Source organism: Littorina saxatilis, linkage group LG16 (assembly GCF_037325665.1).
Source record: "Littorina saxatilis isolate snail1 linkage group LG16, US_GU_Lsax_2.0, whole genome shotgun sequence".
In the NCBI taxonomy this organism is placed as follows: Eukaryota; Metazoa; Mollusca; class Gastropoda; order Littorinimorpha; family Littorinidae; genus Littorina; species Littorina saxatilis.
This window is the reverse complement of record NC_090260.1, coordinates 47327616-47459849: the sequence shown is the minus strand read 5'-3', so window position 1 is coordinate 47459849 and position 132234 is coordinate 47327616. Positions and strand designations below refer to the sequence as shown.

General features: G+C 41.3%; 4 protein-coding genes and 1 long non-coding RNA gene across 7 annotated transcripts; 3 read left to right on the top strand and 2 right to left on the bottom strand.

Annotated features, from left to right (window-relative positions):
* Positions 1–2103: 2103 nt before the first annotated feature.
* On the bottom strand, positions 2104–3603 carry LOC138949759 (uncharacterized). The gene is made up of 4 exons (XR_011450418.1): positions 3500–3603; positions 3234–3368; positions 2778–2934; positions 2104–2229 (listed from the first exon to the last, which is right to left on the bottom strand). It is a non-coding gene; the product is annotated as an uncharacterized lncRNA (long non-coding RNA).
* Positions 3604–3742: 139 nt separating this feature from the next.
* On the top strand, positions 3743–17131 carry LOC138949687 (zinc finger protein 431-like). 2 transcript variants are annotated; one of them, XM_070321465.1, is made up of 5 exons: positions 3762–3841; positions 5108–5296; positions 7364–7480; positions 12497–12583; positions 14278–17131. In XM_070321465.1, the coding sequence occupies exons 2-5, from the start codon at positions 5149–5151 to the stop codon at positions 16410–16412; spliced, it is 2487 nt and encodes an 828-aa protein (XP_070177566.1). In that variant the 5' UTR covers positions 3762–3841; positions 5108–5148; the 3' UTR covers positions 16413–17131. The 2 variants fall into 2 exon arrangements, with proteins under 2 accessions (XP_070177567.1, XP_070177566.1); XM_070321466.1 differs by lacking the exon at positions 14278–17131 and having other exon boundaries at positions 3743–3841; positions 12497–13145.
* Positions 17132–30837: 13706 nt separating this feature from the next.
* LOC138949756 (large ribosomal subunit protein bL9m-like) lies at positions 30838–92842 on the bottom strand. Of its 2 annotated transcripts, none has more exons than XM_070321576.1 (8): positions 92762–92842; positions 92493–92627; positions 92020–92176; positions 91353–91477; positions 89190–89240; positions 77795–77896; positions 33350–33430; positions 30838–31012 (listed from the first exon to the last, which is right to left on the bottom strand). In XM_070321576.1, the coding sequence occupies exons 2-6, from the start codon at positions 92586–92588 to the stop codon at positions 77849–77851; spliced, it is 477 nt and encodes a 158-aa protein (XP_070177677.1). In that variant the 5' UTR covers positions 92589–92627; positions 92762–92842; the 3' UTR covers positions 30838–31012; positions 33350–33430; positions 77795–77848. The 2 variants fall into 2 exon arrangements, with proteins under 2 accessions (XP_070177677.1, XP_070177676.1); XM_070321575.1 differs by lacking the exons at positions 30838–31012; positions 33350–33430 and adding exons at positions 75712–75938; positions 76427–76507.
* LOC138951397 (zinc finger protein 774-like) lies at positions 40074–55300 on the top strand. Its single transcript, XM_070323008.1, has 5 exons — positions 40074–40083; positions 40849–40965; positions 50425–51831; positions 54618–54704; positions 55146–55300. Exons 1-5 carry the CDS (start codon positions 40074–40076, stop codon positions 55298–55300), a joined length of 1776 nt encoding a protein of 591 aa, XP_070179109.1.
* An 893-nt stretch (positions 92843–93735) lies between the features above and the next one.
* LOC138951396 (mucin-22-like) lies at positions 93736–99481 on the top strand. The gene is made up of 4 exons (XM_070323007.1): positions 93736–94095; positions 94886–95002; positions 97068–97631; positions 99330–99481. The coding sequence occupies exons 1-4, from the start codon at positions 93768–93770 to the stop codon at positions 99479–99481; spliced, it is 1161 nt and encodes a 386-aa protein (XP_070179108.1). The 5' UTR covers positions 93736–93767.
* Positions 99482–132234: the final 32753 nt, after the last annotated feature.

Below are 132234 nucleotides of genomic sequence, written 5' to 3'. Positions count from 1 at the left end.
TACCACAGTAACAATTATGACTACAAACTCTTTATCCGAAGAAAAGTGCAACATGAACAAATAATAATAGTTGCTGTTTTCTTGTGAGTTCATTTTTTATTGTTATCCGGTTCGAGTTCCTCTCACCCGCAGTCCCTTGTTCCATTTATTTGTTATCCTACATTCTACACTTGCATGCCTTCTGCTTCAAACTTCAAAAAGTCAAAGTGTGTGCAAATTGAAGACTTTCATTTCTTCCAAGTTGTAAAATCTCTGACGTCAAAAGCTGAAAGATGCCACAACAAGATTAGCATCATGTGTAGGTTCACACAAATTCTTCCAGAGGATTAACAACAAATTCAAAAGTGTTTCAAGAATGAAGTTTGTCTTGGTGACTTTGTCACAATGGGCCGTGACAAAATAGGTCCATGCAAGACTGTAGTTTGACCCGACCTCATTTACATGAAATCTACATGAATGTGTGAAGAGATGGTTAAATTGTTCATTACAATGGGTGGTCTCTCTCACTAATGTAGGATCATCTTTTTGTACAGTTTGTAAATCACTAAATGACACCTGTGTGTGATTAATTCATTAACAAATCCCAATCTACATAGGAAGCAGCTAGGCTGTTGATTCTTAATATGTAGATATCTCACAACAGAAGGATGCTCTAATCACATGCAATAGCCTGTACAGGTCTGTGTTCCTCTACACCATCATTTTACAGGGGAAGGAATTTATTCATAAAAAAAAAAATAAAAACAATGACAATGAATTCAACAACATCAATTACTAATTAACACATATATAGCCCTCATTTTGATTATACTATGCAAGAAATTGATTCAAAATATGCATATGCAATCATCTCGAAAGGGGGTACACAATGCACGCAGCGAACCGTCAACAAAACTAATACTGAGGTGGATGCCGGGGGGTGGATGGGGGGTTTGCAGGACTGAAAAAGTCGCTGAACTTGCTTGCTGGCCGCCGCGCTGCTACTAATGACTTCGGTACTCGCTCTCTCTCGGACTCCCCCTTATCGGTTACCATTGTTTCATTCCAGATGGCTCTCCTTCACTCATCACCTACCCCCTGCCCTCCAACCCTCTTCCATTCCTCGCATTCGTTCCCACGGGACTTGCTATCACTTCCCCCTGCATTACCTCTACACCCCCCCCTCCTTTCCCGCATATCTGTCTCGTTTAAATAGAGTTTATTGTCGCTAACCGCTCCCTCTAAACTCACACTTTGCCTCCCCTATTTATTTTTTCGGCAAACACTTTTGCGTTTTCGGCGGAACAAAAAAAAAATTTGCGGAAATTTGCCTTTTGGCGGACAATTCCCATTCCTGACATCATTCATCCTTCAACATTTATCACTCAAGGAAACCTAGAGTTTGATATACATGTTAGCAGTTCATTGTTACGACACACTTCTGATGTAAATGTCAAGTATACAAGACATTTATTCACAACATTAGGACAAAACAGACAGACATATAACATACCATTCGTCCACAAGTAATAACGGAACATAACATGCAGATTACAATACTGATAAAAAGAAACCTGGCTGGTTTTATTCCACGATAATTCTGGTACAGATCTGTGGCTGCATGTGAACATGCTAGTGTACATACAGGAAGGCTGGTACAGATCTGTGGCTGCATGTGAACATGCTAGTGTACATACAGGAAGGATGCTACAGTGGAACTCCCCCTTTAAGATCACAACCTGATTTCATTCCTCTGCTTTTGGAATTTACAGAGGTTGACGTGAACAGAAAATTTGAAAAATGAAAATTGGAAAAAAAAGGTGAAGTAAACAGTGATGGCGCTAATATTTTTTCAAACCGGTACGCAAACTTTTATGATTAAAAAAAAAGGTAGGCTGGTCATTGGAACTAGTACGAGTCCAACTCAGAGTACTGGTTTTGTTGTTTTACCAGCAAAAAAAAAGGTAGTTCTAAAACTCATCCGGTAGGTTATACCGGCAGCCAATTATTTTCCAGTATTTTCTCATTTTAACCGGCAAAATAACGGTAATTACTGGCTAACGCCAATACTGGTAAAGGGTGCAAAAAACCACATTTGTGTGTGTGGAAGGAGTATATACTGTACCTGCTTTTCCCTGGTGAACTTCTCCACGTTCTCGTCTGTTGCGTACACAGCCTGGCCGGCAGGAAAGAGTTTTCCGCGGAACAGTCGTCTCTTCACCGTCACTGTGTCGCCACGGATACCCACGCCTGCAGTGGGAAAATATGATTAGGCAAAAAAAAAAAAAGAAGTTGTATGTTTCTGGTAACATGGCTACACAAAATAGGGTAGGTAGGGATTTATTTTGTTTTGTTGGTCAGGGTAGAAAATAACTATACAGTGACGCAAAGAGACTGGACTTACTATACAAAGAGAAAGACAACACATTACAAAACAAATGAGACAAAAGGGATGCGGGGTTATCCCCCTTGTGTTGTCTGCCGCCTGTTACTTTTGTTTTGACGCTTTTTTTTCTTTTGTTTTTACAAATGCAATAAAAAAAAAGTCTAGGGTCGGCGGAAAAAAACTAGGTAGGGTCGGGTGACCAGAAACATACAATTTCTTTTTTTTCCTTATGGTTAGTCGTGTGAGACAAACTGACAGCTAAGGACACTGAGGACAACCGTTAACACACTGTGAACGATTTTCCCTCTTCCATTTACCCATAACAAAGACTATGCCCATAGTTGTACCCCATGTATATATTGAGGCTATATTTTGCAAGAGTATTTCAAAGTGTGACCACCAAAGTTCCAACCTTCAACAAAGTCTGTGAGGATGCATGTGATGTCAGGTGTCTTGTGGGCGTGCACCCTGTCCACAAAGTTCAGCATGCGGTTCTTCTGCGTCACCTTGGGCAGCGCGCCTTACCTCGCCAGCTTGGGGGGGAACATCTGCTCCATGATCACTGTCGTCTGCAACACACTTTTTTTTTTTTAAACTGCACATACACCATCGAACACGCATGTTCATGACATGTGCACCTCTTTCCGGCATGTACATGCGCCCTTTTATGTTCACTCTCACACACTTTCAAGGTTACACGTACTCATTCAATCACTTAACTTACATTAAATATGCACAAAACACACACACACACACGCGCACACTCTGACAAAGTTTGTGAAACACACACACACTAACACTGACACACACAAACACTGACACACACACACAAACGCACAGAGGATGATCAACAACGTCTACTACTTACTCGCACATGCTCCAGGTTTAGCAAAGGTGCATCTTTATGTGTTGTCAGCAGTCGTTGACTGCACTGACGGGTCGACTGCAATGCCGTTCGCAACATTGCTGTGCGGCGTGTGCCGACGTGAAGTGCAACTCAAATCTGAAACAAGGTGCAACAACTTATTCCGGAAATCAATCGTGGAAATAATTGATCATGAACGATTTTAACACTTGATTACAGCCACGCAACGAAGTATAGCACGCAAGGCAACGTCACGTTGAAAACCGTACCTTCTCCAGGTCACACGCTGAACAATTGTCTTCTGCCACAGGAAGTTAACTTATTCGCAGACCTCAATAATAGGCCCGCACTCAAGGTCATTGATCAAAATCTTGGACCATACATTTATATATATAATTATATGCATTATTCATATTATTCATGTAACTTGACACTTTTTCAGGATATGTTGTCATATAACAATATGATATTTATATGCTTCTGTCAAATAAAATAAAAGTGGGTGTACATTGAAGCGCGGTACAGCTGTTCGCTATATCCGGTCACAGGCTGCTACTTGTTGAATTATCCGAATCTGTTTCATAGATTGTACCTTCTTTCCCTGAACCATGGTAAGTTTTCAGAAATAGTGTATTATTTGTAACGTTTTAAGAGGATGAGATACTTTCTACTGCCAATGCTATTTGTGGGAATAAGTGAGATAACTTCCTATTTCTCCAACTCAAAGGTTTGTGTTGTCAGATTGGCTTGAAGAGTTCATGCACAGTGCGGAGTCACTGTATTCTATTCTACTGGGATTTTTGTCAGTTCAGCGAGTGTCTGCCAGCAGCAAAGTTTGTAGCTGGCGGGCTAATTATAGTCGAACTCGTGAGGCCGCGAGCCCGCCAGCCGAGCCTACAACACGCGTTTTATCTAGGTCACTCTCTGAAACATGTCTTCTTCTTCTTTCTTTAGACTGCCGCCTTCATCAAGGTGAAGATTCTGCAGACAATTATTAACTGTGCCTAAGCAATTTTGCCAGGAAAGACCCTTTTGTCAATCGTGGGATCTTTAACGTGCACACCCAATGTAGTGTACACGGGCGGAGGGTTCGGACACATGTCGTACAAATGTCGGTCTGTGAAAGATACGTGTTTGTTGATGTGAAAATGGGATCGTTTCCGTGACTTGAATTTTGGATTACCGTCATCTTGTGTATATTGTTACTCTGATATTCAGGCTTTGTGTATGTGCAACCTAGAGGTCCGTGTGTAATTCGGTTTGTTTGATTTTGAAGTAATTCTGCTATCGACTGTACCGGCAGGTCGTTCTTTGTTCCACTTCCAATAAGCAGAACGTGCGCATTGTATACCATTTTGTAACCACGCTCAATGTTTATACCAACTACCTACTGTGATTCTGATGTTGCCGTCAGTAAGTACTTAGTCTAAACTGTGTCATAGAGTGAGAATAAGTGCGTGGGATGTTTTTGTGTTTGACTTTGGAGCAGTTTTGTTTCGTTAATCTATGCGCCTCGATCAGTGCATGCACGGTTTGAAACAGGCATTCGACTCTCGATAGCGCTGCTCGCGCACTCCCACCTGCAGCCTGGCCTTATCAACACAGCCAGAGCAGGCCGCGACCTACTAACTGCTAAGACAAAGAGTGGTTTCGGGCGCCACTGTGGATGGGATGGGTGGGAGGGAAATGGGGGAGGAAAGGGTAAATAGGCGGGAGGGAGTGGACTTGGCCAGTTATTTTTAACTCACGCCAGCAGTGTAGCTGACAGTACCTGTAATGGAATACAGTGGAGTGGGTGACGAATAATTTTCTTCAGAGAGTTCTACAGTTCTTAAAGGTATGTAACTTACAAAAGATTTTTGCATTTTCTGTTACAGCACCAGCAGGTGAAGATTTCAAGACAGACAAAACAGTCAACATGCAGATGGAGCGTTCATCAGAAATACCAACATTGTCCAGTGCTGACAGCAGCGTTGTTTGGCTGAAACTAGAGGCAGCTGAAATACCAACATCGTCCAGTGCTTACAGTGAAGTTGTTAGGCAGAAACAAGGGGCAGCTCCAAGCGGTGAGTGTGTAATGTGATATTCAGTGTGTGTCAAAGATGGAGAGCGGTGAGTGTGTAACGTGATATTGTGTGTGTAAAAGATGGAGCACCGTGTTGTTGAAGAGTCATCAGCCTGTAGTGTGATGGAAGGTTGTGTACGTAAGGGTGAAAACTGATGAAACCCTGCAGTGGTTTTTTTCTGAAAATGCGCTTTAATGGAACGTGTTGTGCAATTATCTAAGCATGTGTATAATTATGTTGTCATAATTCACTTTACCTTTTTTAGCTGTTCAAAAATCTTCAAATACCAAGGCTCGGAAACTAAAATGATACCCAATGGGAAATAATTTCTTGAGAAACCAGTGGTTCCATTTTCAAAATTAATTCATCATCAAATGTCCACTTTGCACAGGGAATACCCAGGCTGTTCATTTCTGGTACAGCAGTCCCTGCAATGTACGGCCCCCGGCGTGAGCGGACACCTGACATGTACGGACACATTTGCTCGGCACGGAGTGTTTTCCTTCTATATTTGCCCCCCCCCTTAAACGGACACCTGCAAAACGTGGACGCGGACACTCATTTTCGGTCCCAACAGCAGGTCATACCTCCAATGTACGGACAGACCATCGTCAGATTTTCACCACAACAAAATCGATAACAGAGCTGAGCAGTCCGGTTCTTGGTACAAAGATCACAGCCGCAATGGCGTGATGACAGTCACTGATAACTTGAGTGCACGTGTACCCATCACTGAGGAGGGGGGGTAGTTTTGGTCAGGAGTGGAGTACATGCGAAGATGCCAACATGAAACTGCACTGAGCTCTTTATTCTTGTCTGTTGGACGTAAACAACAGAAACCACAGTCGATGAAGGTCCTGAGCGAAAGTGAGTGAAAAACCGGCCACAGTTCTCAGCATCGTGTGTCTGTGTGTAGGCCTAACCTCTTTCATTGACAAGATACTCTTGTTTCCCCTCAGCCTTGACCAGTGAGTCGGTTGCCTAATCTATGAACCCTTCAGTTGTCTTGCTTTGTCAAAAGTTACGACACTGTCAACTGGTTTTGCTCTGAGTGAACAGTGCAGCTGGCCTCTCTGGCCACAGCCCCCAACAGTACATGGCTGGAGGGAGGGAGAGAGAGAGGAGGGGGGGGGTGGAGGGTAGCTGGCTAAACTCTGTGGGGTGTCCGGTTTCACTGCATGTCAGCAGGAAGAGCATTGGAGAGAAATAGAGAGGTGTACTCTTCCACACAATTTCCAAGCATCAGTTGTCACGGCTTGGGGTAGGCATTAGTGAGGGAGAATGGGAGCTGTGTTATGTACAGTGTATTTCCGACTGAAGAGTGAAAAGTCACTGCCATGCCACATGATCGGCATGCAGTCAATAAAGCCAGACAAGACAAAAATAAATTACATGATTATGACATGCAGCTCTATCTGCTGCTATTCATTCAAACTGGTTTTCAAGCTTATTCTTGCAAAGCATCTGCACACGCTCCTCTGTGCTGTGTTTGTGTGGCTGCTTTCGTATGTCAGTGCATGGTGAGTGTGTTCACTGCCTTGAGGATTTATTTTATCTCTTCTTTTCAACACTTTTCATACAAATCCTTGTTATTGTTTAGTAGCCACAAGAAGTGATTATCATAGACTCAATCCTGTTGTTTGTGTGTCTCTGTGTGAGTGTATGGGGGAGGGGGTGGTGTGTCACCCCTCCCGTGACCGGACACCTGCAATGTACGGACAGTTTTGCTATGGCCCAAGGGTGTCCCTTCATGAGAGGGACTGCTGTATGTGACCAAGTGGAGAGATTGTCTTATTCCATGCGGAGGCCTGGCCACATCTGAGATTGTGTTCCAAACTGTTTTGAGATATGTTTACACAAGAAGGAATGTGCCTTTAAGTGTCATCTCTTTCTGTCTTTCGTGAACATATCTTCTTCTCTTTCAGGAAGAGAATCATTCTGTCTTTTTAGAGTTAATGATTTTGATCTTTTAGGAATGTTCTCTTTCATACGTTCAGAAAAGGTCTGTAAACATGTTCTCACGATGAAGAGAAGACTTCAAACAGATTTATGAATTTTCTGTTTCAGCACCAGCAGGTGAAGATTTCAAGAGAGAGAAAGTGCTGTGCGTACAGATGGAGCGTCCAACAGAAATACCAACATCGTCCAGTACTTACAGTATGGTGATGGAGACAACTCCAAGCAGTGAGTGTGTAACGTGATGTTGTGTGTGTGAACAGTGATGAGTGATCATGTACATTCAGTTATTGATTACTTGATACAGGTTTTAGATGTAAAAAATATTCGATTTACAGCAGTAAGCTAGGTTTCCAAGAGAACGACTGTTTTATGACTTTTGACACGTAAAATATTTTGGTATGTTAAAAAAGAAGGGCCATAAAGTTTCTTTTCTACCCCTAAACTATGAGTTAAAAGGACAATGTTTCTTTTCTACCCTTAAACTATGAGTTAATAGGACAATGTTTCTTTTCGACCCCTAAACAATGAGTTAAAAGGACAATGCTTCTCGCATATCCTTGCTCAGGTCTCTTTGGGCTTAAAGTCATGTGGAAAATTATCTGGTTTCATTGACTTTTTTTGCACACAGTTGAACACTGCATTTTTTCAACAAATTTTAGTCATGTAAATTGTCCGCCAAAAAGGCAAAAGTGTCCACCACAAAAATAAATAGGGGAGGCAAAAAAACTGATTTTAATGGTAAACTCGGAGCTCAGATGACACCAAATGGTGTTGGGTTCTTTGGAGACCCGGACCCCCCTATTCAAAGCGCCTTTGCTTCGCACCAGTAACTGGATGCAAAGCGTCTTCGATTGCTATTACTTCAAAATGCCTTTTTTACTTTTTTCAATTCCCATGCCTAATATTTAATGTTATCATTGTCCTTGTGGTAGGTTAGCTTAAAAAGTAAGTGAGGCGGACATAGCCAATCACAACTCAGCAAAATGAATCAGCTAAGGTCTTCTTCTTCTTCTGCTTTCGATGATCAGCCAAAGTCAAAAGCTACCTGCCCAGACAGCGACATCAGTTTTGATTTAGCTTTCTTGTATATGTCTCCTGGTCACTTGAAGGCAAAGTGTCTCAACTGCTTTAAATCATGCAAAAATATGAAAGTTGCAAACCATCCAAATATAGGTGTTATATTCACCACAGATTGTCAAAAATCATTTTGTGTTTTGTAATAAAAAGAACAATTACACATGAGAATGCAGAAACTGATGCTGACAAAACCTGCAACTGTTTTGTTGCAATCGGACATTTCCGAACAGTAGACTTCCACTACATGGTTTTTGTGGTCCAAAGAATGAGATAGCGATATACTCATTTCTAGATGTGTGGGGGTAGTGTTGAGGCTGCGGCAACAACAAACAAACATAAAAATTCAAGTTTTGCCCTAAGTCACTTTTAACTCTTACCAGTTCGCTCCCTTGCCCATCGTAAGCAAGCTTACGATGCCCCCCCTGTAGTTTTCCACTGACCAATTATCTAATTATAATTTTTTTTTTTTTTTACATTGGATGGGTCGGACAGTGGATAAACTCATATTTAAGACACACTTTATGACTGAAACAAGCTGGGTTTTTGTTATAAGTTAGTTATAGAAATGCATTATTAGGCACAAAAAAAAAGTCTGTTAACGGTAACATAGCTAGGCCAAACAAATAGGGTCGGTAGGTCGGGACTTTTTTTTTTTTTTTCCCCAAAACATATTTTTAAGTTATTTTGCCAAAAAACAAAGCCCCCCCCCTTTTTTTTTTTTTTCAAATTCTTATTTTTTTTTCAATTTCTTTTTTTTTTTACCAAATGCCAAACAAAAGTCTAGGGTCGCGCGAAAAAATAGGGTCAGTCAGGATACCGTAAACAGAATATTTTTTTGGGGGGGGGCCTTAAGCATGAAACGTACAACTTTGAAATTTGGGTGGGGGTATTCAGGTGACAATAACTTTTTTGTTTATCAGCAAAACTCTATAAAACTTTGCTATGTTATGTAAAATGAATGCCCAAACAGACTAGTTAGCAGCATATCTAAAATAAACTGAACACAAAAAAAATTTCTTCTTTGTGTTTGTCACGTGTTCCAAAAAATGGGCGTACAAATTTCAACAAAAATCATGTTGTCACCCCCATAAAAAAATGTATCTTTAAAGATAGCACAATTCTCTTTGCAAATATGAAAAGCTTATTCATTTTCCTTTCATTTGATATATAACTTTCTATATTTCATTTAGAATATGACCCCAGATAGCCACTCGGCAAGTAGGCACCAACAGCACTGTAAAATAATTATGCCCTAAAACCCCCGAACTGGTAAGAGTTAAGGGAAGCAACTGACTTTTCTTCCTCTTAACTTAGAGATAAAACGTGGTTATTCCCCTTTGCACACGATTCCTTGAACCACTAAGCCTATGTTCCTGTGGTCGCAGGGTGTGTGTATGTAACTTGAGTAAACTCATCTGAAGTTCTTTTGACAAGGCACGTATGCCCACATACAGCATAAAGCCTGGAACTCTGTAAACGCAGGACTCTGAGACGTTCGCAAGAACCCAGTCCTCTACGGAAGAAGAAGATGACTTTAAACTAATTAAAGGCTCACTCCTTCTTGTGAAAATGGTTTGGATCAGCATCTCAGATCAGGTCAGGCTTTACATGGGATAAGACCATCCCTTCACTTGGTAACATACTAACAATTCCTCACTGCCCCTGGTGAGTTGAAATTGCTGTACAGTGGAAACCACCGGCACGGTTGGCCTAGTGGTAAGGCGTCCGCCCCGTGATCGGGAGGTCGTGTGTTCGAACCCCGGCCGGGTCATACGTAAGACTTTAAAATTGGCAATCTAGTGGCTGCTCCGCCTGGCGTCTGGCATTATGGGGTTGGTGCTAGGACTGGTTGGTCCGGTGTCAGAATAATGTGACTGGATGAGACATGAAGCTTGTGCTGCGACTTCTGTCTTGTGTGTGGCGCACGTTAGGTGTCAAAGCAGCACTGCCCTGATATGGCCCTTCGTGGTCGGCTGGGCGTTAAGCAAACAAACAAACAAACGACGTGCTGCAAAGAATGTTTTTAGCGACCTACGGCGAAGGTTAAACCACTAAGCCTATATTCCTGTGGTCGCAGGGTGTGTGTATGTAACTTGAGTAAACTCATCTGAAGTTCTTTTGAGAAGGCACGTATGCCCACATACAGCATAAAGCCTGGGACTCTGTAAACGCAGGACTCTGAGGCGTTCGCAAGAACCCAGTCCTCTACGGAAGAAGAAGAAGAAGACTTTAAAGGCTCACTCCTTCTTGTGAAAATGGTTTGGATCAGCATCTCAGATCAGGTCAGGCTTTACATGGGATAAGACCATCCCTTAACTTGGTAACATACTAACAATTCCTCACTGCCCCTGGTGAGTTGAAATTGCTGTACAGTGGAAACCACCGGCACGGTTGGCCTAGTGGTAAGGCGTCCACCCCGTGATCGGGAGGTCATGGGTTCGAACCTCGGCCGGGTCATACCTAAGACTTTAAAATTGGTAATCTAGTGGCTGCTCCGCCTGGCGTCTGGCATTATGGGGTTAGTGCTAGGACTGGTTCGTCCGGTGTCAGAATAATGTGACTGGGTGAGACATGAAGCAAGCAAACAATCAAACCTGATTTTTGACTCACATGCGTACCAAAAGTGAGTCTATGTACTCACCCGAGTCGTCCGTCCGTCCGTCCGGAAAACTTTAACGTTGGATATTTCTTGGACACTATTCAGTCTATCAGTACCAAATTTGGCAAGATGGTGTATGATGACAAGGCCCCAAAAAAACATACATAGCATCTTGACCTTGCTTCAAGGTCAAGGTCGCAGGGGCCATAAATGTTGCCTAAAAAAACAGCTATTTTTCACATTTTTCCCATTTTCTCTGAAGTTTTTGAGATTGAATACCTCACCTATATATGATATATAGGGCAAAGTAAGCCCCATCTTTTGATACCAGTTTGGTTTACCTTGCTTCAAGGTCAAGGTCACAGGAGCTCTTCAAAGTTGGATTGTATACATATTTTGAAGTGACCTTGACCCTGAACTATGGAAGATAACTGTTTCAAACTTAAAAATTATGTCCAAACTATACGGCAGTCGACAGGAGTTGGAGAAAACGACAACATTTATCACCAGTGCTGGACTGATTGTGTAACCTCTGCGAACGCCAAGAAGAAGAAGAAGAAAAAATTATGTGGGGCACATGTTATGCTTTCATCATGAGACACATTTGGTCACATATGATCAAGGTCAAGGTCACTTTGACCCTTATGAAATGTGACCAAAATAAGGTAGTGAACCACTAAAAGTGACCATATCTCATGGTAGAAAGAGCCAATAAGCACCATTGTACTTCCTATGTCTTGAATTAACACATGGGTGGGAGTTCCTCCGTCTCAGACGGATTTCCGTCTCAGAGAAATTTTGACAATTTTTTTTTTTTTTTTTTTTTTTTTTTTTTTTTTTTTGCGCCCTCATTGATAGTCATCTCATACTGTGTTATGCCAAATGGACTGATAGTGCACTTTTTGTTGTTTCTAATGCTTGCCAGGTCCCTAAAATTTTTAGTTTTTGTTACTTTTTGTATCTCCAACAAGGTTCTTATTTATCAGAATTAAACTCAGGAGAGGCCAGAGAAACCCTTTTAAATTCATAAAATTCGTTTTCGGCCGGGGGCCTTCGCCCCCCTGGACCCCCCACCAGGGCGCTGCCCCTGGACCCCGCCGGGGCCTTGGCGGCCCCTGGACCCCGGCCTTAAAAAAAGTTCAGTCTTGGAACAATTTTGGGCTCCCACCCATGCAATAAGCACCATTGTACTTCCTATGTCTTGAATTAACAGCTGTGTTGCATGACCTTGGATGACCTTGACCTTGGGTCAAGGTCACATGTATTTTGGTAGGAAAAATGTGTAAAGCATGTGAGTCGTATGGGCTTTGCCCTTCTTGTCTTAGATTTTTGAAGGGTCTGAATAAAATGATTTCTTGAGAAGCCAGTGGTTGCATTTACGACATTTAATTTGATTCATCACATTGATTACCCACGCTGGTCATTTCTGGTATGTGACCAAGTGATGGTCGTATTCCATGTAAAGACCGGCAAAATCTGAGATGGTGAGCCGAACTGTTTTTCTGAGGGTATATAAACATTTTCATCACAAAACTTACAAAAGATTTTTGAATTTTCTGTTACAGCACCAGCAGGTGAAGATTTCAAGCCAGACAAAACAGTCAACGTGCAGATGGAGCATACATCAGAAATGCCAACATCGTCCAACAAAAGTTGTTATATGATAAGGCCTCTCGAGCAATGTTTAGCTTGTTAAAGAAGTGTAGAAAATTGTTGTTGTCCATAGATATACAAATTGAATTGTTTGATAGAATAGTTGCACCGATTATGTTATATGGCTGTGAAGTATGGGGACCAAATTCGGTAAATTTAGCAACAAAATTGCAGCTACATTTTTATAAGATTATTTTGAAATTGAGAAAGTCGACCCCAACGTGTATGGTATTAGGCGAATTAGGCAAATTTCCACTAGATGTCCTCGTAAAAAATAGAATATTTAGTTTTTGGTTCAAATTGGTGGATTGTAATAATAGTAATAAGTTTTCAAATGTATTGTACCGTTTTTTTGCATCGCCTCTATGTAAATAACATATATGAAGCACCCTATTTAAAACATGTTGAAACAACTTTAAATGCTCTTGGTCTTAGTGATTTTTGGCATGACCAGTTTAATTTACGATGTTCTAAAAAATGGTTTAAATTGAAAACGTTGCAATGCCTAAAAGATCAATATATACAATCGTGGTTTTCAGAATTAAATGAAAAAGAAACTTGTTTGAATTATAGATTGTTTAAAGATACATTTATATTTGAAAATTATTTGAACATTTTACCCAATAACCTAGCACTCTCTTTTTTACGTTTTAGAACATTAAATCATAAATTACCATTACAGAAAGGCCGAATGTTAAATATACCACATAACAAAAGAATATGTGTTAAATGCCAGTCTGGAGAACTCGGGGATGAATTTCATTATATATTTCAGTGTCATTTTTTTGAAAATGTGAGGAAAAGGTTTTTACCATTGTATTTTCGTAGAAATTCAAATGCAGTCAAATTTAAACATTTATTTGAATTAACAAAGAAACGAAAGTTATTGAATTTAATATATTTTATTAAGAGTATTTTGAAAGAGTTCTGATTATTTGATCACGTGTTGTTTTTTTTTTTATTAAAACAAAAACAAACACAGAAACATATACATTCCTGTAAAAAAAAAGTATGATTACAATTATTTTGTTCCTCGCGCCCCCTAATTGGCATAGAGGCGCGTCCCCCGGGTGGTGGATGGGGGAGCCTTCTCTACTAATTTCTGAGAGAAGGTTGCATCACTCTCGATGCCGTGAACCTAATTAGGATCTTTTTCTTGTTTCTTCTCTATTTCTGCCTCCCCAAAGTCCTTTTACTTTCCTTTTCTCACCCATAAAATTCTTCACTTATTACCCTTGTTAAGTGGTTCTTGTATAGAATATAGTCAATGTTTGTAAAGATTTTAGTCAAGCAGTATGTAAGAAATGTTTAGTCCTTTGTACTGGAAACTTGCATTCTCCCAGTAAGGTCATATATTGTACTACGTTGCAAGCCCCTGGAGCAATTTTTTGACTAGTGCTTTTGTGAACAAGAAACACTTAACAAGTGGCTCTATCCCATCTCCCCCCTTTCCCCTATCCCATCTCCCCCCTTTCCCTCGTCGCGATATAACCTTCGGGGTTGAAAACGACGTTAAACACCAAATAAAGAAAGAATTATTTTGTTATGAATTAAGCTTGATTCATTTTCGGTTAATTAGAAAAGTTGTGTCTCATTAATACATATATCTTTTTTGTCGTGTTTATTGCAATTTTTATTTTATGCATGTAACCCTAGGGGTTTTTGAAATAAATATTGACTTGACTTGTTACAGCACCAGCAGGTGAAAATTTCAAGACAGACAGAACAGTCAACGTGCAGATGGAGCGTACATCAGAAATACCAACATCGTCCAGTGCTGACAGCAACGTTGTTTGGCTGAAACAAGAGGCACCTGAAATACCAACATCATCCAGTGCTGACAGCAACGTTGTTTGGCTGAAACAAGAGGCTCCTGAAATACCAACATCGTTCAGTGCTCACAGCGACGTTGTTTGGCTGAAACAAGAGGCAGCTGAAATACCAACATCATCCAGTGCTTACAGGGACGTTGTTTGGCTGAAACAAGAGGCACCTGAAATACCAACATTGTTCAGTGCTCACAGCGACATTGTTAGACTGAAACAAGAAGCAGCTGAAATGCCAACATCATCCAGTGCTTACAACGACGTTGTTAGACTGAAACAAGAGGGACAGAAACAAGGGGCAGCAGAAATCCCAATTGATTTTGGAACCATTGCAGACACAGCTTCATTTTCAGAACAAAATTGGTGTACATGTTCAAATGATATCAAGCGTGAAAAAGACGGCGTGGGGGAGGGTGGAGACATGTTGACAAGAGGAAGACCACATGCCTGCCTTAAATCTACAACAATATTTGGTCAAAAGGGGGGTGTAAACAAACACATGTTAACACATACAACTGAACAGCCACATGCCTGTCCTCATTGCAAAGTGATATTTGCTCAGAAAGGGCATTTGAAGACCCACATGTTGACACATACAGGAGAAAAGCCACATGCCTGTCCTCATTGTACAGTAAAATTTGCATGCAAAGGGAGTTTGAAGACTCACATGTTGACACATACAGGAGAAAAGCCTCATGGCTGTCCTCATTGTTCAAAGAAATTTGTTCGCAAATGGCATTTAAAGACCCACATATTGACACATACAGGAGAAAAGCCACATGCCTGTCCTCATTGTTCAAAGAAATTTGCTCAGAAAGGGGAGTTGAAGAAACACATGTTGACACATACAGGAGAAAAGCCTCATGCCTGTCCTTGTTGTTCAAAGAAATTTGCTCAGAAAGGGGAGTTGAAGAAACACATGTTGACACATACAGGAGAAAAGCCACACGCCTGTCCTTATTGCAAAGTGAAGTTTGCTCTGAAAAGGCAATTGAAGACCCACATCTTAACACATACAGGAGAAAAGCCACATGCCTGTCCTCATTGTTCAAAGAAATTTGCTCAGAAAGGGCATTTGAAGACCCACATGTTGACACATACAGGAGAAAAGCCACATGCCTGTCCTCATTGTACAGTAAAATTTGCATGCAAAGGGAGTTTGAAGACTCACATGTTGACACATACAGGAGAAAAGCCTCATGGCTGTCCTCATTGTTCAAAGAAATTTGTTCGCAAATGGGATTTAAAGACCCACATATTGACACATACAGGAGAAAAGCCACATGCCTGTCCTCATTGTTCAAAGAAATTTGCTCAGAAAGGGGAGTTGAAGAAACACATGTTGACACATACAGGAGAAAAGCCTCATGCCTGTCCTTGTTGTTCAAAGAAATTTACTCGGAAAGGGTATTTGAAGACCCACATGTTAACACATACAGGAGAAAAGCCACACGCCTGTCCTTATTGCAAAGTGAAGTTTGCTCTGAAAAGGCAATTGAAGACCCACATCTTAACACATACAGGAGAAAAGCCACATGCCTGTCCTCATTGTTCAAAGAAATTTGCTCAGAAAGGGGATTTGAAGAAACACATGTTGACACATACAGGAGAAAAGCCTCATGCCTGTCCTTGTTGTTCAAAGAAATTTGCTCGGAAAGGGTATTTGAAGACCCACATGTTAACACATACAGGAGAAAAGCCACACGCCTGTCCTTATTGCAAAGTGAAGTTTGCTCTGAAAAGGCAATTGAAGACCCACATCTTAACACATACAGGAGAAAAGCCACACGTCTGTCCTTTTTGCAAAGTGAAGTTTGCTCTGAAAAGGCAATGGAAGACCCACATCTTAACACATACAGGAGAAAAGCCACACGTCTGTCCTTTTTGCAAAGTGAAGTTTGCTCTGAAAAGGCAATGGAAGACCCACATCTTAACACATACAGGCTTTTGCCTCATGCCTGTCCTCATTGTTCAAAGAAATTTGCTCACAAATGGCATTTAAAGACCCACATATTGACACATACAGGAGAAAATCCACATGCCTGTCCTCATTGTTCAAAGAAATTTGCTCAGAAAGGGGATTTGAAGCCCCACATGTTGACACATACAGGAGAAAAGCCTCATGCCTGTCCTCATTGTTCAAAAAAATTTGCTCGGAAAGGGGATTTGAAGACCCACATGTTGACACATACAAGCAGGGTTCGTACAGGTCATGGAAAACCTGGAAAGTCATGGAATTTGATTTTTAATTTTCCAGGCCTGGAAAGTCATGGAATTTCAATTCAAGTCATGGAAAGTCATGGAATTTAACAAAAATAAGAAAGAAAAAAAAGTAACCTTTAGCACGCCAGCGGCGATTTTTGTTGCCCAGCCATTCCCCGATTTGCGTCGCCAGCACAAGGCTTGTTCGTATGACCAACTTCTCGTTCGTATTTGCATACGAGAATAACGGTATTTTTAACGGCACTTGAGCCAAAGCGAGGCTCACTTCCTTCCGTTATCTCGTCGTGTCGTCTGCGCTGCATTTGAGTCGGTTTCGTCGAAGTTTTCTGCTTTTGTTTTTGCATCGATAAAGTACTTTAGCGCTTCGACAAGCAAGACGGAGGATGATGAGTTTGAAACTTTCTTTCGAGTTGTTTCTTGACAACAAAAAGTATGCGGAATTGGAACGAATTACAGAGGAAGATCTTCGCAATGAACTGTGTATCGCGGTGAAGAAAATGACAGTTCGTCAAGTCACAGTGACGGTTACGAAACGGAATTTACGAAAGTGCAGATGGATACAAACAGTGGCTGGTCCAGTTTAGTGAAATGACAGGACCAGCAAACATTACCGATAATCTGATTGCGTAGCAAATGCTTGACTTGCTTGTCGAAGAGACACTGCGTAGAAACTGACTCAAATTCAGTGCAAAGCAAGCCAGTGTTAAAACTGGCAGTGACAAGACGTAAAAAGTTTGCGTGTTCGGAAATGGTGGATCTAGTCATGGAAAATGTTATTGAGGATCATGGAAAGTCATGGAAAAGTCATGGAATTTTGTTTCTAAAAACCAGTGGGGACCCTGTACAAGAGAAAAGCCACATGCCAGGAAGCACCGCGAAAGCATTATTTGTCATATTTTATAGATTTACACCATAAATATGTGTCAGTGCAGATTCAGCAGAACAAATGTTAATGTCAAAGTCCAACAAAGTATATATCTAAAATAGGTTCTTCTGTATGGAAGCTGAAGTAGACGATTGCAGTCTTTATGCAATGATTAATGACTCCAAATGAGTTACACATGGCTTGGCTTGCCTCACATTCAAGGATGACAACTCTTCCACAACCTATAACACCCAGACACAGAGTTATCTCCACAATCTGTCCAATTCATAAAGTGTTTTTCTACATGCGTGTTTAGTACTGCTGATACTGCCTTCACAAAGTATGCATCTGACTAAGTGCCAAAAGGTGCGCACGAAAAGCGGACAAAGGGGCTAAAAAATAAAAGTTGACAAACAAGACTGATATTGTGATTTTTGCTAAGACAACAGATGTTGGAACCCAATTATGAAAAGAAAAGACAAATGCACTCAAATTATTTCACAAATAACGGGAATTTCGTTCGTTATATTATTCAACATGGCACTGAGACGTAGCATTCAGGTTATCTCGCACGTTTCTGAAGCTAGGGCTTTGAAACTTGGCACACTACCAAAGTATGGTGACCCCCAGATATGGTACAGATCACATTAGACCACATTGAATTTCAAGGTCACAGCTGGGTTAAATTTTCTTTCCAAACTGGACAATTGTCGTTGTACGTCTTACATGTTTTCAAGCTAGATCAGTTAGACTTTACATACTTTACATACTTTCAGAATTTCAGAACAAAAGTGACCACCTGGTTAATCTTTCTAAAATGTCAAGGTCACAGTGGGGTCACATCTGCTTCAAAATTTGGAATAGTGTCAATTCATTCAGCGCGTTTATAGCACAAACTTTGAAAATACAGACATTTTTAGTGCATGATGACCTCTCTACGCGATTACAGTTTAGGTTGAAAAGGTCAAGGTCACAGCAGGGTTGCGTTGAGGTCAAACATAAAGATTTGTCATTGAGGATTTCTCGCATGTTTTTGAAGCTAGGGCTTTGAAACTTGGCACACTTCCAAGGTTTAATGACCCCCTTGTGTGGCGCAGGTCGCATTAAACCTCATCAAATTCAAAGATCACAGTCAGGTGTAAAGTTGCTTTCCAAATTGGAAAATGTTCGTTGTCTTACATGTTTTAAAGCTAGAAACATTACACTTTAGCCAACTTGACATACTTTTAGAATGTTGATGACATTTAAAAAGAAAGTGACCTGGTTAATCTTTGTCAATTTCAAGGTCATAGCGGGGTCAGGTTTGGTTCAAAATTTTGAATATTTTCATTTCGTCAATGCGTTTATAGCACGAGCTGTGAAAATACACACATTTCTAGAGTATGCTGTCCTTTACACTGTCTAGTCTTTATAAAGTCTTGTTGAAAACGCCAAGCATCAAGGTCACAGCGGGGTCTTGTTGAGGTCAAAAATATAAATGTGTCATTGGGGTTATCTCGCATGTTTTTGAAGCTAGGGTGTTGAAACTTGGCACACTACCAAAGTTTGATGACCCCCAGGTATAATGCAAGTCACATCAAACCTCCTCAAATTTCAAGGCCACAGCAAGATTAAAGTTTCTTTCCAACCTGGACAATTGTCATAGTCTTGCATGTTTTAAAGCTGGATCCATTACATTTTACACACTTTCAGGATTTGATAAAAATCTTTTACAAAAAAGTGACCTCCTGGTTAATGTTTGTCAAATTTCACGGTCACAGCAGTGTCCCATCTGGATCAAAATTAGAAAAATTGTTAAATTCTTCCCACGCGTTTTATAGCGTATGATGTTCTCAACGCATGGTGAAAGTCTGGTTGATAAAGTCAAACGTCAAGGTCACAGCGGGATTGCGTTGAGGTCCATAGATAAATGTGTCATTTTCACTAATGCCTTCTAGTAATACCTCTGAAACGTCAAGGCTTCAAAGGTTTAATGCTGTTAGGTTTATGATAAAAGTGATGCCAATTTTCATGATACGTGAAGCTTTCAGAGGGGTCAATTTGGAGTCACACAAACAGAGAAAATCTGTATGCGACTCACTTTTTGCCACACGGAATATAGATAAGAACCAAATTATCTGTTGTTCTAGCTTACTTGACATTAAAGAAAGTGACGATCTGATCATTGTTGATCCGAACTCAAACCTGTTGTGACCTAGTAATATAACCAGGATCAACCAGACAAGACTTCGATGTCCAGAAGTAGTCAAACCTCAAAACAGTTGGAAGTATCCAAGATGTAAGCACCATACACTTTTCAAACAATATGTTTTGCTTTGTTACAAAATATTGACCACACTGTGACCTTGAAACTTGAAACAGATCAACCAGACTTTGGTTTTGGTATGGACAGAAGTTTAATAAAGTTACATTTTTACATTTTTTACCCAAACCATACCCCTAGGTCGACCAAACTTGGTTCATGTTTGAAGGTCATCGAATCCTATAGAAGCGAATGATATGTCATTGCTCTAGCTTTTAAAATCTTCAAGAAATTAATAATTTTTCCATATTTTGATTCGAACATCACTCCGTTGTGACCTTGACATTTCACAAACGTCAACCAGACTTTGGTCACGTCAGAAGGGGCATCCAACCCTAGAAATGATTAAAGTGTAAACTCTAGTTTTAAAAATGTTCAAAACATTGATCATTTTCCATTTTAAGATCCCAAATTGACCCTGTTGTGACCCTAAAATTTGACTTGGGTCAACCAGACTTGGGTCATGTTTGGAAGAGCTCAAGCTCTAGATCTACAAAGATACACATGTGTTTAAGTTCTAGCCGCAGAAATATAAATACGAGCTAGTGACTATAACGTAGCCACGTTTTGAAGCTTAAAAAGAATCAACTTTCTGGCCTGCACTCGACCCCAATAGCTGTGACTTTGTAATTTGAGTATTATCACCCATACTGTAGTCACGTGTAAAGGTCATCGATGAAGTTTTAAGTTTGATAATTTCATAACTTCGCATTATTTGTGCTTCAACTTGACCCCGCTGTGACCTTGAAATTTGACGAGAAACATTTGAAGAATCATTAAGCAAAGGCGTTGTGCGAAGTGCCAAGGCTATTGCTTTAAAGGCAATGCAGAAAATCATTTGTTATCCTTGTTAAGCCCTACGCGACCAAGTTGTGACCTTGAAATTTGACAAGGGTCAATTATACTTCTACCATGCCTGAAGGCTGGCTTTTTAGCACCCAACTTGTGTGAATTTTCAAAGTTCTAGATGTACAAAATTATTGGTCAATAAATTGATAATTTTCCATTTTGATGATCCCAACTCGACCCTGTTGCGACCTTGAAATATTACAAGACTTTAATTTCCATCTCGGAGAATTATCAAGCAAATGTGTTATACCAAGCTCAATTTCTCCAGCTTCAAAAGCAATGCCACCCATAGACAACCCAGCTGTGATCATGTCTTGAATTGTACAAGGGTCAACCAGACTTCCAACATGTCAGAAGGCTATTTAGCCCCGAATATGCGTGAAGATTCAAAGTTCTAGCTTCACAAGTGTCTGAGAAAAAAAATGCCGTTTTTTACAGGCAGGAGAACCAGTCGTGACCTTGAATTTTGTTGAGGATCGACTTGATCTTCTCCATGTCGAAGGATAATTGATCGATTGCGTTGTATGAAGTTTCAAGGTCCTAACTTTAGAAATAAAGCAGAAATGTTTTTTTAACCCATGAGCTGTGACCTTGAGATTTGACAAGGGTCAACCAGACTTTCACCGTGTCAAAACGTTATCAAGCCCTGAATGTGTGTAAAGTTTCAAGTTTCTAGCTTACCACAAAATTGTGAAAAGGATTATTTGTTTGTTTGTTTTTTACCCGTACGAGACCCTGCTGTGACCTTCACATTTGACAAGGATCTTTCTGAACTTCTTTGTGTCGGAGAATCATTGAGCTACGGCGTTTATGATATTCGAAGGCTCTCCCTTTAAAAACAACGGAAAAAGGTGATAATTAAAAAAATAATATTGGCCCATACGTGACCTTGAGATTAGACAAAGGTCAAACCAGACTTCCACCGTGTATGGAGGCTATTAAGCCCAAAAGTGTGTGAACTTTAGGGTTCTTGCTTTGAATAATTATGAGAAAAAGGTTAATTTCCGTGTGTTTTTTTTCTCACCAACACGAGACCTACGGGGATATAGCTCAGTTGGTAGCGCGCTGGATTTGTATTCGATTGGCCGCTGTCAGCGTGAGTTCGATCCCAGGTTCGGCGGAAATTTATTTCACAGAGCCAGTCAACTTTGTGTGCAGACTCTTTTCGGTGTCCGAACCTCCCCCCGTGTACACTACATTGGGTGTGCACGTTAAAGATCCCACGATTGACAAAAGGGTCTTTCCTGGCAAAATTGCTTAGGCACAGTTAATAATTGTCTACCTATACCCGTGTGACTTGGAATAATAGGCCGTGAACGGTAAATATGCGCCGAAATGGCTGCAATCTACTGGCCGTATAAAATTTCATCTCCCACGGCATCACTGCAGAGCGCCTAGAACTGTACCCACGGAATATGCGCGATATAAGACTCATTGATTGATTGATTGATTGATTGACCTTGCTATGACCTTCAAATTTCTCAAAGATCAACCTGAAAGTTTCCTTGTCGAATGATGATTAAGCAAAAGCGTTGTTTGAAGTTTCAAGGTTCTAGCTTCAAAAATCTCTGAACAAATATTTTTCTTCCGTTTTTTTATCTCCATTTGACCCAGCCGTGACCTTGAAATTTGACAAGGGTCAACAAGACTTTTACCATGTGTCGTGTTCCGAGCGTACATAAACAACACTCACATCAGGTACGTTCATCTGGTTTACTTGTCTAGCAAACTGCTACAGATGACAACAATACAAGGTCGATGCGGTAAGCCATGCCTAATCAGTGTCCCGCGTGCATGCCAGAGAGCGAAGCGAGTAGTGGGCGGAAAGGCACCGTTGCACATGCGCGCCCCATCACATGACCGACCGAGTTCGACCGACACGACCCGAGAGGTACCGAATACCGTCACATCTCCCCCCTTCAAATAAAAAGATATAATGATCTTGATGAAACGAAACGTTATCGTTATCATTTAAAATTAAAGTTCAATAGGGGTTTCAGTAACGAATCTTTCGACCGGAACCGAAACAGTCATTGTTTATTTGCTGTTGATCTGCGGAGTCGATGGTTCACTCTTCGAAGCGGGACGGTGGTCTCACAGTTCGTCCGCTGCGGGTTTTGATGACCGGAGTCGACGGTTGCTGCCCTGGGTTAGGCGCCGCTGGAGGACGTCGCGGGGACCCAGGCGTCGGTGGAGGTTCCGGAGAACGAAGACCTGGCTGGTCTGCATTGCGCTGGCTTGGCGTTTCAGGAACAGGACTCTGTTGGGTTGGGACAGGGTAAAGGACAGGGATGTTGGTCATGGTAGGCCTGTCTAACACTTGTCGGGAAGACAATCTGAGGTGTCGTCTGTTCCGACGATACTGTCCCCTTTCTGACCGTATCTCGTAGGACCGTGGTGCACATTGACGCAGGACTGTTGCTGGTTTTCCCCAGGACTTTTCGTGGTCTAGTTTCTGGAGAACAGTGTCACCTGGTATTAGTGGCGGCAGGGTCTCTGTCCCATGACGTCTGTCGTGGTCACTCTTGTTTCTGAGCTTTGCTTGCTCGTCCCGCGCCTTGATCGCATCCCTTCTGACCGTCTTTGGGATGAGATTGCTTGCGAGAGTAGGGAGCGTCGTTCGCATCTTTCTTCCGAGTGCTAGCTCCGCTGGACTCGTTCCTGTTGGCGTCGTAGGTGTAGCCCGGTGACTGAGTAGGGCTAAGAACGGGTCTTCTTGAGCGAGAATCTTCTTGGCCTCTTGTACTGCTCGCTCGGCTTCTCCATTCGACTGAGGAAAGTATGGACTGCTAGTCGAGTGAGTAAACTTCCATGCTGCTGCGAAGCTCTGGAACTCTGTTGACGTGAACTGAGAACCGTTGTCCGTGACGACGACGTCTGGTATTCCGTGGTGTGCGAAGATGTTCTTCATCCGTCCAATGACGACTTCAGATGTCTCTCTCGGAAGATGAGCGATTTCAAGATATCTTGAATAATAGTCAATCAGAACAAGATAACTCTGTCCCTTGAAGTCACACAAGTCTGCAGCAACCATCTGGAATGGTCTGTCTGGGAGTTCTGTTGTCATAAGTGGCTCACTTCTTTGGGATGGCTGCTTCTCTTCGCAGTGTTGACATGCTGACACTCTTTGCTTGATGTTTTCGTTGATGCCTGGCCACCAAACTGTCGACTTTGCTCTTTCTCGACATTTGGTTATCCCGAGATGGCCTTCGTGAATCCGGTTCAGCATTTCTTCTCTCAAGACCTGCGGAATGACGATCCGGACGCCTCTGACGAGAAGACCTCGATGTGTGCTGAACTCCCCTCTGAATGCGTAGTAGTCTTTCAGAGCTGGCTCTACGTCAGTGACGTACCTGGGCCAACCGTTGGCCGTGTAGTGTAGAGCTGCTTTGATGACAGGATCTTGCTGACTCAATGCTGCTATCTCGTCGAGTCTTTTGTCTGAAACCGGCCATGAAGATTGGACAGCGTCGACGTGAGCTTCCACATCTTCCGCCAGTAGTGTGGCAACATCGGCTCTGTCTTCCGATGTCTCTTCTCTCCCCTCTTGGACAGGCGACTGAGGACTTCTCGACAAGGCGTCAGCCACCACAAGCGTCTTGCCTGGTGAATAACTTGCTGTCAAGCTGAATCGCATCAGTCTCATCAGCATCCGCTGACATCTGATGGGCGTTTCGTCCAAATCTTTGGTGTTGATGAGAGGAATGAGCGGCTTGTGGTCGGTTTCGAGCGTAAATTTCTCCAGACCGATCAGATAACGTTCGAACTTTTCGCACGCCCACACAGCAGCTAGACACTCCTTCTCAATCTGGGCATACCCTTGTTCCGTTGATGTCAGAGTTCTTGAGCAGAAAGCGACTGGCTTCATCTTCTCCCCGTGCTGCTGCAGGAGTACGCCGCCAATACCGTAGCTGCTCGCGTCGGCACTGACCGTTGTCGGCTTAGTCAAGTCGAAGTAAGCGAGAGTAGGAGCTGCTGTCAGGAGCTCTTTCGCTTTTGAAAACGCGAGTGTCTGTGGCTGTCCCCAGTTCCACGCCTTGTCTTTCTCCAGCAACTCGGTGACAGGCTTCAAGACTGACGACAAGTTTGGCAGAAATCGTCCCAGAAAGTTCATCATGCCCAGAATTCTTCTCAGTTCTGTGACGTTGGTCGGGTCAGGCATGTTGATGATGGCATCAATCTTCTTCTTGTCTGGTCTGATTCCGTCGGCGTTGATCACGTGACCAAGGAACTCGATCTCTGACTGCTTGAAGCTGCATTTTTCCTTGTTGAGCTTGAGCCCGGCCTCGACAATCTTCTTCATGGAGCTCTCAAGATGCTGCTCGTGTTCTTCATCTGAGTTGCTGTAGATGAGAACGTCGTCGAAGAAACAGATCGTGTTTTCTTCTCCCTTCAGGATCATCTCCATCGTACGTTGGAAAATCTCGGGAGCGGAGGATATTCCGAACGGAAGTCTTTTGTAGTAGTACCTTCCGAATGGCGTGATGAAGGTTGTGTACTTGGCAGTTTCTGGGTCGAGAGGAATTTGATAAAACCCCGACGTTGCGTCCAGCTTGCTGAAAATCTTCGCTCCTTTGAGTCGATGCAAAATGTCGTCGAGAGTCGGAATCGGGTACCTCTCCCTCTTGACTGACAGGTTCAGCTTTTTCAAGTCCGTGCAGATCCGGACCGCTCCAGATTTCTTCAAAACTGGCACCATCGGAGAACACCAATCTGTTGGCTCGGTTATTTCCTCAATAATTCCGGCCTTCTTCATCCTTTCCAGTTCTTCTTCTACCTTCTTCATCAAAGGTATGGGTACTCTCCGAGCTGTGTGCAGACTGTAGGGCTGGCTGTTCTCTTTCAAGACGATCTTTGCCGGTGGGCAATTGACTGGTTGCTGGTCCAACTCACCGAACGCTGGCTGTATGCTGTCGAGACGTTGGACAAGTCCCATGCATTTACAGGCTTCTCTGCTTAATAAGCTCTCTGTCTTGCTGTCGACGACATAGATATCCAGGTGAAACTCTTGACCGTTGATGTAGGTAGTGTCCCTAAAGAATCCTATGCAGGATATCTGTCCGCCTGCGCCGTGCATGACTGCACAGGTGGGGATAAGTTTGGGACACGGGACAAGGGTCAGGTAGAGGGATTTGGAAATGATGGTCACATCTGCACCTGTGTCGATCTTGAACTTGATCTTGCGACGTCCAAATGATAGGTCAGTGTACCATGCTGGTTCAGCTCCCTGCTTGTGTACGACACCCATGTAGTACACTTCTTCTGCGTCGACAGCGTTGACTTGCTTGGAACGGCAACAAGAAAAGTAATGTCCGTACCTGCCACAGCCGTGACACTGCTTCCCTTTTGCTGGACAGTCACTGTCTTTCTTGTGTTGTCCACGTCCGCAGCGTGAACATGATGTGTCACTTCTCCCCTCCTGAGGAAAGCGACGACCGCCACCACGCGGATGACGAAATCCACCCCTGGAACCGGCGAGCTTGGTTGCTGGACCGCTGCTGCCACTGTCACAGCTGGTACCTGCTGCACCTGCACCGCCGCGAGGGCGTCTGTTGAATCGCTGCGTACCGGTGTGTACAGCGTCAACACTGGAACGTTGCTCAGACAGCTGTCTCTTGACTTGCTCGTACTGCCTGGCTTGCTTAATGGCGTCTTGCAAATTCAGGTCTGCTTGCATTTGTAACTTTTCTGAGAGTTCTCGGTCGTTCACACCAAGGACGAACCTGTCGCGAATGGCTTCGTCGCGGTTATGAAAATCTGCGTGCTCAGAAAGTTCGTACAGGGCTCTGACGTAAGGTTCGATTTGCTCGCCGCTGTGTTGGCTTCTGGTGTTGAAGACAGCTCGAACGTGTATGACGTTCTTTTGTGGAACGAAGTGCGTGTCAAATAACTTCAGTACGTCCTCCAGTTTTGCTTCGTCATTGTCCTCGTCATATTCGAACTGTTCGTAGATCTGTTCGGCTTGTATGCCCATAGCATAGATTAAGGAACTGACCTGGACTGAAAATTGTTCTTTGTCTAGTTTAGAAGCAACCCTGTAGCGTTCGAAACGCTTACGCCACGTGAGCCACTGGTCGGGCCTCCCAAAGTCGAGTGGTTCAGGCGGTTTGAATGGCATGCTCTTCTTCTTCCGTACGACTATGCTCGACTATTTCAAAACTCACGGTTGGGTAAAGAATCCCACCGCTGCCACCATGTCGTGTTCCGAGCGTACATAAACAACACTCACATCAGGTACGTTCATCTGGTTTACTTGTCTAGCAAACTGCTACAGATGACAACAATACAAGGTCGATGCGGTAAGCCATGCCTAATCAGTGTCCCGCGTGCATGCCAGAGAGCGAAGCGAGTAGTGGGCGGAAAGGCACCGTTGCACATGCGCGCCCCATCACATGACCGACCGAGTTCGACCGACACGACCCGAGAGGTACCGAATACCGTCACACCATGCATGGGGGCGATTTAGCCCCAAATGTATGTGAAGTTTCAAGGTTTTAACTTAAAAAAGTCTCAGAAAATAATATATTTTCTTTTTTGAGAATGTGTTGCACGCAAGACATCACGACAAACGCTCGTGTTTTTATTTTGTTGCTTTAAGGTCGACTTGCGTACCCGCTCTTTCGCTAATCTCAATTAAAATTCATCTTGGAAGTTCGGTTTTATTACGCTTATAATTAAGAAGATTAAACTAAGACAACAAATAGTTAGTGTTCCCATTAAACTCGATAAGGTAGTGACATTTTATGTTGAACGCAAGATGGTGTCGCACGCAAGATCTCAAAAGATGTTGACGACATAATTTCAACACTTGGTAGCGCATTCGTGGTTCGTGATTTCTTCACAAATTTTGAACACAGAATGTGTCACATGGTTCCCTAGATGAAGTAGATCCTTGTACATGTAAGTTTTGTTTTTAAAAGAAAATAACCGTTAATTACCGAACATTATGACGACATTTTCAGGTCGTTTTCAAAAATGCTGTTCAAAAGTTCTGCAGTCTTTGCTGGATTACTTGAAAGACAGCAGTTTGATACACCGTTATCGCTTGACGTGTCGACATCAATTCCAGAGTTTTTGAAAAAGAAATTTAGTAAATATCTGCGATTGAAAAATGTATGCCGTGATGACGACACATCTTGCGTGCAACACCTTAAAATTCGGTTATCGAAAAAAAAAATTTCTCTCGAGATTTAGATTGGACGTTTGGTCTCGTCTGTTAAGCGATGTTTCAGGCATTCAATCAAACTAAATGCAATGCATTTGTGCTTCTTGTTATTTTTCTGTGGCATATTCAAAACACGAGGTATCACGATGTCCGCTTTCAGATGGCCGGTTTTGGCGTTATTTTTGACTTTAAACAAGTCAGACACACGAACTTATGTCCACTATATCTTCGCACATTCATCCACACCCACACCAATTTTCAGCGGACACACGTTTTTAGAAACATTTTTATTTTAAAACAAAAGCCGTCTTCTGTTCTGTGAGCACCTTTTGGCACTTAGTCATCTCCATTTTTAATTTTTATTTTTAATCTACACACCATTTTGCAACATTGTATGCATCCCGGCAATTTTGATGTACGCTGATAATTACACATTAACATACTTCCATTTGAAACTTCGAGGTCTTCATCGGGGATTGACGCCCGACAAAAGCTAATTGAAGCCCGACGGAGGAAGCGACGGAGGGCTTCAGTTAGACTTTGGGAGGGCGTCAATCCCCAATGAAGACCGAGAAGTTTCAAATGGAAGCATGTTAATGTTATTGTAATTCAATCTGACGACGATCTCTTTCCTGCTTTCATGCGGTTGTAAACAGACAGAATTGGTTCTGTTCTGTTCACACACTACTTTCAGTCCACCTACCTGCAAGGGTCAAGTCCCAAGAAATATGTCTCTGTATTCCTATTGTATCACTCTGCTCCTGTTTTGTTTACTTTCACACACATTTTCCCTTCTTTCTTGACGGGTTTCTGGACAGCAAACTCTAAAACAAATTCTTTTCATCACAAAAGCGATCTTTGGAATTGACTGATGTATTCCGGAAGAATTCATGCATCAACTTACGTCACGTATTCGACGTCATCACTTCGCATACCTTATGGTCTCGGTATTTCGTTGGCCTTCATATTTCCTACTTGCAAAATGACCCTCAAAGCTAACCGAGACTAGTTGAGGCTGTATCAATTCGCCTCGCCAGCAGGTTGTTAAATGGATTTTTTAGCGAGTGGTTATCGACAATTAATGACCGGTAATTTTTGATGAGTTTGGGCATTCTGACCAATCACAGGATCTGTTTCATTAAAACGCAAACTTGATTGAATTACAAGTATATTTTACGCTGCCTTGTGTTCATTTGTACTTGTAAAAAATATTTCTGATTTATTTCTGATTTTACTGCTTGCAAATGCTATTCGGTTTCAATTCACTTTTTGTCCTGCCTTTCTATGAAATTCTTGTGGTCCGAACGAAAACGGGTGGTGGTTTTTTTTGTTGGGGGGGGGGGGGGGTGGGTAAAAACAGGTGACTGGTTTGTGTCGTGTGTGGTATGTAGACCAGGTCAGGGGTCAAGGTTAGGTCATATCGCGTGAAGGATTGTGGTATAGATACAGTTATCACCGAGCTGCAGTTCGCCGATTCGGAGAAGACGATTTCACATTGTTCGGTTTCGTAGCTCCAGAAAAATAGATAAAGAAGATACCAAAGGAGATTTCCTACAGGTTAATCTGCACAGCGTGTTTCCAGTGTCTGCGCGAGGAAGCGCTGTCGAAAGCGCAGTGTTGATCTGGCCATCTGGCAGTCGTGTCCCCGTAAGTAGGCTACAGACAGACAGATCTAGATCTAGTGTCTCGCACTCTTGCACCGTGTCACATATGCTTACTGTGTGTGTGTACGTGTGACAGAGTGTTTGTGTTACTGTTTGTCGATTTCTCACGTGAGTCTTGAAGGCTTCGCCTCTTGTTAAGACCTTGTTTTCTCAGATGTTCTGTTCATAACCTCTGTAAATGTACCAATTTAAGACTCGCCCCTTTTTAAGACCTGATTTTCTCAGATTTTTTGAGGTCTTAAAAGGGGGGTTCCACTGTAGATTTCCTCTTGTCATTTCTCTGAAGAAAGAAAAAATTGCAATAAAAAGATTTAAAAAAAAAGGTTTTGTATACTTGGAGGAGACTAATATTCAATTATTTTTTCCCTGAATGACGTTTTCAGTCTGCTGTTTTGGGAGGGCCGTGAATTCTGATTGTCTCACAGTTTTGCCTTCTAGTCTTTTGAAATAATTTTGTTTTAATAAATCAGTAATTTTACACAATATAAGTTTATGTTTGGATAATATACATTTTCCTCATGACTTCTACTATTGGTGATCAGTTTCTTTGTGAGGCAGTATCATTCTTTTCTGCACAGGTGGGCAGGAAAAGTGAATTTTGTTCTGCTTTTTGGTATTATGCACATGTCCTTTCACTAATAGCTGACCTTTTTTTGTGATGCCTTGTTTTTTTTTAACTGTCCATGCTGCCTGGCAACCCTGAATGTTTGACTTGTTTGTAAAACCTAGTAATTTTTTTAATGAACTCGGATGCATACTGATGTCGTGCTTGAAATAAAAATGCTAGAACATAAAACATTTTTGTCTGCAACATTTATTGTGTGTGTGTGTGTGTGTGTGTGTGTGTGTGTGTGTGTGTGTGTGTGTGTGTGTGTGTGTGTGTGTGTGTGTGTGTGTGAAAGAAATAGAGTGAGCGAGAGAAAGAAAGAGAGAAGAGGAGTGTGTGTGTGACTGACAGAGAAAGACAGAGATAGACATGCAGAAGACAGAGAGAGACAGAGAGAGAGAGATGGAGCTTGACATGAGGACGGAGAAAAGCAGACAGAGCGAGACGGACAGAGGAAGGCAGAGAGAGGTTCCAGGAGCCAGAGAGAATGAGAGTGACCCTGACCAAAGAGAAAGCGATCATGACGTCAGTGAAGAGTGACCTCCCTTGAGCACACTTTCAAAAGAAGAGGGCGTCATACCCATCAGACAAGAGTTAAAAACCAGTGCTTAAGTATTCACTGCAATGTCTTGATTGCTTTCCTCAACTGCCCAGCCGTGTGCTTGCAAGGGGCTCAACTCTGCCACAACAAAAAAGCAAGTTATTTTGCAACATTGTATTTTCAATTGCACCACAAAGAAACACACAAAAAACACGTCTTTTAACTTTCTTTCAAGAATCTCCCAGACTCTCAGCCGACTGTTTTGTCTTCTTGATTTTTGTGGTCGGCAACCAGGTGGGGGGTAACTCTATCCGCTCGTCTTTGGACGGATCGTTGTGTCGTAGGACTACTCTCCCTTTCACCATCACCGACTTGACCCCGTTGACCTGGAAGCAGAAAATATTCTTTTGAAATTAAAAAGATATATAAGATCGTGAAAGAAAGTCGTGTTTAATGAAAATTTTCTCATGCACAAAAATATCCAGGCGAAAATGGATGTGAAAATTATTCATTCTTATTCAATATTTTCTGCAAATACAGTCATCAAGCTGATAACTAAAATGCACAAATAGACATTTAAAGGCACAGTAAGCCTCCCGTAAACCATCACAGAGCTCCCCGAGCGTCTAAATACAGTACAAGCATACTTCCATTTGAACGCTCACCGAGCGGGAACATCCTGGCTGCTTTCTGTCGAGCGTGAGACATTTTCAAAGAATTTATTTTCGTAGACTTGTTCCGTTAACAACAACGGCGCCTCGTTTTTGCGCTAGACCTAACTTTTAAAATCTAAATAATAAATTGACAGCTTGTTACACAAACATTCTTTAATCATAAAAGAATTCGTTTTTCATCAAGACAAGATCAGAACAATTCGAAGTTGTAAAAGTTTAAAAAAAGAAAAGCCCGGAAGCAGGGTCACGCAAGGGTCGTAGCAGACGACGGCCGGTTTATCAGTGCAAATCGCCGTTCCTCTCAACAGTCAAAAGCCATCGCTAGAGTTCTTGTGAACCACAGCCGTTGTTTCGTGCATAAAAAAAACGTGCTATTGTAGATAAGCTCACGTCGAGTCGCATTCAAATGACTAACTATGACGACTGCATTGTGAAAAGGGAAAACTGGATCACACGGGTTCACGATGGCTCGGGGGTAAGATAAACCACGCAAAAATAAATTCTTTGAAAATTGTTCGCTCTTTACGGAGGGCACCTAGGATGTTCTCAATTGGTGAGTGTTTAAATGAAATGGTGTTTGTACTGTGTGTAAAAGCCTGACCGTATCTGTGATGGTTTACGGGAGGCTTACTCTGCCTTTAAAATAAAAATTGAAAAAACTCTATTGGGGGAGAGACTAACTATTGAACTTCAGAGAACAATAATACACAGACAACAAGACAGCTAGCCAGCCAACAAGACAGCTAGCCAGACAACAAGACAGCTAGCCAGCCAACAAGAAAGCTAGCCAGCCAACAAGACAGCTAGCCAGACAACAAGACAGCTAGCCAGCCAACAAGACAGCTAGCCAGACAACAAGACAGCTAGCCAGACAACCAGGCAGCTAGCCAGCCAACAAGACAGCTAGCCAGCCAACAAGACAGCTAGCCAGACAACAAGACAGCTAGCCAGCCAACAAGACAGCTAGCCAGACAACAAGACAGCTAGCCAGACAACAAGACAGCTAGCCAGCCAACAAGACAGCTAGCCAGACAACAAGACAGCTAGCCAGACAACAAGACAGCTAGCCAGCCAACAAGACAGCTAGCCAGCCAACAAGACAGCTAGCCAGACAACAAGACAGCCAACAAGACAGCTAGCCAGACAACAAGACAGCTAGCCAGACAACAAGACAGCTAGCCAGACAACAAGACAGCTAGCCAGACAACAAGACAGCTAGCCAGCCAACAAGACAGCTAGCCAGTCAACAAGACAGCTAGCCAGCCAACAAGACAGCTAGCCAGACAACAAGACAGCTAGCCAGCCAACAAGACAGCTAGCCAGCCAACAAGACAGCTAACCAGCCAACAAGACAGCTAGCCAGCCAACAAGACAGCTAGCCAGCCAACAAGACAGCTAGCCAGCCAACAAGACAGCTAACCAGCCAACAAGACAGCTAGCCAGACAACAAGACAGCTAGCCAGACAACAAGACAGCTAGCAAGACAACAAGACAGCTAGCCAGCCAACAAGACAGCTAGCCAGACAACAAGACAGCTAGCCAGCCAACAAGACAGCTAGCCTAGCAGCCAACAAGACAGCTAGCCAGACAACAAGACAGCTAGCCAGACAACAAGACAGCTAGCCAGACAACAAGACAGCTAGCCAGACAACAAGACAGCTAGCCAGCCAACAAGAAACAATGACACAAACACACACACGCATACAAATTCACACCCACACACGCATGTACACCCACACAAATTCACACCCACACACGCATGTACACCCACACAAACTCACACCCACACACGCATGTACACCCACACAAACTCACACCCACACACGCATACATGTACACCCACACAAACTCACACCCACACACGCATGTACACCCACACAAACTCACACCCACACATGCATGTACACCCACACAAACACATGCATGCACACACACACACACACACACACACACACTCACCCCCCCCCCCCCCCACACACACACACAAACTCACCCCCCACACACACACACACAGACACACACATCAAAATTATCATTGTGTGCACTTACAGTAATTCTGAAGTTGAACTCTTCGGGCCCTGTGATGGTTTCTTGGGGCAGTGTGATGCAGCTTTCTTTTACTTCCACACCCTGAAAACACACCAACAAAATCATTCTTCTTATTCTGCTGGGCTCATGGGCTGAAACTCCCACATTCACTTGTGGTTTTTTTTCTTTGCAGCTTTCTTTTACTTCCACACCCTGAAAACACACCAACAAAATCATTCTTCTTCTTCTGCGCTCATGGGCTGAAACTGAAACGTTCACTTGTGTGTTGTTTTTTCTTTGCAGGAGTGGGTTTTTACATGTATGACTGTATTACCCTGCCATTTAGGCAGCCAAACGCCAATTTTGGAGGATGCTTGCTTGATATTTTCATGTTTCCATAACCCACCGAAATGTGACATGGATTACATGATCTTTCCGTGCGTTTATGCACTTGGTCTTGTGCTTGCATGTATACACAAAACAGAATAAGGCACTAGCAGGTCGGCACATAAGTTGACCTGGGAGATCGGAAAAATCAACACCCTTACCCACCAGGGGCAGCCAGGATTTAAACAGTCAATCTTAATAATACTTTCACATTTCCGATGTTCAGCGATAAACTTGTTTTCTTCGAGAGTTCGATCTTCGTGCGATTCTGGCACGTTGTCACCAAGAACGTTAAAAAACAGGATATCATCATGATGCCTCTCTACAAAAACCAGGCAGTCTAGGAACTCTGCGTCTAAAGTCAGTCAGTATTAACCTCCTCAACACAATCCTCATCTTGTCCCATAGTGATTTCTGCCGTCAAAGAACATGTAGTTCTCAACTCACAAGACCGATTTGTTGTCTTCCATTGTGAAATTCAGATCCACCCCAACTACGTGCATTGTTCTGAGCTTCTTCTTCTTCTTCTTAGTGATAGGTAGCCAACATCAGCATGGTGATGAATCTGCTACGCTTACGGTGATGGTGGTTCCGGTCTATTGCTTGGTCAGGGGTGAAGTTCAGGGGGGGGGGGGGGAGGTTGAGGGTAGGGGGGGGGGATGATGGGTCAGTGGAGAGTTGCCAGCCTGGCCTGAAAGGATGCCAGGGATGGCGCTGTGGCAGTTTCTACAGGCAGGCGGTTCCACTCTGGAATGGTGCGCGGGAAGAATGTTTTCTGCCTGTAGGCTGTCCTGGAGTGGGGGATTTCGTAGGACAGAGCGTGGGTCTGCCTGGTCGTGCACTTGGGTGGGCTTGGCTTTGGTGCGTGGTTGCTCTTCACTGCGACAAGGTCGTGGTGGACTTTGTAGAAGGTTGTTAGTCTCGCTCGCCTCCGTCTGCTCTCAAGCGTAGGCCACTCAAGGTCTTCGAGCATGTTGTTGACGCTGGAGGTCTGGCGGAAGCGATGCGACACCCATCTGGCTGCTCTTCTTTGGACCTTTTGTAGCAATAAAATGCAGATGCGATAATCTGCAAACATCTCTTCAACACAATCTGCATCTTGTCCCATCGTGATTTCTGTCGGCAAAGAACATGTGGTTCTCAACTCACAAGACCGATTTGTCATCTTCCAGTATGAAATTCAGATCTGCCCCAAGTACGTGCAATATAAATGTAGAACTAGAAGCGATAATCTGAGAAAAAAATGTTTCTCATGAACGCTGCCACGTTGTCATCAGTTCGATGTCTTTTATCCAGAGCAGGGATGAACACACTTTTTCATCAGCAGTTTGTTATGTTTATCCGCAGACTGCTTTCCATTACTTGTCTGTTTTAGCTTGACTCGTAGGGTTCTTCAGCCAGGCAAGAAGTGCTTGTTTACTGACACGTTCTCACGCACGACATGTCGTAAATCAGTGCAAGTTCTAACGATTGTTTTGTATTGCACTGATAGAGAATGTCGATATTTGTAAACTTCTGCCATTTCCTAATGTTTATTTCATTATTTTGCATACGGATATGGCTAATAAGTGAATAATCTGTTACAACACGAAACGCGTTCTAAATCCGGAAAGGGAGGCTACTCCAGCGTACTTTCAGAAGTATCCTACAGCCTTAAATTTAAAGTTTAGCCAGGACTGAATTTATTTTGAAGCGTGCAGGCTCATACAGGTGTTAAAATGGTGTTCAAGTACATAGTATAATATGCGCATGATAAATATTCCAATCACATGTCAAACTGAGTCTCGGGGCTTGAAAAACATATACTGCATGCAATATATCCAAAATTACTTTAAAAAGAATAATGATTAAAGTGAATTCCTGTAATACTCAAACGAACAACAACATACAAACCCACACTGCCACTTTGAAATACATAAAAATTAATCAATAATTGAAAAATGTACATACTAATAATGAACATTTCTCCAGCGGCTTTAGTCATCTTAGTCGACCTGATCAGCAGAGAGCAACATGGTTTCGTCAAAGGAAGATCTTGTGTCACTCACCTCTTGGAAGTACTGGACGACTGGACCTCAGCTATGGAGGATGGGTCTTGCATTGACGCCATTTATATGGATTTCAAAAAAGCATTTGACACGGTTCCTCACGGGCGTTTACTATCCAAGCTCAAAGCAATTGGACTACAGGGGAAACTCCTGAACTGGATCCAAGCCTTCCTAAGCAATAGGCACCAGCAAGTTGTTGTTAACGGCTCTCACTCAGCACCAGCACCAGTTACTAGTGGTATCCCACAAGGCAGCGTACTGGGCCCAGTTTTGTTTGTCATGTACATCAATGACCTGCCACGAGTGGTGAACAACAGTGTGAAGCTTTTCGCTGATGACACCAAGCTCGACGCAAGAAGTGACTCAACCGAACTCACAAACTCAATCCAAGATGACTTGGACAGACTCCAGGAATGGTCAGAGACATGGCTCTTGTCCTTCCACCCCCAGAAATGTCACACCATGAAAATAGGTCCAAAGAAATCGGACGCAAAATACCACATGACAAACTCAGCAGATGGAGTACAGCATGACCTATCTGAAACGACGCTAGAGAAAGATCTAGGTGTGCACATTGACGACAAACTGTCTTTCAAGGAACACATTACAACATCAGTATCAAAGGCAAACAGAGTACTTGGAGTAATTAGAAGAACCTTTCAGAACTTGGACAAGGAAACCTTCGTACAGCTGTACAAAAGCTTGGTCAGGCCCATTCTAGAATATGGTCACTCAGTCTGGAATCCACAGGCTAAAGGGCTCTGCAAAGACCTAGAGAATGTCCAGAGAAGGGCAACAAGGATGATTGGAAGTCTGAAGGAACTGTCATACTCAGAAAGGCTTAGGATCCTGGGAATTCCTTGTCTCCAGCATCGTCGGCGCAGGGGTGATATGATTGACACTTTTAAATACCTCAAAGGTATATACATTACCCAGAAACCCAATCTACACAAACCCCCACCCACTGAAAGGGACATGAGAGGAAACAGTCTTAAACTGTTTAAAAACTTTGCCAAGTCAAAAGTAAGGAGTGCCTTCTTCGCAGACAGAGTTGTCTTAGACTGGAACACCCTGCCCGAAAACGTTGTGACAGCTGATAGCGTTAACTGCTTTAAAGTACGACTGGACAGCCACTGGAAAGACACATCAAGTGTCTACACACCAAGCTGCTACTAGCCCCCCCGCGTATGCAGCTTACCTTTGTGGATCGGCGTACAGGTTTTTAACCTAAATCGTCGTACAAGTACAAGTACAAGTACAAGTAGTAAGTATTTCTGTACAACCCCATTTTCTGGTAAAAAGGAGTGTAGCTGCCTTCAGATTAATAGCTATATTTTGTAAGTATCCATGCAAACAGCAGGACATTTACCGACGTTTCCACTTATTCCTCCTGTCTGATTTGACCGTTCAGGTTTATAATTGTTTGAATTTGGTTAAAAAGACATCTGAGGAGGGGAAGTCACTACCGCGTTGTTTCCGGTGTAGCGAATCGACGCATCTTTTGTGTACACGACAGTAACGTTATAAAACGACAGTCATTGAATCTTTGAGTGATCACACACACTTGTGTGAAGCAACATCATGTAAGGTAAACGACACGGGGTGTGTGACGCCTAAAACAAGGTATCTATCCGTGAAAAGCCGCCTGGTGGAAGTGGAACGCCGCTTGGTGAGTCCCGCACCGAGCAACTTGAATTCTCACTTCGGGTAGTCTTGCTCGAGTTCAAATTCAAGTTACTCCAGCAATAGTGTCGGGCGCTGCATGGTTGGACAATCTACGAGTAGTTTATGGAGCCCCCCAGGCTGTACAACCGGTGTAACCATCTTATTTTTCGGCTGAGCGCATCTTTCGTCTTCGAATAGCGAATTATATCTTCATTTTGAATGTCAGTGAGGTGAGATGAAGCTTATGGAGGCTGAACTGTTGATGCTAAGATGTGCACTTTCGTCCATGTTAATCTCGTATGAACACTCCACAAGGAATATCCACCCTCATTTCCAAAGTTCTGATGATCAACCTTAGGTACTGTACACTATTGTGGGGTCAAATTTGTTCAAAAATATGTTTTACCTACAGTGGAACCCCCCTTTTAAGACCTCCAACAATTTGAGAAAATCTGGTCAAAAAAGGAGGGAGTCTTAACGTTAGAGTAAATTTACAGAGGTTATGAACAACATGCATGCAAATAGACTGAGAAAACAGGGTCTTTATTTTATAAGAGAGGAAGTCTTAAATTGGGGTGGGGGGGGGGGGGGCATAACAGGGGGGATCCACTTTAACACATTTGCCTTATTGCTTCCATCGTCATTCAAGGGACGTAACCACTCTGTCAAAATGTTAGGACCCATGTCGTCATCGGCACTGTATGGGAAATTATGAAAGGGGGGGGGGGCATGTTTCTTTATCTAAATCCATTCAGATTCTCCGCCTTTCTCGCCGAAGCATGTTTGCTTGGCTGAATGCCACACATGAATTCAGGATTTCCAAAAGATTCTCCTGTCGAACTACCATTTTGGAAGGGGAAGTAAAGCTAGGGTTATTCAAATCGGGTAAAGGCAGTCACTAGGTTGGCGCGAGATTGAGTGGTATCGTACTTTCCTTCTGGAAATCCACCCAGGTGTATTCCTTATATATATATATATACAGGGAAAATGCTGACAGGGAATGCACCCACATTTGGTCGACATAGACACCTTCAGCGTTACTTTGGCAAGGAAGCATCAGTTCAGTCTGTGGTATATTCAAATGCGAAAGCTGGGCCCAGGAAAAGGAATGAAATCGTTAATTTGTGTAACGATATCAGGTTTACCTAAAATCAGCTTTGGCATTCGATAGATCTCTCTGAGACGGAAACGTTGTTCTCTGGTCAAATGAAAGAGATAAAAAAATCATCGCTATGTTCTAGTGAAACAAAAATGAGGCTCCTGTGCGCATCAAAGCTGTTTAATTTACTTTAAATGGTGTAAAGAAATCTAACGCTCATAATTTGTTGTGTGGTATACACCCAGCCAGCACCCCGATATCGGACCGATATCGGATATCTTGGTCCGAGATATCCGTCAAATCCGATGTAGGACCCATATCGACCCGATATTGTGTGCTGACTGGGCATGTACCGGGCCTGTCAAACTTTGTACAGGCTTGTTACTTTCTTGAAGTTACTCGGCTGGTTGGCGCGCGATGATTTTGCCATCCCTGGACATGCAAAATGCGGTTTAACAGGAGGACTTTCTCATTACTTTGACTTTGAAAACTAAAGAAAAAGATAGAAAGATATCATATTTTACCAATAGGGCTATTCTTCTTCTTCTCCTTCATTTTCTTGAGGAAATCCCTGTACAGGACAACTATCCTCATTTGGTTGGTGCTCCTAATTTCCCTGAGTGAAAGATAAAGTGGATAGTGTTCCTGTGCCTGTGGGAAATAATAACATGGGTGGGTTGGTAGCCAAGCTTGCTTTATTCCCCTCTCTGCTTCTTTCTCTCTGTAAACTTGTAGGGCTAGTTATTTTTCGGTAACTTATATTACCCAGCAACCAAAATCACGTACAGAACAACAGGCCTGAACCTTTGATAGCACACAGGTTTAAGAGCTAGACTTTTTGGATCTACTTTTGCGATTGAAAAGTTCCGAACGCTCTAATGTACGAAATATACATTTCTGGAGCAAACAATACAAACATACCGCATTTAATTTAACTACTACAGGCTTGAACACATGGATCTCCGTTCTGCTTAAGCTCGCATTTTTCATGATCCGCTAACTTCCACTATTATTTTTAATAATCACTGAGACTCAGCATTTGTTGCCCTACATGTCATGCCTGGCGTCCAATTTCAGTCCTTGTGCTGAGAGGCTGGCCTACCACACAGTGCTACCTAGCGCAGCAACCGGGCCCGACGAAAACAATACAAACAGGACGAAGGATACAGAGCAAGAGCGATAGAATCTATCTATATCACTGCTGAAGGATAGAGGGGGGGGGGGGGGGGGGGGTCTATTACAGAGCTATGCCTCACATGACTAAGTTCAGTAAAATTGGCGATAATCAATGCAAACATAATTATATGTGCCTTGAATAAATACTGAGATATGTTGTATGTCCACCAGGTGAAGCCACCTAACATCAGGATGAAGAGGAAGCAGCCGTGGACTGTGGTAGTGAAGATGGAGCACCATGCTGTTGAAGAATCATCACCAGCCTGTAGTGTGATGGAGACAACTCCAAGCGGTGAGTGTGTAATGTGATATTGTGTGTGTGAAAGATGGAGAGCAGTGAGTGTGTAACGTGATATTGTGTGTGTGAAAGATGGAGAGCGGTGAGTGTGTAACATGATATTGTGTGTGTGAAAGATGGAGAACCATGTTGTCGAAGAGTCATAAGCCTGTAGTGTGATGGAGACAACTCCAAGCGGTGAGTGTGTAACTTGATATTGTGTGTGTGTGAAAGATGGAGCACCGTGTTGTTGAAGAGTCATCAGCCTGTTGTGTGATGGAAGGTTGTGTACGTAAGGGTGAAAACTGATGAAACCCTGCAGTGTTTTTTTCTGAAAATGCGCTTTAACGGAACGTGTTGTGTAATTATCTAAGCATGTGTATAATTATGTTGTCATAATTCACTTTACCTTTTTTAGCTGTTCAAAAATCTTCAAATACCAAGGCTCGGAAACTAAAATGATACCCCATGGGAAATAATTTCTTGAGAAGCCAGTGGTTCCATTTTCAAAATTAATTCATCATCAAATGTCCACTTTGCACAGGGAATACCCAGGCTGTTCATTTCTGGTATGTGACCAAGTGGAGAGATTGTCTTATTCCATGCAGAGGCCTGGCCACATCTGAGATTGTGTTCCAAACTGTTTTGAGATATGTTTACACAAGAAGGAATGTGCCGCTAAGTGTCATCTCTTTCTGTCTTTCGTGAACATATCTTCTTCTCTTTCAGGAAGAGAATCATTCTGTCTTTTTAGAGTTAATAATTTTGATCTTTTTATGTTCTCTTTCATACGTTCAGAAAAAGTCTGTAAACATGTTCTCACGATGAAGGGAAGACTTCAAACAGATTTATGAATTTTCTGTTTCAGCACCAGCAGGTGAAGATTTCAAGACAGAGAAAGCAGTGTGCGTACAGATGGAGCGTCCAACAGAAATACCAACATCGTCCAGTACTTACAGTATGGTGATGGAGACAACTCCAAGCAGTGAGTGTGTAACGTGATGTTGTGTGTGTGAACAGTGATGAGTGATCATGTACATTCAGTTATTGATTACTTGATACAGGTTTTAGATGTAAAAAATATTCGATTTACAGCAGTAAGCTAGGTTTCCAAGAGAACGACTGTTTTATGACTTTTGACACGTAAAATATTTTGGTATGTTAAAAAAGAAGGGCCATAAAGTTTCTTTTCTACCCCTAAACTATGAGTTAAAAGGACAATGTTTCTTTTCTACCCCTAAACTATGAGTTAAAAGGACAATGTTTCTTTTCTACCCCTAAACTATGAGTTAAAAGGACAATGTTTCTTTTCTACCCTTAAACTATGAGTTAATAGGAAAATGTTTCTTTTCGACCCCTAAACAATGAGTTAAAAGGACAATGCTTCTCGCATATCCTTGCTCAGGTCTCTTTGGGCTTAAAGTCATGTAGAAAATTATCTGGTTTCATTGACTTTTTTTGCACAGAGTTGAACACTGCATTTTTTCAACAAATTTCAGTCATGTAAATTGTCCGCCCAAAAGGCAAAAGTGTCCACCACAAAAATAAATGGGGGAGGCAAAAAAACTGATTTTAATGGTAAACTCGGAGCTCAGATGACACCAAATGGTGTTGGGTTCTTTGGAGACCCGGACCCCCCTATTCAAAGCGCCTTTGCTTCGCACCAGTAACTGGATGCAAAGCGTCTTCGATTGCTATTACTTCAAAATGCCTTTTTTACTTTTTACATTTTGTCAAGTTTTGACTAAATGTTTTAACGTAGAGGGGGGAATCGAGACGAGGGTCGTGGTGTATGTGCGTGCGTGCGTGCGTGCGTGTGTGTGTGTGTGTGTGTCTGTGTGTGTGTGTAGAGCGATTCAGACTAAACTACTGGACCGATCTTTATGAAATTTGACATGAGAGTTCCTGGGTATGAAATCCCCGAACGTTTTTTTCATTTTTTTTGATAAATGTCTTTGATGACGTCATATCCGGCTTTTCGTGAAAGTTGAGGCGGCACTGTCACGCCCTCATTTTTCAACCAAATTGGTTGAAATTTTGGTCAAGTAATCTTCGACGAAGCCCGGACTTCGGTATTGCATTTCAGCTTGGTGGCTTAAAAATTAATTAATGACTTTAGTCATTAAAAATCAGAAAATTGTAAAAAAAAATAAAAATTTATAAAACGATCCAAATTTACGTTTATCTTATTCTCCATCATTTTCTGATTCCAAAAACATATAAATATGTTATATTTGGATTAAAAACAAGCTCTGGAAATTAAATATTTAAAAATTATTATCAAAATTAAATTGTCGAAATCAATTTAAAAATACTTTCATCTTATTCCTTGTCGGTTCCTGATTCCAAAAACATATAGATATGATATGTTTGGATTAAAAACACGCTCAGAAAGTTAAAATAAAGAGAGGTACAGAAAAGCGTGCTATCCTTCTTAGCGCAACTACTACCCCGCTCTTCTTGTCAATTTCACTGCCTTTGCCATGAGCGGTGGACTGACGATGCTTCGAGTATACGGTCTTGCTGAAAAATGGCATTGCATTCAGTTTCATTCTGTGACTTTGACAGCTACTTGACTAAATGTTGTATTTTCGCCTTACGCGACTTGTTTCAATTCCCATGCCTAATATTTAAGAATAAGAATAATAAGAATAAGAATACTTTATTATCTCATAGAGAAATTCAGGCGTGGTACATAACAATAGTACAAACAAGACATTGATTTTACATAAAACATATAGCACTATATAACAGGGCAGGTTATAGAAACACCTTCCACATACCTCTCTGGACATTCCTTGCATTGTTCTTACGCATTCAGACATGAACACATCCATGTCTCATTTACACATCGCACACATGGACATTCTTATACGCTCAACTTACCCATTCACACATGGACATTCCACCACGCTCCACTTACACATTCTTATACGCTCCACTTACACATTCACACATGGGCATTCTTATATGCTCCACTCCCACATGGACATTCGACTACGCCCACTTACACGTTCACACATGGACATCTTTAAAGCACTGCGCTTACATTCTCGCACACCTGCGCGTATAACGAACTATGGCTAAACATCATTGCAAAATATCATAGCATACAATATATTTAATGTTATCATTGTCCTTGTGGTAGGTTAGCTTAAAAAGTAAGTGAGGCGGTCATAGCCAATCACAACTCAGCAAAATGAATCAGCTAAGGTCTTCTTCTTCTGCTTTCGGTGATCAGCCAAGGTCAAAAGCTACCTGCCCAGACAGCAACATCAGTTTTGATTTAGCTTTCTTGTATATGTCTCCTGGTCTTAATTTCACTTGAAGGCAAAGTGTCTCAACTGCTTTAAATCATGCAAAAATATGAAAGTTGCAAACCATCCAAATATAGGTGTTATATTCACCACAGATTGTCAAAAATCATTTTGTGTTTTGTAATAAAAAGAACAATTACACATGAGAATGCAGAAACTGATGCTGACAAAACCTGCAACTGTTTTGTTATGTTGCAATCGGACATTTCCGAACAGTAGACTTCCACTACATGGTTTTTGTGGTCCAAAGAATGAGATAGCGATATACGCATTTCTAGATGTGTGGGGGTAGTGTTGAGGCTGCGGCAACAACAAACAAACATAAAAATTCAAGTTTTGCCCAAAGTCACTTTTAAAGGGAAGCAACTGACTTTTCTTCCTCTTGACTTAGAGATAAAACGTGGTTATTCCCCTTTGCACACGATTCCTTGAACCACTAAGCCTATGTTCCTGTGGTCGCAGGGTGTGTGTATGTTCTTTTTTTTTGTTTTTTTGTTGTTGTTGTGGACAACGCCTTTATTTTCAAATTTTGCAATTATGAAAAAAGTGCATAGTGTAAAGGGTATTATGAAACACGAAGTTTCATTTCATTTTCAAACATGAATGTTAAATTTACGGGAGTACCATATCTAAATTTGCTAATGCACATTTTAGCAATAAGAACTAAATGGTTAATGATATCTAGACACACGTTGCCTGCATTTTCAACACAAACAACCCCAAGTAGTACAGATTTTGCGTTAAGTTTAACACGTACACCAGTTTTATCTAGTATAGTGTTTTCGACGTGTTTCCATAAAGGCTTAACTTTACTACAATCATAGAAAAAATGTTCGATGTAGTCTCTTTCGTGTGTGCAGTATGGACAATATTCACTGTCGGACAGTCCCATTTTTTGTAGAAGAATGTTTGTGGGATAGATGTTGTGAACAATTTTCCAGTGCAATTCTCGTAGTCTTGATTCTTTTGTTGCGTTTTTTGCTATAGACCAGCATGTTTCATTGACGTCAAAATTAAATGTATTTTTCCAAAATAAAACAGAACAGGGAGTGGAATACTTCGTCTTTACAATAAATTGCCTAATCAGGTTTGCAATCGTATGGTTCGTACCGTTAAAGGCTAAATAGTGTTGTTCGTTAATATCAGATGTAACAAACTCTGGGTTGTTTCTCAAGTATTTGGAGACAGCGGCTCTAACGACCAGGTATTCCAGATAGAGATTTGGCGAGGGCCCTAAAATTTCATTTACCATTTCAAATGGCATAATAGTATTGTTGTGCAACACATCATTCACATATGTAAACCCTTTCTGAGCCCATTTCTGATAATAAATAACCTGATTCTGGTAGACTATACCACTATTATTCCAAAGACACGTCATTTTTAACGATCCATGCCATGGAGTTTTACTATAATCTAGCCATGTCGAGGCAACACGTTACCAAAAAACAGACTTAATCTGATGAAAGCCTTTGAATTTTTTGTTCCTATAGTAGTACTAAAACAAGCTAAGTTCCTTCCAAAAGATTGAAATGTTCCTCTTGGTATCCATGTCCTCGTGCCATTCACATCCTTACTCGACAGTTTAATAAACCATTGACACAGGAATGAGTCTTGCATCACCTTGATATCTATCATATTTACCCCGCCCTGGTCTGTGTTACTGTTGACTACTACCCTTTTCACCTTTTCAAATGCTTTCTTATTACAGTCCCGTTTCCTCCACAAAAACCTATACAGTAGAGTGTTGATTTCTTTCAGCACCTTATCTGGCAAGCAGATGGACTGTAACACATACACAAACTGTGATAACAAAAAACTCTTAATTACGCATATTTTTCCGAGAATACCCAGATTTCGTTTTTCCCAGTTTAGAATTATTCTTTTAACTTTAGCGATTTTTTCTTGCCAGTTCATCTCAATTTCGGATGCGCTTTTAGCGTTTGAGAAGTAAACTCCTAAGATTTTTATCTGGTTTACGCGTTTAAAGCCAAAATCATCCATGTTTTCATTTCTTTTGGAACCAATCAACATCATTTCGAACTTGTGCATGTTTAACTTAAGACATGATATTAAAGTAAATTGCTCCAGTATTTCTAAAACACAGTTAATGTCTTCTTCGTCTCTTAGAAACATGGTGATGTCATCAGCATATAACAATACTTTTGATATGTTGTCTGCTACGTTTAGCCCTTTTAGCTCTACACTCTGTCTAAAACGAATCGCTAGGAGTTCTACACCGATCACGAAGGCCAGAGGTGAGAAAGGACACCCCTGACGAATCCCGGAATTCACTTCAAAGTCTTCGGAAAGCCACCCGTTATAGCCAATACAACTTCTTGTATTAGCAAAAAGAACTTGGACCCACTGAACAAAGTCTAGACCGAAGCCTAGCCTTCTAAAGGCACTAAGCATGTATTTTTTGGAAATAGAGTCAAAAGCAGCCTGAAAATCGAGTGCTAATAGTACACCAGGTTTTTCTTTAAGTCTGAAATATTCAATTACATCATCAATTGTTCTTAAATGAGTACTAACGTTCCGACCTTTTATATAACCCAACTGGTCCTCGTGTACAACGCTATCTATAACAGTACATAGTCGATTCGCTAAACATTTTGCTAACACTTTGTAATCTGCATTTGTCAGTGAAATTGGCCTCCAGTTAGAGAGTTTGTCTTTCGGGAGGTTTTTCCCTTTATGAATAAGGGTTAACCATACCTGTCAAGTCCTACGCATTCTGCGTAATTCTTACGGTTTTTCAGTGTTTTTTGGGTCCTACGTCGTATACCTCAAACCATACGTATTTTCAGCATTCTGGCATGGACTGCCGTTCATTCATTTCTGAGGAGGAGCTTGCACCAGCCACACAACAGAAGTTCTGGCATGATGTGCGCCAGTTCTATGTGGCCTGTGTGAGGAAAATGTTGAATAAATTTCCATTTGGCAGTGAAACCCTGCAACAGCTTCAAGTGCTGGATCACAGTCTGGGAGCTGACACACTGACTGCCTTCTTGCAGGTCAAAATTAACTCTGAGGCATGCTGCCATGATTTTAAGGTGACTGGCAGCATGATTGACAAAGCAAAGATTTGCACAGATGAATACAACAAAGAACACAAGTGACAAATGACAAGTGAGAAAAAAATGAACGAACAAGAGTGCAGTGTAAATGTATTACATGTAGTGGTAAATAAAGAGCAGTTTGTGTAGAAAGGAATTTATCATATGTGTTTTACTTTTAGTTTGCGAAAAACAATCTGATTGGTTTAGTGTGTATGCGTGAGAAGTTGAATTTGTGCGTTTAACCACATCCTGATCCACGCATTAACTATGGTTTTTGATCCCCAACTATGGTTTCTTAATTATGCCATTTACTATGGTCAGAGGCCAAAAGTACTTGACAGGTACTGTATGGTTAACACAGCCGCCGTTTGTGAGTGCGACAAGTGACCGTTTTGAAACGACGCATTATAGGAGTGAACAACAAGGCCCTTTAACTTGACCCAGAAAAATTTCAGAAATTCAGTTGTAAGACCGTCAGTGCCAGGAGATGAGCCGTTATTTAACTTACTTAGCGCCCTAGAGGCCTCTTCAACACTTATTTCACCTTCACAAACTTTCTTCTCCTCCTCTGTCAGACGAGGGGTTTCACAATTTTGCAAAAAAGAATCTGTATCGTTATCAATGTTGATGCTATTGTCACTGTACGCATATTTGTTTTCAAAGTAGTGTTTTTGAGCCTGCAGTATGTCAAACTGATCGACTAATACATCGCCATTATCAAGCTTGATGCTGGGAAACAATTTTGCACTGGCTCGAGATTTTTCAAGGTTTAAAAAGTACTTTGTATTTTTTTCCCCTTCATCAATCCATTTCATTCTAGATCGTGTTTGGGCACTTTTTAAGCGTTCATGCTCAAAGACTTCTAGTTGAAACTTCAGTGCCTCGCGATTACGAAGCAGATTTTCATCAAGCGGTTGTTTGGCAAGTGATGATTCACACTGTGCCAGTTTATCTTGTAAGTGCAAATACTTGTTTTTCTTTAAAACTGCCAGGTTTTTGCTGTACTGAATAGTTTCGTCCCTTATCTCTAACTTAAGTAATTCCCACCGGTTCTCAGCACTCTCTGGTGTGTCTGTGCGAAGGGAAGAGTCAATAAGGTTATTCATTCTTTCTACGAACACACTGTCCTTTAACAAGGCGTTGTTGAACTTCCAGAAGCCGGGACCTCTGGTCACTTCGGAACATTTTAAAGACACAAGCACCCCCCTGTGATCAGAGGAGGGAACAGAGTAAATCTCCGTTTCCAACACACTGTCCATTGCAGCATAGTTCAAAAACACGTAGTCAAGTCTTCTTGCAGTTAATTTGCCGTTGCTGATTCTTGACCAGGAGAATTCCTTGCATAGAGGGTTTAGCACCCGCCACGCGTCACATAGTTCGCACTCAGTAACAAAGTCGTTGAAAAGTTTAACGAGTGCTGGCGAGTGATTTTCGCCTGCGATGATGTCTAATTTATTGTCCATCACTGCGTTAAAGTCACCGAAGACTACTTTAAGATCACAATCACAATCACTAATTGTATCTGAAAGAGAAGTCAGAAAATGTTTAGTGTCAGCTAAGTTACACGGGGCGTACACATTGAAGATAGCCATTTCTTTAGTGCCAATGTTAACTTTTACCATCAGAATTCTATCAGAAATTATTTCTGTGGACCATGCATGGGGAAAGTGTTTTCTCACCAGTATTACCTGGCCTCTACTATGACGAGTACCAGCACAGTACACAACCTCACCACCCCATTCTTTCTTCCACTGCTCTGCATCTTCGGGCATTATGTACGACTCTTGCACACATACAATGTCATATTTCTTTTCCTTTAACATTCTAAATATCTTTTTGCGTTTTGATGTATTCCGGAGTCCTCTAACATTTAAGGAGAACGCTTTGACACCATCTGCCATCGCTGGAGTGAGATAGTGTAAATACTAAAAAAAACAACTGGTGAAATCGCAGAGCCATAGTACGTAAGTCCGTAAGCCAAAGCCGGGCCGTCGTCGTTGGGTCAGTCGGTCAGTTAGTCGGTCGGTCGGTCAGCCTTTCTCCTGGCCTTCTTCATCGTGAGAGGCCATCTTCGCCATCTTCGTCGGTGTTCCTAGCGGGCTACCAGAACGGTCCCGCTTGGGAGTGTAGGAGCGACTTCTGCTCTGGGTGCCAGCGCGGTTTCCAAGACGCCCGCGGTCAGTTGTGTGAGACATTGAGTTTCTGCTTTGTTCGCTGTTGTTACCCGCAGCCGCGGACAGCTGTTCTGGCTTCTGCTGGTCTCCTGAAGCGGAGCCAGAGTTGACGTCAAGATCACAACATGGGTCGCCACTCTTGTGGCCCGGTTTTTTGCATGATCTACATACCACGTCCCCCTGACACGTGGAGACATGGTGACCCGTCTCTAGACACTTTGAACAGATCACGGTCTTTTTCTGGTTTTGTTCGCGGTGATACACTTTGGCAGTGAAGAAACTGACTTTGAGTGTTTTCTCTAGTGGGGTGTTTGGTGTGGAAATGAATACAAATCTTCTCCCCGTGAGAAACCGGGTTAGTTTTCCATCAGCGTCTCTGGCCCTTTCTTGTTTGATGGCTGATCGGAGTTCTACTCCAACCCTGATAAGGGCAGTTTTGATTCCAGAATCGGCCACAGATATAGGAATGTCGTCCACCCAGACTTTCGTCGAAGGTTTCTCTTCTCCAGTTTCGTTGCGCAAGATGAAGGGGTTAGTGCCTGCGACTTGCAGAGAGACCCCTCTGAGGGAAAGTCCCTTGACCAAAAGAGTGTTACGAGCCTCAGTGGAGGCAGGGTAGATTCTCCATAGACCTTTGATGTTTTGAGCACCGAGAACCGTCTCGCGCCCAGAGACCCTTTCTGCCGCGACACAAATATCGATGCATTTAGGTCGATCACTGTCACCATTTGGAATAGCACTGTTTTTTTTATAAAAACTGGCAGTACTTGCGATGCCATGGTTGCACCACACAGGTGTCCACAATCAAAGAAAGAACACGAAAATCCTGTCCAGAAAATCTGCTATGGTGGGCCAAAGGCCAAAGCCCTTGTCAAAATTCAAACACCTACGACGAGGCCTATAACACAGGTAAGGCTTAGCCACAAAACACAGCAGTCATTGAACACAGCTCACGGCAAATCAGAGCATCGAGACTTGCGACCGTCTCCGCCGAGAGTTCAGCTGCGAATCTCATCTGAAGTTCTTTTGACAAGGCACGTATGCCCACATACAGCATAAAGCCTGGAACTCTGTAAACGCAGGACTCCGAGACGTTCGCAAGAACCCAGACCTCTACGGAAGAAGATGACTTTAAAGGCTCACTCCTTCTTGTGAAAATGGTTTGGATCAGCATCTCAGATCAGGTCAGGCTTTACATGGGATAAGACCATCCCTTCACTTGGTTACATACTAACAATTCCTCACTGCCCCTGGTGAGTTGCTATTGCTGTACAGTGGAAACCACCGGCACGGTTGGCCTGGTGGTAAGGCGTCCACCCCATGATCGGGAGGTCGTGGGTTCGAACCCCGGCCGGGTCATACCTAAGACTTTAAAATTGGCAATCTAGTGGCTGCTCCGCCTGGCGTCTGGCATTATGGGGTTAGTGCTAGGACTGGTTGGTCCGGTGTCAGAATAATGTGACTGGGTGAGACATGAAGCAAGCAAACAAACAAACCTGATTTTCTTAGATTTTTGAAGGGTCTGAATAAAATGATTTCTTGAGAAGCCAGTGGTTGCATTTACGACATTTAATTTGATTCATCACATTGATTACCCACGTTGGTCATTTCTGGTATGTGACCAAGTGGACAGATGGTCGTATTCCATGCAAAGACCTGCAAAATCTGAGATGGTGAGCCGAACTGTTTTCCTGAGAAGTTGTGTGCCTTTAAGTGACATCTTTTTCTGTCTTTCGTTAATGTGTCTTCTTTTCTTTCAGGAAGAGAATCTTTCTGTCTTTGGGAGTTGTGAATTTCTATCTTTCTGGAATGCTGTCTTACATACCTTCAGAAAAGGTATGTAAACATTTTCATCACAAGACTTACAAAATTTTTGAATTTTCTGTTACAGCACCAGCAGGTGAAAATTTCAAGACAGACAAAACAGTCAACGTGCAGATGGAGCGTACATCAGAAATACCAACATCGTCCAGTGCTGACAGCAACGTTGTTTGGCTGAAACAAGAGGCACCTGAAATACCAACATCGTTCAGTGCTCACAGCGACGTTGTTTGGCTGAAACAAGAGGCAGCTGAAATACCAACATCATCCAGTGCTGACAGCAACGTTGTTTGGCTGAAACAAGAGGCACCTGAAATACCAACATCGTTCAGTGCTCACAGCGACGTTGTTTGGCTGAAACAAGAGGCAGCTGAAATACCAACATCATCCAGTGCTTACAGGGACGTTGTTAGACTGAAACAAGAAGCAGCTGAAATACCAACATCATCCAGTGCTCAAAGCGACGTTGTTAGACTGAAACAAAAGGCAGCTGAAATACCAACATCATCCAGTGCTTTCAACGACGTTGTTAGACTGAAACAAGAGGGGCAGAAACAAGGGGCAGCAGAAATCCCAATTGATTTTGGAACCATTGCAGACACAGCTTCATTTTCAGAACAAGATGGGTGTACATGTTCTAATGATATCAAGCGTGAAAAAGACGGTGTGGGGGAGGGTGGAGACATGTTGACAAGAGGAAGACCACATGCCTGCCTTAAATCTACAACAACATTTGGTCAAAAGGGGGGTGTAAACAAACACATGTTAACACATACAACTGAACAGCCACATGCCTGTCCTCATTGCAAAGTGATATTTGCTCAGAAAGGGCATTTGAAGACCCACATGTCGACACATACAGGAGAAAAGCCACATGCCTGTCCTCATTGTACAGTAAAATTTGCATGCAAAGGGAATTTGAAGAACCACATGTTGACACATACAGGAGAAAAGCCACATGCCTGTCCTAGTTGTTCAAAGAAATTTGCTCTCAAATTTCATTTAAAGACCCACATAATGACACATACAGGAAAAAAGCCACAAGCCTGTCCTCATTGTTCAAAGAAATTTGTTCAGAAAGGGGATTTAAAGAAACACATGTTGACACATACAGGAGAAAAGCCTCATGCCTGTCCTTGTTGTTCAAGGACATTTGCTCGGAAAGGGGATTTGAAGACCCACATGTTGACACATACAGGAGAAAAGCCACATGCCTGTCCGCGTTGTACGGTGAAATTTGCTCTCAAAGGAAATTTGAAGACTCACATGTTGACACATACAGGAGAAAAGCCACACGCCTGTCCTGATTGCAAAGCGAAGTTTGCTCTGAAAGGGACTTTGAAGACCCACATGTTAACACATACAGGAGAAAAGCCACACGCCTGTCCTTATTGCAAAGTGAAGTTTGCTCTGAAAAGGCAATTGAAGACCCACATCTTAACACATACAAGAGAAAAGCCACATGCCTGTCCTCATTGTTCAAAAAAATTTGTTTTCAAATGGCATTTAAAGACCCACATATTGACACATACAGGAGAAAAGCCACATGCCTGTCCTCATTGTTCAAAGAAATTTGCTCAGAAAGGGGATTTGAAGCCCCACATGTTGACACATACAGGAGAAAAGCCTCATGCCTGTCCTCATTGTTCAAAGAAATTTGGTCGGAAAGGGGATTTGAAGCCCCACATGTTGACACATACAGGAGAAAAGCCTCATGCCTGTCCTCATTGTTCAAAGAAATTTGGTCGGAAAGGGGATTTGAAGACCCACATGTTGACACATACAGGAGAAAAGCCTCATGCCTGTCCTCATTGTTCAAAGAAATTTAGTCGGAAAGGGGATTTGAAGCCTCACATGTTGACACATACAGGAGAAAAGCCTCATGCCTGTCCTCATTGTTCAAGCAGGGTTTGTACAGGTCATGGATAACCTGGAAAGTCATGGAATTTGATTTTTAATTTTCCAGGCCTGGAAAGTCATGGAATTTTAATTCAAGTCATGGAAAGTCATGGAATTTAATAAAAATAAGAAAGAAAAAAAATTAACCTTTAGCACGCCAGCGGCGATTTTCGTTGCCCAGCCATTCTCCGATTTGCGTCGCCAGCACAAGGCTTGTTCGTATGACCAACTTCTCGTTCGTATTTGCATACAAGAATAACGGTATTGTTAACGGCACTTGAGTCAAAGCGAGGCTCACTTCCTTCCATTATCTCGTCGTGTCGTCTGCGCTGCATTTGAGTCGGTTTCGTCGAAGTTTTCTGCTTTTGTTTTTGCATCGATAAAGTACTTTAGCGCTTCGACAAGCAAGATGGAGGATGATGAGTTTGAAACTTTCTTTCCAGTTGTTTCTTGACAACAAAAAGTATGCGGAATTGGAACGAATTACCGAGGAAGATCTTCGCAATGAACTGTGTACAGTAGTACCTGCCATATCCGGTCACCCATTAGTCATTGCAAAGGTGACCGCAAATATCAGGTGGCCGTTCATTACAGGCCCCCTCCTCCTCAAAAAAAAACCCAAAAAACACGATCAAGTTTTCATGAAGAAAAGAAAGCGATCATCCATGAGCCGCCGATTCATTGTCTCTGTTAGTTTTGCTTTCGTTTATAAATACATCTTAATTATTTGCGTGTTTAACTCTATCGTCCTGGCTAAGCTATTGTTTCGTATGTTTCTATGTGTGTTGTTTGGATTATTATATATGTATTTGAGTGTCAGATAAACAAGTGTTTCAAACTCACATCAGCTGTGATCGATCCGGAAGTGACTGCCGTAAATGTACATGTATGCGCATGTCTGTATTTACAGTTTGCGCATGCGTAAGTATTCATGTCGTCTGCTCGTGCTGTGCCGTCTGTGCACACAACACACACACACACACACACACACACACACACACACACAAGTGGCCGTTAAGTGGCCGCTCCTGTCGAGTAAGAGGGGCACCTTAGGTCAAAAATCAGTGACCGTTGACCGCGTCAGACAGGTTAACGGCCATTAAGAGTCAATTATAGAAGGAAAATTCATTAGTCATGGGAAAGCTGGCCGCTCCAGGCAGGTTCACACCCACGAAAGGGCCGGAAATGGAAGGGACTACTGTATCGCGGTGAAAAAAATGACAGTTCGTCAAGTCACAGTGACGGTTACGAAACGGAATTTACGAAAATGCAGATGGATACAAACAGTGGCTGGTCCAGTTTAGTGAAATGACAGGACCAGCAAACATTACCGATAATCTGATTGCGTAGCAAATGCTTGACTTGCTTGTCGAAGAGACACTGCGTAGAAACTGAATCAAATTCAGTGCAAAGCAAGCCAGTGTTAAAACTGGCAGTGACAAGACGTAAAAAGTTTGCGTGTTCGGAAATGGTGGATCTAGTCATGGAAAATGTTATTGAGGATCATGGAAAGTCATGGAAAAGTCATGGAATTTTGTTTCTAAAAACCAGTGGGGACCCTGTACAAGAGAAAAGCCACATGCCAGGAAGCACCGCGAAAGCATTATTTGTCATATTTACACCATAAATATGTGTCAGTGCAGATTCAGCAGAACAAATGTTAATGTCAAAGTCCAACACAGTATATATCTAATATAGGTTCTTGTACATTCTGTATGGAAACTGAAGTAGACGATTGCAGTCTCTATGCAATGATTAATGACTCCAAATGAGTTACACATGGCTTGGCTTGCCTCACATTCAAGGATGACAACTCTTCCACAACCTAAAACACCCAGACACAAGAGTTATCTCCACAATCTGTCCAATTCATAAAGTGTTTTTCTACATGCGTGTTTAGTACTGCTGATACTGCCTTCACAAAGTATGCATCTCCATTTTTAATTTTTCTTTTTAATCTACACACCATTTTGTAACATTGTATGCATCCTGGCAATGATGATAATGTTTTTGATGTACGCTGATAATTATATTTTACGCTGCCTTGTGTTCATTCGTACTTGTAAAAAATATTTCTGATTTATTTCTGATTTTACTGCTTGCAAATGCTATTGTTTCAATTCACTCTTTGTTCTGCCTTTTCCCGTCTTTGTTTGTTTGTTTGCTTAACGCCCAGCCGACCACGAAGGGCCAATTTCAACCATAGTGCTTCCTTTTTTTGTGCAGGGATTTGTGAAACTTTTAAGCATTTTTCCTGTTGATCTAGCTGTATATTCAAACCTGACTTTCGTCCACATAAATTTGTGATTAATCTACAGTTGTATGATCACACATTTTCACTTGTCATTATGTTTGTCTATTTAGACACTACCTACGATGGTGAGGTCATCCTCAAAGAACGAAGGAAGAGGAGGCGCCACTGGGACCGGGTGGAGAGGTGGTGGTATCATGGTATGTAGTAAATAGCGTTGTTTGGGTTAACGTTGAGTTAAATGGTGTATCAGTTTGTTTGGTTTTTTTTGTGTTTTTTTTTTCCTTTTTGTAGAGCTACTAATGACAAAGATTTTGCCTTTGGACCAAAGGGCACAATTTTTGTACACACAGTGTCACATTTCAAACAGAAGTGAAGGGTAAAAAATTGTGCAGTTTTAGCCAGAGACAAAAAAGTTGACAAACTGTTATGTTATTTTGACAATTTTAATACTGAAATCTTAGGACGGTTTACGAAAAACGTTTTCCTAACGCCAGTTACCCAAGCTAACCCTAACCCTGGAAAGGTAATTTGGGTTAGACTTGTAAACCATGCTTGCATGAGATATCGCGCGTTTGAAATGTCATATTCATATTCATTCATAGCCTTATTCTTCTTACATAATACATTTGCATTTTCAGCCGGTGACGATGACAGTGACACTGACCAGTCCTCGAGTGATGAACCACCATCACCACCGGCTGCAGCACCACCAACACCACCGACAGCAGCACCACCGGCAGCAGCACCACCGACAGCAGCACCACCGGCACCCAAAGGAGAGAGTAAAAAGTAAGTATTCACAAATAAGACAGTGATTAACTTCTTTGCGATTAGCTGGGCGTTAAGCAAATGTCAAACAAATAAATAAGATTATGTGCTTTCCGGGTCCAACAGACTTTATTGACCACATTGAGGATAGAGCCACAAGTTATTTATCAAGGTAAATAGTACCGAATTAAACGCAAACAAGGACCACACAGTTAATGTCTGGGAAGCAGAGAGTGAACACCTGAAAGAACATCTGTAAACACGTATGATATTCCTATTTCCATCTTTTTTTCTCAGATCACGGAAGCCCGTGTGCCCAGAGTGTGGAGTGGTGAGACATAAGATGAAGATCCATCTGATGACCAAACACGCCTACCAAGAGCACAAAGCGAAGCGGTGGTGGGTTGAAAAACCCTGTGCAGACCCTGAGGTGAGAAAAGTGTGGGTGTGTGTCCGTGTCTGTGTGTTGTAAACATATGAACTTCATTCGAAAAATTAACAATGTAGTTTTGATATTTCTAACCAACAGTTTCTAATCTTGTGTGTACAGAACAGGAGAAGGCCGTGCCCCATTTGCCATCAGACCCTCCACCTCCCTTCCCACCTTCGGAAGTTCCACAAACTTCATCCTCAGAGTGATGCATACCAACAAGCGCTGGGGCTCAAAAAGAATGAGGTGACCAGCAAGCAAGGTCCAGTGGCGTGTCCTCTCCTTGAGGCTTACCACACCTTCAAGTGTGGAACCTCAAGGAAGGAGGCGACACTGCACCAGTACCGGACCTATGCCGGTACCCTCATTGCTAAGCTGGCTCCAAATGGAACAGAAGCCATGCTGACGGTAAGTACCTAACCCTAACCCCCTTTTTTTTTCCTTTTTTAAAAGGCAGAGTGATCAAGTGGATGATTGTGGCCACTCAAGCAGATAGTGTTGATGATGCCTATTGACTTAAGTGCAGTGTTCCACATGTATAGAGGGTTTGCGCTTGTTTCATTATGAACTTACAAAGTATACCATTCTGAAATGTACATTATATTTTGTGTTACTGTGTAGGTCACTGAACAAAACCCCAGCCCGGCGTTGAAGGTCATTCATGACCTTCGGGCCTTCTTCGCCGCCAACACGTTGACCGCCAGCACAAAGTGCAACTACGTCAGAGCTCTTGTGGTACGGGATTGTCCTTTTTTGTTTATTTTTGGTGTGGTGAGTGAGAGAGAGAGAGAGAGAGAGAGAGAGAGAGAGAGAGAGAGAGAGAGAGAGAGAGAGAGAGAGAGAGAGAGAGAGATTGTGCATGCATGTGATAGCCTCAGTTGGCAATCATTAGGGTTTCTTAATCTTCACTTTTTGCAATGCTTTATTTCGAGTGTCTTTGGAGTCACTTTTTGTTGTTTTTGACATGACAAGTAACTGTGTGCATGTGATTGTGTAGGACTTCTTCAAGTTCACACAGGCAAATCCGCCGCACCACTGGGCACCAGCTAGGGAACAGGCGCTGCGGTCGGTTTTGTTCAATCTGAAGCAAGAGAAGTAAGTAATGATTGTGCTGTCTCTTGATGACACTTAATGTTCAGCTCCATCAGTACAGTGAAATTGTCACAACACCTTGAAACAAGTCAGCGATGTAACGAGATTAACAATCCAAGTTTGACTGCAAAGTACAGCAAGGAAAGTGTAAAATACATACATTTTAATACATGGATTGGCCAATTTCATGTTCATATTCTGCCTTACACTGACCATGCACCATTACATATGCCAAAATTTGCACTTGCTTTTGGTTTACAGTATTTGTCAGTTATTTATCTTTATTGCATGTCTTTGTGCAGAGACGGTTTCGAAAAAGAAAAAAAGAGAGCCGCGAGGAAAGCCAAGGCCGCGAGGAAAGCCAAGGCCACCCTCCGCCTTCGCCTGCCCACCCAAAAAATAAACACCAACAAATTCAGGGCTGAGTTGGACAGCATCCTGGGCAAGCCCCCCTCTCAATTCGAGAGGGGGAAAGACGGCGTGAGGGCGAGAAACCTCTGCATTGGCCTCCTCGCGGCCTCCAACATGAGCAGGGGGATGGAGCTGCGGAGCCTCACCATGGTGGACCTACGCTCCGCGCTCACCATGCCGGATTACCCGGACATCATTCAATTTTTCGTAAGTTTATAATTGGGTAAAAATTAAATCACACGATATGTTTGACACAGTATTATACATTACTTATAAGCACAGTACATGACACTAATAACACACTCCAAATATTATATGAATGAATCTGAAAACTAACAAAGCAATGAATTGATTAATTAAAATGCCATGCTATTCAACAGCTTCTTTTCTCAGGACATTCATAGATGGTGAAAATGATAACCCTAACCCTTTTTGTTATGATTTACCTAAGATCTGAAATGTGTGTTGCTTCAGACTGACCACCATAAGAATGAGGACTTGGGGCCCAAAGAGATGTTCCTGCCCAAGAAGGACTTCGAAAGGATTAGAAAGTAAGCAGAATATCAATTCTCAATAATATACTTATCTCTAGATTTCTCAGTTCATTTCCTTGTTTGTATGTACAAAGGCAGGCTGGTGTTAAAAAAATGATAAAGTTTGCTCTCTTAACGTTTGTAACCCTGGCCTGTGGGGGTCACATTATGCTCTCCAGGAAAAAAAATATTAATGTAACTTTATGAAAATAAATGACATCAAAAAACGAACTCTACCAAGACACTTATTCAGTTTTGTTGTTGTTGTTACAGGTTCACCATCTTGATTCGTCCTATCATGCTCAAGGACCCCCTGCAAGACAAGGACTCTCTTGTGTTTGTCTCAGAAAATGGAAGCGCCATCCGCTCCAAACTGATGTCCACCATCATCAAGGACACGTTTGGAGGGGTCAACGCGACCATGTTCCGAAAACTTGTTACATCAGAAGTAAGTAAACTTGTGTATTGGATTGTATTGCATTGACAAATTAATGTTGACATTCTGTGCAATGTATTTTTCTTTGACATGATTTATCAATTACTGACTTACAAAACGCTCCTTCTGTCTGCATTGCTGTGTCATTGTAGCATGGTTAACTGGTCGTAACAACTTACGGTTAGGTTATGAGTAATCTCCCCGTGACCCTAGTCAAGTAACTTTAGCCTAGACCATAAACCATGCTTCATTGAACAGGATTAGAAAGTTCAGCCTGTACATGTTTGTGATTATGCTGTGCAGTTTGCCGATGCATCTCAAGCCTCCCGCCACAACCTGGCTGAGCTTGCAAGTCACACAACGGCAACACAAGACTCGTACTATACGCCTGGCAGGACGTCCAACCAGCGATGCCAGGCCATGCTTGAGGTGGCCGACAAGGTGACGGGCGGCCAAGAAGAGGTTTGTTTGGCTGCTCAAGCTATTATGTTTTTATTGCACAAGTTGGTTCATAGTTATGTACAGAATATGAAAAAAAGCTAATGTTATGACCATTTTTTGCTTCATAAAAATCATTGTTGACATGTTTTGTTTTGTTTGCTTGTTGTTTGTTGCTTGGTTACTTGGATGGTTGGTTGCTTGGTTGGTTGGTTGATTTGTTTTGATATTGCCAATATGGGAGAAGGAATTTTTGTTACATTCCATAACGTTTAATGATATGCCTTTTCAAAGGAAGTGTGTTGCTTGACCGTATGAGTTTCTAAACCGCCAGAAATTGTTGATGTGTTTCAGCCAAGACCTACCACACGCCGGCGGCCGACAGCCACCATTACAAGACCTCCCACATCGGGACCGGCCTCACCAGCATCTCCACCATCTCCCGCCTCAACACCATCTTCGCCACCTTGCACCCTACCATCTCCACCATCTCCCTCAACAACATCTTCGCCACCTTCCACCCTACCATCTCCGCCACCTGCATCACCTGCTGAGTCTCAACCTGACATGGATATCCCACTGTGTGCCACCGTTCCCCTCTCTGCTGCTGATGTGGCAACTTTTGGGGCCTCTTGGTATCAACACAATACCAAGAGGTTACCCGAAAGTGACCTTCCAAAGGACACACAGCATCGGAGAGGGCTGCGGTGGTCGCCCAAAGACCACGAAGTACTTTTTAAGTACTTCGGGTGCTGGAGGGGCAAAGAGAATGTGCTGGGCTTAACCTGCCGTCAAATTGGCCAGGTTATCACCCACTTCGGAGTGAAGTTCTCCCAAACGTTCTCCCTGCAGCAGATCCGGGAAAAATTAAAAGGGTGGAACCCGAAGAAGCTGTAGTGGGAAGGGTTGGGAGAATTACACTCTGAAGTCTCTAACCCTAACCCTTTCTTTCTTTCTTCGTTCATGGGCTTAGACTCCCACGTTCACTCATGTTTTTAGCACGAGTGGATTTTTACGTGTATGACCGTTTTTACCCCGCCATTTAGGCAGCAGCATACGCCGATTTCGGGGGACTCTAACTAAATGATTTAGGCTTAATTTCTGCCTCCCAAACCTACAGAATGTCGGAGAGTTTTCTTGTTTTTGAGAGTGCTCCTTGTTTTCTTTTTTTTCTCATTTTTTTTTCAATTCTTTATTTACGAAGATGGTGAATTAAGCATATGAACCCTTTTTTTCAGTTCAGTCTTCCTTGTGTGTATGTATGTGTGAAGAATAAGAATAAGAATATAGTTTATTGTCATGAAACCATTTAGGTTTATAAGACACATACATGTACATAAACAACAACATAAATCATTATGGTTTTTTTAAGAAAACAATTGTATACGAACTTCCCCAACATGAATTGTAGATTGTCTTCCAACAACAGTTGACTGGGCATAGTATAAACAGGTATACTTTTATTGACCTGTTTCATTAATTGTTCTCTAAAATGTTTATACATATTCAATACAGTCATGTATCTAGCATATGTAATTCATTTTCTATTACTCCACAACGCTCAAGGGGTGGGCCCAATTGGGGTTTGGTTTTCGTTGTTTTTATGCTTTCTCCACAAAAGAGAAAGTTGAAATAGTGCACATGAAAAGAAAATGTTCAAGAGAAAAACCTGCACAAAAGAGAAAGTTGCAATGGTGCAAAAAAAACTAACTTGCACAAAAGAGAAAGGTGCAATGGTGCCAAAAAAAAAATTGCACAAAAGAGAAAGTTGCAATGGTGCACAAAAAAAAAATTGCACAAAAGAGAAAGTTGCAATGGTGCAAAAAAAAAAAAAATGGCACAAAAAAGAAAGTTGCAACAGTGCAAAAAATAAAAAAAGAAAAAGACAGGTTGAAAACAAATGCACAAAAGAAAGAAATTGCAACAGTGAAAAAAAAATGCACATAAAAAGAAATTTTGCAAATGTGCACAAAAAAAAAGTCCTTGTGGTGTAGTGGCTCAGCACGGTACCTCCCCCTTGGCGGGGGGGGGGGGTTACAGACGCAGGTTCGAATCCTGTCAAGGACCAAATTTGTGTGTTTTGTGAGGTAATTCTTATGTGCATTATCATTTTTAGAGTGTTTTTTTGTTATAAGTCATAACGTTTTAGATTAAAAAAAATGTTGACTCAGGGTCTTCAAAATCAGATTCTACACATCGGAAATAGGTTTGTCCTTGATTGTGCACGGAAGCAACTCTTCCTAAAGGCATTTGAATTGTCTTAGGGGTTAACCCTAACCCTAAGACTTGATTGGGTTGTATGGTGTAGGGTGGGACTTGGTTGGGGTTGTATGGTGTAGGGTGGGACTTGGTTGGGGTTGTAGGGTGGGACTTGGTTGGGGTTGTATGGTGTAGGGTGGGACTTGGTTGGGGTTGTATGGTGTAGGCTGGGACTTGGTTGGGGTTGTATGGTGTAGGGTGGGACTTGGTTGGGGTTGTATGGTGTAGGGTGGGCTTGGTTGGGGTTGTATGGTGTAGGGTGGGACTTGGTTGGGGTTGTATGGTGTAGGGTGGGACTTGGTTGGGGTTGTATGGTGTAGGGTGGGACTTGGTTGGGGTTGTATGGTGTAGGGTGGGACTTGGTTGGGGTTGTATGGTGTAGGGTGGGACTTGGTTGGGGTTGTATGGTGTAGGGTGGGACTTGGTTGGGGTTGTATGGTGTAGGGTGGGACTTGGTTGGGGTTGTATGGTGTAGGGTGGGCTTGGTTGGGGTTGTATGGTGTAGGGTGGGACTTGGTTGGGGTTGTATGGTGTAGGGTGGGCTTGGTTGGGGTTGTATGGTGTAGGGTGGGACTTGGTTGGGGTTGTATGGTGTAGGGTGGGACTTGGTTGGGGTTGTATGGTGTAGGGTGGGACTTGGTTGGGGTTGTATGGTGTAGGGTGGGACTTGGTTGGGGTTGTATGGTGTAGGGTGGGACTTGGTTGGGGTTGTATGGTGTAGGGTGGGACTTGGTTGGGGTTGTATGGTGTAGGGTGGGAAACAGCCACACACGCAATCCTCCACCCCTTAGGGTGACCTGAGAGTGTTGAGCTCAGGAACGCAACAACAACAACAACAACAACAACAACAACCTCTCTGTCAGATAGCAAAACATGGCGAACAAGTGATAGCTTCAACACTTATCTTGATAATCTTTAATTATATTTTATACAAATAGGGTAAAGAGAGAGAGAGAGAGAGAGGGTTAGGGTTAGAGAGAGAGAGAGAGGGAGAGGGAGAGGGAGAGAGGGAGAGGGAGAGGGAGAGAGAGAGAGGGAGGGAGAGAATCTGAATGTGTATTGATTATAAGTTCAAGAACGTGTCCATAAGCAATCTGCTTGTTAACGTTCTCAATGTTGTTATTGTTTGAAACGTGTGTATGAGAATTTGAATAAACACGCTTAAACCAACCTCTCTGTCTATTATGCCGGTGTGCATATGAGATTCTGTGCTGGTAAGTATGCGTGTGCTTGTATGTGTGTGGGCATACATAAGCCTGCACACATGTGCTTGTATAATAATAATAATAATAATAATAATAATAATAATAATAATAATAATAATAATAATAATACAGATGTTTTATATAGCGAGATAACTCCAGCAAAACGTCAGAAAACATCCCGCTTCACAAAAGCAGATAACAACAACAACAACAACAACTACAGCAGTCTTTAAAATACTAGAAATGCGCACTCCGTAATCAACATAACATATAAAACAAGATAAAAAAATAATCACGAAATGTACATTATTCCAAAATGTAATGAACACACACTTACGCACATAACACACATACACACACACAAACCTTCGAAATTGCACCATATTGTGCCTTCCAATGTGTTCTACATGTGGTGTAAGTTTCATCCTCCTCAAATTCACACCTTTTTTTTTTCTCGAATTTTTGAAAATCCTAACCCTAGGGTTGTGTGTAAAATAATAACATAACATAACGAAGAATTGGTGAAAATGAAAGAAGTCATCAAGTGGTCCATGATGAATTGTGAGGTGTATTTTTGTTTGTTTCTTTATGACATATAACTGTGTGTAAGAAATTGTGCAGTTTTAGCCAGAGACAAAAAAGTTAAACTGTTATGTTATTGTGACAATTTTAATACAGAAATCTTAAGACGGTTTACGAAAAACGTGTTCCTAACGCCTGTTACCTCAGGCTAACCCTAACCCTGGAAAGGTAATTTGGGTTAGACTAGTAAACCATCCTTCACTGACTATCAGAAAATTTTAATCACTCATAGCAATGTGGATATACATGTGATTTTCTCCAAACTTGTAAAAAAGGAAGCGCAATGGTCGAAATGAGTTTTTTCTTGTGCAAGGGTTACAGAGAAAATGCCTATTCGATGAGTTTTCACGTTTTGAAAATGGACGAATTTATCACGTGGTCCAATGAAGGATGGTTGACGGTGCGTAACCTAGTTTACCTGTCTAGGGTTAGGATTTTGAAAAATTCGAGAAAAAAAAGTTTAGATTTGAGGAGGATGAAACTTACACCACATGTAGAACACATTGGAAGGCACAATATGGTGCAATTTGGAAGGAATCGATCAATAAAAAAAGGAGTTATGATTGTTTTTCGTTCAAAAATGTTTTCTGAAATTTGAAGTGTGTTTTGGTAGATAGTAGCTTGCACTTTTGAGTGATGATAGAACTTATGGATAAGTATGACATGTGTGGATTCCAAAAGGCTAAGTTTGTAAACGAAAAAGATATGAGTTTTCCCACCTTTTTTTTTGATTGACAATCCTGAGCAAAGTTATGAAGGGATTACTTGCATATTTGGCACAAAGGTAGAAAACAAGCATATGTATGCAATACGGAAATATAAAAATACCTGATTGAAAAAAAAAAAAGTTATGACGTTTTGTAAATTAATGCAAAAATTTTCTTGCAGAAAATGAAAGCTGACATGATAACTAAGGTTTTGGTGCAAGAAAATCCCAAAAAAGTTAATCAACAAAAAAGATACAAGCAAAACAAATGTTGTCAGATTGGTCATAACAATAAACCTTAAGACGGTTTACGTTTTTCTAGCCTTCGTTACCTTGCCCAGGGTTAGAAAATAAGCATAGATCTTCTGACGGTTTACGACCATAGCGCTGTTTACCTTCCTAGGGTTAGGATTTGAAAAAATGTCTGTAACACATTTGTTTCTTTATCAATTGATCTCAAATTTTAGGACCAGTTGTTAGACTTCATTGTCCATCTTTTTGTCTCTAAATGTTATGGCAAATTGTTAATACGTAGCATTTGGTGTTCATATTCTGCCAACAAGGTCCTCTGCTTTTTCAAAGAGCGTTACCTGAAATGAAAATGCAGGATCTTATAGGGTGAACTTCGGTTCCATTTAAAGTAGAGGTATGAAATTTGGCATGCCTTATCTTTGAGGTATACTCTATATACATGCAAAATTTCAAAGTGATATCTTTATAAATGACAGAGATATTAGGATGTTTTGGATGGTAATTGGAAACAGAAATGGCGGGAATGGCATAACATCGTTGTTTTAGGACCAATATCTTTCTGCTTTTGCACAAAGGTGTATAATTAAAAGGTGTTGAATCATGTAAAGTGTCATTATTGTATGTTTATAAACAAGTGATTTATGATCATTATTTTAGTGACCAAGGTTCCTGAAAATGAAGAAAAAAATTGATAGAAAATCAGGATATGCTTTGATGTTATCGAAACTTTGCCATATGGTTTGTTCTCCCCATCCGTACACAACCTGATAAGTGCATGTTGGTAGCTTCATAAAGTCACAAATGGGAAAGGAAAAGCAAAGTGTAAAATTTCAACAATAAAAAAACAATATGAAAGCTTGACGCAGAGGATGACAACCCTGCATGCTAGTTTTAATTATGATAACGTACTACCATGCAAAAATTCAGTGAATTTGGATAGTAAATAAAGAAAATGACCATGTCATTTTTAGAAAATTTTGGCTAAGTCCAATGTAGTAGAAGAACTTAAGACGGTTAACGGTGTAGCCCGAGTTACCTGACCAGGGTTAGGTTCCTGAAAATGAAGAAAAAATTGATAGAAAAAAAACCATTGACCCTATTCCTTAGAAAATAAGACACATGATATTAGACAATAAGTAGTACACCTCTGCATGATTGAAATTCAAAAAAACACATTTCTTCATTTTTTTTTCGATTAAAAGCAAATGATGACACTGTACGTCTACACCAATAGAACATCACAGGGCCCCAAAAAGCACAGGTCTGACCCTGACCCTGGCCATTGCTTTTAGGGGCCCTGTGATGTTCTATTGGTGTAATCCAATGTCTGACAATTTCTACTTACAATTGTGTTAAAACTTACAGGCAAATATCAACGTAAATCAAACCACAGCTGTGTTGTTTTATACACTACACACTGGTATGATGAAAAAGCTTGTGAATTAAAAACTTTTGGGGTTATTACTTGGGGAAAAAAATTTTTGAAAAAAATCATAAAAAAAAAACCATTGACCGTATTCCTTAGAAAATAAGACACATGATATTAGACAATAAGTAGTACACCTCTGCATGATTGAAATTCAAAAAAACACATTTCTTCATTTTTTTTTCGATTAAAAGCAAATGATGACACTGTACGTCTACACCAATAGAACATCACAGGGCCCCAAAAAGCACAGGTCTGACCCTGACCCTGGCCATTGCTTTTAGGGGCCCTGTGATGTTCTATTGGTGTAATCCAATGTCTGACAATTTCTACTTACAATTGTGTTAAAACTTACAGGCAAATATCAACGTAAATCAAACCACAGCTGTGTTGTTTTATACACTACACACTGGTATGATGAAAAAGCTTGTGAATTAAAAACTTTTGGGGTTATTACTTGGGGAAAAAAAAATTTGAAAAAAATCATAAAAAAAAACCATTGACCGTATTCCTTAGAAAATAAGACACATGATATTAGACAATAAGTAGTACACCTCTGCATGATTGAAATTCAAAAAAACACATTTCTTCATTTTTTTTTCGATTAAAAGCAAATGATGACACTGTACGTCTACACCAATAGAACATCACAGGGCCCCAAAAAGCACAGGTCTGACCCTGACCCTGGCCATTGCTTTTAGGGGCCCTGTGATGTTCTATTGGTGTAATCCTATGTCTGACAATTTCTACTTACAATTGTGTTAAAACTTACAGGCCAATATCAACGTAAATCAAACCACAGCTGTGTTGTTTTATACACTACACACTGGTATGATGAAAAAGCTTGTGAATTAAAAACTTTTGGGGTTATTACTTGGGAAAAAAAAATTTGAAAAAAATCATATAAAAAAAACAATTGACTCTATTCCTTAGAAAATAAGACACATGATATTAGACAATAAGTAGTACACCTCTGCATGATTGAAATTCAAAAAAACACATTTCTTCATTTTTTTTTCGATTAAAAGCAAATGATGACACTGTACGTCTACACCAATAGAACATCACAGGGCCCCAAAAAGCACAGGTCTGACCCTGACCCTGGCCATTGCTTTTAGGGGCCCTGTGATGTTCTATTGGTGTAATCCTATGTCTGACAATTTCTACTTACAATTGTGTTAAAACTTACAGGCCAATACCAACGTAAATCAAACCACAGCTGTGTTGTTTTATACACTACACACTGGTATGATGAAAAAGCTTGTGAATTGAAATCTTTTGGGGTTATTACTTGGGAAAAAAAAAAAATTTGGAAAAAAATCCTAAAAAAAAAACCATTGACCCTATTCCTTAGAAAATAAGACACATGATATTAGACAATAAGTAGTGCAGAGGTGTACTACTTATTGTCTAATATTATGTTTTTTATTTAGGATTTTTTTCCCATGTTTTTTTTGTGCAAGTAATAACCCCAAAAGATTTCAATTCACAAGCTTTTTCATCATACCAGTGTGTAGTGTAGGGTTAGGTCTGTGCTTTTTGGTGCCCTGTGATGTTCTATACTCTAACCCTAACCCTAAACCTAATTAACATTTTCTTATAGTGCTCATTGAAGCAAGGTTTACTTGTCGTAACGCCAGTTACCTCAGGCTAACCCTAGCCCTGGAAAGGTAATGTGGGTTAGACTCTGTAAACCATCCTTCACTGACTATCAGAAAATTTTAATCACTCATAGCAATGTGGATATACATGTGATTTTCTCCAAACTTGTAAAAAAGGAAGCGCAATGGTCGAAAAGAGTTTTTTCTTGTGCAAGGGTTACAGAGAAAATGCCTATTCGATGAGTTTTCACGTTTTGAAAATGGACGAATTTATCACGTGGTCCAATGAAGGATGGTTGACGGTGCGTAACCTAGTTTACCTGTCTAGGGTTAGGATTTTGAAAAATTCGAGAAAAAAAAAGTTAAGATTTGAGGAGGATGAAACTTACACCACATGTAGAACACATTGGAAGGCACAATATGGTGCAATTTGGAAGGAATCGATCAATTAAAAAAGGAGTTATGATTGTTTTTCGTTCAAAAAAATGTTCTGAAATACAGGGTGACACAAAAAAAACAGATCCCACCTAAATGTGACAAACTCCAAAAGTATTAATTCTATTTACACATAATTTCTACCACTAAAGGTCAAGATATTGTTCATTGCATCCTCAAAGTTTTAAGTGCTTAGCTTGAGAACTCTGGTTTTCACATGCAATCACAAAACGTGCTCCAAATGAGAGCCCTGGCGCTGCAGGCAGACTTGTATGCGGCGGGCGAAGTTTTCGATCACCCTTCTGCATTCCTCCCTGGGGATCGCTCTTACAGCTGCTGTTAGGGTTTTTACTATTGAGGTTATTGACAGTCCCATGGTCTCTGAACTTATCCCTCCATCCATAGATAACTGATTTAACAGGAAAGTCTCTACGTCCAAACTGTCTTTTGAATTCCAGTTGAGCAGCGTGGATAGAATTCGACCGAAAATAGGCCTCGACTATAAATGTCTTATGCTCCGTTGTCCATGACATCTTGAAGCTCAAACTTGGTGGGCTGTTAGAACATCATTTCAGCTTGGCTCACCTGAAAAAATAAAAGAATCGGCTGATTATTTCAGAAAATATTAAACTTTTGGTGGGATCTGTTTTTTTCGTGTCACCCTGTATGAAGTGTGTTTTGGTAGATAGTAGCTTGCACTTTTGAGTGATGATAGAACTTATGGATAAGTATGACATGTGTGGATTCCAAAAGGCTAAGTTTGTAAACGAAAAAGATATGAGGTTTCCCACATTTTTTTTTGATTGACAATCCTGAGCAAAGTTATGAAGGGATTACTTGCATATTTGGCACAAAGGTAGAAAACAAGCATATGTATGCAATACGGAAATATAAAAATACCTGATTGACAAAAAAAAAAGTTATGACGTTTTGAAATTTATCGCAAAAATTGTATTGCAGAAAATGAAAGCTGACATGATAACTAAGGTTTTGGTGCAAGAAACTCCCAAAAAAGTTAATCAACAAAAAAGATACAAGCAAAACGAATGTTGTCAGTTGGTCATAACAATAAACCTTAAGACGGTTAACGTTTGTGTAGCCTTCGTTACCTTGCCCAGGGTTAGAAAATAAGCATAGATCTTCTGACGGTTTACGACCGTAGCGCTGTTTACCTTCATAGGGTTAGGATTTGAAAAAAGTCTGTAACACATTTATTTCTTTATCAATTGATCTCAAATTTTAGGACCAGTTGTTCGACTTCATTGTCCATCTTTTTGTCTCTAAATGTTATGGCAAATTGTTAATACGTAGCATTGGTGTTCATATTCTGCCAACAAGGTCCTCTGCCTTTTCAAAGAGCGTTACCTGAAATGAAAATGCAGGATCTTATAGGGTTAAGTTCGGTTCCATTTAAAGTAGAGGTATGAAATTTGGCATGCCTTTTCTTTGAGGTATACTCTATATACATGCAAAATTTTAAAGTGATATCTTTTCAAATGACAGAGATATTAGGATTGTTTGGATGGTAATTGTAAACAGAAATGGCGGGAATGGCATAAAATCGTTGTTTTGGGACCAATCTCTTTCTGCTTTTGCACAATTGTGTATAATTAAAAGGTGTTGAATCATGTAAAGTGTCATTATTGTATGTTTATAAACAAGTGATTTATGATCATTATTTTAGTGACCAAGGTTCCTGAAAATGAAGAAAAAAATTGATAGAAAATCAGGATATGCTTTGATGTTATCGAAACTTTGCCATATGGTTTGTTCTCCCCATCCGTACACAACCTGATAAGTGCATGTTGGTAGCTTCATAAAGTCACAAATGGGAAAGGAAAAGCAAAGTGTAAAATTTCAACAATAAAAAAACAATATGAAAGCTTGACGCAGAGGATGACAACCCTGCATGCTAGTTTTAATTATGATAACGTACTACCATGCAAAAATTCAGTGAATTTGGATAGTAAATAAAGAAAATGACCATGTCATTTTTAGAAAATTTTGGCTAAGTCCAATGTAGTAGAAGAACTTAAGACGGTTAACGGTGTAGCCCGAGTTACCTGACCAGGGTTAGGTTCCTGAAAATGAAGAAAAAATTGATAGAAAATCAGGATATGCTTTGATGTTCTCTAAACTTTGTCATATGGTTTGTTCTCCCCATCCGTACAAAATCTGATAAGTGCATGTTGGTAGCTTCATCAAGTAAGAAATTGGATAGGAAAAGCAAAGTGTAAAATTTCAACAATAAAAAAACAATATGAAAGCTTGACGCAGAGGATGACAACCCTGCACGCTAGTTTTAATTATGATAACGTACTACCATGCAAAAATTCAGTGAACTTTGGATAGTAAATAAAGAAAATGACCATGTCATTTTTAAATTTTTTTGGCTAAGTCCAATGTAGTAGAAGAACTTAAGACGGTTAACGGTGTAGCCCGAGTTACCTCACCAGGGTTAGGTTCCTGAAAATGAGGAAAAAAATGATAGAAAATCAGGATATGCTTTGATGTTCTCTAAACTTTGCCATATGGTTTGTTCTCCCCATCCGTACAAAACCTGATAAGTGCATGATGGTAGCTTCATAAAGTCAGAAATTGGAAAGGAAAAGCAAAGTGTAAAATTTCAAAAATTGCGTAAATTGTCCAATTTGGGTGAAACCTTTTCGAATGGGTAGAGGATATCAGTTTTGATTGTTTTCTCTGTTCCTGTTGATGCAAAGTGTTGTATTAAAGTAGATGCAGTCTTACGTAATGTTGGTTGACTACTTTTCATCGCTTGTGATCGCTTGTGGCTTGAATAATCACTTGTGAGGTGTATTTTTGTTTGTTTCTTTATGAAATATAACTGTGTGTAAAAAATTGTGCAGTTTTAGCCAGAGACAAAAAAGTTGACAAACTGTTATGTTATTTTGACAATTTTAATACTGAAATCTTAGGACGGTTTACGAAAAACGTTTTCCTAACGCCAGTTACTCAGTCTAACCCTAGCCCTGGAAAGGTAATTTGGGTTAGACTGTAAACCATGCTTAACTGAGCACCATCAGAAAATTTTAATCACTCATAGCAATGTGGATATACATGTGATTTTCTCCAAACTTGTAAAAAAGGAAGCGCAATGGTCGAAATGAGTTTTTTCTTGTGCAAGGGTTACAGAGAAAATGCCTATTCGATGAGTTTTCACGTTTTGAAAATGGACGAATTCATCACGTGGGTCCAATGAAGGATGGTTGACCCGGCTAACCCTAATTACTTGGTCTAGGGTTAGGGTTTTGTTAATTGGATTAAAAAAAAAGTTACAATTTAAGGGTGATGAAACTGCGGTCATTAGTAGAACCCATGAAAAGGGAGATTAGGATTCAATTTGGAAGGAATTGATCAATAAAGAAAGGAGTTATGATTGTTTTTCGTTCAAAAAAAATGTTCTGAAATTTGAAGTGTGTTTTGGTAGATAGTAGCTTGCACTTTTGAGTGATGATAGAACTTATGGATAAGTATGACATGTGTGGATTCCAAAAGGCTAAGTTTGTAAACGAAAAAGATATGAGGTGCCAAACATTTTTTTTTGATTGACAATCCTGAGCAAAGTTATGAAGGGATTACTTGCATATTTGGCACAAAGGTAGAAAACAAGCATATGTATGCAATACGGAAATATAAAAATACCTGATTGAAAAAAAAAAAAGTTATGACGTTTTGTAAATTAATGCAAAAATTTTCTTGCAGAAAATGAAAGCTGACATGATAACTAAGGTTTTGGTGCAAGAAAATCCAAAATGTGACCATGAACAAAAAAGTTATGAGAGAAATAGTCGTTTTTGCCACTGAAAATAGTCATAATCTTAACACGGTTTACGACTTGGTTACCTTGCCAGGGTTAGGTTTGAAAAATTGATAACAAATCAGTAAATTGTCCAATTTGGGTGAAACCTTTTGTAATAAGTAGAGGATAACAGTTTGCATTGTTTTCTTTGTTCATGGTCATGCAAAGTCTTCACTTAAAGTAGATGCAGTCAGACGTAATGTTGGTTGACTACTTTTCATCGCTTGTGATCGCTCGTGGCTTGAATAATCACTTGTGAGGTGTTTCTTTCTTCATTTCTTTTTGAAATCTCACTGTGTGCAAAAAATTGTGCACTTTGACCCAGAGACAAAAAAGTTGGAAAAACTTAGTTTTTTTATATGAAATTAATACTAAAATCTTAAGACGGTTTACAAAAACGTGTTTTCTGGGGGAATGACTTTTGTAGCCCTGAGAATGAGAATGTATTTACCCTAGAGCCTTGTAACATTGTGCAATTGATAAGCACTACCAGCCCTACTACTGACAATATCTTGGATACTGTACTGCGAAAGGAAGGTTGATTTTGAAAGGTTTGAAATTTCTGTTTTGTTCGTAAACCGAAAAACGTCTAACTTTGGAATTACCTCCCGACGGTTAGACTGAAGTATGTGCTTTGGAGAATTTGTAAGTAAGCGTGCGTTATGATGCAAGGTAGACGTGTGTCCTTGGCGAAATTTAGCTAAAAAGGGCAAGAAATAAAAAAGTTATGCTTAATCATAAGGGCTAGTTACCGTAAACCGTGCGTTTCGTTGAGCTGACCCTGATGTAATTTTACCTTGCTGACCTTGACATTTCTAAGAAAGCGATTTCAATAATTTTTGGATATGTAATAGAGTTGATGAAACCCTGTTGAATGGGACAAGTTTCATTTCGATCCGACCAGAAATGAGCAAAATAATGTTTTTTTCTCCAATTTGGATTTTGAAACGCAAGTGCGCCCTAAAATGCTGTTAAGTTGGGGTAGATCGAAAAATCATAGGGTTAGGTACCTTTTTGGAGAATTTTCAAACACTGAACCTGGCCCCAACTATTTTATAAGTACTGGGGGCCCCCCTGAGCCACATTTTAATCAAAAAATGGCTCCTCTAGCTTTATTTGGGGCTGAGATAGAGGCAAAAACGTCCGGCTCACGGTAACTCGAACTTTAAAAAAAATTAAAAAAAAAAACTAAATAAGGTATTTAGATGAAAGTAAATGCAAACGGGGCTAGCGCCCTTTGGCTAACCCTGAGCCACATTTAAAGTAGCTATGTGCAGGAGTTATTTAGTTATGATTTTTTTAAGCGTTTTTTGTGTGAGCCAGCTGCCCGACGAAACTAACCCCATAATGCCAGACGCCAGGCGGAGGAGCCACTAGATTGCCAATTTTAAAGTCTTAGGTATGACCCGGCCGGGGTTCGAACCCGCGACCTCCCGATCACGGGGCGGACTCCTTACCACTAGGCCAACCGTGCCGGTCCTTTTCCCGTCGCGATATAACCTTCGTGGTTGAAAACGGCGTTAAACACGAAAGAAAGATGTTCTGCCTTTTTATGAAATTCTTGTGGCCGAACACCCCGAAAAATTCTTACGTGTGCCTAGGTTACAACTCAATTGAATTTCTTGTACCACTGACATTGATACAATATTCACCGATTGCTTTCAACATGTCGGGGTGTGCCTAAATTGTCTCACCTGTGATTTGTGGCCTGAGGGATTCCATTTACAAATCACAGGTGAGACAATTTAGGCACACGTACCCCGACATGTTGAAAGCAGCAGGTCGATATTGTAATTCACGGTAAATCTATCCATTCAAAGGATCTTTCTTTTTGGATGTGAAGTGGCACCTCAATTCATCAATTTTATTCATGACTTGTCACGTACTTATCATCGCCTTCGGTGAAAGTATAGTCCCAAGGAATTACGATGTGCTTAGCACGACATTATAATTCGCTTGAGGTTATTATGTGCTTTTCTATATTTTACAGACTGACTTTTCCATGGCTTGTTCCTTTTGAGAAGACTGCAAAGGCCTAATAATTTTCAGTAACTTTTTGACCAAGTGTGTATTACATTCCTCTTTGTTTGTAGGCTCAATACCCATTGTATTGGTGGGTTTTTTAAAAGTCTGTAGTCATTTTTTCCTCAACCTTTTCGTTCATTCATAGACCATTTATCCTGGACCGCCAACTAGCTCTCTCTCCGCTCTTTCTCTCTATTACGAGGTAGCGGCCTCGCGCATTTAGGAACCTACGCTTACATGGCCTTTCAGAAATCGGGGGGATGTCATATCCGGTGTCGATTGTAGACATGGACGAAGTTGCCGAGGTAAGTTCTGAAAATGCTAAAATAAACTCAGCTAAAGTGCACATGGAACATGTTTTTCAATGAGTTTTCTTAAGTTTAGTTTGGAGTTTTGGATAATCCAGTTCATTGTCACCTCCCATTGTCACAAATAACTGGAGCGTGCTTTCTTTTCACTGTCTTCGAATCGCTGGCCTTTCAAACCGGACGCTAAGCGCCCCTGAAAGTTGAGCGTCGTAACCTCGAAGGGTCACGTGATGAGTTGGCGGTCCAGGCTATTTGGTCTATGGTTCATTGTACTGCACCCACCCCCACCCACCCCTTATCCCACCTCACCCCGGTTAGACTGGTTATATTTCAAAGCCAAACAGACTACTTTTTGATTCCAGTCTGCCAGTTGATTTTGTCCCACTACAGGATTGCACTTCAATATGTGACCCACCACCACGGAATGAGTCGCATGTCACCTTTGCGTGGTTTTCATATTTGAACATTTTCCTAACGAGTTTTTTATGCTCTATCCAGTGGTGAAAACCGTTTAAGAAAAGAGCGAAAACTGTTTGAGTTATAAGCCTGTGACTAAGGTGACCCTCACACTGTTACCAGACACTCCCCGGACTTATATTAAGCCTAGCGCAGAACCGTGCAAGGTGATATGCGACTCATTTCGTGGTGGAGGGTCACATGTTTCAACAGAAATGCAAAGACGCAAATGCTTTGCATTATTTCTCAAATACAGTGGAACCCCCCAATTTAAGACTCCCCCTTTTTAAGACCTTGTTTTCTCAGATTTTCTGTTCATAACCTCTGTAAATGTACCTCCATTTTAAGACTCCCTCCTTTTTAAGACCTTGTTTTCTTGGCTTTTTTTGAGGTCTTAAAAGGGGGTTCCACTGTAGATTTCCTCTTGTCATTTCTCTGAAGAAAGAAAAAATTGCAATAAAAAGATTTTAAAAAAAAGGTTTTGTATACTTGGAGGAGACTAATATTCAATTATTTTTTCCCTGAATGATGTTTTCAGTCTACTGTTTTGGGAGGGCCGTGAATTCTGATTGTCTCAGTTTTGCCTTCTAGTCTTTTGAAATAATTTTGTTTTAATAAATCAGTAATTTTGCACAATATAAGTTTAGATTTGGATAATATACATTTTCCTCATGACTTCTACTATTCAGTGGTGATCAGTTTCTTTGTGAGGCCGTATCATTCTTTTCTGCACAGGTGGGCAGGAAAAGTGAATTTCTTTTTGCTTTTTGGAGTTATGCACATGCATATGTCCTTTCACCAACAGTTGACCTTTTGTGTGATGCCTTGTATTTTTTTTAACTGTCCATGCTACCTGGCAGCCCTGAATGTTTGACTTGTTGACAAGTAAAACCTAGTGTTTTTGAGTCACTTGAGAAAATGTGACTCTATGTAATCGGTCAGTGTTAGTCTGTCCGGCCGGCCGGCCGTCCGTAGACACCACCTTAACGTTGGACTTTTCTCGGAAACTATCAAAGCGATCGGGCTCATATTTTGTTTAGTCGTGACCTCCAATGACCTCTACACTTTAACGATGGTTTCGTTGACCTTTGACCTTTTTCAAGGTCACAGGTCAGCGTCAAAGGAAAAATTAGACATTTTATATCTTTGACAAAGTTCATCGGATGTGATTGAAACTTTGTAGGATTATTCTTTACATCAAAGTATTTACATCTGTAGCCTTTTACGAACGTTATCAGAAAAACAAGGGAGATAACTAGCCTTTTCTGTTCGGCAACACACAACTTAACGTTGGGCTTTTCTCGGAAACTATAAAAGTGACCGGGCTCAAATTTTATGTGAACGTGACTCATTGTGTTGTGAATAGCAATTTCTTCCTGTCCATCTGATGCCTCATATAATATTCAGAACTGCGAAAGTGACTCGATCGAGCGTTTGCTCTTCTTGTTTTTTAAATGAACTCGAATGCATACTGATGTCGTGCTTGAAATAAAAATGCTAGAACATAAAACATGTTTTTCTGCAACATTTATCGTGTGTGTGTGTGTGTGTGTGTGTGTGTGTGTATGTGTGTGTTTGTGTGAAAGAAATAGAGCGAGCGAGAAGAGGAGTGTGTGTGTGACTGACAGAGAAAGACACTGACAGAGATAGACATGCAGAAGACAGAGATAAAGAGAGAGAGATAGCTTGACATGAGGACGGAGAAAAGCAGACAGAGCGAGACGGACAGAGGAGGCAGACAGAGCGAGACGGACAGAGGAAGGCAGAGAGAGGTTCCAGGAGACAGGGAGAATGAGAGTGACCCCGACCAAAGAGAGAAAGCGATCATGACGTCAGTGAAAAGTGACCTCCCATGAGCACACTTTCAAAAGAAAAGGGCGTCGTACCCAGCAGACAAGAGTTACAAATCAGTGCTCAAGTATTCACTGCAATGTCATGATTACTTTCCTGAACTGCCCAGCCGTGTGCTTGCCTCACTGTTTGCAAGGGGCGCAACTCTGCCACAACCAGAAAGCAAGTTATTTTGCAACATTGTATTTTCACATGCACCACAAACAAACACACAAAAAACACGTCTTTTAACTTTCTTTCAAGAATCTCCCAGACTCTCAGCCGACTGTTTTGTCTTCTTGATTTTTGTGGTCGGCAACCAGGTGGGGGGTAACTCTATCCGCTCGTCTTTGGACGGATCGTTGTGTCGTAGGACTACTCTCCCTTTCACCATCACCGACTTGACCCCGTTGACCTTGAAGCAGAAAATATTCTTTTGAAATTAAAAAGATATATAAGTTCGTGAAAGAAAGTCGTGTTTAATGAAAATGTTATCATGCACAAAAATATCCAGGCACAAATGGATGTGAAAATTATTCATTCTTATTCAATATTTTCTGCAAATACAGTCATCAAGCTGATAACTAAATGTACAAATAGACATTCACAATTAAAATTGAAAAAAAACTCTGTTGAGGGAGAGACCAAATAGTCAAATTCAGAAAACAATAATTACACAGACAGCAAGACAGAAAAAACGACACACACACACACGCATACAAATTCACGCCCACACACACACAAACTCACATGCATGCACACACACATGCATGCACACACACACACACACACACAAACTCATCCCCCCCCCCCCACATGCACACACACAAACTGACACACACAAATTTGCACCCACACACACACAGACACACGCACATCAAAATTATCATTGTGTGCACTTACAGTAATTCTGAAGTTGAACTCTTCGGGCCCTGTGATGGCTTCTTGGGGCAGTGTGATGCAGCTTTCTTTTACTTCCACACCCTGAAAACACACCAACAAAATCATTCTTCTTCTTCTGCTGGGCTCATGGGCTGAAACTCCCACATTCACTTGTGTGTTGTTTTTTGTTTGCAAAATTGGGTTTTTACATGTATGACCGTTTTACCCTGCCATTTAGGCAGCCATATGCCAATTTTGGAGGATGCATGTTTGGTATATTCATGTTTTTATTAATCTATAACCTAGCATTCTCGGAGGACAAGGATTACAGGATCTTTTCCGTGCGTACTTGGTCTTGTGCTTGCAAGTACACACAAAAGGGGATAAGGCCACATGTAAGTTGACCTGGGAGATCCGGAAAATCTCCACCCTTAACCCAACCTCCGCGGCCTGAATTAAAACACAACCTTCCGCATAGGAGACCATTGTCTTATTCACTTGGCCGTTGCACCCTATCATTCAAAGCACTTTGCTCTTTCAATTTTCACCGGATCAAATTGTGGGTGACACAGGCCAGATAATGTGGACCATGTACGACCCAAACTTTGTACAGAGAGATTCAAAGTCAAAAGTACAGCTTGTAAACGACCCTGGACTTCCAAATTAAACAAATGTTGCTGCCCTTTTGCAGAATATGGGATGTATTAGTGGAGGGGGGAAGACGGGGGCTGTGGCGGGGTGGTAAGACGTCGGCCTCTTAATCGGAAGGTCGAGGGTTCGAATCCCGGCCGCGGTCGCCTGGTGGGTTAAGTGTGGAGATTTTTCCGATCTCACAGGTCAACTTATGTGCAGACCTGCTAGTGGCTTATCCCCCTTCGTGTGTACACACAAGCACAAGACCAAGTGCGCACGAAAAAGATCCTGTAATCCATGTCAGAGTTTGGTGGGTTATAGAAACACGATAATACCCAGCATGCTTCCTCCGAAAGCGGCGTATGGCTGCCTTAATGGCAGGGTAAAAACGGTCATACACGTAAAGTTCCACTCGTGCAAAATCACAAGTGTACATGGGAGTTTCAGCCCACGAACGCAGAAGAAGAAGAAGAAGTGGAGGGGGGGGGGGGGGGGGGGGGTGGGTGACAGCTTCAGTTCAAAACGAAATAATTGCGACAACGTGAGTCAGCTACACAGTGGAAAGAAGTCATGTGACTTTGCTGTGCACAGCGGAACTCCCCTTAATAAGACCTCCATAAATCCAGAAAAAAATCAGGTTTTAAAAAGGAGGGAATCTTGAATCAGGGGGTCTTAAAAGGTGTGTGGGGGGGGGGGGGGAGGGGGGTGGGGGTGGGCTGTATCCTCTTTTCAGGACAGTCCCATCCAGGTACTCACAGCCTTTCTGAGAGCGACTCGGACGTTCTTGGGGGTGAGCACCCAGCTGTTGTCTCATGACATGGGCACCTTCAGGTACATCCCCGCCAGCTGCTTCACCGTCTGTAATCATGATAACGATCAAAACAAGGTATCGCATGTTTACAAAATTCCACATAAGAGAATCACCTGCAAATGGATATTAAAACCTCATCTACAAAAAGCCAACTGAAAGAACTTCAATCGATGCTAATTGTTTAATGTTACTTGATCATGACAGATGCCTTGGACTTTCTTTCTTTATTTGGTGTTTAACGTCGTTTTCAACCACGAAGGTTATATCGCGACGGGGAAAGGGGGGAGATGGGATAGAGCCACTTGTCAATTGTTTCTTGTTCACAAAAGCACTAATCAAAAATTTGCTCCAGGGGCTTGCAACGTAGTACAATATATTACCTCACTGGGAGAATGCAAGTTTCCAGTACAAAGGACTTAACATTTCTTACATACTGCTTGACTAAAATCTTTACAAAAATTGACTATATTCTATACAAGAAACACTTAACAAGGGTAAAAGGCGAAACAGAATCCGGTAGTCGCCTCTTACGACATGCTGGGGAGCATCAGGTAAATTCTTCCCCCTAACCCGCGGGGGGTGATGCCTTGGACTAATGCTAATGTTACAACACAGCTTTTCTTTTTTCCAATTTCTTTCTTTATTTGGTGTTTAACGTCGTTTTCAACCACGAAGGTTATATCGCAACGGGGAAAGGGGGGGGGAGGTGGGATAGAGCCACTTGTTAATTGTTTCTTGTTCACAAAAGTGTGGCAGATTTGATTAAAACCGGGGGCTGCCAGGGGATTGTGCAGGATGTTTCTTATTTACTCGTGATGTTGTTTGACCTCGCGTTGTGTTTTGTTTTGAGTGTAAGAATATTTCCCATTTCCCTCTCTTATCCCCGATGCAGTAGACTCTAGTTTTCAGCTATCATACGGCCAACGGCCTCTCTCTTGCAACGAATGTAGCCCACACCGTGGTTGTACAGTTTAAAACATCATTTTTATTCTACAAGTGCCTGAAATCAAAACATCGTCACTTTCACGCAGACTCGTTTCCTTTCTTCCTTCGTCACTTCATAACTATCTCTGTCGTGTCTCAGTACTGTCGCTGACTGTCGTTTAAACAAGGGGGGTGATTATCAGGTTCCCGATTGACAAGGAACTTATTCAGACTTAAAGTCTTTATAACAGAACTCCCGATTGACAAGGAGCTATTTAGTGCATGAGATACTATCACTATCAGATTCCCGATTGGCAAGGAATTTATACAAACGTTATAACAAAACTCCCGATTGACAAGGAGCCATTTAGTGCATGAGATACTATCAGATTCCCGATTGGCAAGGAATTTATACAAACGTTATAACAGAACTCCCGATTGACAAGGAGCCACTTAGTGTATACTGCAAGGTTCCTAGTTCACAAAGAATGATTAACAACAGATCTAAGCAATAAATCCTTACGGTTAGAAATGAAGGCCGGCTTCCGATTAACGAAGAAGTCGGCTAAGGTTTACTTTTCCCGGTTAACAAGGAATTTAGTTAAAGTTAAATGACTCCCGATTAACAAAGAGTGCCGCACCCGCGAAATCCAAAACATTATATAGACCTCAAATCTTTGGACTATTTCGCATAATCATGCGCTACAGTGAACTCTGACCCTGAATCACTTACTTCCGGCAAATAATCCGGTTCTTCCTCAATTTATACTACTCTATTTTCCGCTAACCGTCGTTAAACAACCATGTCCGTAAGCGACTATTATCCTAAAGAAACTTATCATTTTATCAAACAACTCCCGCACATCGATACTAACAGATTAGCAGCTGGTCGTCTGCTACAAAGTCACGTCTGCTTGAAGCGTCAGTGCTAAGCTGTTCTAAAAGCTAGCATCGTGCGTCGTAAATTACGTCACATAAAAGATGGCGTCAAGTGCATGCGTACCAATGAAGTCACTCAAACACGCGCACGCACACTGAATATTATTACGTGGGCTGCAAGGCTATTCCCTCACAATCCCCACCACTCAAATTCAATGTCATTTTGTTAACAACAATTACTTGAATAAAATTGCAAGAGATCATCTCGAACACATTCTAAATATTTCTTACTATTGCCCTCGAAATGTCCTCGGGCAAACTTATCATTATCCTTGCGATAATTATTGTCTCTTTGGTTGAACTGACTTCAACCACAAGCTATCTAACCTAGCCAGCGCTAAAGCTAAATGCATTATTGTCCGTGCTGGCCGGTTAAGAGTATCGAAACTCGTAAATGTTATAACTTCTCAGTTCGCCGAATGCATGGCGAAGTCGACGACCCACAGAAGGTTAGAGGTGTGTGATGACGGCGGCATTGATGACCCACAGAAGGTTAGAGGTGAGTGATGAAGGCAGCATTGATGACCCACAGAAGGTTAGAGGTGAGTGATGATGGCGTCGTTGCTGACCCACAGAAGGTTAGAGGTGAGTGATGATGGCGGCATTGCTGACCCACAGAAGGTTAGAGGTGAGTGATGATGGCTGCATTGCTGACCCACAGAAGGTTAGAGGTGAGTGATGATGGCTGCATTGCTGACCCACAGAAGGTTAGAGGTGAGTGATGATGGCGGCATTGCTGACCCACAGAAGGTTACGGACTTGCTGTGACACCGGTTTTGCAGGGGAGGGTGTCGCATTACCCATCCACCGGGAGCCAATGACGTTATGCGACTAATGTTCTTTGTAGTTAGACAGCGGGGTGGTTAGCAGGCATCTTCTTCTTCTTTCAACCAGTTGGCGGGTTAGCAGGTTAGCAGGTTATCATGAAATCCACCCCCTTACCCCTTTCTGGACTGAAAACCCCGACATGAAATGTCTAGTTGAGGAGGAACTTCCTGCTTGCTTTAAGAGCCTCCATCGTCTGTCCCACCCGCTGGCCCATGCCAACCAGCCGAGTTTCCCATCTATCACTCTGGGCGTGGGTAGTGGGCAGCTGGACGGGGAAATTAGCAGTGGGTAAGTTGTAAATGGGGAGCTGTGGCTGGGGGGGAGGGGGGCTGTAGTATCCGAAATCGGCTAGCATTTCCTCCACCTCCCTCTCTTTCCTCCTCTCCTCCGCTGTCCTTATCCCCGCTACCCTCATTCTTTGCTCCCTCGCCTCTCTCTTCTTTCTTTCGAAAGGGGAAATTGGGGGGTGGGATTGCAGGCGGCGAACCGGACCCTCCTCCTTCTTCTCTTCTTCTACAGTCGTGATTAAGAGACGGGGATGGGTTGAGAACACATGTCCTCTGAGGCTTTTCCCCGTCTTAAAGACCTCCCCGCAGTTCGGGCAGACACGCATCTGACAGAATAAAAGTAAAAATTTAATCATAAAGGGGCAAACGAATTTCTGACAGGACTGGGGCAGAAAATCAGTACTATGGGGTCGGGCTAACGGGGGGGGGGGGGGGGGGGGGGGTCTACTACAGCGATAATAGTCTATTTCCCCTTTTCTTTACCATTCCCTAACTGTAACCCTTCACCGCCATAACCTGGTAGGGACCCGTCCACCCGGTGCCTAACTTCTGATTGGCCTTGGGGGGGTACCACCTCCACACCAGGGACCCTACATCGTAGTTTCTTCTTTTACAGTTCCTGTCATAGGACTTTTTCTGCCTACTGGCGCTACTCTTCACGTTCTCTCGAACGAACTCAAAAGCCCGCTCCAACCCTTCCCGTAACCACTCCACATATTGGCTAGGGCAATCCCTCTTCGTTTCCCCCGGGGCCGGACCCACGACCATCCCGATAGGAAGAGTGACCTCACGCCCAAACATTAGCAGGTTAGGGGAACACTTAGTGGACTGCTGCTGGGAAGCCCTATAGGCCATAAGGACGAAAGGTATGTGATCGTCCCAGTCACTCCGTTGCTCATTAACCAAGATGGCTAACAGCTGTTGTAACGTCTGGTTAAACCTTTCTACGAGTCCGTCGCTTTGCGGTCGGTAAGGCGTAGTCCTCGTCTTGTCAATGTCCAGTAAGTCACACATGCATCCAAACAGCACACTCTCAAATTCCCTCCCTTGGTCTGTATGGATGGAGTTAGGTACGCCGAACCGGCTTATGAACTCTGTGACCAGCTTATCGGCCACTGTCTGTGCCGTATGATTCTCTAGGGGGTAGGCCTCCACCCACTTGGTAAAGTAGTCTGTCACTACCATGATATACTCGTTACCGTGATTGCTCATCGGCAAAGGGCCTACAATATCAATGGCTATTTTGTCCATAGGGGATCCCACGTTTACGTGTTGTAACGGTTCTTTCCCCCTCCCAGGACCAGGTTTCTTTCTCGCGCAAGGGATGCATTCCGCACACCATCTCGCCACATCACTATTCATCCCTGGCCAATAGGCCACTTGTTTGACTCTAGACAACGTTTTGTCACGTCCAAAATGACTAGACGATCTAACGTCATGTGTCATTCTCATAATGCGGTAACGCACTGCTGAAGGTGCTACTAGCACCGTGCGAGGTTCACCAGTACCCACGGCCGCAATCCGTCGGTAAAGTATTCCCTCTATCACCCTCAAGTTATCCCACAAGTTCAACAACGACTTGACCGCCTGACTATACTGAGATGCTTCGTTCCCGCGTGGCCTTTCAACTCCGCTATTGATCAACTCGATGACCAACCGCGTCACCGGGTCCTCCGTTTGCCACTGTCTTATCTCCTCCGTTGTCCAACTATCGGACCAATCGCTTCGTAGCCCCTCTAAACATTCCAAATGATCTGACTCACTTCTCTCGGCTGCCCCGTCCGCTGCAGCGGAGTAGGCGCCCTCCCCGGACTCAATCTCTCTCACGAGATCATGTGTGCCGGGTACCTCACTATGGGTTCGGGACCCCTCAGGCGACCCGATAGTACCCGTAGCTACCCCCGTTCCTGCTTCCCCTTCCGAGTGGACAGAAACGTCACCCTGCGGACACGAACCTTCTCCTAGACTCTTCTCTAGAGATTCCCCTGTGCCCACAAAGTACCCAGGTGGAAGGCAAAACTCGCTAGGTGCCAAAACAAACTCATCCTCGTCCCACGAAGCAGATTTACTCTGAGAGCTTCCCTGACCATCCCGCTTTTCCTTTCCTTCCCCTGTTTTATGTTGAGAACGAGTAACCATTTGGTGTTTAACGGGAGGCGATTCCTCACGTCCTTTTTCTGCGACGAATACCCCAGTTACGTCCCTTGCTTCATGCTGGGCAGATTTACTCTGAGTAACCTGATTTCCGTCTATGCCTGTTCTTTGAACAACCTCGGCGGGGGTTGCGGTGTTTGACCCGCCTTCTCCCTCTTTTGCATCTTTGTTCACTACGCGCACATGCGTGCTCTCGCCTACGCACTCTGAACAGTTGTCTCTTTTGCATGCACGATAAGGCTTGCGTGACATTGCGTCTGAATTGCCATGTAGTGTGCCTTTGCGATATTCCATGTCAAAATCATATGAGTCTAGCGTAGCTATCCATCTGGCGACCATACCCTCTGGGTTCTTAAAATTCCTAAGCCACCGTAATGAACTGTGGTCCGTTCGTACGAGGAATTTCCTCCCTGCCAAGTAATGGCGAAAGTGTTTCACGAACGTGACCACTGCGTATAGCTCACGATACGTGACGCAGTACCTACGCCTACTGGGACATAGAGTTTTCCTAGCATAGGCAATCACCTTCTCTTCCCCATCCTGTACCTGGCTAAGCACTGCCCCCACTGACCATCCCGATGCGTCGGTGTCTAACACAAACGTTCCCTCTCTACGAGGATAAGCCAACACTGGGGCCATGATCAATGCTTGCTGCTCGAATGCCCTCTGGCAGTCATCACCCCATACAAAGATAGCTCGCTTCTTGGTCAAACTCGTGAGAGGCACTGCCTTATCGGCAAAGTCTCTAATGAACTTCCTGTAATACGAGGTTAGCCCCAAGAAACTTCTAACCTCCGTCACCGTAGTGGGAGTGGGCCAATCTCTGACTGCCTCTATCTTTGCTTCGTCACACTTTATCCCTTCTTCAGAGATCACATGCCCGAGAAAGGACACTTCCTTTTGATACAACTGACACTTAGCAGCCTTCAACCTCAAGTTCGCCCCCTGGAACCTCTGAAATACCCTCCTCAGATTTTCCAGGTGGTCTTCCTCGCTCTTTCCCATAACCACTATGTCATCCACGTATACCAAAACCCTGTCAAAACCTACTCCTTGGAGCGTCAACTCCATGAGTCTCTGAAAGGTCGAACAACTGTTGCACAACCCAAAAGGCAACACCTTGAACTGGTAATGACCCACATGCGTACTGAAAGCTGTCTTTTCCTTGTCGCTATCCTTCATTTCAACTTGGAAATAGCCCTGTGCCATGTCTAAGGTAGAAAACCATTTGCTACCCGCCAGGAGATCGAGTGACTCGTCTATTCTAGGCAGAGGATAAGCGTCCTTCTTTGTCAACGCATTGAGCTTTCTGAAATCAACACAGAAACGTACGCTACCGTCTTTCTTCTTCACTAGAACCACGGGGGCAGCCCAAGGGCTTTCACTTGGCTCTATCACATCCGCTTCACACATTTTCCTCACCTCTTCCTCGATCACCTCTCTCTGCACTATGTGGGGTCTACGAGGGGGGATTTTGACTGGTCTGTTTCCTTCCACATTGATTTCGTGCTTGGTCCTTCCGGACCGTCCTAACTGCCCTGTGGTCTCGTAAAAGACTTCTCGAAACTCACTCACTAAACCCAGTAACTTTTCTTTGGTTGGGGCGCTCACTCCCCTGTCTACCTTTCCCATCATGTCTGTCAATGGCGCTGATAGCCCCACACCATCTTTCTCTCCCCGACTATCGTGACTCTTTTTCTCAATTTCCCTGTTTTCCACCTGCTCTACTGTCTGAATAGAGGCTACCATCATTCCCCCTTCTAGATGCATCTCATGTTCAGAAAAGTTCGAAATCGGAACGTAAATTCCCTCGCTCCCGACAGATACCATCGCCCTAGGCACCTCCATACCCGGGTGCTTGTTAGCCTGACGTAGGGGTTCTATGAGTCCCTCCCGTTTTCCTGTCCAATCTCCCGTTACCATGGCCCTGACCAACCTTTCGCTATTGGGGGGTATGTTCACTGATTCCGTGACCTTAACCCTAGCGCACGTCTGACTCGCTTCACTGATCATCTGCACCGCCCGGCCGTGAATATGCAAGGTACCCTTACCAAAATCAAGAGAGGTAGCATTCTTTTTCAGAAAATCCATCCCCAGTATGCCCTGAGCCCCTTTGATCTCTCCCACTACCATCTGGGTTCTGAACTTTTGCCCATCGATGCTCATAGAGAATCGGCCTTTTCCCTGAACTCCCAAAGGATCGCCGTTTGCCATGCTCAAACGATTGCTAACTGGGTTAAGCTTGGGTCTCCTATCTCCCATAGCTTCAAAAACTTCCGCCGAGAGAATAGTCATGCCTGCCCCTGTATCGACCAACATCTCTATCTTTTGCATGCCCACTTCGACCGGTATCAGCCAACAGGCGCCTGCAGCTATGCTTACTCTCACGGGTGGTTGTTCCTCCCTACCTTGATTGGCCTTTACATTTCCACGGTGGGCTGTGTTCTTGGCCTCGAACGCAACCCCATCTAGTTTAACGGCGCTGACTGAGCGTTCCCCCTTGGCTGTACCCATCCCCCTTGTCTTTCCTTCTTTCTAGGACACTGACGAGCGAAATGTTGGGGATCACCGCAAACAAAACAGCTACCCGTCTCGGGCTTCCGTGCCCTGCCTCTCGACAACTCCTCTATTTTCTTTTCTAACATGTCCACTTTTCTACTCATGTCTTCCTCGTTTGCGTTTTCCTCTTTCTTTCCATCCCCTCCTACGTATCGGATCGCTGACCCAGCGTCCTCGGGCTTTTTCAATGTCTTTTCGGGAAACCCGTTATTCTTGAAAGCTACGTATTCCCCGGCTAGCGACACTGCTTCGTCTAGGGTACTGGGGTGTCCGAACTGCACCCTCTCTCTGAGAGCCTCTTCCGACAATCCACCAATAAACTGTTCTATCAGTATGAGTTCCCTCGCCCCAGTTTCCATGTCCCTATAAGCCCTGGTAGCCAAGCGACAGAGTGCAAACCCATACTCCTCAACTGTTTCCTGCTTTCTACGTCTTCTGTTGCGAAATTCGCACCTGTACGACATCACTCTCTCTTTAGGACTGAACCTCTTTGCCAGCGCGCTGGTCAACGCAACGAAATCTCTCTTTTCTTCCTGTTGCAAATACCCCAACACCTGCTGAGCAGCCCCTCTAAGACTCAACGACAATTGAATCCCCTTTTCTTCTTCTGTCCACTCATTCCAAGTCGACACCCCATCAAAATGTTCTAGGTAGTCATGCAAATCGAGCGAGGTACCATCGTACTTATCGGCCTGAATCGATTTCCTGCTGGTATGTTGGTAGGGTTTTTCCCTCTCTATGAATAGACCTGGGCGACGTGTTCCCTCATCTACCCTATGATTGGCTGACCCTTGACCCCGACCTGCATAAGCATGCGCATGACCGTTCTCGGCCTGTTCGCGCTCAACATCGTACCCTGAGTCAAAAGACATGTGCGTTTCGCCTTTCTGTTCATTCTCTGGATATTGTGATGGATACCTATGTCTTCGTGGTGTTTCCGACCACCTAGTCTGACCTCCCCGAAGGTAACTGTCTTCCATTTCTATTTCTCTTTCTTCTCTCCTTGCCATCGAACCCTTAGCCGTAAGAAAGCTAGGTGAGAGAGCGCTCACGACTTGCCCTAGTCTTGACAAAATACCCATCTTTCTTTTGTTCAAAACAATTCAATCTTTGCAAAACCTTCGCCGAACTTCCACTAACATGAACTATATCAACTTCATAAATGGGAATGTAACAGAACTTATTTCATAATAAGCCAACACATTTCAAATCCTGTCTGAACCTACGTCATACAAAATAGCAACAATCCCGCTTCAAATCATCGTACACACGTATAGCAACAATGTAGCAAATACAATGAAAAAATGTTTCTTTCTTACCTTGTTTTTCGACGTCCTTCGAAAACAAACACAGTTGGAGGCGTTTCCTCTCTTTTCTTTCTCTTTTTTTTTCACTTTTTTTTTTTTCCAACCACGGTCTGGGCTATCTGGGCTACCGTTAAATTTACTTCAACTAGATCTACTAACTTGTTAAAATCCTGGTGCACGGCACCATTTAATGTGGCAGATTTGATTAAAACCGGGGGCTGCCAGGGGATTGTGCAGGATGTTTCTTATTTACTCGTGATGTTGTTTGACCTCGCGTTGTGTTTTGTTTTGAGTGTAAGAATATTTCCCGTTTCCCTCTCTTATCCCCGATGCAGTAGACTCTAGTTTTCAGCTATCATACGGCCAACGGCCTCTCTCTTGCAACGAATGTAGCCCACACCGTGGTTGTACAGTTTAAAACATCATTTTTATTCTACAAGTGCATGAAATCAAAACATCGTCACTTTCACGCAGACTCGTTTCCTTTCTTCCCTCGTCACTTCATAACTATCTCTGTCGTGTCTCAGTACTGTCGCTGACTGTCGTTTAAACAAGGGGGGTGATTATCAGGTTCCCGATTGACAAGGAACTTATTCAGACTTAAAGTCTTTATAACAGAACTCCCGATTGACAAGGAGCTATTTAGTGCATGAGATACTATCACTATCAGATTCCCGATTGGCAAGGAATTTATACAAACGTTATAACAAAACTCCCGATTGACAAGGAGCTATTTAGTGCATGAGATACTATCAGATTCCCGATTGGCAAGGAATTTATACAAACGTTATAACAGAACTCCCGATTGACAAGGAGCCACTTAGTGTATACTGCAAGGTTCCTAGTTCACAAAGAATGATTAACAACAGATCTAAGCAATAAATCCTTACGGTTAGAAATGAAGGCCGGCTTCCGATTAACGAAGAAGTCGGCTAAGGTTTACTTTTCCCGGTTAACAAGGAATTTAGTTAAAGTTAAATGACTCCCGATTAACAAAGAGTGCCGCACCCGCGAAATCCAAAACATTATATAGACCTCAAATCTTTGGACTATTTCGCATAATCATGCGCTACAGTGAACTCTGACCCTGAATCACTAACTTCCGGCAAATAATCCGGTTCTTCTTCAATTTATACTACTCTATTTTCCGCTAACCGTCGTTAAACAACCATGTCCGTAAGCGACTATTATCCTAAAGAAACTTATCATTTTATCAAACAACTCCCGCACATCGATACTAACAGATTAGCAGCTGGTCGTCTGCTACAAAGTCACGTCTGCTTGAAGCGTCAGTGCTAAGCTGTTCTAAAAGCTAGCATCGTGCGTCGTAAATTACGTCACATAAAAGATGGCGTCAAGTGCATGCGTACCAATGAAGTCACTCAAACACGCGCACGCACACTGAATATTATTACGTGGGCTGCAAGGCTATTCCCTCACAAAAGCACTAATCAAAAACCTGCTCCAGGGGCCTGCAACGTAGCACAACATATTACCCCACTGGGAGAATGCAAGTTTCCAGCACAAAGGACTTAACATTTCTTACATACTGCTTGACTAAAATCTTTACAAACATTGACTATGTTCTATACAAGAAACACTTAACAAGGGTAAAAGGAGAAACAGAATCCGTTAGTCGCCTCTTACGACATGCTGGGGAGCATCGGGTAAATTCTTCCCCCCAACCCGCGGGGGGTCTTTTTTCCAATACTTTGTATGATTACGAATATCGTGCACACCAGCGCCCACCCTTCACTACCAGAAGAAAAGAAACACACACAAAACCCAAGTCTGCACCTCCTCTTGAAAATGTACACATGTATACATTCAGGGATTGGCTTGGGCGTCGGTCATCGGTCTTTTGCCATGTTAAATTCGGAAAAGACCGACACACATGGGTCTCAATCCGTCAACTGACTGATAGACATGCAGCAGTCAGTCAGCTCGTCTTATTTTTGTCTGCTGTCTTTTTCTTTCTTTTTTCCCCCATTCCTTACTTAATTGAAATGAATATGTTTATTGTGTCCTCAGACCTTTTATTCTTCTTCATGTAAGTCCATTGGAAAATAAACAAGAAAATGAAAAAAAGATTTGAATTTTCCTCTCATTTGTACATTGTAAACAACTTTCAGAAGTTTCTCCTCCCTGCCGTAAAGCACAATTGCGGCAGTCCCGTGGTGGAAGGAAAGTTTATTTTCTTGACTGATTGGTTTGCAAAATGACTGATTGATTCATGGCTGAGTCAGTCAATGGACCTCTAGTGGACAAAACCCAATCCAATCCCTGTACATTAGTAACAGTCACATACATATGTCAAAACAATCAGAATGCACACCACCTACCATTTCACCGTACACTCCCAGAGGTTTTGCTTCTTCTTTTATTCCTTTCTCCTGTACAAACAAACAAAAGAAAGAAAGTCAAAAATAATATTGTTGCAGACATTTTTCTTTTACCACAGTAACAATTATGACTACAAACTCTTTATCCGAAGAAAACTGCAACATGAACAAATAATAATAGTTGCTGTTTTCTTGTGAGTACATTTGTTATTGTTATCCGGTTCGAGTTCCTCTCACCCGCAGTCCCTTGTTCCATTTATTTGTTATCCTACATTCTACACTTGCATGCCTTCTGCTTCAAACTTCAAAAAGTCAAAGTGTGTGCAAATTGAAGACTTCCATTTCTTCAAAGTTGTAAAATCTCTGACGTCAAAAGCTGAAAGATGCCACAACAAGATTAGCATCATGTGTAGGTTCACACAAATTCTTCCAGAGGATTAACAACAAATTCAAAAGTGTTTCAAGAATGAAGTTTGTCTTGGTGACTTTGTCACAATGGGCCGTGACAAAATAGGTCCATGCAAGACTGTAGTTTGACCCGACCTCATTTACATGAAATCTACATGAATGTGTGAAGAGATGGTTAAATTGTTCATTACAATGGGTGGTCTCTCTCACTAATGTAGGATCATCTTTTTGTACAGTTTGTAAATCACTAAATGACACCTGTGTGTGATTAATTCATTAACAAATCCCAATCTACATAGGAAGCAGCTAGGCTGTTGATTCTTAATATGTAGATATCTCACAACAGAAGGATGCTCTAATCACATGCAATAGCCTGTACAGGTCTGTGTTCCTCTACACCATCATTTTACAGGGGAAGGAATTTATTCATAAAAAAAAAATAAAAACAATGACAATGAATTCAACAACATCAATTACTAATTAACACATATATAGCCCTCATTTTGATTATACTATGCAAGAAATTGATTCAAAATATGCATATGCAATCATCTCGAAAGGGGGTACACAATGCACGCAGCGAACCGTCAACAAAACTAATACTGAGGTGGATGCCGGGGGGTGGATGGGGGGTTTGCAGGACTGAAAAAGTCGCTGAACTTGCTTGCTGGCCGCCGCGCTGCTACTAATGACTTCGGTACTCGCTCTCTCTCGGACTCCCCCTTATCGGTTACCATTGTTTCATTCCAGATGGCTCTCCTTCACTCATCACCTACCCCCTGCCCTCCAACCCTCTTCCATTCCCCGCATTCGTTCCCACGGGACTTGCTATCACTTCCCCAGGCTGCATTACCTCTACACCCCCCCTCCTTTCCCGCATATCTGTCTCGTTTAAATAGAGTTTATTGTCGCTAACCGCTCCCTCTAAACTCACACTTTGCCTCCCCCATTTATTTTTTCGGCAAACACTTTTGCGTTTTCGGCGGAACAAAAAAAATTTTTGCGGAAATTTGCCTTTTGGCGGACAATTCCCATTCCTGACATCATTCATCCTTCAACATTTATCACTCAAGGAAACCTAGAGTTTGATATACATGTTAGCAGTTCATTGTTACGACACACTTCTGATGTAAATGTCAAGTATACAAGACATTTATTCACAACATTAGGACAAAACAGACAGACATATAACATACCATTCGTCCACAAGTAATAACGGAACATAACATGCAGATTACAATACTGATAAAAAGAAACCTGGCTGGTTTTATTCCACGATAATTCTGGTACAGATCTGTGGCTGCATGTGAACATGCTAGTGTACATACAGGAAGGATGCTACAGTGGAACCCCCCTTTAAGACCACAACCTGATTTCATTCCTCTGCTTTTGGAATTTACAGAGGTTGACGTGAACAGAAAATTTGAAAAATGAAAATTGGAAAAAAAAGGTGAAGTAAACAGTGATGGCGCTAATATTTTTTCAAACCGGTACGCAAACTTTTATGATTAAAAAAAAAGGTAGGCTGGTCATTGGAACTAGTACGAGTCCAACTCAGAGTACTGGTTTTGTTGTTTTACCAGCAAAAAAAAAGGTAGTTCTAAAACTCATCCGGTAGGTTATACCGGCAGCCAATTATTTTCCAGTATTTTCTCATTTTAACCGGTAAAATAACGGTAATTACTGGCTAACGCCAATACTGGTAAAGGGTGCAAAAAACCACATTTGTGTGTGTGGAAGGAGTATATACTGTACCTGCTTTTCCCTGGTGAACTTCTCCACGTTCTCGTCTGTTGCGTACACAGCCTGGCCGGCAGGAAAGAGTTTTCCGCGGAACAGTCGTCTCTTCACCGTCACTGTGTCGCCACGGATACCCACGCCTGCAGTGGGAAAATATGATTAGGCAAAAAAGTTGTATGTTTCTGGTAACATGGCTTCACAAAATAGGGTAGGTAGGGATTTATTTTGTTTTGTTGGTCAGGGTAGAAAATAACTATGCAGTGACGCAAAGAGACTGGACTTACTATACAAAGAGAAAGACAACACATTACAAAACAAATGAGACAAAAGGGATGCGGGGTTATCCCCCTTGTGTTGTCTGCCGCCTGTTACTTTTGTTTTGACGCTTTTTTTTCTTTTGTTTTTACAAATGCAATAAAAAAAAAGTCTAGGGTCGGCGGAAAAAAACTAGGTAGGGTCGGGTGACCAGAAACATACAATTTCTTTTTTTTCCTTATGGTTAGTCGTGTGAGACAGACTGACAGCTAAGGTGAGGACAACAGTTAACACACTCTGAACGATTTTCCCTCTTCCATTTACCCATAACAAAGACTATATGCCTCTGCCCATAGTTGTACCCCATGTATATATTGAGGCTATATTTTGCCAGAGTATTTCAAAGTGGGACCACCAAAGTTCCAACCTTCAACAAAGTCTGTGAGGATGCATGTGATGTCAGGTGTCTTGTGGGCGTGCACCCTGTCCACAAAGTTCAGCACGCGGTTCTTCTGCGTCACCTTGGGCAGCGCGCCTTTCCTCGCCAGCTTGGGGGGGAACATCTGCTCCATGATCACTGTCGTCTGCAACACACTTTTTTTTTTTTAAACTGCACATGTATACATACACCATCGAACACACATGTTCATGACATGTGCACCTCTTTCCGGCATGTACAAGCGCCCTTTTATGTTCACTCTCACACACTTTCAAGGTTACACGTAGGCTACTCATTCAATCACTTAACTTACAGTTACATTAAATATGCACAAAACACACACACACACGCGCACACTCTGACAAAGTTTGTGAAACACACACACACTAACACTGACACACACAAACACTGACACACACACACAAACGCACAGAGGATGATCAACAACGTCTACTACTTACTCGCACATGCTCCAGGTTTAGCAAAGGTGCATCTTTATGTGTTGTCAGCAGTCGTTGACTGCACTGACGGGTCGACTGCAATGCCGTTCGCAACATTGCTGTGCGGCGTGTGCCGACGTGAAGTGCAACTCAAATCTGAAATAACAAGGTGCAACAACTTATTCCGGAAAGCAATCGTGGAAATAATTGATCATGAACGATTTTAACACTTGATTACAGCCACGCAACGAAGTATAGCACGCAAGGCAACGTCACGTTGAAAACCGTACCTTCTCTAGGTCACACGCTGAAAAATTGTCTTCTGCCACAGGAAGTTAACTTATTCGCAGACCTCAATAATAGGCCCGCACTCAAGGTCATTGATCAAAATCTTGGACCATATATATATACATATATATGCATTATTCATATTATTCATGTAACTTGACACTTTTACAGTATATGTTGTCATATAACAATATGATATTTATATGTTTCTGTCAAATAAAATAAAAGTGGGTGTACATTGAAGCGCGGTATAGCTGTTCGCTATATATCCGGTCACAAGCTGCTACACGAGATCGCTGTACCGCATGCTTTGCTATGCTCTGAAGTTTGCGAGAGATTACGATAGCTTGGAATACCGATAGGGTCTATTATCCAAATCTGTTTCATAAATTGTACCTTCTTTCCCTGAACCATGGTAAGTTTTCAGAAATAGTGTATTATTTGTAACGTTTTAAAAGGATGAGATACTTTCTACTGCCAATGCTTTTTGTGGGAATAAGTGAGATAACTTCCTATTTCTCCGACTCTTGTGTTGTCAGATTGGCTTGTTGAAGAGTTCATGCACAGTGCGGAGTGGGTGACGAATATTTTTCTTCAGAGAGTTCTACAGTTCTTAAAGGTATGTAAACATTTTCAGGCCTAAAAAAAAAATAGGTGTGGTTACGGTAACCCGACCTACCCTATTTTTAGGGGCCGATCCTATAACTTTTTATTACATTTGTCAAACAAAACAAAAAACGAGTGCAAAAAACGCAATGAAAGCGAAAGCGCCCGTGTCGCACACTTATTTCCCTGTCAAGTAGGTTTAATTTGTACACATTAGAAAAAAAAGTTAAAAAAAAAAAAAAGTGATTGCCTGCCTACCTACCTACCCTATTTTTTTTGGCTATGTTACCGTAACCACACCTATTTTTTTTTTTGGCCTCATCACAAGACTTACAAAAGATTTTTGCATTTTCTGTTACAGCACCAGCAGGTGAAGATTTCAAGACAGACAAAACAGTCAACATGCAGATGGAGCGTTCATCAGAAATACCAACATTGTCCAGTGCTGACAGCAACGTTGTTTGGCTGAAACAAGAGGCAGCTGAAATACCAACATTGTCCAGTGCTGACAGCAACGTTGTTTGGCTGAAACTAGAGGCAGCTGAAATACCAACATCGTCCAGTGCTGACAGCAACGTTGTTTGGCTGAAACAAGAGGCAGCTGAAATAACAACATCATCCAGTGCTGACAGCAACGTTGTTTGGCTGAAACTAGAGGCAGCTGAAATACCAACATCGTCCAGTGCTTACAGTGAAGTTGTTAGGCAGAAACAAGGGGCAGCTCCAAGCGGTGAGTGTGTAATGTGATATTCAGTGTGTGTCAAAGATGGAGAGCGGTGAGTGTGTAACGTGATATTGTGTGTGTCAAAGATGGAGAACCATGTTGTCGAAGAGTCATAAGCCTGTAGTGTGATGGAGACAACTCCAAGCGGTGAGTGTGTAACGTGATATTGTGTGTGTAAAAGATGGAGCACCGTGTTGTTGAAGAGTCATCAGCCTGTAGTGTGATGGAAGGTTGTGTACGTAAGGGTGAAAACTGATGAAACCCTGCAGTGGTTTTTTTCTGAAAATGCGCTTTAATGGAACGTGTTGTGCAATTATCTAAGTATGTGTATAATTATGTTGTCATAATTCACTTTACCTTTTTTAGCTGTTCAAAAATCTTTAAATACCAAGGCTCGGAAACTAAAATGATACCCCATGGGAAATAATTTCTTGAGAAACCAGTGGTTCCATTTTCAAAATTAATTCATCATCAAATGTCCACTTTGCACAGGGAATACCCAGGCTGTTCATTTCTGGTATGTGACCAAGTGGAGAGATTGTCTTATTCCATGCGGAGGCCTGGCCACATCTGAGATATGTTTACACAAGAAGGAATGTGCCGCTAAGTGTCATCTCTTTCTGTCTTTCGTGAACATATCTTCTTCTCTTTCAGGAAGAGAATCATTCTGTCTTTTTAGAGTTAATAATTTTGATCTTTTAGGAATGTTCTCTTTCATACGTTCAGAAAAGGTCTGTAAACATGTTCTCACGATGAAGGGAAGACTTCAAACAGATTTATGAATTTTCTGTTTCAGCACCAGCAGGTGAAGATTTCAAGAGAGAGAAAGCGGTGTGCGTACAGATGGAGCGTCCAACAGAAATACCAACATCGTCCAGTACTTACAGTATGGTGATGGAGACAACTCCAAGCAGTGAGTGTGTAACGTGATGTTGTGTGTGTGAACAGTGATGAGTGATCATGTACATTCAGTTATTGACTACTTGATACAGGTTTTAGATGTAAAAAATATTCGATTTACAGCAGTAAGCTAGGTTTCCAAGAGAACGACTGTTTTATGACTTTTGACACGTAAAATATTTTGGTATGTTAAAAAAGAAGGGCCATAAAGTTTCTTTTCTACCCCTACACTATGAGTTAATAGGACAATGTTTCTTTTCAACCCCTAAACTATGAGTTAAAAGGACAATGCTTCTCGCATTTCCTTGCACAGGTCTCTTTGGGCATGTACAGGCATGAAAATTCTCCGTATTTTTCGTATTTTTGAAAAAAATAAACCGTTTTTTTTTCTCTTCGTATTTTTCCTTTTTTTTTTTTCTTTTTTTTTTCCCTAGTCATAGTTATAGTAAAATAGTTTTGGGGCCATGTTTGAATCCAATTTTAAGGCTCAGATAGCCCCAGTTTGCACCCTTGAAAAAATAAATTTCCGGGGGGGGCATGCCCCCGGACCCCCCTTGAAGTCTTGGCGCTTTGCGCCTGCAAAACCTGGCGCTACGCGCCTTCAAATTTTTTTTTCAGTATTTTTTTTTTTTTCAGTTTTTATGCCTGCATGTAGAAAATTATCTAGTTTCATTGACTTTTTTTGCACGGAGTTGAACACTGCAATTGTTCACAACAAATTTCAGTCATGGGAATTGTCCGCGAAAAAGGCAAAAGTGTCCACCACAAAAATAAATGGGGGAGGCAAAACAACTGAATTTAATGGTAAACTCGGAGCTCAGATGACACCAAATAATGGTGTTTTTTTGGAGACCCGGACCCCCGCGCCTGTAACTTGATGCAAAGCGTCTTCGATTGCTATTTCTTCAAAATGTTAAGCCTTTTTTACTTTTTTTCCATTCCCATGCCTAATATTTAATTTTATCCTTGTCCTTGTGGTAGGTTAGCTTAAAAAGTAAGTGAGGTGGACATAGCTGATTCATTTTTCTGAGTTGTGATTGGCTAAGGTCTTCTTTTTCTTTTGCGTTCGATGATCAGCCAAGGTCAAAAGCTACCTGCCCAGACAGCAACATCAGTTTTGATTTAGCTTTCTTGTATATATGTCTCCTGGTCTTAATTTCACTTGAAGGCAAAGTCTCTCAACTGCTTTAAATCAAGCAGAAATATGAAAGTTGCAAACCATCCAAATATAGGTGTTATATTCCCCACAGATTGTCAAAAATCATCAGAAGCATAATACATTTCAGTTTGTGTTTTGTAATAAAAAGAACAATTACACATGAGTCACTTTTAAGGGAAGCAACTGCCTTTTCTTCCTCTTGAGTAAGAGATAAAACGTGGTTATTCCCCTTTGCACATAATTTCTTAACCACTAAGCCTATGTTCCTGTTGTCGCAGGGTGTGTGTATCCCAGTATGTAACTTGAGTAAACTCATCTGAAATACTTTCAACAAGGCACGTATGCCCACATACAGCATTAAGCATGGGAAGATGACTTTAAAGGCTCGCTCCTTCTTGTGAAAATGGTTTGGATCAGCATCTCAGATCAGGCCAGGCTTTACATGGGATAAGACCATCCCTTCACTTGGTAACATGCCAACAATTCCTCACTGCCCCGGGTGAGTTGAAATTGCTGTACAGTGAAAACCTGATTTTCTCAGATTTTTGTCTTAAAAGGGGGGTTCCAATGTATAAATAATTTCTTGAGAAGCCAGTGGTTGCATTTACAACATTTGATTTAATTCATCAGCTAATGTCCACTATGTACAGGGATTACCCACGCTGTTCATTTCTGGTATGTGACCAAGTGGACAGATGGTCGTATTCCATGCAAAGACCGACCAAATCCGAATTGTTTTCCTGAGAAGTTGTGTGCCTTTAAAGTGACATCTTTTTCTGTCTTTCCTGAACGTCTCTTCTTTTCTTTGGGAGTTGTGAATTTCTATCTTTCAGGAATGCTGTCTTACTTGCCTTCAGAAAAGGTATGTAAACATTTTCATCACGAGACTTACAAAAGATTTTTGCATTTTCTGTTACAGCACCAGCAGGTGAAGATTTCAAGACAGACAAAACAGTCAACGTGCAGATGGAGCGTTCATCAGAAATACCAACATCGTCCAGTGCTGACAGCAACGTTGTTTGGCTGAAACAAGAGGCAGCTGAAATAACATCGTCCAGTGCTGACAGCAACATTGTTTGGCTGAAACAAGAGGCAGCTGAAATACCAACATTGTCCAGTGCTTACAGGGACGTTGTTAGACTAAAACAAGAGGCAGCTGAAAGACCAACATCGTCCAGTGCTTACAGTGAAGTTGTTAGGCAGAAACAAGGGGCAGCAGAAATCCCAATTGATTTTGGAACCATTGCAGACACAGCTTCATTTTTAGAACAAGATTGGGGTACATGTTCTAATGATATCAAGCGTGAAAAAGACGGTGTGGGGGAGGGTGGAGCAAGGCCAGTGATGGAGGTCTCCGACAAGTGCAAAGAGGAGTGTACATGCAATGCGGGGCAGGACTTCAAGACTGAGGCATTCCCAGCTGTGACCGAGACCAGCAGTTCTGCAGCTGAAGACATCCCTGCAACAAGTGTGTATGCGCATGGTGAGAGTTTTGTTTGTGGTGGTGTGGAAGTTGAAGAGGACAGGAAACCAGACATTGCACGTGACTGTGTAACGCAAGCAGCATTTTGTCCTCTGTCTGCAGGCTGTTACTGTCGATTGCTATTACTTCAAAATGTTCAGCCTTTTTTACTTTTTTCAATTCCCATGCCTAATATTTAATTTTATTATTGTCCTGGTGGTAGGTTAGCTAAAAAAAAGTAAGTGAGGCGGACATAGCCAATCACAACTCGGCAAAATGAATCAGCTAAGGTCTTCTTCTTCTTCTGCGTTCGATGATCAGCCAAGGTCAAAAGCTACCTGCCCAGACGGCAACATCAGTTTTGATTTAGCTTTCTTGTATATATGTCTCCTGGTCTTAATTTCACTTGAAGGCAAAGTGTCTCAACTGCTTTAAATCAAGCAGAAATATGAAAGTTGCAAACCATCCAAATATAGGTGTTATATTCACCACAGATTGTCAAAAATCATCAGAAGCATAATACATTTCAGTTTGTGTTTTGTAATAAAAAGAACAATTACACATGAAAATGCAGAAACTGATGCTGACAAAACCTGCAACTGTTTTGTTATGTTGTAATCCGACATTTCCGAACAGTAGACTTCCACTACGTGTTTTTTGTGGTCCAAAGATTGAGATAGCGATATACGCTACGCGTAAGGTGTGTGGGGGTCGTGTTGAGGCTGCAGCAACAACAAAAACATAAAAATTCAAGGTTCGCTCAAAGTCACTTTTAAGGGAAGCAACTGCCTTTTCTTCCCCTTGAGTTAGAGATAAAACGTGGTTATTCTCCTTTGCACACGATTCCTTCACCACTAAGCCTATGTTCCTGTGGTTGCAGGGTGTGTGTATCCCAGTATGTAACTTGAGTAAACTCATCTGAAATACTTTCGACAAGGCACGTATGCCCACATACAGCATTAAGCATGGGAAGATGACTTTAAAGGCTCACTCCTTCTTGTGAAAATGGTTTGGATCAGCATCTCAGATCAGGTCAGGTTTTACATGGGATAAGACCATCCCTTCTCTTGGTAACATGCCAACAATTCCTCACTGCCCCTTGTGAGTTGAAATTGCTGCACATACAGTGAAAACCACCCCCCGCGGGTTAGGGGGAGTCCCATATTGGTTGGGAGGAGAAAGAATTTGCCCGATGCTCCCCAGCATGTCGTAAGAGGCGACTAACGGATTCTGTTTCTCCTTTTTACCCTTGTTAAGTGTTTCTTGTATAGAATATAGTCAATGTTTATCGTCGCGATATAACCTTCTTGGTTGAAAACGACGTTAAACACCAAATAAAGAAAGAAAGAAAGAAAGTCAATGTTTGTAAAGATGTAAAGCCGAGCGGTGGTAGCTTCACGGAAACTGTCTGCGTCTAAGGTGTTACTGTGCGTGCGGTCTTAACTCTCTTCATGCCACCGGCGGTAGCGTCCGCCAGCCTTTGTGTCTATACCACTGCACCACCGTCGGTAGCTACCGCCGAGAAAATGTATGTCGTAAACTGGCTCATTTGCATACTGACCTCTAGTACAACGCATGCGTACTGAATAAGAACGTTTTAACTTCCGCCATCTTCCTTCAAATTGCGGGAGCGTGCTTGTTTTCGATGTGAAAACTACAAAAGAAGATTCGTTTGTGGCGATTTGTGGTGTAGAGACGTAATGGGCGCTTTTTGGGCAGAGTTGTTAGGCAATAATGACAGCGACGACGATGCTTTTGAAGGAGTTTCTTTGGAAGAGGTCGCCGAATCGATGAGGAAACTGCACATGCGATCAGAGTGTTGCAAGCACCAGAGCCAGAGTCTGATTCCGATGAAGAAGACGACGAAGTGATCGGAGATCCGAAAATCAGTGCTTACGATTGTGACAGGTTACGAGTTCTGTAAGTTTCAACCTTTTTATTTTCGCTGTGTGACCGTGTCGTCTTCTGCTACCCAATTTCGAGCATCAATGTCTTGTACATTCATTTTGTCATTCTCACAAAAAATTTGAGGGCAATGCAATGAAAACTTTTTTTTTAATGATTTTTTTAATTCGGTAGGTGGTTAAATTACCAATTTCCCCAAAAATGCTTGGTTTACAGGTATAGGAAGAGTGTAAAATTACATGGCGTGAGAAGAGTTAAAGGACATTTGTCAGGATGGAATTCAAAGCACACGCACCAGACGAACAGACGAACAAAATACAAAGTCAACAAGAGTGTAATAGGATTTCCAATTGTATTCAAACAAAAACATCAAAAGAAAACATACGTGGGTTCTTCCATAGAAAATATATCTAAAAAGAGTCTAGGTTGGCTTTAATACTGCCTGAACACTACGCTAATAAATAAAATCTGAGTCTTTAAACTGCTGGAAAATCGGGCATGACCCGTAGGTACCCTGGCGACTCAACTGACTCTTTGAAAACAAAACCTAAGTCCTAATCTGGATGCAAAATCGGGCAGGGGTTCGGGGCCTGGACAAAAATCGAGTGACGCCACTCGATCACTGCTTGTTGGTAGGTAACCTTAGAGTAGCGCGCACTACCCTAATAAGCCTTGTGATAACCGAGGAAACAGCGCGCACTGTTCACTATTGCCAGTGGGACAAGAGTTGCGTATCGAGGACGTGGTCTGTCAGGTCAGGCACTAAGGCACACATACCATCAAGACCACACGCAACTCTGAGGAGAAGCACCAAGCATAAGGAAAGATTCCCGCACCTTTAACCCAGCTCGATGCAACTCCTCTCGACCTCACGGGGACAGGGGTCTTTTATAGCTAACGGGGTTTCCTCCTACGTCACCCTAGCAAGACCAATCAGAATGGGCCTGCTGCCAGCCTCCTTATCACTTGAAGCTAAACTCCTCAAATATGCACAAAAGCTCTTCTATTAAGAAAACACACATGAAAAACGATGTACATACATATGTCATCAAACGACCAAGCTTACAACGCATCTGTAGATACCAAACACTTGTAGGTAGACCAAAACGCAGACGAACTGCAAAACTTCCAGTTACACTTAAAGACTGAGCAATCAGGTTACACACAACAATATTCCTCCTTTAGTATACAAAACGTACGTTAGACGTCCATATCAAACAGCAAATCCATGCCCATAAAAACCCCACAAAAATGCTGCGTGCTCAAAGCAACAACGGTCACTGCCATAACAAAAACATCGGCACACCCCGGTTTCATCTGTCTTTATACATTCGCATACGCCACATATATGATTAACATAACGCCTACATTCTACTGAATACATATATTGAATATACGAACAAAAAGGGACACCGAAAACAAGAATGGCAAAATAACATAGGGAGAGAGAGAGTACGTGTTTGGGCGGAACATAGCAGCAGAACACGTCAAGCCCAATAATCAGCAGACGAAAGAGAGGGTAAAAAGAACACGCCCCTCTTCATAAAAACCTTCCTAAAAACTGATCGTCAAACTTAACAAAGATGGTCCTAACACAAAAAGGGACGTTATTTGTTGTATCCAAAAACAATGTAATCAAAACATTACAAGAAAGGCGGGGCAAAGAAGACTCTAAAATCTTCAACTCAAATCATTTGCTACAGCTACGTGGGGGGGGGGGGGGAGTGTAAAGTCCAGTTGCGGGAGGGGGAGGGGAGGACTAGAACAAATGCCCCTCCGTGGTCAGCTCGGTTTCCCAGGGCCAGCCCCGCTCGCCTTATCAACACATGTGAAAGCAATTAAATCGCTCGGTACCGGAGTTTTGCTAAGGAATAGAGCGCAACTCCGATCTGGCTGCACCAAAGTGGTCAGCTTAAATTGACCTACTTTCTCTGCTCAAGACACGGGCTATCCGTACTGTATCCCCTCTTGTACACACTCGGTTTACTCTCTTCGTACATCATCAGTATTATATGATTAACGTGAAAATACATGTATCGAATATATGGATAAAAGGAATATCAAGTAAAAGGGTACAGAACAAAAGAAAGGAGCGAGAGAGAGAGAGAGAGAGAGAGAGAGAGAGAGAGAGAGAGAGAGAGAGAGAGAGAGAGAGAGAGAGAGAGAGAGAGAGAGAGAGAGAGAGAGGGTGTGCGTGCATGTGTACGTATGTGTGTAGAGGCAGAAAACATTAACTCCATTCTTAGCAACCTAAAGGAAGGGGAGAAAGAATGCGTTGCATCCGAAAGCGAGATGATTAAAACGTCATTAGAAAGGGTAGGAATATTCCAAAACTCAAATGTTTGTCACTCTGTACCGTACAACTAGGGGAGTTGCAAGTTCAGCCATTTCGGTCCTTTATCTTGGGGAGGGGCGGAAAGAGGGGGGGGGGGGGTGGAGTACTAGAACAAAGACCGCGCTGCGGTCAGTCCGCTGTCTGGGTCGGTCTAGCTGACCTCAGCACTGCATGTGCACCGACAGAGAGTCCAAGAGCAAGGTGGGTTTGGGGCCCAGAGCAACTGCCTCTCGTGGTCAGCTTGCCCTGTTCAGGTCCGGTCAGGCCGGGGCCAGTGCCACAGGTGCAAGCGATTAACCGCTTGGCACCAAAGTCTTGCTAAGAGAAAGAGGAAAAACCCATTTCGGGTGCACGCAAGTCGTCGGCTTAAAATGACCTATTTACGCACTGGCGATTTGTACTGGGTCACCTTTTGTACTATTACAGGACTCTTATAGGGGAAATAAGAAATACAGAGAAAAACCCATAGGTGTACTGCACTTTTCTCCACAAACATTTTAGTCAAGCAGTATGTAAGAAATGTTAAGTCCTTTGTACTGGAGGCAGGTTTCACAATCTTCAATCACAGACTTCCTTTTTTTTCAACAAAATCAATCTTGACAGAGATCTTTGAAATAGTGTTTTTATTAAAGCCTTACATCCTCCTGGATGGAATCAAGACAAAAACTTGTATGGAGACGCATTCTTGTCGACATAATGTGATAGCTTGTTACAGTACTCTATCAAACAAAGGGATAGACGTAAACAGAATTGGGTAACGATTTATTCAAAGAATATTGTCCAGAGGCTTTAATAAATTAAGCAATAACAATGCAAGCAAAATATCATTTCCGAGCTCAGTGAAAAAAGCAGCAAATAAGGACTAATTATGGGAATTCCGTTCTTCTGAACTGCTATTTCGCTGTGATGCACGTCATGAGCATACCTTCAAAAGTAACAATGTTAATTGCACTCCATTTCTCACTTGAAAAAAAAAGTAGAATCATTGACCAATAGAAAACAAGAGGCGAAGCCTTCAAGGCTCACGTAAGAAATCGACAAACAGTAACACAAACTCAATCACTCCGTCACACATACACACACACACACGCACACGCACACGCACACGCACACGTACGGACACACACATACACACAATCACTCGCACACACACACACACACACAAACACACACACACACACACAGAGAGAAAGAGCATAGGTGAAACTGTGCAAGAAAGCGAGACACTAGATCTAGATCTGTCTGTCTGCTACTTACATGGACACGACTGCCAAATAGTCTCGGCCCGCTCAAAATAACAATCACCGAGACTTTCAGTAATTCCATCGCGTGACGTCTAACCCTCGTACGTCATAATGTGACGTCAATGTAATATGACGTCTTCAAATGTTAAAGTTTCTACCACAGACATACATACATACATACATACATACATACATACATACATACATACATACATACATACATACATACATACGCACGCACGCACAGACAGACAAAGTTACGATCGCATAGGCTACACTTACGTGAGCCAAAAACGAGTTTGGAATTTTTTTTGCATATTCTTGGGGAATAAATACCTGAAAATGTAACCCTACCCTCTAAATGGTGACATCATGACAGCGAAAAAAAATATACAGAACAAGTCATGTGAAGCGATAATAAAACATTAAGTTGGTTTGAAACTAAAAGATCAACATTGGAATCAGGGACGAGTCATTAACAATGCTAGTGAGATTTGGCTAGCCGAAACCAGAAGACCGAGACGGGTTGCCTCCGCGAAGCATATGAACAAAACGGGCGATTTTTCTCATTTGAGCAGATTTTCACACTAAGCATGACATATCTGTTTATACATTGGGATCCAGGAAATCCAAAGGATACAATGCAATAACTTTTGAATCTGTAATCAAAAGTGTTATTGTTATTTGCAATTTTTAGAATGTTATGTACCAAATTTTATAATACATTTCATAACTTGACGAAATGTAAAACAAGTCGCGTAAAGCGATATAAAAACATGTAGTCAATCTATAGGCATCAAATTGAAGGATAAACTAAAAAAAAAAACCAGTCCGATCGGCGAGACTAAATTCAGATAGACTCGGCTAACCATACCCGAAAACCGTCACGGATCACACATCTCCGCGAAGCATACTCAACCTGTTTTCTTTAATTCTGAACGCGTTTTTAAAGTAAACATAACATATGTATATATATATTTTAAATCAGGAGAAGATAAGAAGTACAATGCAGTAGTGTTTGAATCTGTAATGAAATATTCGTTTTCGATGACAATTTTAATGAGCGAACTAATTCACTTATTTTCAAGCTACCTGGCTCAAATGCAATATCAAAGTCCCGACTTAGTCAAAGATTACTTAACAGGTCCGCCTCAACTATCACAAAAACGGAAATGACGTCATCAAAGACTGTGGCAGAGTACCTTAACGCAGTCCTAGTATATCCACTACTGACTGAACTGTGGCATAGTACCTGGACGCAGTCCCAGTATATCCACTACAGACTGAACTGTGGCATAGTACATGGACGCTGTCCCAGTATATCCACTACAGACTGAACCTTAATGTCTTGCATTTTCTACAACTACTCTGCACACATAAGAAAACCCAACCCCTCTCGCACGCACACATGCAAGTACGCACGCATCAACACTCACGCATCCTCACACACACACACACACACACACACACACACACACACACACACACACACACATAAGCTAACACAAACGAACACGTGCGCACAATGCTCGCGCGCACGCTTACACACACACACGCACGCATGCACGCACGCACACACACACACACACACAAACGAACACGTGCGCGCAACGCTCGGCCGCACACACATACACACAGCTAGATAATACATCATCTGATATGTTTCCTTGTTCATATGCTTTTTTCAAGTCATAAACGTAAACAATGAATGGTTTTACTGGGATTTTGTGCAGCGTTTTGTATTATCTGCGTTGTTGTCGGATTTAAATACTCTCTCAAAAACTGGGTATCTAATCACGACCGATAAGATTTTCCCCTTTTCGATTAAAAAGTACAATGAGATTTAGTCAGAACCATAACATTATTCTTCCAAAAACACTTATTAACATCCATGTAAAAGAAACACAACTCTGTTCATCAAAATTAATTATCTCACCCTTTGCAAGAAACGTATGGCGAAGGCACATTTCGCACCGCGGTGCAGATGACGCAATTAACTCTCGTGACGAAACGATTGGTTCGTGACGTCACGTCATCAACCGTTCATGAATGGCCCTTGTAAGAATGGCATTCTTTCTGTTGGGATGACGTGTGAACCTCATCATTAGTGACTTGGAAAGTCGGTCGGATTTAGGTATCCCCGAAGTCGGTCGGAATTGGATACACTTACCCCACACTCTTCCACACTGACAGGCGCGCGCGCACGTACGCACGCACATATGCAACAATAACAATGACAAAAATCAAACTTTTAAAAGCACTTGAAAGTTAATAAACAAAGCAACTATTGATTCCCTACGATTATATGATCGTGACTGGCTCTCTTTTCCAAGTTGGAACAAGATACAAGATATTTATTCACCAATTTTGCAAAAGGATTTCATCTTGGCACGGCACGGTAAAAATAAAATAAAAACCAACCAGACACATATGCAGACACACATCACCATGCATGCATACATACGTACATTACACTGTCGATGTCATGCACACACACACACACTCACACACACACACACATACGGACGAGGAGCACCTTAGGTACCGGTCATACGCAGACGGATCTGTGTGACTTCTGTACGTACGAAATCCACATTAGGTACCGTTTGGCTATACACAGTGTGTAACCCGTACGGACGAAGGCGTTAAGTACCTGTTTCCTATACACACTGATGGTTGTGTATAGTGTCAGTAAAGTGTGAATAGGTGAGGATGGAACTTTAACCGTCGATCACTTTACATACATAACCTCAATTAGTATGTTGCATGTTTTGCTTTTGATTTGTATGTTCCTTACTTTGTCATTTTGTTGTTTATGTTTATTTGCTTGTTTGCTTACTTGTCGATTGTTTGCTGGTTCGTTCGTTTACTTTGTTTATTTGTCATGTTGCTTTACTTGTTTATCATTTATTAGACATTTGTATTAGAAGTAAGGACCGGTTGTAAGAAAAGGCGTCACCTTAAACCTCTATCCTTGAAAAATAAAGTTCCATCATCATCATTATCATCTCTCTCTCTCTCTCTCTCTCTCTCTCTCTCTCTCTCTCTCTCTCTCTCTCTCTCTCTCTCTCTCTCTCTCTCTCTCTCTCTCTCTCTCTTTTTACATTTAGTCAAGTTTTGTCTGTGCCGGTGTGCGTGCGCGTGTGTAGAGCGATTCAGAGTAAACTACTGGACCGATCTTTATGAAATTTGACATGAGAGTTCCTGGGTATGATATCCCCGGATTTTTTTTGATTTTTTTTGATAAATGTCTTTGATGACGTCATATCCGGCTTTTTGTAAAAGTTGAAGCGGCACTGTCACACCCTCATTTTTGAATCAAATTGATTGAAATTTTGGCCAAGCAATCTTCGACAAAGGTCGGACTTCGGTTTTGTATTTAAGCTTGGTGGCTTAAAAATGTATTAATGACTTTGGTCATTACAAATCTGAAAATTGTAAATAATTATTTTTTTATAAAACAATCCAAATTTACGTTCATCTTATTCTTCATTATTTTCTGATTCCAAAAACATATAAATATGTTATATTCGGATTAAAAACAAGCTCTCAAAATTAAAAATATAAAAAATTCTGATCAAAATCAAATTTCCGAAATCGATTAAAAAAACAATTTCATCTTATTTCTTGTCGGTTCCTGATTCCAAAAACATATAGATATGATATGTTTGGATTAAAAACACGCTCAGAAAGTTAAAACGAAGAGAGGTACAGAAAAGCGTGCTATGCAGCACAGCGAAACCATCACCGCGCTAAACAGTCTCGTCAGTTTCACTGGGTTTTGCGCGAGCGGCGGACTACGGTCACTGTGAAAAAATGCAGTGCGTTCAGTTTCATTCTGTGAGTTCCACAGCTTGACTAAAATGTAGTAATTTCGCCTTACGCGACTTGTTTTTTTGGTTTTTTTTTAAATTGGAGAAAACCGGTTTCTTTTTTTGTTGGTTTTTTTTGTGTGGTTTGCATGGTTGTTTATACAAAAAGCAATTGAGGAGCCATAGATGGTTACTTTTTTTTTCTCCTTTTTTTTTCTTTTTTTGTTTTTCTTATTCTCGTCCATCCGCTCCCTCCCACCCCCCTCATAATATTCACAAACGTCATATATCACTTCATCTCATCTCGACTTATACATTACTCACAATCTTCTAATGTACATTTTATTTTCCAATAATGATACTATTCAAATCGTATCTATCACCATACTAATATTTACTAATACACATTTTTGCAATCAAAATAATGTGATTAAGTACCTTATTATTTTGGCATATATTACTAGGTTGATAACCAAACAAGACATCGTGTTCTGAGAGGTGCACATTTGATCCTGTATTTCTAAAAATATAATGGACAACATTTTCCCAAAAGCTCGTCAACTTCTCACATTGACAAAAAAAGTGTTCAACATAATCAATGTGTTTACAAAATGTACATAATTTTGTTTCTCTAATTTTCATTTTATTTAATAATATATTCGTGGGATAAATATTATGTAATATTTTTCATTGTAATAATCGCAATCTTTCTTCTTTTGTACATTTGCTTGCTAACAGCCAATGACTGTGATCTAGTTTAACCTGATATTTATGTAACCAAAATGTAGCAGCGCAAGGCTCGCTCGCTTTAGACTGGACTATCAGCATGCGAATCTTTCTCGCGGAGGGGTTAATGATCACAGGGTTCCGTGTGTCAAGGTCATTATTGTGTTCGCCTGCTCGCGGGCTGGCTGTGTTTTTGCGAAGTGCAAGCGCTCGCACAGAAGTCTTCACTGCGCCGTACTCAAAAAATCTAGAGGGACTGTATCCTTTCTTTGTGCACAGCTGGTTAAAAGGAATCATATCTCCGTTAACCCAAATATCTTTCACCATATCTAAATGCGCTTCTATCCATTTTTATAAATATAAGCTTTTATTTTTATAAACCACTTTTATATTGTTCCACAAACATTGATCGCCAAAGCGATCTTCTCTCTCATAAATCAATGCTTTATTATGGATTCATTCTAAGAGAACTTCTGTCTAAAAGTTTGATCGAATGCATTCAATACCTTGGTTTTAGTAGTGTTGTGGCTTTAAAACAAAGTAAATTTCTTCCCAATACCTGATAAAGACTTAACGGAATCGTTGTCCACGGTTCATGTTTTTGTTGTTGAAGTTTTGCTGCCCATGTCAGTAAAAAAGAAGTCTGCATATCGTGGACGTTTATCATGTTAATACCACCTTCTTCCACCACATTACACAATACATTTCGTTTAACTTTTTCAAAGGCTTTTGTATTTGAATACTTCCTTTTCCAGAGAAACCTGAACAAAATAGTATTCAACTTATCGAGAACTTTAACAGGGGCAAGAAGCGCCTGCATAACGTAAACAAATTGTGAAACTAAGAAGGACTTAATAATACATAATTTGCCGCTTATACTTAAATTTCTTCTTGACCATCTGCAAATGATTTGTTCAACTTTTTCAAGTCTTTTTGGACCAATTTTCCATAATTTCAGAGGCCGGGATGTCATTTTTAAAACTGACTAATTCCCATGATTTTAACCTGGGTATTCCATTTAATATCGCAATATTTCTCTTGACAGTTTTTACGCGATCCCTACCACATTGCTTCCGTTTTACTTTTATTTAATTTTAAGCGAGATATATTGGAAAAATCATCAATAATTTTCAAAACCGTTTCCATGTCGTTTTTATCTTGAAGTAAAACAGTTATGTCATCGGCGTACATAGCCAGTTTCAAGATACGCGATGTTTGTTCTGCAAAACCTACATCTGGTAAGGCAAATCCTTTAATATTGGGGTGACTTCGGATTTGTATTGCTAATAATTCTACACTTATTTCTTCCGAAATCCAACCCATATAATTTATGCAGCTCGTGGTGTTTGTCATTAAACCAATATGTAATGCTATTTGAGACCGTGGAAGAGCCAGGTTGGTTATTGCCCTTTTAACTTCTCTTAAAACTTTAATCCATTTAACAAATTTTTCGCCAAAACCAAATTTTTTAAAGGACCAGACCACATAGTCTTTTGAGATGGAATCGTAGGCTCGGGCGTAGTCAAGGGCAAGTAATATACCTGCTTGATTTCTTTCATTAGCGTAATTAATGACATCATCAATTAATCTAATCAAGTTACTTGCCTTTCTTCCCTTAATACATCCTGTCTGATCTTCTGACACGAGGTCAGAAATAACACCAGATACGCGCTGCGATAAACATGTTGCCAGCATTTTATAATCTGTATTGGTTACAGATATAGGGTTTCCAATTCTTAAGGCTATCTCTCGGCAAATCTTTATCCTTATGGATCAACGTGATAACTGCTCTTTTCTGAGTATCTGACAATTCACCGACTCTAAATGCACTTTGAAGGGAATTAACCACCATCATTTTTACTTTAGGCCAAAATTTTTTCATGAAACTTGTAGTCAATCCGTCTAAACCTGGTGACGAACCATTTTTTAATAAAGACAGCGCCCTGCCGATTTCTAACACGGTAAAATCAGTTTCCAAACCATATTTTCGTTCGTCATTTAACTGAGGAATATTTAAATTAAGAACTTTACTTTCAGCATCCTCCTCAACAAAATTCCCATTTTTATCAAACACGTTATTGTAAAATCTCACTTGCTCCTGTAAAATTCCTTTTTGCGTCGTTATTGAGAGCCATTTTCATCTATTAATCTGTCCATAAATTTTCAATCAGCTTTCACTTTTTCCATATTTAAAAAATATAATATCACTTCACATGCACAATTCTATATAACATATTACAACCAAACACAATAGCAAATAAGCAAAAAAACTCAGAACATGGTTTGAAAGGGTAGCTTTATTGGTCTTTTTTTCGAACGAATGTAAGGATCACTATATCCCGCCAAACCGCAACACGGTGGCCTAGTGGTAAGGCGTCCGCCCAGTGAGCGGGAGGTCGTGGGTTCGAACCCCGGCCGGGTCATACCTAAGACTTTAAAATTGGCAATCTAGTGGCTGCTCCGCCTGGCGTCTGGCATTATGGGGTTAGTGCTAGGACTGGTTGGTCCGGTGTCAGAATAATGTGACTGGGTGAGACATGAAGCCTGTGCTGCGACTTCTGTCTTGTGTGTGGCGCACGTTAAATGTCAAAGCAGCACCGCCCTGATATGGCCCTTCGTGGTCGGCTGGGCGTTAAGCAAACAAACAAACAAACAAACAAAATATATCTCGCCAACTAGAGTTATTACGGCTTGTTGATTTTGCCAATACAAAAGTCATTTTTTCTCACTTCATTGGTGCAAACAGTGTAATATTGTGTTGTAAATTCTATTGTTATGCGATTGTTGTTATATTTGTAAGCATAAGAGAGAGAGAGAGAGAGAGAGAGAGAGAGAGAGAGAGAGAGAGAGAGAGAGAGAGAGAGAGAGAGAGAGATTTTTCACTCCATCAAAGTATCTCCTTTTGATGCTAAATATAAGTCAGGGAATACGTCTAAAAATGGCCTCCAAATTCCAGGAAATATGTATATTACCTGGATATTTTAGGGAATATATATATATATTCATTGAGTGAAACAGGGAATACGTATAAATCAAATCTCTTATATTATTAAAAGCTGCATCAAAAGGTTTGCAACATTGATATCGGGACTACACAAAATAGAATGTTTATATAATGGGTGGTGGTGGATAATGCTGTCTGGATTAAAATATAAAAAGAGGTAAACAGGTGGCGAACTGTTAAGTTTCACTGACGGTCTAGTCTTCAGTGACAATGCAAATAACAAATCAGAGGTGATTCTTGCTAAACATCAAGCTTTTATTTATTCGTATGAATTTAGCAATGAAAAACGGATTGACAATTAAGGGTAAAGAGAGAGGGGGGGGAGAAAGAAGGAGGGGGAGAGAGAGGGAGGGGGGAGAGAGGGAGGGGGGGGGGGAGAGAGGAACGGGGGAAGAGAGGCAGGGCGAGAGAGAGGGATGCGTGGGGCTGGCGGTGGGGGTGGTGGGGGGGGGGGGGGGCGTGGAGAGGAGCAGCTAGTCGTAGAGCGGTTCGACTCGCGCAGTGGCTATACATTACACGGTTCGCGTGCCATCAATTAGCACGTCGTCAAGCAGGTAACCCGCTGAGAAACCTACTGGAGAGCTAGAGAGACAGCTGGACGCATTCCTTGTTTATGGTCAGCAGATTAATGTACTGCCACACTGAGATTGAAGTCGCAGAGGGTTACATCGGACTGGGTGGCCGAGTGGTAACGCAGTTGCGCTCGGAAGCGAGAGGTTGCGAGTTCGACCCTGGGTCAGGGCGTTAGCAATTTTCTCCACCCTTTCCTAACCTAGGTGGTGGGTTCAAGTGCTAGTCTTTCGGATGAGACGAAAAACCGAGGTCCCTTCGTGTACACTACATTGGGGTGTGCACGTTAAAGATCCCACGATTGACAAAAGGGTCTTTCCTGGCAAAATTGTATAGGCATAGATAAAAATGTCCACCAAAATACCCGTGTGACTTGGAATAATAGGCCGTGAAAAGTAGGATATGCGCCGAAATGGCTGCGATCTGCTGGCCGATGTGAATGCGTGATGTATTGTGTAATAAAAATTCCATCTCACACGGCATAAATAAATCCCTGCGCCTTGAATATGTGCGCGATATAAATTGCATAAAATAAAAATAAAATAAATAAATCCCTGCGCTTAGAACTGTACCCACGGAATACGCGCGATTTAAGCCTCATATTGATTGATTGATTGACATCCTCATATATTCACAGTATACTGACACCAGTCCTAGCATGATAGAGCGGCTGTCACTATAGGTGTCTCTCTTTGTGTGTCTGTATCATATTACTTGTGATTAAAAGAAAAAATGCCTGATAGGAAACAAATAGAAAAAAATGTTATGACAGAGATTCCCCTAATATTTCCGAATGTCATTTCTACAATGACGCTTTGAATAACGTCTTGATAAAAGTTGGTTGACGTGAAATGTGGCTTGAAAAAAAAGAGCATTAAAACCTTTAACGTAATGCAACAAGCAGAGAATGCAGAGAATATGGAATATTAGCTGTCATAGGGGTACGATACCAGTTAATCACGTTTAACCGAATGTTTGGAGATTCGAGAGTGGAGGGTGTCATTATTGAAGAGAGAGAGAGACGGAGAGAGAGGAGAGTTGGGAAAAGAGAGAGTGTGTGTAAGAAGGTGAGAGACAGAGGGCGATGGGGAGAGGTTGAGTGATCATATGAGGGGTGTTGTCAATATTAGAAAGATAGAGGGGGAGAGAAGGAGAGAGAGATGGGAGGGTGAAGAAAGAGAGAGAGTGTGTAAGATGCCTCCATAAGAGATGTAGCCTAGAATAAAAGCAATGTCCCTCGATGCATGTATTATTTCTCTTAACGAGTATAAAATAAGTTATGTAAGTCATTTTTCGTAGGCCTAATATGAAAACAATAATGTTGAAGTCTGAATCCAGTATCATTATTTTGAACTGTTTCGGTCTATACATGTAGTCTGCTTAAAGCAGAACGCTTCCGTGTAGCATAAATATATATCTTTCATGTTCTCTTGGGACGGGCCAGGGAATGTGTTACAAACTAACGCTTGCTTATTAGCAAGCCCAGTCAGTTCTGTACGCGAGTAGTGAAACATGATAGCGGTCAGTGGATCAGTTACCAACATTCCTACTGACATCTGGTAGTGATTTAGTCTTGATGGTGATCGGTGCTTTCCTTCGTTAGCCACTGGACTTGTCAGTTACATTTTGACGATTATCTGAGCGACCCCTTTTACAGAAAATTCAAATAGCAACCGAACCCATTCATGGAAGATCATATAGGATGTACATTAGGTCCCTAATCACGAAGACGGTCACCTAGAAACTCGCTCAAATATGTGATTTTTCTTGATACATTGTTAACTAATCTAAAAGATTGGAGTTTTCCTAACAATACACACACACACACAACGTATTCGTTTTGATAACAAAAATAATGATATGGCATGTATCAATAGCCGGCATGTGATAAAGGGGTAACAAAATAATAATTAACAAGTGACCATAAGGATCCTAATACTTTCCGTTTATCATCTCGTGCTGTGGTTGTTGTTTTATTATTTAAAGTCTTCTTCATCGAAATGATAAGACATCTCGGGCTGATTGGTCCTGATATGGCTCAAAAGAGTCGGCTGGACCGAAAGCAAATATCAAGTAAAGTATCTGGGGCTGATAGAACATATAGACCCTAACGGGTGTAAAGTGAGCATATATTAAAACCCTTCCTGGCCGGATAATATGGTACCTAGGGTCACCAAAGTTCAGAGCTTCTCGGCATCGACTCCGATGAGCATGCTTCCGAATAGTGGTGTCACCAGTTTTATCAGTTTTGGAGAAAAGTGGGTGCAAACGAAAACATTTAAACCATGCCTGACGGGATAATGTTGGCACTAGGATCATCAAACTACAGAGCAAATCAATATCAATCACCACAAACTGGGGCCTTAATTTCGGAGAAAATAACTGTGTCCTTACTGGAGACAATTGAGTTTGTTTGTTTGTTTGCTTAACGCCCAGCCGACCACGAAGGGCCATATCAGGGCGGTGCTGCTTTGACATAGAACGTGCGCCACACACAAGACAGAAGTCGCAGCACAGGCTTCATGTCTCACCCAGTCACATTATTTTGACACCGGACCAACCAATCCTAGCACTAACCCCATGATGCCAGACGCCAGGCGGAGCAGCCACTAGATTGCCAATTTTAAAGTCTTAGGTATGACCCGGCCGGGGTTTGAACCCACGACCTCCCGATCACGGGGCGGACGCCTTACCACTAGGCCAACCGTGCCGGTTAGACAATTGAGTACATGTATACGAAATAGCATTTCCTGACGGGATAATTTTGAGTGACACCAGGGTCATCGATCCGCAGGACATAATTATGAGCGTTTATTCCCATGGACCTCGAGCTCATAGCCAAAATGAGTTTCAATAGCTTTACCTATTTGGGAGAAATGAGTACATATATATGTTAGTCATATTGAGAACAGACACAAGTCAAACGGGATAATTGCACTATGATCAACAAACTACTTTGTTTGAATGCAAATGTGTTGTTTGTCCCCCAGAGGGTGGACGTTTGCGTTTGTTCCGGTCAGTCTATATGTCACACAAGTCACTAAAATATCACTCACGCGAACTGTCAAGACGCAAAATAGATAAGTTGGTAAATTGCTCTCCTAACGTGACAAAACGAAAGTGTCTGAGGCAGGAGATCGAATCCCATTGGCGTCGTTAATTTAAAAAAAAAGCTCACTGGGTGACGCAGGGGTTTGTCGGACCTGTTCTTCTTAGGGGTTGGGGAGGGGGGAGGTGTTGCGTTGTTGTTGTTGTTTTTTGGGGGAGAAGAACATTGCAGTTATGATAAAAAAAAATTCTGTCAATATTTGTCCCGCGCTAATCTGTGTGAAATCGCTTACCGTTGCCAATCATAATTCATATATTAATACAGGTACTGGTAGCCTCAGTCACACGAAATTGCTAATTTCTGTGGTACTGGGCAACTTTCACGTTATTCCTTTTGCATGGGCATAGTGGAGGCCACCTCAATCAGGACTGGCTGGGACTAATGTGTTTATTTTTTTTAATTAAGTGGGTTTATTTGAACATTAAATATTTTTACCTACCGCCGGATGCCCTTAGGCACCCCTGAAGCTCGACATGCAGCCGTCCGGGATAAAACTGCCCGAGAATCCAATAAACACTTTAGACAACACAGTATCATGTCAAATCAAGTTCACTCTCAAACCTATCAAGTTATTATTGTTGTTACTTATTGGAATGGCAAACGGAACATCCATTGCCTATGGTTTTTGTAATGTCATAGCTGTATTTCTCCCTGAAACTTTTGCAAATTATTAGTAGGCCAGTTGGTTAGGACACTCTTGCTTCATCACGTTCTAATCACGCACGTTCGAATCCACGCGGTGTCACTTTTTTTTCTCCCTTTCCCCTACGCTACATTACTTTTCAGGGAATGTGTGCTGTTCATTGTTATTTTATTTTACTGATACGTTTTTTATAATTTAATTCGTCATCCAGCGGGGACGTTTGCGATTGTTCCATTCCGTAGGTATGTATGTATGTCACAATATAGGAACTGCGATAAATCCTGAACGGCTAAGTATTTTTCAACCAAACTTTGTAGGTAGATGTAGACACACGATAGCCTATTGCGTGCAACATTTATATTGGATAGGTCAAAGGTCAAGGTCATTACGGGACCCGATGGTCAAAATACATAATCAGCCATGTCTCCCAAAGTTCTGGGAATATTTCAATGAAACTTTTTTTCATTACATACTCTGAGGACGGGTCTACAAAATAGCAGTTAAAAATTACATAATCACAGCAAAAATGTTTTTCTCAGAAAATCGAGTTGAATTTTTTCTTCTTTTTTTCCCCCTTAAGTTGAAGGGACTAATGTGCTGCGTCTTCATGTTTAATTTCATTTAAAAAAAATGGTTGGCTGGTTCCAAAGTTATAAGGGTTTTAACCATCATATTTGTGGTAATCATATGACTGATAGTTATAAGGCTTCGCTGATCAGGGGAGCTAATCTACTCCACTGAATCACCATCGCTTTGAAGCTATGAATACAATAATAAATCAGTCATGATTCAGACAAGATAAGTCGACCATTGCAACAATAATAGCAATTGATAATGGTATGGATTCGCATAGACACTTTAATATCCACACCATCAGTGATTAATGAAAATCATAAAACATTTGTTACATCCCGTGAGGAGCACGAGTATTGCTAGTGATAATAATAATAAACATTTAGAATCCGAATACTTCCTAATGCAAGGAGCCCTAGTCGTTTACATAAACCGAAGATGGGGAGGTAGAACTTTTCTCTCCCTTCTTCAATGCTAGCGTTCTTGGCCAGGGCACGGTAACTTGATACCAACACGAAAAGGAACGCTGAAACCATGGTCCTGTGGCGCCGCTAACCCGTAACCGGTGGTCAGCATCTGAGTTACAGTGCTAGCTCGGCGAAGCCACGGCGAAAGGGCTACGGCTGTAACCCGATAACGGCACCGGCTGATAACAAGTTCACGCTGATATCAATGGCCTTGCTGCATCGCCAACTACCCTTCTGAGGCTCGGGCACCCCGCTGCACTAGCCTCTCCTTTCACCTCTACTTCTGGTGGCCCAATCGGAGGTTCCTCTGCTAGCCACCGATGCTCTGGTTGCTTCAACTTTACGTGATATTTGACATCCTTGACCTCTGATAACATCTAGCCTTGTGTAGAGCACTTGATCACAAAATCAGGACTATTATAATTAAGACAAGTACTATACACTTATAACTTTTTTCATATTTTTTTCTTGCTGTTTATTTTTAGTATTATCATAAAACCATTAATATTACAATTAAGTTCTCATGACCCACAATCTTGACAATAACTGAAATAATGACATCAGTGACTATGCCTTGAAGCTCTTGGACAACATTCAAGTGTGTGATATTTATACTGATATTACTGACTTGAAAAATAACTGTGAAGTAAAATGCTTATACTGTCTTAATATACTGTTTAAAACGTTCGCCAGAGACGTTTCTGTTTAATTTTGGTAGCACTTATTTGAGCCTCGTGCTTTTGTGTTTCTTCATCTTGCCCTTTCTATTGTAATTCGGACTGTTGGATAAATATGTATTTAAACCAAAAGAAGGCGTACTTCTCTTTTTAACTGTCAATAGTTCGATGAAACAACGCATCAGTTCAGGCGCAGTCAAGTCCAGACAAGCCCCTGTCAGTCACTCCAGTACACGCGTTCGGAATGCACGACAAGCTTGATACGGTTAGTTAAACACTTCCCCTCCGCCTTTGGTAACTTGACACTGATAGCGCGGCGGGGAGGTAGCTCAGTTGGTAGCGCGCTGGCTTTGTAGCCAGTCGGTCGCTATCAGCGTGGGTTCGATCCCCACGTTCGGCGAGAGATTTATTTCTCGGAGTCAACTTTGTGCAGACTCTCTTCGGTGTCTGAACACCCCCGTGTGAACACATGCGCACGAAAAAGATCCCACGTTCACAGCGAAAGTCTCAGGGCTTGGAAAACACGAAGACACGCATGCATCATCTCTCGTCTCCGATTATAATGATCGTATTTCGATACTTTGACGAGACAAACCCAATGCTGGTGTGTCGAAGAAGACAGCCACAGCGGGCTTGTTCGAATCAAAGTATCACACCATAACTTCAACGTATTACCAATACCTGTCCCAATATAGACCAGTTGGTCTAAGAGGACGTTAAACCCTAAAAGTCAGTCACACTGATAGCCGAAGGCGCAGCTCCTTTGCCCAGTCCATAAAACAAGAGGCACATACAATACACGCACAGGGGTAGAGTAGACGAAATAGGTGAATAAGAATAATCAGATATGTAATAGTTTTACTGCATTATAACAAACATTTAGGTGTTAATGTTGCTATTTTAAATTAAAGCCATGCTTTTTTTTTGTTTAAACTGTGGCGTCATTTTCTGGTTTTGTTTTTGTATCCGGGGTTGTAAGAATTTACATGACAAATACAGGCATGTGATCATGCAGCCGAGTTGCAATGAGAAAGGCAACACAGATTCAGGCAGTTCGAGTTCATCATTAAAATTGTCTACTGTTGGTCTTTGGCATGGTGCGTGTCAAGACCTCACAGTCATGCTGGGAAGAAACCCTAGGTAGTGGAAGGTTACCGCTGTTCTCCCCTCACACTCTCTGTATCTCTCACGGTCCCTCTTTCTCCTCCCCCCCCCCTCTCTCTTGTATCTTATAATAAATTTAGAGTACAAATATATATCTCTCTTTCCCCCTATCTCGATTTCTCTCCCTTTCCCTCCTCTCTCTGTTTCCCTCTTTCCTCTATCAATAAATTTAGAATACAAATTTTTTTTCTCTCTCTTTCTCTCTCTCTCTCTCTCTCCCTCTCTCTCCCTCTCTCTCCCTCCCTCTCTCTCTCTCTCTCTCTCTCTCTCTCTCTCTCTCTCTCTCTCTCTCTCTCTCTCTCTCTCTCTCTCTCCTTTTTAGAATACAGTGAACGTTTCGACATTTATAATTGTTACAAAACATGTTTGGAAAAAGAGAAATACATTGAATTAATCGAAGATATTAAGTACAGAGTTGCTCTTACTCGTTTCCGCGCAGGAGTATCCGAAATCAACGCTCACAAGTTTCGGTACGCACCAAACCAAACGACAAGAAACTGTCCTCTCTGTACAGCTGATAAAGAAGATGAACACCATGTTGTATTTTTATGTCCTTTTTATCAAGACCTTCGAGCAAAGTATTTAACAATCTCGATCTCTAAGACGCTGCAACAACAACTTGTGTATTTCTGTGGCAGTAATGAGGATAATTTGATGAACAGCTTCAGCAGATTTGTGTTCTTCATGTTACAGAAGAGACGAACCCTTAGAAATCAGGTTCAGTGACATGTCATCAGGGTCTTAATGTATTTGTTGAATTTTATGCGTGACTATAATTTATAACTGTGCAGATACTAATGCAGTTATTTTAACCACTATTGAAAGGGGCTGTGGCCTTAGACAATTAAAGATTTGTTCTTGTTCTTGTTCTTGTTCTCTCTCTCTCTCTATCTCTCTCTCTCTCTCCCATAATTTATTGATAGTGATACTAATAGTATTCCTTCTCCCCTCACGCTCTCTGTATCTCTCATGGTCCCTCTTTCTCCCCCCCCCCTCCTACCTCTCTCTCTTATCTTATAATACATTTCTCTCCTCTATCAATAAATTTAGAATACGACATTATCTCTCTGTGCCTCTCTCTCTTACTGTCGTTGCGCGCGCACGCTTATTATGAGATAAGGGAGAGAGAAAGGGGGAATGTACGTTCTGGCTCACCGATTCCGACAGACCCTAAATATTAACGCAAAATAGGCTTCTGGACTAAACTTTTACTAAAATGAAACATGCGACAAAATCAGAAAAATACTGCATAAATCCATACAAAAAAAATACAGTAAAGTAAGGTTGTTTTGAACCAATGCCGGGTCTGTCGGAATCAGTAACCCAGAACGTACATTCCCCCTTTCTCTTATACAACATTCTAAAGCTCAATACGCTCTCTCATTTACAAACTTTACTTCATGTGTTCTTTCACTGTTAGAATTATATCTGATACATGCAATGTGACTGTCTAAACGAATAGTTAACTCTTTACAAGTGATTCTATTTTTACTTTTTCTTCCCGTCCTATTTGAATCCCCTTTTTTAAAAACTGCTTTTTCAGATCTTCTATATCGATTGGCTTGTTATATTCAGCTCGTGTTTTTGTTTGAATACTTGCTTTCTTACTTTTGTAGTCATCAAAGTCTGTTTGTATCTGTTTGAATTCTTCGTCAGAAACTTTTGAATCTTCAAGTGCTTTACTGATAGACAGTTTTAGGCTAGACAATTTTGATGATGCAAGAGTGGAAATGGATTCGTGTTTTTCAAGCTTTTTCACAATTTTTTTCATTATAGCTGATGCTATAAATGATAAACCACCAACTGCTGCTGCGACACCACCTAGGATTAGAGAAACTGGAGTCCCTACTCCGGTAGCTAACAGAATTGTTCCCGTTACACCTGCAGCTGATGCAAGGATAGTAGAACCAGTGCTGGCATTAGAAAGGCTGTTGTAAGTTGTTGAGTACTTACGTCTAGCGCGAGAATATTTTTCTAATTCATCTTCTAGTTGTTTTTGTATATTACTAATGTGTGCCAGTCTAAATTGTTGACTTTCTGCTGCACTTTCATCAATATTAGGATAAAGCTTCACACTGCTAGTCATCTTTTTAATGCAAAATATAAAATATTTATCTTAATTCTCACTGGCCAGTGTTTCTGCTAAGCTTTGAAGCTGTTCATTGCTTAACACCTTATCTGTATAGTAGAAAGCAATCAAATCAAGATAAGTAAGATTAATACTTCTTATTTCTGTTAAATTATTTATATCTGCGTTAACAACAACATTTTGGTTTGACGTCTGTTTTTTTATTGTGTTAGAATCCTTTTGAACAGCAATAAATACTCTGACTTCTTCAACATTTAATGGTCTCCAGTTGAGATTTATTCCTCTCATTAGAACAGTGTTTGTGGTTTCTTCCCTTTTCCTGACAACTATATCAAATATCATAGTTGCATTCTGCCCTATTGGAAGCTTGGGTATAAAATCGACAATGGTGTCAGCGTCCTTTTCAACACTTTGTTTTCTGTGAATGAGATAGTTGTTCTTATGGAAAGGTTTAACTGCAACTTCTCCCCTGCTGTTAAACGCAGGAACAAGGCTAACAATTAGTGGTCCAGCATTGATTGACTTACGGAATGTGTCGTCTTTTCCAACAAGAGTGTATGGACTCACAAGTTCAAACTTCATTTCCCAGTCAATCTTTTTCATAACAGGACTAAGTACCCATTTTTTATTCTGATGTTTCCACATGTAGAATGTGTCATCGACAATTGGATCAGGTACATTAACATCACGGATTTGACCTAGTTTGAGGAATCTTGGTTTCTTTTCATCGTCGATTTCCTTTCTCTTGTAATGACCAGTGTCTGTAAACTCGAATGCATACACTGCACCAACTTCAGCATTGCTCTCAAAGTCGATAGCGTCTGCTAAATCTTTCAACTCTATAGTTGAACATGCAACAGGATAAATTATTGTAGGTCCACTCGACATTTTAATACTCAATATTTTATGGAACTATTTCCAATGTAATGTTAAACAAACAATCAACTGGTTGTCCACTTTGATTTTTCAGATCAATGTGTAGGAATTCATGACACCCTTCCTCCAAGTCCTTGAACTGAAGTGTCTTAAATGTTGGCACGTGCATTTTACAAAAAGAGGCATCACTCGGTGGAAGAATCCTAAGCAGATCAGAACGCTGATCATTAAACAGATTATAGGATGTGTTAAGCTCTCTCATGTGAACAAACAGTACACTGTTAACATCCATGTCAATGGGACGTGTTCCCTTGTATATATTTGTAATTCCAAGCATATCAAGGAGTTTGGTTGGAAACTCAAATGATCTGTTTACTTCTCTAGTTTTGGGCATAGTAAGAGTAGCAATGAGACTTGCATGATTTAAACTCGCTGTAATACCTACTGGAGCAAACAATTCTTTCTCTAAAGTGCAGAAGTCATAGTAACCATCTTCTACAGAATGTGTTTTACCATTAATTCTTACCCAGTTGTTATTCTTTTTTTTACTGATATTATACCAAGTAACCTTGTACATAATTTCATGCAGTGCAACTTTCATTCCTCCATTTTGATTGTTGATAGGGTTTGCAAGTTTAACTGGCACACTAGTCTTCACATTTGTTAGTGTGATAAACATTTTTTATTCAACAACAAAAATGATTCAGTATAAATTCAACAAAGACGTTAAATACAAAACTGGACCATATTACAATCCAAAGACTATTTCTTTCCATGAGTTGGACTTTGCTGTAACAGAAACACAATCCATTCGCGTTAAAGTGCCTGACCCATTCCATTCTTACCTAAATCCCCCAATCAAAAATGATAGTGTTCCAAAGATGTGGAACTCTCACCCAATTCAGTTCTATCAGAATCAGTTAAACTTTGCAATATTCTGTGCAACCACAGGATGTGGAGTGTCCTATGCAGACCACATGAATAATTCAAACTTACTGACAAAGTGTGTGTACACATTTCACGTTTACTATCAGTGCAGGAGAATCTTGTCTGAACTTCAGGCACCAATGCCGCATGAAAAGAGCTGGAACCCATTCAACAATAGGATAAACATGAAAGTGTATGAGCGTCTCTGCAATGAATTCAATATAGATTTTAAGACCGACTTTAGGCAAAAGCAAGACAAAAACCATGGCATGGGAACACTATATTTATGGGGTGTCCACAGGAGGTATAATTTTGATTACTGGCCAGGTCATACATCTTTTTCTTCAAATGTGCAGGTACAGTTAGGATCAATAGAACAACAGCACCACAATGCATGGACTACTTTTATATTAGACACCGGCAAAGGTTTCACTGGATCAGGTGTTGAAAGGATCAATGAATCTATCCGAACATATGCGTGGTGCTTGCTAGGCTCGCAGGCACAGACACGATCAAACATAATGAGAACAAGCACAGGGTTTGGTGCACAGAAACAGTTGTTATCAAATTTAGAAGATGTCATAAACTCTGCAGTTGATCTGCCTTCCAGCATCAAAAGGTATCAAGACTCTCTCCGTTATGCAAGATCAAAAGTTGACTTTGCTGTTGGTAACGGCCTTTACATGTTACCTTCTGATCTCCAGCTGCAGATTGGAACAATAACAAATTATAACAATGAAATCATTATTGCTAGTGACACCCAGCCGCTTGGAAAGGGTGAAGAACTGAATTCAGAAATCAGAACGATGCTACAGCCATATCACAATGAACAGAAACAAAGCGTGACAAGTGAAGATCACGCTGCAGGTGAAGATCATTCTGTCACTAGGGATGATCAAGCTGTTAGTATTAGTGATGATCATGAATCGCAGAAGACTGCTCTAGTAATTGGTGGAGTGGGTGTAGGCTTACTTTTGCTTTATTCTCGTTAGCAGAACACCTGCAATTAAAACTATTAGAGTCCAGAGATGTTCAGCCATGAAACCAACAACTTTACCTGCAAAAGATAACAGCCAGCTAACAATTGAACCAATGATTCCTGGAAGTGCATCCAAAGCTTTTGCTGCTAGTTTCTTTAATAGTTCTGCAATGTGTTTGAGTTGTTTCTTTACCCATCCCGGATCAGATGGAGGTGAAGGTGGAGGTGGAGGTGGAGGTGTGACAGTGCCACCTGTGAGTGTTAACACTAATGTGCTTATTGCAAATCCTAACGCAGTTAGTATACTAGCTATTGTGATTCCCTGCTCTCTGAAAAGCGTTCTAATTCTTTCAGCAAGAGTTGTGTCTTCGTAAAGGATTCTTTGAATTGTATTTTTTATTCTGCTGACCTGTGTTCTCAGTTGTTCTCTATTATTACTTAGAACTTCTAACCTTATGGCTTTCTCCTCCTGCAAATCTTTTAAACGCTTAGAAATTCTGTTTTTTACTTCTTGTTCTAGGTTCAAATCATCAGCATCAGCAAGTTTTTGTTTCTCTTTGTTTATATCTTCATCCAGCTGACCTAGTTTTGACAGATTATTTGCTATTTCACCTCTGATGGTTTGTAGTGATTGATTAAGGGCTTCTATTTCTCTCATAGGTAATAGTTCATGTGGAGTCTTCAGTGAAGTTTCCTCAGAAAAAGAAGTCTCTATCTCTTGTATAAGTTGATCAGCCTCATCTGCAAGTTTATTAAGATCTTGCAATGGAACAGATTCTATTTGAGTAGCAGTTGGTAGTCCTAGTTCTGCTTGTTGAAGTAAGGAAACAACATGGGAAGGTGATGACCGTGTGCTAGGCACAATATCTAATTGCCTAAGTCGATTAGCAGTAAGTTTTTGTTTTAGTGAAACTTTTGATAGAAACTTAGCAGGATTAGATTTATATGTAAGTTGGACTTTTTCTCCTTTATCGCTAGTTGTATATAAATGATTTGCTTCCATTTTGAACTGGTTTGGATCTAAAACATCAGGTTCTTCTCCTAAACTTTTGTAGAAATCTCTAACTTTACCTTCCAGAAGTTCATGTCGTGCCACCTCATAATGCAGTGAATGATGGTAGGGAACCAAAGGGATTGCTTCGCTCATGTCGTCCGCTGGCTCAAATAAATCTTCAAATCCACCTTCTGCCATTTGTAACTTATTTTTTATTTTGAAAATAAAAAAAGATGGCACAATCGTTCGGTTCTGTTCTTGATCCTTACAGAAGGCTGAAAGAACCTCTCGGGGTAAAAGGAATAAGGCAAACAGTTATAGTTACAAATAATCCTTCTACTATTGATCAGAATGAAATACTTACTGTTAGGTTTCCTAATCTAGGTAAGAACGATGTTATTGTACCGGGCACTGTAAGACTATCATTCAAATTAGAATTAGAATCTGGCTCAGATGAAAATAGGACTTTGGCTTATAATGTAGGAAGAGCAATTGTGAGGAAGATTACTGTCAAACTGGAAGGGCGGGAAGTGATGTCATTGAATAATGCAGATGTATTTTTAGTTTACGCAGATAATTGGTTGACCGACAATGAAAAGAAAAACAGAGTGTTTCAAGGGATTCAGTCAGACAATGGGATAAAAGTTAGAATAGGAGCAGGAGATAAAGCTGACAATAACAAAAAAGATAACGCTGTCAATGTTGCTTTTGGAAACAAATTTTGTATTCCACTTGACTTTGAACTCATAAATTCACATCCTCCCTTCTATCAAGGAGCATTGCGTGACAGGCTGTCATACGACCTGACTTTCAATAGTTATGATCGTGTTATGCTTTCACAAGACCCGGAAGCAAAGTATAAGGTGTCTGGAATTTCTTTAGAGTTTGATGTTGTAAACCATCCTGAACTGGCTAGACTTATAGAAAATCAGTACAGTTCTAAGCTGCCTATCTATTATGAAAGAGTGTTGAATCACAGTACACTTTCAAAAAGCCAGGCTGATCCAATCTGGAACATTAACTTGAATACACCAGCTAGGTCAATGAAGGGAATACTTATGTTGTTTGAGGAACCAAAAGATTCATATGAAAGGCAAATAGAAAAGTTTTACAATCCACTAATCAATAGAGTATATTGCACAATTGAAGGGCAGCCAAACCAAATATTTGCATCTGGCATGCTGCCATACCAACACTATGATGAAGCAAGAAAGTACTTTACTGGAGGAAGATTGAAAGACCCAACATCTGATCTTGTGGCTAAAGATCTACATTTACACGGTGTTGGCGTAGAAGATTTCTTGACAAATAAATATGCGTTATGGCTGGATCTCAGAACAACTGACGACAACAAACTGCATGGAAGTGGAAGGCGAATTGAAAACGGATCAGAAGGAATCACAATACAAATTGAAAAGGAAGTAGGGAGTAGTAGTAAATCAGTTAAGATCTACGTGTTTGTTGTGTCAGATGCGCAGTTAAACATCTCTGAAAGCAGATTACAGGATATTGTTTATTGAACGTGTTAAAATGAAGTATCTAGATTTTCTTCCAAAAGATCCACACTGTTCTTTGATTTGTGGGGCAACAGGTTGCGGCAAAACAAGATATGTTTTGGATTTATTACAGACTGTTTACATAAATCACTTTGAACACATAGTCATATTCTGTCCAACCATAAAGCATAACAGAACATACAAGGAGAGAAAATTCATATGGTCTGATCAAAATATATTTATTGTAAATCCTTCTGATCGTCTAAATGTTTGCTTGGAGCATTATTTCGATCTTTTTCAGAACACGCCAACACTGTTTATTATTGATGACTGTGCAGCAGAACGTGACATTGTTAGAAAGAAAAGTGCACTAGCAAAGCTTGCATTCAGTGGACGACATGCATTAATATCAGTTTGGATATTAACACAAAAATACAATGCAGTTCTGAAAGACTTTAGAGAGCAACTCAAAACAATAACATTGTTCTATTCAAAGGACCGTGACAGTTTTGAAGAGTGTCTTCGAGAAAATGATGTCATTGAAAACAAACAGGAGAGAGAAAGAATAAAGAATAATCTGAAATCTTCTAAGCACTCGAAACTGGTTTTAAAAACTGATCAACCAGTTCAGTATGTATGTTTGTAGAAATCCTTGCTAAGTTCTTACTCAAGTTTTTACTAAGTTCTTGTCAAGTTCTTACTCAAGTTCTTACTCAAGTTCTTACACAAGTTCTTGTCAAGTTCTTACTCAAGTTCTTGTCAAGTTCTTACACAAGTTCTTGTCAAGTTCTTGTCAAGTTCTTACTCAAGTTCTTGTTAAGTTCTTGTCAAGTTCTTGTCAAGTTCTTGTTAAGTTCCTACCTAAGTTCTTACTCAAGTTCCTACCTAAGTTCTTGTTAAGTTCCTACCTAAGTTCTTACTCAAGTTTAATTTCTAGATTTTAATTTTATTCTGCATCAAAATAAAATGAACTGTGATGAATTGCTGATGCAGACTGCTACAGATATTGAAATCTGTGACAGTAGGACTATACCTAATAAAAAAGAAAGATTGTATTCACTTGCTGTTTGTGGAAAAACAAAACACTACCTTGGGCAGCAGTTAACTGTGGAAGAAGTACAACATCTTTCCTCGGAAGATATAGAAAAGTATCATGGACGGTATGAATCAGTGCTTGGTTCTAAGATGGTTAGAAGTATTGGACAGACTGTTATAGGTTTGTACACAAAGATTTTTGGACATTTTACACCTCTCGACTCGGAGGAAGACTTAACACATGATCTAACTCATGACCCTGTTGTTTCCAAGTCCCTCGAATCTCTTGCCTGTGGCCTGTATTATCGATTTGGTTCTTTATTAGTACCATTTGTTGCTGGATTAATTACTTTCAAACACATTAATTTTCAGAATAAAAAAGATGACAGATCAGTTGAAGCAGACAGTGGAGCAGACGAAAATACCAGAAGTGAACACAGTGACAAAGAAACCTGGTAGAGTAGAAGCAGGAAAAAAACTAGCCGAATGGAACAGACAAAAAAAGTTAAATCAAAAGGCAAAGCAGAACATTATGTCTGAGGTTGAGCAGACACCAAACATTCCTGAAGTGACTAAGGTCACACAAACTGATCAAGAATTAAAATCTTCATTTCTATCATACAGAAAAGTAGCTGTAGCAGCTGTTGTTGGAGGAGGTGGATACTTGCTTTACAAACTTTGGCAAGGCAAATATAAAGTGTCAGAAACACCAAAATCAGAAAAACCAAAATCAGAAACACCAAAACCAACAAACAAAGCAGTACAAACAATAACAAAGCCCACAGTAGTACCTGCAGTGGATTCATTTCATATGGAATAATTTTAATATTTTAATTTTGATAACATAAAAATGAGTTCTGAAAAGACAATAGTTAATCTAGTTTATCACGCTGCAGTGATTGGAGGCTTGAGTGTAGGTTACACAATGCTGGGTAAAAGTCTCCTCAGAATGAAACCAGCCGACTTGGGAAAGTTAGACTTCGAAGACGGTGCTAAACTAATTGGTGTTGTGACAGCTTCCTTTGCAACAAAAGACTTCCTGGTGAAGCAAGGAATTATTCCAGAAAATATAAACATGTAAGACAATAAAATGGCTAGCTTGGTTATGATGGTGGGAGGTGCGATTGTAAATGCGCTTGCATTTTCTGGCAGCAACTATTTGTTTTCTAAACTGCAAAATGGTGAAGAGAGGGAAAGGCACAACAAAGCCATGGAACAACTGGCGAAAGCACAGGATGAATACGAGAAGAAACGAATTGCGCAGTTAGACTTTATGAATGATAAACTCAGGCAGCAAGGACATGCAAACAAAACCTTTGCCAATGTTGATGCAGCCATTCAAGAATACTATCTTGTAACTGGAAAGAAAATGAAGACAAGTGCTCCTCCAAAACTGGGTGACTTTTATCAGCCTTCAGAAGAGCAGAAGGTGGGCGAGATTGTTTTCATTGTTATTGGTATGGCTGTTGTTTACTTTATTGCGCGTGCTGTCAAATCTTAATATTCTGTCATTTAAAAAACCATGAGTGATGCTTTGTTATCTAAAATATATTATTCCCCAAAAGGATACTGGAAAGGAAGAACTGCTATTGACAAGCTCAGTGACGCAGCAGGTGTTTCTCAAGATATAGCAAAGAAATGGTTGTCAAAGCAGGCAGTTTGGCAGATCTATTTACCTGCACCAAGAAAAATTACACGACCACACTTTGTTAACATTAAACCGAATGACACTCATCAAATAGACCTGCTGTATTTACCGCATGACACAGTCAGAAGGAAGAAATATAAGTATGCACTGACTGTAGTTGATGTTGCAACAAGATACAAAGATGCTGAACCGTTGACAGAGAAAAGTGCTATAGCTACAGCTGTTGCCCTGCAAGAAATTTACAGACGTGGACCACTAAAGTATTCCAGAATGATTCAGTGCGATGATGGTAAGGAGTTTAAAGGAGCTGTCAACCAGCTTCTGTTAAAACATCATGTTACAGTGAAGAGAGGTATTCCAGGAAACCACAGGTCACAGGCTATTGTTGAGAGCTTTAACAAACAGTTGGCAGAAAAACTGTTTTCATATCAGTACCATCAGGAATTTTTGGACACAGAAAGTAAATTGCGTAACACTGAATGGGTTAAAAGATTACCATCAGTACTTAGAGCAATGAATCTGGAGGTATTTAAAGCTACAGGGTTAAGACCAGTTGATGCAATCAAACAGAAAACAATACCTGTTGCTCCAAAGTCAACAACACCAGTGGCATTACTACCTTTCAATCAGAAAGTCAGATATTTATATGCACCCGGTGAAGCTGAGGGTGACAGCAGGAAGCGTGCAACGGATCCAATCTGGAGTATTGACATTCATGAAATCAAGAGAGTAGTAGAGACAAATCCACCTATATATTACTTGAGAGAACCAGCACCGCAAAGAGCCTTTGTAAAAGAGGAATTACAATTAGTTCCACGTGGTACAAATGTTAAATGATTTTTTATTTCAGATTTTATAGTGTTAACAAAAATGGAAGCTCTGAGAAAGAATTCTAAGCAACTTCATTTTTTTTAATTTATATTTTTATTTTGAGTTATAAAATCAAACTCACAGCGATGGAAGACTCTGTATTAGAATCTTTATCGACAGTATTTGACACCGTTGAATTACAAGTAACGGATCCTCAAAATGTGCAGTCCAGTGTGCAAGACGCCATTGAACAAATTCCAAACAAATTTGTTGATTGAACCTCCAGTAAAAGTGCAGATAGTCAGTTTAATAAAATACAAAACAGTCAGTGATGAGGTGCTAGAAGTTCATGTTTCAACCAGACAACTAGCACTTAATTCTATGGCAGAATTGAATGGAAACTGGGCAGATGAAATGATGAAACGGTTTGAGCAAGCTGCAGAGGATGCAAAGATGAAAGGATCCGGATGGTCAGAAGGTGAAATTCTAAAAATAGAATTGAAGCTAAGTAAATTTGCCCCAATCAGAGGTAGAAGTTACATACCTTTACCTCCTGCTCTTGTCAAAAAACGTGCTGTGCTGAACATAAAGAATGATGATGACAAATGTTTTATGTGGTGTGTTCTGGCAAGACTGTACAGTGTAAAGAAAAATGCAGAAAGAGTGTCTAACTATCATGCATACAGAAATAAACTAAACTTTACTGGTATTGAATTTCCTGTCAGCATTACAAGCATTGACAAATTTGAACAGCAAAACAAACCCATCACCGTAAATGTTTACACGTGGGATGAGGAAGATGAACTGAAACCAGTCAGAATATCAAAGAACTCACCAACGATTGGTGATTGTGATACTAACCATGTTGACATGTTACTAATGACTGATGGTGTAAAATATCATTACACTTTGATTCGTACAATGAGTAGACTGATGGCGAGCACAAGCAATCACAATAGTAAACAAGACTTTTGTAGGCGATGTCTCTTGCGTATTCCATCAATTCATGCAGCACTTATATACACAAGCAACATTGTAAGAGCGTTGATGATGCGGTTGTGAAGTTAACAACACCGCCGCCAGACAGCAAAGTGTATTTTAAGAATGTATGCAAACTACAGAAAAGTCCTTATGTTGTTTATGCTGACTTTGAATCTATCATTGTGCCATATGAAGGACCTTTACCAAAAGACCTACCTAAAACAGTAACTCTAAGTAATCATCAAGTCTGTTCATATGCATTTATTGTTGTTAGTTCAGATGGTAAACATTCTAAACCGCAATTGTACAGAGGACCTAATGCAGCAAAGAACTTCTTACAGCAAATGAACCAAGTGCGAAATGACTGCTCCAAACAACTGAATCTTTCAGACATTGTTATGAAACCTGAAGACCAAGAACAGTTTAACTCTACCACACAGTGTTGGATATGCGAACAAAGTCTAACACCAAACACAGACAATCCAATAGTAAGAGATCATGATCATGTAAGTGGGCAGTTCCGAGGAGCAGCACACAGCAAATGTAATCTACAATTAAAGTTTGATCCTAAGACTTGGAAGCTTCCAATCTTCTTCCATAACTTGCGCGGTTATGATTCACATCTGATCATGCAGGCAGTAACTGATGAATACAAAGCAAGATGCATTGCGCAGTCTTCAGAAAAGTACATGGCCTTTACTCTGAATAGTTTATACTTCTACGATTCTGCTCAACATCTGATGGGAACACTTGAGTCTTTATCTTCATCACTAACTGCTTTCCCAATCACATGTAAGTACTTTGACAGTGACTTAGTTAGAAAGGGAGTCTATCCATATGAATACATGGATTCGTGGGAGAGGTTGATGAAGATGAGTTACCACCAAAGGATGCTTACTTCTCACGGCTGAAGGGTAAAGGTATAAGTGACGAAGACTATGAACACGCTAAGACTGCATGGAATAAATTAGGATGTAATACAATGGGTGATTATCATGATCAATATTTGTTGGCTGATGTTTGTTTACTTGCAGATATATTTGAGAATTACAGAAGAACAATGTATGAAGCACTACAATCTAGATCCTTCACATTACATATCTGCACCAGGCATGAGCTGGGATGCATTTCTTAGATTTACAGGAGTAAAGATTGACTTGCTATCAGATCTACCTACACTTCAGATGATTGAAAATGGACTACGTGGAGGAATCAGTATGGCTTCACACAATTACTGCAAAGCCAACAACAAATACTTGGACGACTTTGATCCTATGAAACCTTCTAATTACATCATGTATCTAGATGCAAACAATTTGTATGGTTGGGCAATGTGTCAGACGCTTCCACTTCGGAACTTTAAGATCTATTCAGGACCATTTCACAATGTGTTGTGCTGACAATATTAAAAGCAGGCCAGACAGTCGAAAGGGATGGATACTAGAAGTTGACTTAGACTATCCACTATCACTTCATGATCTACATAATGATTATCCTTTAGCGGCTGAGAGGTTAAAAGTAAACCAAGAGAACCTCCAAAGCTGGTGCCCAATCTGTTTCACAAAAAGAAGTATGTGTGTCACTACAGACTGTTACAGTTTTACATTAGACATGGATTATTTTGAAGGCTGTTCATCGTATAATTTTATTTGATCAAGAACAGTTTATGAAACCTTACATCATGAAAAACACAGAACTGAGAACCAAAGCCGCTGATGCATCAGAGAAAGACTTTTTTAAACTGATGAACAACAGTTGCTTTGTAAGACAATGGAAAACCACACAAGAGAAAGGATGTTTAGACTTGTACAAGAGAAAATGAGGCCATCAAGCTGACATCCAAACCACAGTATCAAGACTTAAATACTTCATGAACAGCTGTATGGTATCTTAATGAAAAAAAACTTGTAGTCAAGCTTGACAAACCAGTATTCATAGGCTTTACTGTGCTAGAGTTGTCAAAAACTGTGATGCTTGAGTTTTTTATGATTATTTGAAACCAAGATATCCCAAATCGAGAGTACTTTACACAGACACAGATTCATCTTACTTGACATTCCAGCGGATGACATTTACAAAGATCTAGAAGCTGAAAGTCCTGCAGTAAAGGAAAAGATTCTTTTTATGACACTTGCGACTACCCTAAAGAATCACCATTGCACTCAAATGTTAACAAGAAGGTTATTGGAAAGATGAAAGATGAAATGAATGGGAAGATAATTAAGGAGTATGTTGGATTGCGTGCAAAGATGTACAGTGTGCAAGTGAGAAAAGGGGTGTTTTAAAAAAGCAAAGGGTGTAAGCAAACAGGTTGTAAAGTCGAGCATATCGCATGATAACTACAAGGAAGCACTGTTTCAGAAGCGAGTGAGTTTCACCATGACAACCCTAAGATCAGTCCGCGCTTCATCAGATCAACACAACTATTGTAAACAAGAAATCTTTAGATGCTAATGACACAAAGCGCGTTTTTCATCACCAGAATATTCTTATGCAATGGGCACTGGAGAATAGAACCGACTCCAAATAGTCTGAGTGTGTAATAAGAATTTTTGTCAAT

Excerpts from the sequence above, each read along its gene's own strand:
- LOC138951397 (XM_070323008.1), top strand. Across the intron at positions 40,966-50,424 it reads GATGGAGACAACTCCAAGCA|CACCAGCAGGTGAAAATTTC; the intron begins GTGAGTGTGTAA and ends TTTCTGTTACAG. Across the intron at positions 51,832-54,617 it reads GCCACATGCCTGTCCTCATT|ACACTACCTACGATGGTGAG; the intron begins GTTCAAAAAAAT and ends TTGTCTATTTAG.
- LOC138951396 (XM_070323007.1), top strand. The coding sequence starts at position 93,768 with ATGCAGATGGAGCGTTCATCAGAAATACCAACATTGTCCAGTGCTGAC. Across the intron at positions 94,096-94,885 it reads ACAAGGGGCAGCTCCAAGCG|CACCAGCAGGTGAAGATTTC; the intron begins GTGAGTGTGTAA and ends TTTCTGTTTCAG. Across the intron at positions 95,003-97,067 it reads GATGGAGACAACTCCAAGCA|CACCAGCAGGTGAAGATTTC; the intron begins GTGAGTGTGTAA and ends TTTCTGTTACAG.
- LOC138949687 (XM_070321465.1), top strand. The coding sequence starts at position 5,149 with ATGCAGATGGAGCGTTCATCAGAAATACCAACATTGTCCAGTGCTGAC. Across the intron at positions 5,297-7,363 it reads ACAAGGGGCAGCTCCAAGCG|CACCAGCAGGTGAAGATTTC; the intron begins GTGAGTGTGTAA and ends TTTCTGTTTCAG. Across the intron at positions 7,481-12,496 it reads GATGGAGACAACTCCAAGCA|CACCAGCAGGTGAAGATTTC; the intron begins GTGAGTGTGTAA and ends TTTCTGTTACAG.
- LOC138949756 (XM_070321576.1), bottom strand. The coding sequence starts at position 92,588 with ATGTTGCGAACGGCATTGCAGTCGACCCGTCAGTGCAGTCAACGACTG. Across the intron at positions 91,478-92,019 it reads CCTCACAGACTTTGTTGAAG|GCGTGGGTATCCGTGGCGAC; the intron begins GTTGGAACTTTG and ends TTCCCACTGCAG. Across the intron at positions 89,241-91,352 it reads AGTTCACCAGGGAAAAGCAG|GAGAAAGGAATAAAAGAAGA; the intron begins GTACAGTATATA and ends TTGTTTGTACAG.